This window comes from Carcharhinus amblyrhynchos, chromosome 27, assembly GCF_965287045.1.
Source record: "Carcharhinus amblyrhynchos chromosome 27, sCarAmb.v2.hapA, whole genome shotgun sequence".
Lineage (NCBI taxonomy): Eukaryota > Metazoa > Chordata > Chondrichthyes > Carcharhiniformes > Carcharhinidae > Carcharhinus > Carcharhinus amblyrhynchos.
Window position 1 is genome coordinate 26,200,561 of NC_137350.1, and position 144,179 is coordinate 26,344,739.

The window sequence follows — 144,179 nt, forward strand, 5'->3', positions numbered from 1 at the left end:
GGAGAACTTCCCTCGGAGTTATGTATTCACGGGGCGAACTTGCAAACTTCACAGACAGTGACTCGAGGCTGGAATTGAACCCAGGTCCCTGGCGGCATGGTAGCACAGTGGTTAGCACTGCTGCTTCACAGCTCTAGGGACCTAGGTTTGATTCCCTGCTTTGGGTCACTGTCTGTGTGGAGTTTGCACATTCTTCTTGTGTCTGCATGGGTTTCCTCCCACAGTCCAAAGACATGTGGGTTAGGTTGATTGGCCATGCTTAAAAATTGGCCCTTAGAGTCGTGAGATATGTAGGTTAGAGGGATTACTGGGTAAACGTCTAGGGATATGGGGGTAGGGCCTGGGTGGGATTGTGCTCAGTGCAGACTCGATGGGCCAAATGGCCTCCTTCTGCACTGTAGGGTTTCTATGATTTATCTAAATTTAGGGAACCTGCAAAGCACAGAAAACATTGCAATCTACATTTTTGGGACAGTTATTCACACAGCCCTACAAGGTTAGAGGCCTTACTGGCCTGCATATTTTTAATACAACAATCTCTTAAAGATATTACCTCCCTGTTAGTCGACACATTGCTTTTAAACAGAGACCACCATGTGCTCATGGGTGGCACAGTGGCACACTGCACCACCCTCACAGCGCCAGGAACCTTGGTTCAATTCCGGCCTTGAGTCACTGTCTATGGAGTTTGCATGTTTGCCCTGTGTCCGCACGGGTTTCCTCTGGGTACTCCAGTTTCGTCCCACAGTCCAAAGATGTGCAGGTTAGGTTGATTGGCCATGCTAAATTAATCCTAGTGTCAGAGGGATTAGCAGGGTAAATATGAGGGGTTGTGGGAATGGGGCCTGGGTGGGATTGTGGTCAGTGTAGTTTTGATGGGCTGAATGGCCTCATTTTGCACTGCAGGGATTTTATGATTCTCTTCTTCAAGTAGTGCCATTGGATCTTTTATGTCAATTGCACAGAACAAATATTGCCTTGGCTTAAAAAAAATCTCATCCAAAAGTCAGCACATCCTGCAGTGTCACACCCCCCTCAGTACTGCACTGACGTATTTTCTTGGAATTAGTTCTTAAGTCTCAAGACCTAGGATTGAACCCAGAGCCTTCTGACTCAGAGGTGAACCAAGGCTTAGTATGAAGGTAGAACTGCCAGGATTTCTAACACATGGCCTCGTTCATCCAGTCCTGCCAGGCTTCTGATCTCAGCATAGGGTGGGGAACGGCTGGGGAGAATAGTTGGGGAAAGGTAGTGGACACACATAGCCTCTGCCTCCAACAGATTTCGATCCCACTCCAGCCCATTATGCAGCTGGGAAGGCTGCTGTCTAAGTGCTGGTGAGCCATAGCGAAAACACAAAATAATTCATTTCCAGGGCTGTAACTGAGTTACTTGGTCTCTATGAGGAGGCGATGGCCTAGAGGTACTATCGCTAGACTGTTAACCCAGAAACTCAGCTAATGTTCTGGGGACTGGGGTTCAAATCCCGTCATAGCAGATGGTGAAATTTGAATTCAATAAAAAATATCTGGAATTAAGAATCTACTGATGACTGTGAAACCACTGTCGATTATCAGGAAAAACCCATCTGGTTCATTAATGACCTTTAGAGAAGGAAATCTGCCGTCCTTACCTGGCCTGGCCTACATGTGACTCCAGAGTCACAGTAATGTTAACTGCCCTCCAAGGGCAACTAGGGATGGGCAATAAGTGCTGGCCAGCCAGTGACACCCACGTCCCATGAATGACTGAAAAAAATTAGGACACCAGTTTGGCTGCTACAGTTATCTTTAACACCTTGGGGCCAGGGAAGTTTAAACTGGTGAAAACGCTTGCTATCTAACAATCCCTGCTGGAAAGGATTGGGGTATTGGACATCAGGTGCAGACTGAATTGACTTCTGCAGTGATATATCCCATTGTTAAGTCTCCTGTCGAAACATTCCCTGGGCACACATGTCAAGACCTGGAATGACATGCTGGCCAGCATTCCTGGGACCCTATCCTAGGCAGAGTTATTGGGATAGATTTTCAGCTAATCTCCCTAGGTGTAAAACTGGCAAAGCAGATCGGCTGCCTATGAGAAAAAAAGTAACTTTAATTTGTGTTGTAATTAACGCAAATAAAAATCAGGCAGCCAATATTGGTTTTATGCTCAGAAGTCAGATCAAAATCTACCCCCAATAACTTCAAAAGATGGGGAGTAATGGACATTTTAAAAAAGTGTCAAGTCTATTTTAGTTTGTGACATGTGCCATTTAACCATGGGGCGGCACGGTTGCACAATGGTTAGCACTGCTGCCTCATAGTGCCAGGGACCCGGGTTCAATTCCTGGCTTAGGTGACTCTCTGTGCAGAGTTTGCACATGGTCCCCAGTTTACCCCAGTGCTCCAGTTTCCTCTCACAGTCCAAAGATGTGCAGGCTAGATGAATTGGCCATGCTAAATTGCCCCTGGGCATCAGGGAAATTAGGGTAAATTTCACGAGGTTATGGGGATAGGGCCTGGGTGGGATTGTGCACGGTACAAACTTGATGGGCTGAATAGCCTCCTAGGATTCTATGAAAAGACATGCTGTTTAGGTACATTGGCCATGCTACATTCTGGCTCAGTGTACCCGAACAGGCGCCAGAGTGTGGGACTAGGGGATTTTCACAGTAACTTCACTGCAATGTTAATGTAAGCCTACTTGTGACACTAATAAATAAACTTTTAAATAATTTCTGGTTATCCACCAAACCATCCTAATTGATGTACACAAATGTAATCTTTTAGCATTGACACCTGGAGATATTTTGAACTCTCCATATACACAGAGGAAGCCTGCACTGCACTGGCAAAGCATATAGCACTGGGGGAGGGGGGGGGGGAAAGCGAAATTGCACAAGCCACATTCTGACAAACATCCTCTCCACTGTCCGCAGGAAGCATCACAATGGGTGAGACCATGTTTTTTTTGAGTTATAAGCGACATTAGTGTACATAAAATTGAAATTAAAAACTGTATGGGAGATATGTATGATAACCCTTCAGTTTGGGTAGTTTTAGGACAACTCCACTTTGCTACTGCTTAGTGACTCCTCCTCCCATTTCGTTTTTTTGGAAACTAACTTTCCTAAGTGTGTGGATTTGGGTTTTTTTTTTACTCTTAAAGGGAGACTACCTTATTGGAATGGCAATGAAGAACAATTCACCAATCCTTTCCTTGTTTGAAGGGGAGAAAGGCAGCACAATAATACGCCAGTTGATCAAATAAAAAAAAATGACCCAACAGTGGATTTTGACATTGAATGTATCTCTAAAGTAACGGAGGGAGGAACAAAAGCTTCTAGCTCTGAGCTCGGTTTCAGACAAGTACTCAAACACGCTAATCTACAGATAATCAGCACTTTAGTTAGGCAGCAATGTTTGCAAGCGGAATGGAGCGAAAAAAAAAATTGGGAGGGTTACAGCTTTAAAAAAACAATTGAATCCACTGGCTGCAGATCCGGTGACGTTTCGAGCTGAAGCTTGAAATTCCAGCTCCATATTTTCAGTGTGATTTCCAGCGCTGTATCCTTTGCTAGGAGTAGCTGAGCTTTCTTGTTAAGTGGCTTGAAACCGCTAGAAATTGACCAGCTTTCTTCTTTTGTCGAGCGGCTTTATGCCATAAGCGTTAACTCGTTCCCGTGCCTGGGTATTTTTTTTGCGCTTCTTTCTAAAGTTGCGGGGCCGGGGGGAAAGAAAGGGGAAAAAAAATCAGCAATGTCTGGGGAAGAAGTCAAAGAACCCCAACAACAAGAGCCTCAACCAGAAACCAAAGAGGCAGAGCCAGCGCCAGCGATCTCTTACAAAGCCATTGTGCTCACTGGCTTCGGGGGCTATGATAAACTCAAAGTGGAGGTCAAGAAAGATCTCCCCACTCCTAAATCAGGTGAAATCTTAGTCCGAGTCAAGGCTTGTGGCTTGAATTTTGCTGATTTGATGGCCAGGCAGGGTCTGTATGATAGACTCCCGACTTCTCCCCCATTGATTCCGGGCATGGAGTGCTCTGGGGTTGTGGAAGTGATTGGAGACGACGTGACCGACAGAAAGGTAAGGTGCTGGGGCTACCTGTTGCTGCTTCTAATTTCCTCCCACCCCCAAACAAAAACAAACAATTTCTCCGGCATAGCTCAGATCTGTCTCAAGCCACCGCCCAAATTCTCCCCAAGGGTGTTGGGTTGGGGGATGCACACGATAAGCGCCTCTGAACCCAATAGAAAGGCAACTGCGGGGGTTTGGGGCTGAGTTTTGCCGTTTCGAATTGTAGGTTTCTTTTTTTTTCCCCAGATGAGCGAGGCTGGCGTAACTCCCCGCTTTCTGTAATCTCCCAGACTGTCTGTTCTACTGAACTCTGTCTGATCAGATCCCTGTGTTTTAAAACGTGTGGAGGGGGTTATAAAGGGCATTTATTGTTATCTCCACACTACGCTCTTCTGTGTAGTTTAGAAACCATACTTTTAGCTAGACGTTGTTTTCAATAAATGTTGCCCTTCAAAGAAAATAAGAGCGCCATATGTTTAAATGGATTTGGAAATGCCACTCCCATCACTTCCCCTTTTGTTGAATAGAAATTGGAGGAACCAGTTCTTTGGATTCACAACGTCCAACCTGAAATCTTTAGGAATGGTATTTTTGAAGAAGTAGTGTTGTGTTTATATACTGCAGTAAAAGGTTTCTGTAATACTTGACCATTCTAAACAAATGCTTTGTTTTTTTATTCCCTTTTGACAATTAACACTATTGCCATATTAACTGAGCTTAATTTACCTTTTCTGTTCACTTTATGCCTTTGTTTTAAAGGAATTGAGATGCTTGTACAGTTAATGCAGCACTTAATTGTCTGGTTGCAAGATTGAATGGGGATTAACAGTTGGTCAGTTTTTTTTTCCCCACTTGCTCCCTGCAGTGGGAGGTGCCTTGTGTCTAGCATCTCTAGTCTGGGCACTCCCTGCAGCAGTGCAGATAATAGTAGACATTGAGCACTTGCCATTCTTTGGCTATAAGAATAACAATCTCTATTATGTGGAATGAGCTGCCACAGAAGGTGGTAGAGGTTGGGTACAGTTAACAACATTGAAAAGACATTTGGCCAGGTACATGGATAGGGAAGATTTTAAAGGGATATGGGACCAGTTCAGTTTAGGAAACCTGATCCACCATGGACAAGTTGGGCCAAAGGGCCTGTGTGACTCTATGGCCTTAATTTTTCTGTTCCGCGTCGCAAGTGAGGCACGGACCATGCAAAGATCCGGTAACCTCGGATGGGATTTTCCAGTCTTTGGGTGAGTGTGGCTGGACAATCCTGCTCCATGACTCCAATTTGGTTTATTTGAAGTACCCCCATGTAGAATTTCAACCAGTTTGGACTGTGCTGGTTCCTTCATGGTACAGGGTACCAGTTGAAGGGGTGAGGGTGGGGTGGGGATAAACTTACTCATGAGACTGTCAGCAACAATTCATATTTATATAGTGCCTTTTTTATTAATGTTGTAAAATGTCCCAAGATGCTTCAAGGACATGATCAGACAAAAATGACTTAATTATCAAATGACAGGCAGTTGGGAGGAGTGACCAAGACTTTAGGAAAAGTGGGAGGGGTGAGAAGGGTTTCAGGAGGCATTCCAAACCATGAAGTAGGGTCATCGTTGGTGAGGGTAGGGCTGTGGGCAGACAAAATGGTGGGTGTGGGGCTAGAGTAGATGGGCAGTGTTCTAAAAGATTAGAATTCTCAATTGGGAGGTCAGCACGAGTGAGTTAGTGAGATGTGGTTATGGGGCAGAATCCAGCCAGCAGAATTTCAGACGAGCTGAAGTTTGACTGAGGCATTGGTAGGCAGCTGAACTAGGGAAGGATAGTTGGCTAAGGTCAATCAAGTCTTTGCTTATTGTCCATAGACCATGACTAAAGCAAGGGTAAATGAGTAGCAACAACCTGGCTAACTATTCTCTCCCTTTCCCACCCTGACCCTTAATCTAGGGATGCTGATAGCAATTGTAGTATGTGCCTTACTGCTTGGATTGAGATCATGTAGCACTTGCTGAAGGTTTATATGATTAAGCAGATGCGTATCGTGAGCCGCGAGGTTGTGTCTCAAATCAACCCCCATTTTGCGTCTGTGAAAGAGAAATGTTGAAATGTAGAAATTAAAAGCAGGAGGAGGCCGTTTGGCCCTTCAAGCCTGCTTCACCATTCATTTTAATCGTGGCTGATCATCAAATTCTAAAAGAGCTTTACTTGTTTGGTGCCTTAAAAGAACAACCCCTTTATGACCCCTAGTTTTGGACTCCCCACCACCATCAGGAACATTCTTTCTGAATCCATCCTGTCCAAGCCTGTTAGAATTTTATAAAAATCCAAATCATATTCAAGGAGAATTGCATAGGCATGGCAATTGCAGTGCTAATTTAATTTAATGTTGGCAAGTGTGAGGTGGTCCACTTTGGTAGGAAAAATGGTAGGAAGGACTATTACTTACGAGGCGAAAAACTGCAGCAGGCGACGGTGCAGAGGGACCTCGGGGTCCTTGTGCATGAGTCGCAAAAACCCAGCTTGCAGGTGCAGCAGGTGGTCAGGAAGGCGAATGGGATGCTGGCCTTCATAGCGAAGGGGATTGAATATAAAAGTAGGGAGGTCTTGCTGCAGCTGTATAGGGCATTGGTGAGGCCGCAACTGGAGTACTGTGTGCATTTTTGGGCGCTGCACCTGCGCAAAGATATTTTGGCCTTGGAGGGAGTGCAGAGGAGGTTTACTAGGCTGATACCGGAGTTGAGGGGGTTGAGCTATGAGGAGAGGCTGAATAAACTGGGCTTGTACTCGTTAGAGTTTAGAAGAATGAGAGATCATCTCATTGAGACGTATAAGATGATGAATGGGATGGATAGGATAGAGGTGGAAAGACTCTTCCCGCTCAAAAAAGACAATAGGACTAGGGGGCACAGCCTCAAGATAAAAGGGGGGCGGTTTAGAACGGAGTTGAGGAGGAACTTCTTCACTCAAAGGGTGGTGAATCTCTGGAATTCTCTGCCCGTTGAAGTGGTGGAGGCTGCCTCGCTAAATATTTTTAAGACGCGGGTTGATGGGTTTTTGATAGGAGAGGGGATTAAGGGTTATGGGGAGAGGGCGGGAAAGTGGAACTGAGCAGCGACAGATCAGCCATGATCTTATTGAATGGCGGGGCAGGCTCGAAGGGCTGGATGGCCTACTCCTGCTCCTATTTCTTATGTTCTTATGTTCTAATCTTGAGGGAACTATTGCAGAGAAGTAGTTTATATGGAAGACTGATCGTAACATCCACCTTTTTTGATATCTTTGCTTCAAAGGACAGGCGAGTATCTGGTCTGTCAAGAGTGTTCAACTATTGTATTCAATGCACAAATTCACTTCCATCGTGCACTGCCCCTCTTGCTGCACACATGCTATTGCCTTGATGGGTAAGAAAAATCAAGCAAACCTTGGAATAATTTAGTGAGAAATTCTGGAGTGGCATAGTGGTTAACGCTGCTGCATCAGTGCCAGGGACCCAGATTGAATTCCAGCTTCATGTGCATGTCTATGTAGAGTTTGCACATTCTCCCTGTGTCTGGGTGAGTTTTCCTCTGGGTGTGCTGGTTGTCTCCCACACTACAAAGATGTGGTGGTTAGGTTGATTGGCCTTGCTAAATTGCCCCTTTAGTGTCAGAGATTAGTGGGGTAAATACATGGGGCTATGGGGATAGGACCTGAATGGGATTGTTGTTCAGTGCAGGCTTGATGGGCTGAATGGCCTCTTGCTACTTTGGGTGTTCTGTTACTCCTGAAGATGATCAAATAGGTTCTGGGAGATCAGTGGCTGGAAAATAATTTCCAATAACCTTCTGTACTGCATATAATTTTCACATTCAGAACCTCTTAATCTAGTGTACAAGCAATTGTAGGAAGCTTTTCTTGAAGTATATTTTGGGAATAGCATTTGACTGCTACCAGTTAATGGCAGAGAATTACCATCAGTATCTAGATGCACAGTAATCACTTTTTAATTTGCAGCCCTTGTGATGAACTAGCTGTAAGTTTCAAGCCAAATATCAGTGGTTTGTACAGCACATTAAGTGAAATGCATATCATCTGAGGTGGATAATGGGTATGGTGATACACATACACCATGAATAATGGAAAAAAGTCATTAAAGAATTGAAAATGATAAAACATTTGAAAGAAATTACATTAATTGTCTAAGCCATAAAGTATGTAGGTGTAAGATTGAGATGAGGATGAGTCATTTTAAATTATTTTGCATTTAAGATGGCAGATATGACTAGGTTGTCAGAGCAATGGGAGGCGAACATGTTTATCTTTTATAATAAGTGTGAATGAAATAATTTATTGGTAAAGCTAGGTGTACTTGTGTGATCACAATGCAATGAGCAAGATAAGGTAGAAGATTGTGGCCTAATTTGTGCAACTACAGTATTGCTTGATGAAACTAAATGTGCAATATTGGTCACAGTAAAAAGTCTGACAACACCAGGTTTTAGTCCAACCTATTTATTTGATAATATACTCGCAAGCTTTCGGGTTAGCCCCTTCGTCAGGTGACCTGACCAATATTGGTCACCACAGATGACCAAGACAGCAACCAAGGGTTCACAATCTCAGAGCAATTTAAGAGGTTGGGAAACAATGAGGATATGATCATGAAGTTGTGCAACAGATGTAAGAAAAGTTTGCAGTACAAGACTAAGCTATGAGACAAAGGACCTAAAAATTAAACCCTGTAAAGATTATACAAATATTGATTTCAGCAGTGTCTAATTAAGTAAAACTGCCCTTTAAGTAGGTTCTATTCCAATTAGAACTTTTTGTGAAGGATGTGCACCTTCTATAAGTGGTCAGTAATGATAGATGATGGCTAGATTAGGGAAAGCAAGATCAGGAGTTGTGTACAATATAATGAACTTAAAAAAGTAAGGAAGTATTGACTTTAAAAAAAAAGTTTTCAGATCAAGTGAATCAGTTAGCATTGGAAACCTGTTCCTGTGAACAGATGCTAGTTCTTTTAGATTTGGAAGAAAATCTCCCCAGGCTCGAGTGGTATGGTGTCAGCGTCACTAAACATCTATGAACTTCTTGTGAGAGTGCTTTGGGTGCAGCTGCTTAGGGAGGGGGAGGGGAAGTTAAGGAAGGAAAAAGAAAAGGGCTTTTCTGTTTTTTGCAGTAACACATTTGCTGCTCTGGGATACTCTGAATTGTAGATGGATTTGTTATTGGGGGTGGGGAGAGCCAGTACAGAGTTCAATTTCTTGAGCTTCTGTAGTCTTTTCTAAGATTAGCCACGTGGAAGAAACAATTGCAAATGTCCCACTGTATCTTATTATTATCACTAGACTTTTGGTCTATTAACATACTGTAGCAGTGCCTTTGGGGCTACAATTATAGCAACCTGAACACTAGTCCTAATTCTGATTTTATTTGCTTCCATTGGGTAGTATCGAACCCATGAGACTTTTCATGATTCCATATATATTTGTGTATCTGTAACCATTAACAATGAAGTCCTGGTGGAACAGAATTTAGATATTATAGAATCCCAGCAGTATAGAAGGAGGCCATTTGGCCCAATGAGCCTGTGCTGAAAAGCCTATCCAGGCCCTATTCCTGTAATCCCATGTATTTAGCCTGCACATCCCCTTGATGCTAATGGACAATGGTCAGTCCACCTAACCCAGACAACTTTGGATTGTTGGACTTTGGAAACCAGTGCACCCAGAGGAAACCCACACAGACATGGGGAGAACATGCAACCCCCACAAGTCACCCGAGGCTGGAATTGAACCAGGGTCGCTGGTGCTGAGAGGTAGCAGTGCTAACCACTATGCTACACCATGCAGCCCATCTTCTCTCTCTCTTTCAAAGTACAATTAGAACACATCAGGAGTTTAGTAATTTCGGACTGCTTATAATAGATGCTCCTTTGTCTGATCTCTTATGGAAGCAGTAGGTCCATGCTGGCTTAGGGGCACAACTATTCAGAACTTAAGCCATTATTTTAAAACTAAATTGTCCAGTTGGATGCAGCATGTGATGATCACTTGGCTGCCCAGATGTCTGTGGCAATCAAGGTGCTACATTTAAAACTGACATGAGGAGGATCTACTCAGGGTGGTGAATTTGTGGAACTTGCTGCCCCATAGCACAGTGGGTCACCAAATTGTTTCAAGAAGAAGGATCATTCTGATAATGGGTCAAAGGGATATGAGGAACAGGGAGGGAAGTGGATCTGACACCAGGGAGAGATCAGCCATGATCTGATTGAATGATGGAGCAGGCTTGAGGGGCTGAATTTGCTGACTTCTGCTCATTTTTCCTAAGTAAAAGCGCAGTATCCTGAGGGCCTTCTGTGACCAATGGATACCACAGAGGCTGAGAAGTTACTGTTTTCACTGGTCAGGCTATGTGCCTCCTGTGACAAAACATTTCAAATAAAAAAAAACATATGAAATGTTGCAAAACCTTAAAGGGTGAAAGATAAAGCAAATGTACTGGAATCTCATTTCTTGCACTTGAAGCCAAGTGGAAGTAGTCTAGAAAGATGATCGTTTATGGGGCAGCACAGTGGCTGGCACTGCTGCCTCACAGTGCCAGGGACCCAGCTTCAATTCCAGCCATGTGTGGAGTTTGCACATTCTCCCCATGTCTGCATGGGTTTCCTCTGGGTGCTCAGGTTTCCTCCCATAGTCCAAAGATGTCTGGATTGGCTGTGCTAAATAGCCTGTTAGATATGTAGGTTAGGGGAATTTGTGAGGGTAATATGTGGGGTTACGGGAAAGGGAAGGAGGAGTGGGCCTGGGTAAAATGCTCTGAGTTGGTGCAGACTTGCTGGGCAGAATGGGCTCTTTCTACAGTATAGAGAACCTGATTTATCCTCTTTACCTTTCACCTCCTTGGACTGTTTGTTTCCCTTATCATTTTAGCTGATCATTGGTCACAGGCAATTAGAACTCTGAACTGCTGTTTTACAGTTTAGCAGTTAGACAACCCTGTTTCTATTTAGCACTCTTTCAGTAATTGACTTGAAATGGGTTCTGAACTCCAAGTTGAACAGTTGTTAAATGAAGTGTACAGACTGTTGTTGGGGGGAGAGGGGAGGTGTGAATATCTCCAATGATGATCTAATTGGCTCAACATGTATAATGGGAACCTTTTTGAATTATTGGCAGGGTTAAGTTGTCAGCAGTAATCTGGGGGTCAGAAATGGAATGATTTCTTTTGCCATACAATGCTGTGTTTAATTGTTGCTTGCTGCTTCAGACCTGACTGTGTGGCTGTGCTTCTTTTTAAGGTTGGGGACAATGTGATTGTGATGAACCGAGCAGGGTTGTGGTCAGAGATGGTTGTGGTTCCAGTCAGCCATACCTTCCTGATGCCCGATGGGATGAGTTTTGAAGAGGCCGCAACTATCTCTGTCAATTACGTCACTGCATACATGATGATCTATGACTTTGCCAACCTGCGTCCAAACCAGAGCATCCTCATCCACATGGCAGCTGGTAAGCATCCCTGTCTCATCTCTTTGCTTCACTTCTCCGTACAGGAAATTTGCACTACACTGTAACGTCCAATTTGAAAACTGAATCACTTGTAAGTGGGAACCAATGGACTCCAGAAGGAGTGAGAATTTATCATTAAGCAATTAAAACCTGCCAAGGAAGGTGCAATCTGCTCAAGTGCTAATTTGGTCATTACTCACTTTCATTTGGCATGTGGCCAACAGGAATAAGTTTGTGTAGTTACCAATTCCTAAGCTACTTGTGCCTTGAGATACTGAGTTGAAACTAAGTATTGCACAGGAACTGGCCATTTGGCCCATCGAGTCTGTACTGACAACAATCTCATCCCCGTAACCCCAAATATTTACCTTCCTACTCCCTTTGACACTAAGGGGCAGTTTATCATGGCCAGTCAACCTAACCTGAACATCTTTGTACTGAGGAAACCAGAGCATCTGGAAGAAACCCATGCAGACTTGGAGAATGGAATTTGCACTTAGTCACCTGGGTCCCTGGCGCTGTAAGGCAGCAGTGCTAACCACTGGTCTATTCCCTGCCCATCTGTCATGGTGTCTCTTAACCATTGCTGTTGTGTCTACTTTTACCACTGCCTCTGGCAGTGCATTCCAGGCACTTAACACTGTTTTGTGTATGAAAAAAACCTTGTCTCTCTCATCTCCTTTAAACTTCCCCTTTTACCTGTGACCCCTAGGAATTAACATTTCTACCAGGGAATGGATCATAAGTGTCTTTTTCACTATAATAAATTTGTGTATTGTGGTCTGGCACTTGTTGTTTGACTACGGGTGGCACAGTGATTAGCACGGCTGCCTCACAGTGCCAGGGACCTGGATTTGATTCCCAGCTTGGAGCATTGTCTGTGCATTCTCCCCATGGTTTTCCTTTGGGTGTTCTGGTTTCCTCCCACAGTCTGAAAGGTGTGCTAGTTGGGTGAATTGGCCATGCTGAATTCTCCCTCGGTGTACCTGAGCAGGTGCTGGAGTGTGGTGACTAGGATTTTCACGGTAACTTCATGGCAGTGTTAATATAAGCCTACTTGTGACACGTTTTTTTAAGAAAACTTGAATTTAAAGCAAGTTTTGAGTAATTTCTGCTGCACCTTGTGTAAAACAACAGCTTGAATCAAAACCCGTCAAATGCAATCCTGTTATGGAGGGAATATGGCAGCCATTTTGTGCACTGTAAGGTCCCATAAACTTCAACATGTGGTTTTGTTGCTGCAAATTTTGCAAAAGGCAGAATGTCTTGCTGCATGAATGGCTTCATTGGATTTTGTGCATTAGGAGCCTTTGGTTTAATGGATGACCTGAAAAAATGGCAGTTGAGAGAATGCAGGAAGCCCCATCAGTGAAGCCCCAACTTGGGTTATGTACTGAAGTATAATTTGGAACTTGAGCCAATAATTCCTCATCGTGGGTGGGTGGTGGATGGCATGTATCCATGTTAATATTGAAGTGAAGAATTGCGATCTCTAAATGGCTCTGTGCAGAAACTAATAATGAGAATCTTGATGATGATAGCTTCATTTGATTAAAATCGGTTCATGCCCAGAATCTTGATGTGGATACAAATGTCCAGTGAGTAACTGGCTCCATTCTCAGACTGGAAGATGACTGTGAACATGACTGAAGAACTGTGCACATGCTTGGGCAAAAGTTCAGGTTATAAATATTTAACAGCGCCTGCTTTTGATAACATCTGTCTCACTTCTGACCTCACTCTGCAATTGGATAGTAATATAGGACTTGGCTAAATTTACAAGCAGTACTTGATTGAAGAACTATTATTTTTAAAGATCCCTCAGCTCAGGTGAATGTTGAGTGACAGCTTGCTGCACAGTGTAGTCTTCTGGGCCCCCACCCAGCCAATCACCATTAGACAATGAGGGTGGGGTTCTGAAGACCATGGGGGAAATCCTGTCCATTAACTTTCCCCCCTCAACAGATGTTAACAATTTCTGGTGTTCAGTTTGCCTATTTGATCTTTCTATATGCATTTATGGGACATGGGCATTGCTGGTTGGCCAGCATTTATTGCCCAGCTCTTGTTGCCCTTGAATTGAGTGCCTTGCTAGGCCATCCCAAGAGGGTGGTTGACAGTCAACCATAGTCACATGTAGGCCAGACCAGGCAAAGATGACAGATTTCCTTCCTTAAAGGACATTAGTAAACTAGATGGGTTTTCTGACAATCGACTGGTTTCATGGTCATCAGTAGATCCTTGAGTTCAATTTTTTTATTGAATTCAAATCCCACCAAGGATTTGAACCCCCAGAACATTAGCTGAGTTTCTGGATTAATAATCCAGTGATAAGACCACTTGGTCATCACCTCAGTGGAAACTGAACTTGCATGTTCCTTTCAAATCCTCCATATCCCAAAATGTTTTTCAAACTACTTTTTTGCAGATGTGGTTACTGTTTTCTAATGCAGCACAAAACTAGGTCCCACAAACAGCTACAAAATGATGACCTGGAAACGTTTTCGTAATGCTGGTGTGAGCCAAATCTGCAGGAAATATCCCTGGTGATTCAAATAGTGATGAAATCTTTATAACAGTGGGGAGTTGGAGCACAAGTCTGACCACACCTCTTAACTGCAACAAAAGGATACAGCGGATATAGTGAAACATCACGGGTCTCCAACAGTGCCAAATACAATTTGTCACTGAGCCAGAGAAGGCCAAGTGACCAAAAGCTTGCTCTGTGGTACGTTTTTAAGGAACCTCTTGGCAGAGGTTTTGAGCAAATTTTGGAGCTCAGGACTAAGGCAGCTGAAGGTACAGCTGCCAAAATCGTGGCATATGAGATTCTGCTTTTTAACTGTCTTTTCAAATAGAATGTTTTTCACTCTGTTCTACATGACCGAGTGCAAGTTTGCTTCTAATAAATTTCTAGAAAGCCATGATCTTAATTACTTGTGCAGCTTGGAAATATGAAATATTTCACAATGAAAAGGCCATTGAAGCTAGAGAATAGATTCCTCCTTTATTAGAAGTACCTTCCACTTTATTTTGTTGCAAAGACAAAGGGACTTGCAGCTCCAAAGGGAGTATAGCCAAAGCATTTAATTGATAGGCCCTAAAATGCCTGGTTTCAAGTTCTCTTCTCCATTTTGTTCTGTGCTATGTTAACTTAGCAATAAGATTAGCATTATAAATCCTGTTCCCTGGGACAGGAAAAGAACAATATTGGGATGCAGTTTCTCTGCACTCTTCAATGGACTAGTGGTGTTCTCTATTAGAATGCATACACCATTGAGACAACTGTTACCCACAGAATTGCTATATTTGAATCCCTAGTGCAGAAGAGGTCATTCAGCCCTTGGAGTCTGCACCAATACTCCAACCTATCTTACTCAGGCCCTCTTCCTGTGCTCTATCTCTGTAAACCCACTTGTTTACCAAGACCAATCCATTTAACTTGCACCTTGTTGGATTGTGGGAGGAAACCTGTGCAGCCACAGGGAGAACATGCAAACTTTACAAAGTCACCCATGGCTGGAATTGAACCTGAGTCCCTAGAACTGCAAGGCTAACCATTATGCTGCCCTGGATTAAAGGAAAAGAACAGAATGTGGAGCCAACCTGTCTGTGTGGGTTTCCACCCACAATTTGAAATGTGCACTAGTTAGCTGCATTGACCCAAACAGGTGTCAGTGTGGTGACTAGGGGAATTTCACAGTAACTTCATTGCAGTGTTGATGTAAACCTTACTTGTGGCACTAATAAATGAGCTTTACTTCGAGGTTTCTTTTAAAAAAAACCTTCATGATGGCTGGAAAGAAACCTTTTTTTCATAAGTGTATGATGATACATGGATGTTGCAGCTTCCCAAATACTTTGTATCCTTTTGATGCAACTGGATAACACTGGGATTATTGCTGGTTTAGAGTGTTCAGTCATGAAGTCCTTTGACCTCTCTCTGGAAGGAGTGTTCCATTAAGATGAGATTGCTGTGGGAATTGTTTACCATTTATTAAATATAGTTTAGCTAGCAGTTTCTGTGTGCATCTGTGCAACTTAAGATCAAACTTTGAAACAAATGTCTTAAGGACAGACTTGATGGCTTTAACTTTCCTTTTTAGAAGGTTGGTGGTATTTGTTATAATGGATTTCTGATATGTTGGAATGTTTTTTGAGTTAAGCAGATTCTTGGGTGTGTGCCATTAAGGAAAAACACTGCAGTCTTTCCTGAACAAATGACTGTTCCAGAAGGCAGTTCAAGGCCATGCTAAACAGATAGTTTTCAGTACAATTAGAAAAGCATGGAAAATAATTGCTTGGCAGATCTTTGTATGGGTGGGAGGGGGTTTGAGCAGAGAGTTCAGCTATTTCCTTCATGTATTCAAGTGGTAATATTTTTTATCCGTTAGTGATAGTGTCTGAGGGAAGAAAAAAGTGACTCTTTATATACTGCCTTTTGATAATATCAGTCTAAAATGCCTTTTTTAAAGTTTCTTTATTAGTGACACAAATACATTTAGACTACAATGAAGCTACGGTGATATTCTCCTAGTCACCACTTCCAGCACCTGTTCAGATTGTGGATGAAAACAAACGCAAGAATGGAGAGCAAACTCCACACTGACAGTGACCCAAGCCTAAAATTAACACTGCAATGAAGCTACTCTGAAAATCCCCTAGCCAATAAAGTTAGTGCCAACACTGTTTTTACCATAGTGCTCTGTAGGTGTTCAATTATAGCACTTCCAATCCATATTGAAAATGTATCCCAAACAATTTCACTTCCAACTTCTCCAGAATGGTGGCACAGTGGTTTGCACTGCTGCCTCAGAGCACCAGGAACTCTGGTTCAGTTCCAGCCTCGGGTCACTGTCTGTGTGGAGTTTGTACGTTGTGTCTGTATGGGTTTCCTCTGGGTGTTCGGGTTACCTCCCGCAGTCCAAAGATGTGCGGGTTAGGTGGATTGGTCATGTTAAATTTGCCCCTCAGCGTCAGGGAGGTTTGCAGGATAGGGCCTGGGTGGGATAGTAGTCAGTGCAGACTTGATGGGCCATATGGCAGCCTCCTGCTCTGCAGGGATTGTGATTCTAACTGCCAGTTAAATTAGATAATCTTTGTCAATGAAATGAGAATTACTAACTGCTCAACACTTCATGGTAATTGCAGTATCTGAATGCAGTCTTGTGTATTTGGTCTTTTAGTTACAGTAAATCCTCCCCAGGATAATTTATGAAAACCAATATAATTTTCAAGTCTCTTTATTTCCAAGCTTTATTTCTAAGCCTGTCCTCTGCCAGTTCTCCCCTCTATCTATGACATGACCTAATTTATTATCCATGATGATGATGCTTGTTAGGTCAATCACTTAAAACCTAATAGTAAAATCATTTCAGACAAAATTTTGATTTTATTGGTCAAATTAATGTTTACATGCTAATCAGGCTGAATTTGCTCAAGCTTTCACATGTGGTTTGCTTAATCTACTGCTTAAAATCTAATTATGATTGGTTCCAGCTTCAGTGTACTGTTCTGTTTAATATATATGCCATTCCTATTTACGCAAACTTGTGCTTTTTTTTCAACTTTCTATATTTCTACAAACACCAACTGTTTTTTCTCATTATGGTTAATGTCTTGCCACTATCAAGTGAGACTTGGGCAGATTTGACTAACTTGTTGTCATGGCATTGTGTAAAGTTGTAAATAAGTGTGCTTCTTTTAGCCTGCACTTGGCAAGAATGTGGTTTCAATTTTGACCCTATTTTTCAATAACCTCACTGATTCCAACTGAAGCCCTTGACAAAAGGCATTTTCAGTTTGAAGTAATCGGCCAAACTATACTATGCTGAATAACCTTTCTTAAATCTACAAAAGAAATAGACTTGTTTATTTTTCCCATGTCGCTCCCTGCTTTACCACTACAGACAGGGAGGGGGAAGGGTTGGTGGGAGGTTTCAGTACTGATGTTCCAAAAGATTCCTTTCTGCCTACTAACACTGAAATCCTTCATTAATAAATCTCTGCATTGCTGTAAACATCAAATCATCACAACTGTTGGGACTTTATTCTAATTGTATTGTGAATAGGCTGTGCCAAACTTTTTTAAAGAGTAAATTTTTGTAGGTGGCAGAAAGTTGAGTCAGAATGCACAAAGTAGTAATTCCTTGTCATTGTTGAATTTGCTTGTAACCTTGTGTTGCAACACCGGTCAAGGACTAACGCAAGCTCTGCAGTTATGCAGGGAAAATGATTTGGAGCTCCATTCTGAGAAATGGGAACATTCTGATGCCTAACATGCTTTTGTGCAAAGAGACAGTTTTAATCCACTCAGGTATGCTCATCATTTGTGTCCACCAACACAAGTTAGGTCATTACTGATGTATTTTTTTTTTCTTGTGTGGTTTGTTTGCAGGTGGTGTGGGTACTGCTGCCATACAACTGTGTAAAATAGTTAAAGATGTGACCATCTTTGGCACTGCCTTGGCATCTAAACACGAAATCCTCAAAGAAAATGGTGTGACTCATCCCATTGACTACTCCACCTTGGATTATGCTGAAGAAGTTAGGAAGATTTCTCCCAATGGTAATGGGGTGAAAAGAGAAGCAAAATTAATTAATTTCAATGGCCGGAAGGTTCACTGGTTTGAATATCCTTCATGTCTTGTTTATCTTCACAGATGGGCTATTAAATGAAACATTGGGTGGAATAATGGCTCTAATCTTGCAGGGAATGTGCATGGCGTAGCATTTGAAATTTACAGTTTTGACGATCAGATCTTCTCACTATTTAAGTGCTGGTCTGCATCATTCCACGCTTTATCTCACTCAAGTGTTAACTGTAATTTCGTCAACTCTGGTCACGTAACTGCTGAGATTTCATCATTTGTAACTTCTTTCTCCTTTGTTTTAAGGTATTGACATCGTTTTGGATCCCCTGGGAGGAGGTGACACGACTAAAGGCTTTAATTTGCTTAAGCCAATGGGAAAAATTGTATTATATGGTAAATAACATTATTTGTAGTGGTTGACTGGTGCATTGGAAGAAATGTTCTAATCACTGTAGCAACATCATAAACAATTTTTTTTAATGAAATAGTTGACATTGACAAATGTTGTGCATGTAGCATTTTGTTCTTGTTCTGTAACATGTTGCCCTGAAGGTGGTGGTGACTTTCTCCTTAATCCACTTTAGCTCTTGTGATGACTGGTTTCAGGGAATTAAAGAATTTTGACTTGAGTCACTTACCATTTAAAGACACAAGGACTGATTAGGGACAGCATGGCTTTGAGTGGAAAAATCATATCTCAAATTTGATTGAGTTTTTTAAGGGGTAACCAAGAAGGTAGATGAGGGCAGTGCAGTTGATGTTGTCTATATGGACTTTAGTAAGGCCTTTGACAAGGTACCACAAGGTAGGCTGTTGCATAAGGTTAAATCTCTCGGAATCCAGAGTGAGGTGGCCAAATGGATACAAAATTGGCTTGATGACAGAAGCCAAGATTGGTTGCAGAGTTTTTTCAAACTGGAGCCCTGTGACCAGCAGTGTGCCTCAGGGATCAGTGCTGGGTCCACTGTTATTTATATTAATGATTTGGATGAGAATATAGGAGGCATGGTTAGTAAGTTTGCAGATGACACCAAGATTGGTGGCATAGTGGACAGTGAAGGTTTTTGGATTGCAACAGGATCTTGATCCATTGAGCTAGTGGATTGATGAATATCAGATGGAGTTTAATTTTAGATTAATGCAAGGTGATGCATTTTGGTAGATTGAACCAGGACAGGACTTACTCAGTTAATGGTAGCGCACTGGGGAGAGTTACAGAACAGAGATTGAGGGATACATGTTCATAGCTCCTTAAGTGGAGTGGTGAAGAAGGCATCAGCATGCTTGGTTTCATCAGTAAAAACATTGAAAACGGGAGTTGGGAGTCTTGTTTAAGTTGTACAAGACATTGGTTAGGCCACACTTGGAATACTGTGTACAGTTCTGGTCACCCTATAATTGGGTATTAAATTGGAGTGCAGAAAAGATGTACTAGAATGCCATTGGGACTTGATGATGGTTTGAGTTATAAGAGGCTGGATAGACAGACTCGGGAGCATAGAAGGTGAGGGGTGATCTTGTAGAGGTCTATAAAATAATGAGGGGCACAGATCAGCTAGATGGTCATATCTTTTCCCAAGGAAGAGGAGCCTAAAACTAGAGGGCATAGGTTTAAGGTGAAAGGGGAGAGATACAGAAGTGTCCAGAGAGGCAATTTTTTCTCTCTCAGTGGCATGTCTGGAACAATCTGCCAGAGGTGGTAGAGGGGGGTGCAATTTTGTCTATTTAAAAAGCATTTAGACAGGTATATGGGTAAGGTGTGTATAGCGGGACATAGGCAATTGGAACGAAGAGGTTTTTAAACAAAAAGGGCAGCATGGACAAGTTGGGCTGACGGGCCTGTTTCCATGTTGTAAACCTGAGTCTGAGTGTTATGTCTGTATTGGGATGGTGAGAGATTTTGGAGTTGAAGATTTGTTGTAATTTATTCTGGGATATGACAAGCTAATTGTTTGCCTGTTTACTGGCTCTGAATGTTTTGGAGCCAGTTGTGTCCACTGGATGACAGTGGTTAAGACTACTGCCTCAGTGTGAGGGACCCAGGTTCAATTCCTGGCTTGGGTCACTGTCTCTGCTGAGTCTGCATGTTCCCCTTGTGTCTGTTGGTTTCCTCCGGGTGCTCTGATTTCCTAAAAGACGTGCTGGTTAAGTGCTTTGGCCATGCTAAATTCTTCCTTGGTGTACTTGAGTGTAGCAGCTAGATTTTCACAGCAACTTCATTAGTGTTAATGTAAGCCTACTTGTGACACTAAAACTAATTGGAGTCAAGTGTAGGGCAAACTGAATTGGAATGGCTGATTACCATCCCTGATTGGTTGGATTGTTAATGACAATCCTGTATCTTCATGGTTACAGATTTAGTGAATTAAAATTTCACAGGGTTCAGTGATGAAGATTTAAACTTGTGGCCTCTGTACTAATTCAAGACAATAGTCATTAAGCCATCATATCTGGAGGTTCCTATATTTGAGTCAAGATTTTAGGAATGTAAATTATAAACAAAGCTTTGCAGCAGCACAAGATTCATATAGGTGTATTTAAATCTATTTTGTGTACCAATATTGAGGTTTTTACATTATTCTCAGTAGTCAAGTATTGATTTTCTTAACATTCTTAGCCTATTTTGCAGATTACTAGCAAACTGTAGTCTAATACCATGCTAGCTAGTATAATTAAACCCTGGTAAAAGATTTGAAAAGTTGTTTTATTGATGATGGGCATTGCTGACTTTATTAAAGCAACTTGTGAAATGAGCATGTCCACAAGGAATTAACCCAATTTAGTGAACTTTATAGAAGCTCTTGGACAAATATTGTTTGATTTCCATCTCTTGGCTTTGATTTTTTTGTTTTTTCAATTGAATGGACTATGACTTCTAATGTACAAAACTTCATAACTAGAGCAGGCAATTCAACGCCTTGAGCCTGCTCCATTATTCAATAGAATCATAGCTGACCTTGTCTCAGCCGTTCTTACTGGTTCTCCATAACCCTTTAACCCATTGCTCATTAAAAATCTGTCCCATCTCTGCAGTTGCTCAATATCCTGACACCCACTGCACTCGGATAGTGAATTCCACAAATTCAAGATTCTTTGAGAAGTAATTTGTCCTCATTTCAGTTTTAAATCTGCTACGCCTTATCCTAAACTGTTGGCCCAAAAGAGGAAATGCTGTCACTACATCTATGCTGTCTGTCTCCTTTTAGTATATTTTATTCCTCAACAAATCTCCTTATTCTTCTAAATGTTAAAGTATAGGCCTAAACTATTCAATTCTCTTCACATAACAAACCCTTCATCCCCAATCGACCTCCAGTGCAACCACATTGCTCCTCAAGGGAGCCCATTCTTCAGGTGGACCTGCATAGTTGCAGCAACACCTCCTACTTTTATACTCTCTTCCTTTTGCTATAATACCAAAACTCTATTTGCCTTCCTATTGCCTGCATACCAGTTTTTCTGTGAGAACTCTGAAGTTTCTCTCCAATTGGGTAATTTTACCTTTCTATTTTTCCGCCCTCTTACTTATCCACGTTTGAACTCCATCGGCCAAATTTTGGCCCACTCACCCTACCTATCCACTTGTAAAATTGCTTATTTCTTCATTGCAGCTTAACTACCTCACCTATTTTAGTGTCATCTGCTATACAATGTTTTCCAAACTTGGAACAGTGTATGGATTTGAAGCACAAACCAAATTTTTAATCCTGTCAGAATTTTATAAGTTTGTCTGTGAAAGTATGAAAATCTATTGACTTTAAACAACGATATATCCCTCCTATTTGAGTTGACTATAATGCAGATTGTTACAATCATACTGTCACGCCAGTATCTCCTAATGTGTTATCAGACGAATCCTATCAGTTTGCACCATTTTGTTCAAAGAATTGTGGGAAATGTTTCTAACCATTGAACAGCTGCAGATTGCGTAGTTGGATTTTCCTTTTTTTTAAAAGTCAGTGGGCACTTCCCTAGCTGAATGCTAATGGCTTCAAGGAAATTGAACACTTGGGCCTATCTATAGTATCATCTCAGTGAGCAAAAATCCTAAACAGGTCTGACTAAACCTGACTTTTTCTCAAGTTGCTTCCTAGTGGCATGGTAGCACAGTGGACAGCACTGCTGCTTCACAGCTCCAGGGACCTGGGTTCAATTCCTGGCTCGGGTCAGTGTCTGTGTGGAGTTTGCACATTCTCCTCGTGTCTGTGTGGGTTTCCTTCAGGTGCTCTGGTTTCCTCCCACAGTCCAAAGATGTGTGGGTTAGGTTGATTGGCCATGCTAAAATTGGCCTTTAGTGTCCTGAGATGAGTAGGTTAGAGGGATTAGTGGGTGAATATAAGAATGTAAGAACATAAGAAATAGGAGCAGGAGTAGGCCATCTAGCCCTTCGAGCCTGCCCTGCCATTCAGTAAGATCATGGCTGATCTGAAGTGGCTCAGTTCCACTTTCCTGCTTTCTCCCCATAACCCTTAATTCTCTTGCCTACCAAAAACCTAACTACCCGCGTCTTAAATATATTTAGCGAGGTAGCCTCCACCACTTCAACAGGCAGAGAATTCCAGAGATTCACCACCCTTTGAGTGAAGAAGTTCGTCCTCAACTCTGTTCTAAACTGCCCCCCCCCCCCCCCCCCCCCCCCCCCCCCTTATCTTGAGGCTGTGCCCTCTAGTCCTGCTGTCCTTTCTGAGCAGGAAGAACCTCTCCACCTCTACCCTATCCATCCCTTTCATCTTATACGTCTCAGTAAGATCCCCCCTCATCCTTCTAAACTCTAACGAGTACAAGCCCAGTCTATTCAGCCTCTCTTCATAGCTTAACCACCTCAACTCCGGTATCAGCCTAGTGAATCTCCTCTGCACTTCCTCCAAGGCCAAAATATTCTTGCGCAAGTGCGGCGACCAAAACTGCACACAGTACTCCAGCTGTGGCCTCACCAGTGCCCTGTACAGTTGCAGCAAGACCTCCCTACTTTTATATTCAATCCCCCTCGCTATGAAGGCCAGCATCCCACTTGCCTTCCTGACCACCTGCTGCACCTGTAGGCTGGGTTTTTGCAACTTGTGCACCAAGATCCCCAGGTCCCTCTGCACCGTAGCATGCTGCAGCTTTTCGCCCTGTAAGTAGTAGTCCTTCCTACTATTATTCCTGCCAAAGTGGATAACCTCACACTTGCCAACATTGTATTCCATCTGCCAGGTCCTCGCCCACTTGTTCAGCCTATCTAGATCCCTCTGCAGACTTTCTACACCCTCAGCACAGTTTGCTGTTCCACTTATCTTTGTGTCATCAGCAAATTTCGACACCTTACACTCAGCTCCCTCCTCCAGATCATCTATATAAATGGTAAATAGCTGAGGCCCCAGCACCGATCCCTGGGGCACTCCACTAGTCACCAACCACCAATCTGAATAGCACCCATTGACACCCAGATATGTAGGGTTATGGGGTAGGGCCAGGGTGAGATTGTAGTTGGTGCAGACTTGATGTGCCAAATGGCTGTTTTCTGCACTGTAGGGGTTTCTGTGTAGCCACAGATAAACAGTAATGACTTGTGGTGCAGAGAAAGCAGCAGCCTGACTAGTTTCCTACTCTTGCCTCAGTGCAATATGTCTTGGATTTTTCTTCCTAATGTTTGGGACTGAGACATTTTTCAATCTTAAGATTCAGATGATACCCATTTTGTTTTGTGGGAGCTGTAATCATTTCAGTGTGTTGTTAATTTTACCGTTGTCTTTCTGTGCCTCTTTGCACTGTTTGCTGATTCTGACTGTGGGTATTAATGTAAATACCAAATGAAGATAACCACACAAATTGAACTTTAAACAAAAGTTTGGCTAATTAATCCTCCAGTAGCAGAGCCTGTTACTGGGCCTCTCCTAACTGCCCTGAGTTGAGCTGTAAATCCCTGGGATAGATTGTTTCCTCCTCCTTCTCCCCACCCCACTCCTCAGCAGCATTGTCTCCTTCCATCCTAAATGGGCTTTCCTTCATTGAATCTACCATTATAAATGTCGTATTCCTGTTTGTTTAAGCACTTGGCTACAGGAACTGGCTTTTTACATAGTGGGAGCAGCATTTCCTCGGGCTTCTACGTAGTTGCTGAGTTTTTATCAGCTGCACAGATCGTGCCTTTGCTATTGGCATTTTGAGTCAACGTAACCAGCAAAATCACTTCGTAGTGAAGATTCTTAGGAAAAGAGGGAGAATCTCCATGTCAGCTTGGGCCGATTGCAATGAGTAAATAAACCAACCTAGAATTTATACAGCACCTTTTTGTTTTTTAAATATGTAAAACACTTTAGTGCATTTTAAACAAAATTTGATACCAAGCTATCTTAAGCCAGATGCCCAAAAGCTTTGAGTGTCCTAAATGAGATAGCGAAGCAAGTACCTGAAGAGAGTTTGGGAAGCCCTGACAACTGCTTCCTCAGGCATGGCTGTCAGTGGTTAGATTGGTAACATTTCCAAGGGCAAATGACTGAATTTGGGATAGGAAGGGGTGAGAGCATGGAGGGCACAAAATGGAAATGTCAGTTTGTGTGAAGAAATGAGTGGGACTTTGTGGAAATTGGCACATTGGCCACAGTTTTGAATGACCATTTGTAGAATAAATGAAACAAAGTTGGCCACAAATGTGTTGGAATAATACCAGCCAGAGGTAACAAAGCATGTATGAAGGCTTTGGGAGTAGATGGGCAAGAGCAGGATAATGTTTTGAAGGTGGAAATAACTGATCTTGGTGATTTTGTTTTTTTTGATGTGATGGGAAGCTCATCTGAGAACTCCAAGATGGCAGGCAGTGTGGTTTAACCTCAGACAACTTCAGGGACAGTGATAGAGTTGGTAGTTGGAAAATAATTTGTGATGGGATGTGATATTGAAGTCTTCCATTTTGCTGATGTTCAACTGGAGGAAAATTCTAGAGGCCCAGCAAGTAAAGTATGGTTTGGTGACAATGGAGGTGAAGTTAAAGCTGGCTTTTGTCCATATGTGTAAAAATAGACCACGTAAGTCACCAAGGTTTGGTATCTAGACAAGGAAATGGAGAGCCAATCTTTGGGACACCAGATGTATCAGTAGTAAGGGAAACCATTGCAAGTGATTCATTGGTTACGACTATTAATTGGGCAAGGTTAGTAGATCTTGACAGTAGTGTTGCCCTGTCTTATGGTGATCAGGCCTCTATACTTGCCACAACTTTCCCTCTCTAGCTAGCTTTCCCTTTTAAAGAAGAATTTTGAAATTCAGCAAGTCTACCACAACCTATGCTCTAGTAAGCATCCATGTTACAATCTTGGAAAATTAAGCTTAGCCAGCCTTCCACACTGTGTGGTATTTGTCCAATTTGGTAGCTCAGCCCTGCTATTAGTGTTGTATTTTGTACAGGAGTAAGCTTCAGTGAAGTATTTTAAAAAAAAACAAATAGCATTGCTCTTTCTCTCTCTTCCCCTCACCCCTCAGCAATCTGTGGTAATAGGAAATACCTGGTGGAGATTAATTTGTACAGTGCCTTTGCACTGAAGCATTTTGCTAACAGAATTGGAACTGTATTGGGGAGGCAATGGTCTAGTGGTTTTATCACTACGCTATTAATCTAGAAAATGTGGAGACCTGGGTTTGAATCCCACCATGGCAGGTAGTGGAATTTGAATTCAATAACAAAAATCTGGAATTAAAAGTCTACTGATGACCATTGTCAGGAAAAACCCATTTGGTTCACTGATGCCCTTTAGGGAAGAAACCTGGCCTACATGTGACTCCAAATGTGGTTGACTGTGTCCCTCAGGCAACTAGGGATGGGCAATAAAGGCTGGCCAGCCCATGTCCTATGAGTTTAAAAAAAAAACCAAATAGGAATCCATTTGTTCAGAGCAAAGTCCTGCAGACATTTGGATAAAGGGCCTGTTAATGTTTTAATTTGGACCTGGATACTAGCTTATGCTGAACAGGGCCATGCATTTATTTAACAGTTTTATAACGCCAGTACAGTAGTAATGAAAAACATCATGATGCTTTTTTTTTTGATAGCTGTGATCACACCAGGGCCAAAGTATAAGCTTAAATTGTCATGATTAAACAAAAGTAGTGTACTCTGTGGAAAAACTGCCAAGCTTAATGGATTGCTTACTAGTTTTCTCTGCAGTTTATGTGCAGGATGCTTTTGTTGCTGGGTAATGAGGGGGTGGGGGCTGGGGGGCGGTGGGGCGGGTGGTGAAACGTTAAAGAATTGTATTTAGATCCACATTGTGAGAAGTGACAGGAAAAATGTGCACAGGAGAGTGGAAGCCTGCAGCTTGTGTTTGTACTTGTTACCTAATTCTTGCAGCGCGAAAGCTCTAAATCATTGAAGCTTTAGAGGAGAGGAAAGACATTGCGGCAAGTTATTGTTCCTTTTAAACTTTGTTCGGTGAAACACAAAAACAACTCCTGTAAAGCACTGTTCAGTGGGTATTTCCTGGCTGTATTTCAGTTGTATGTGATGTGACATGGAGCTCTTTTATTATATAACTAATTGAGCTTTTTAAAAAAATCTAGGTTACTTTAATTGTACGTCACAAACAACAATGCATTAGCTTTGAGAGGCTAGGCGATCTATTTTTGAAGGCACTGTGCTAGTGTGTAAAACACAAATGGTGGGAAGGCAGCGGCACAGTGATATTGTCAGTCGGCTAGTAACCAAAAGAGCAAATGCTGAAAAATCTCAGCAGGTCTGGCAGCAGCTGTAGGGTGAGAAAAGCTGACGTTTTGAGTCCAAATGAGCCTTTGTCAAAGCTGAGGTTTTTCCAGCACTTTCTCCTCTGGTTTCAGATTCCAGCATCTGCAATAATTTGCTTTTATCCAGTGGACCTGGGTTTGAATCCCACCAGATAGTGAAATTTGAATTCACTAAATATCTGGAATTAATGCCCATTGTCAAATGTTGTAAAAACTGCACTGGTTCAAATGCCCATTAATCAACTAATTTCCTTCCATTTTAAAGATGGAAATCTAACATTCTTGTCTGGTCTGGTACCATGCTCACTGCATGGTGGTTGACTTTTAACTGCCTTAGCAAGTCACTCTGTTCAGGGGTAATTTGGGTTGGGCAGTGATGCTCACACCCCAGGAATGATTCATTTTTAAAAAGATACAACTGCTGTTTTATTTTTGTCTTGTGTGAATTCATTTTAAATTTAATGAGGCTTTCAGATGTTCTAAACTGGCCAGATTCCTATCTGCTCTCATTCACTATTATGCCTCCTAGTTCAAAATGTCCCATCATAGTGCACGACCAGTGAATAATCTCCTTTGCTGGATCAGTAAGATTTTCTTGCCTTCTGGTGATCTGACACTGACATCTGTTTCACAGCACAGTCAGATTGGAATGTGACTTGCTTTCACTGGCTCCATTCTTGGCCGTTGTTCCCAGCACATTCTTCAGTTGGTGTATCATTATTCTTGCAGCTCAGTATCACTAATTCAATATTCTCTCAAATCTGCTTGAGATCCAGATTGGTTACATTAAAAACCGTGAACGCAAATGGATTTTTGGTAAGACTTCTTGAGCTTGAGATCCATGCATGGTATTTTTGATTGTTCAAGTTGTTAACTTCCATTGGATGATTGTGAGACTGGCCATATTGTGTGGAGAATTTTATTGCTGAAATATTGCATTCTTATTGTCAGGAAACAATTGATTTGAAACCAGGATTCTATTTTGTAAGCTGGACATCTGATTAAATTACGTAGGAAGTCATTTTAACATTGGTCAAAAGCAGTGGTCACTATTATAGACTTGACACTTGAGAAAAGAACAACATGGGGAGGGGGTCCTCGCTTTCGATTTGCCTCCTGGACTGAGGATCTTGGTCCATGCAGAGTGAATGAGCTTGGAGCAATTATTGACTGGTGTGGCGTGAAAATCTTCCTCAGCCTGCATGTGTCTCAGATGTATTGTGGGGCTTGGACTTCTTGTAACCTAAATTGCAGGTGTACCCAACATTTTATCAATCAGAGCAAATATTGCTGTTTCCCTCAAAGTTTATTTATTAGTCACAAGTAAGGCTTACATTAATGCTGCAATGAGTTACTGTGAAATACTGTGAAGTTGCCACACTCTGGCACCTGTTCAGGTCAAGGCACCTAACCAACACGTCTTTCAGACTGTGGGAGGAAACTGGAGCACCTGGAGGAAACCCATGCAAATGCAGAATGTCTGTGGAGTTTGCATGGTGACCCAAGCTGGGAATCGAACCCAGGTCCTTGGTGCTGAGGCAGCAGTGCTAACCACTGCACCACTGGTTGGAATTGTACATTATTTGGATATGCCCTTCTGAAATTTATTGGGATATACACTTTCCACTGATTTTGTTATCTTGCTTTTTCTGGCACCCTGGTTGATGTGTGGGTGGGAATTTCTGGTTGTGCGTGAAGTGACCTTTCACCAAGTCTGCTTTATAGTGTAGAGAAACAAACCACTTGGAGAAAGAAATGGGGTGAGATTTATCTTGTCCAAGTACTGACTTGCTTGCTTAATTCTAAACCTGGCCAAATTGAAGAGAAATTTCATGACCACCACATACTAATCTTTCTTTTTAATCAAGATAAAGCCATCCAAAGCTAAATGCTGTAAATACAAGTGAATGTGTGTTTTTGTTAAAGCAGCCCTTCAATGTTGATGACCCCATGCATTCACTTCACGATTAGCAACTCCTACAAGGTCCTGTGCAACTCATCTTTCTGACACTCGATGACGCACAGATGAGGTCAATGTTTATTCCCTTTTTCCTTGAAAAATAGTCAAAGAAATCGGATTGAACTTGCAGCCCTGACACTGCAGAGCATTCAGTATATTCCCATTACAGGCGAGTGAATCTAGTACTTGTAAAGAGCGGCATTTGTTCTTTGCTCATAAATATGAGGAGAATGGTATGGCAGAGGAGGAACAGAACAAGGTCCCTGACTTGCCCCCCACGCCTGAACATTGCTATTCTTGTACAGAGAACAGAAGAGCTGCTACATTACTGACTGGCTGGCTCTGAGTGGTTTATGTTGTATTGAAAATGTGCATGTTTACAAATCATTTTGTGCATGGCAAAAAAAAAGCAGTAACACTCTGCAAATGACAGTGTTGTTGTTAGCAGCTTGTGATGGGGTCTGGCCATTCCACCCTTCAGAGAGAATGTTGTGCCTAGATATCTTTCACTACCATCCCCCAAAATTCTAGGTGCTGAACAAGTGAGAAAGTGGGAGAGTTTCAGACTTGTTTTTTGTTTGGGCGAGTTTGAAAATGCAATCTTGTGACACATTTTTAGCCAGTGAGATTCTCACTGGGGCATTTGGGAGGGGAGGATGGAGCAGAGCCCATCTCTTCTCCATGCAGAGTGCTTGGAGCACCATTGCACAGGCATGCTGCTCTCTGTGCACTGGGAGATCTCCTGCCAATTGCTCCCTGTGCTAGTCCCCCCAACCCCACAGCTGATCATCCCTGTGGAGCTGATTATGCCAGCACAGCTGGGCAGATCGCTTTTGGTGCGAGACTGGTTCACACCCAATCGACTGGCACAGCGGGCCAGAAAGATCACGCCCCTGGATTTTACTAAATGTGGGAAACGCTGCAGACTGAAAAGAATTGGGTGAGGCCTTCTGGGGGGCTACCTTGTGTTGCATTAATTGTGCGTATTTCCTTTAGTTATTTAATGTCCTAATTGATTTCTTTTCCTAAATAGGTGCAGCGAATCTACTGACTGGACCAAAACGCAATCCATTAGCCATCGCTAAGATGTGGTGGAATAAGTTCAGTATTAATAGCCTGCAGTTGTTGCATTCCAACAAAGCTGTGTGTGGCTATCATCTGGGCCTCCTGGAGGTTGACCAGGTTAAAGATGCTATGACCAAGCTGCTTTCTCTGTACAAAGAAGGGAAAATCAAACCTAGAGTGGATTCTGTGTGGTCATTTGAGCAGGTAAGAAGCTTCATTAACATACTTGGTGCTGCCCATGAAGTTGGTAACATTACCTCATCCACATTCTGCCTTATTAATATTGGCATTTACTATCTTCCTGTGCTCTCTTCATTCTGGCATATATGCATGAGTACTAGGAGACTTTAAACCACAGGATCTTCCTGGGAATTGTATCCTTCATTTTGGTCAAATCTGTCCTTTTTTTATTTCTTCAACTTTCTGCTCCATAAAATCAATTTTTCCTTATTCTTGAAGAAATAAATGGATTAAGAAAGAGTCATGGTAAAATGTTGGCACTGTAGGCATCATGCTAAAATGATTGGAGGTTTTCAAATCTTGAAGAGAAACCAAGGTCAGTATTTTTATTTGAGCATTATTCAGTGACACCAGCTCTTATTTGGGCTTGGCATTACTGTCTATTGTTTCATTAGCCTGCAAAAGGATCCAACTTTTGGGTGGCAGTGGTTAGCACTACTGCCTCTCAGTGCCAGGGACCTGTGCTCGATTCCCAGCTTGGGTCACTATCTGTGTGGAGTTTGCACATTGTCCCCGTGTCTGTGTGGCTTTCCAGCAGGTACTCCAGCTTCCTGCACAAGATGTGCGGGTTAGGTTGATTGGATATATAAAATTGCCCCTTAGTGTCAGGAGACTAGTGGGGTTACAAGGAAAGGACCTGCATGGGATTGTTGGTATAGGCTTGATGGGCCAAATAGCCCCCTACAATGTAGGGATTCTTAATTCAAGAATGGCCACTGTTACCATTCTAATACAGCACTGAAATTCCAAACAGACATATGGCTTGACTTTGATAGCACTACCCAGTTACCCTCCTCTTGTTCCAAAGATCTATACATTTTCAAGTATCTATCCAATTTTAAAATATAGTTATCGGAGCTGCTTTTCACCATTGTTGGGCAGTGTTTCATTTAGCAACTTGATGTATTAAATTTGAAAGGTAGCGTGACTCCATGCTTAAAGATGTGCCCTTGGGTTACTAACCCCCTGCAGCCACTGGTCAGAAATGTTCACATTTTGGGCACCTATTAAATCTCTAATGGGAACAACTCCAGTCTCTGCACACAGCTGAAGTCCCATTCACTCCAAATACCATTTTGGTTGATCTCGTCTGCATCTTGCATAATTCATCCAAAAGTGTTTCACAGCCCATTTTGTACTTTGGCAACATGGTCACCATTGTACAAACAAGGACCTTGCACCCAAGCACAAGCCACTGCCTCAAAGTCCAAGAGAGGAGAATAACTGCACAAACTGAACCCAGTGAGGTTGGAGGCATGAGATGGGTTGGAACAAAAAGGCCAACGGTTGTAGGGTTTATGGACATACCTGCATCCTTCTCTTGCCATTTTGCTCCGAACCTTTGCGTCTTCAGTGTTCTGAAAATTTTAGAATGCCGGAGCCCACGATTTATTTTAAGCAAGTATTGCTAAAATTTTCAGTGCTGCATTGCCAGAAAGGAAGCCTTTTCGTGCAGTACTGACCTTTTTACCCCAACTGGACTAGTGTTCAAATACCAATATAGAATGTGTAATATGCTGACTACACTCAAAGGTAAATCATTGGGTACAAAGTGCTTTGGGAAGTCGAATATGTACATTCAAGTAGTTTTTTCTTTAACATCACAAGATTTTAATCGGGCTGCTGTTCCTTTTTTTTAATAGTTTGTGTGAAAGGAACTGGGTCTATGAACCTTGGCTACAAGTTCACATTTTATTACAAATTCCTGAATTTGAAACTTTTGAAGTTTTATTTAACCAGTAAAGCCAGCAAATATGTTGGCTTGAAGTTCTCCTGGTCTTTTGAGGCCAAATTTATAAATGTTGCCTACTGGAGCTCCTTTAGTAGCTAATGGTGTTTGCAGCATCCTGCCCTGGAAATGTTGTCCCTCTGCTGGTCCCAAACAAGCAGTGGGGCATGACTCTGTTGCTCTTTGTCATAGGGGTAAGGAAGCTTAAAATTAGCCATAGTTACATGACAGTTTTGAGCCAGTGCTGCTGCAGGAGTGAGGGAGACTCTTGTCTAATCCTTTTTTTAATGGTTTCAATGACCACTTGTGGTTGAGCATTTCATCATGTCTTTAACGGTCCTCCCCCCACTCTTTCTTTTTATAATATCCTTTTTTGGTTGCTGATTTCCCCACTAAGATGAAACTTGTTTTAAATTGCCACTTTCCCTCTTGCTTAGTCTCCACCTTTTTCTGTTTTACTGTTCTGGTTTGGCAAAAATGTCATGTAGCTTTCCTTAAGTTTATTTACACGTTCTTTGCCAGTGTAAACTTTTAATTCACTGAATGTGGTGATGGGAAGCCCATAGTTCCAGCACCTGAGCATTAAGTCACTCTGCCTTTTTTTTGCATTTCAAGAGCAAAATGATTTTAAATGTACCCTAGCTTTCAGCTGAGGCACAGATGAACATTAAGATCGCAGATTTTCCTAGCTGGTTTATTCTTTTAATGTTGCTGAAACAATCCTCCTCATTAATCACTTTGCAAGAGTGGCCTGTTAACAGCAGACTGCACTGTGTAAAGTACTGTCCTGGGGTTGTGAAAGGGATTATATTTCCATAATACACATTCTGACAGTACATCAATCCTATCTAGTCAAATGCTTCAAATACTATTGTACTATAGCCTAATGCTTTGAATACTTGCATGGATTTGTTGGCTTGGTAAATAATGGGTTCTCTGTGCAATTGGAGAAATGACCTGGATCATAAAGAACTTTATTGGCTATTTAACCAGGTTATTGTTAAAATAACTGACCTAATAGGAAATTTAATTTGATTCATATTGGCAGCTTGCAGTAGCACAGATTAACCACTTATCCCATTAAATCACTTGTCATGAGCTCTGCCACAATTCGGTAGATGTTTACCTATAAATATTGTGCAACATTTGATTCCCACAGCACTTGCTCTATATCTCATCTGGACCACTTAAAATATTGCCATATGCATAAATAAAATCCAGTGTGAAGCCAAATGGTCTAATTGGGTTCTATGCTTGGGAAAAGCCCTGTAGTGGTCTTTGTGGCTTTTTGCAGGAGTCCATGTATTATGGAAAGAGTTGCCTTGCGATTTCTAACACCTGCCAAAGCAGGTGATTTTGCTTGTGAAACTGAAGTATTCCTTAAATATTAAGCAGCTTCTTAATGCTTAAAGCAAAGTCATTGGACTCCAGTTCATTTGACAGGTTTATGGATATAACCTCTAGAAGCCTGTGAAACTTGTGCAATTGTAGTATGTGAGGGAAGGATTTTTTCATAGTGAATGATGGAAGGAAGATATTCTTGTGCAATTATACTGTTTTTATACCAGCTTACAAATAAGGGAGGGCAACTTGGCTGCTTCAACCTTCTGTTGTTCAATAAGGTCATGGCTGACCCGATAGTATCCTCAAATCCTTTGTAGCCTCCTTGTGTCCTCTAACTTATTTTCCTACTTATCTTTGCCATCAGCTATCTTAGCAACCATACCTTCAATTCCTTTATCCAAGTCATTGAAATAAATTGTAAAAAGTTGGCAGGCCCCAGCATCAATTCCTGTGGCTCAACACTCATTGCAAACTGCCAACCAGAAAAGGCCTAGCCGTACATCCACCAGTTCCCCTTTTAATGCAGCACATGAAGAAACTCCAACGGAATTGGTTAAACATGATTTTCTTCTTACAAGTCCATGTTAACGCTGGAAAATTTCAAGGCACAACTAGGCAAATACTCTTAATAATGGGTGGCATCCCTCACCCAAAAATTATAAATGTTAAGAGTTTTACTCTGCTTTTTTCTTAGTGAGCTGACCCATGCAATTTTCCCATGGGACAGAGCCCAAGCTCACAGGAGCAGTTGGCTGCAGAATGCTAGGAAGTGCCCTGATCTTTTGTATACTGTAGCCCCCCCCACCCCCTCAATGCAGAGTTGCTTCCTTCTGATCTTGTTGGCGAGGATCACAGCTGGTCCAAACCAATGACATCCTGGGCTCACTAAGCACACTTGAATGGGGGCATGAATATTTACATCTGCCTCCCACCCTTCCAGGACACAAAGCGGCCTGGCAAGATTGTAGCTGGGTGTGATTCAGATTTTCTGGTTTCCTGCTCTGTTACACGAGCAATGCAGCAGGGTGGGAAAATCGCACCCAAAATCTTTAATGACGTCTAACATCTTCCCTGTGACAGACATTAGGCCAACTGGCCTCTGGTTTCCTGCTTTCTGTCCCTCTTTGAATAAAGGAATTACATTTGCTATCTTCCAACCTAATGGGACTGTGCCTGAATCTGGGAAATTTTGGAATAATAAAATCAATGCATCAACTATCTTATTAGCCAAGTCCTCCCTAATGTTTAGGGGTTAAGCCCATCTGGGCCCAAGGACTAGTCAGCCTGCAGACCCAAGCATTTGCTCCATGTCACTTTTGAAATTTTCCCAATCCCTCCCTTCCATTTCCTGATTACAGCTATTTCTGGGATGTTGCTTGTGTTCTCTATAGTGAAGACCTTATGGCACTATTGGTTTGGAATAGAGAGGCTAAGACTTGATTTTTGGATGTTCTGGGAGTGGAAAGTACGATGATTTTGAGTGTAGAAACATTATGCCCTCTGGTTTGGGATTTATTCACAGTAAGAAACCTCAACACCAAGTTAAAGTCCAACAGATTTATTTGGTAGCAAATGCTGCTAGCTTTTGGACTGCTGCTTCTTTGTCACAAACAGGGCATCATTTTTTCTGTAAATTGAGTTTGTGTCCTTTTGTATGTCTGAAGACAACTCCCAGTCACCTGACAAAGGAGTACCGCTCTGAAAGCTAGTGGTGTTTGCTACCAAATAAACCTGTTAAACTTTAACCTGGTGTTGTGAGACTTCTTACTGTGTTTACCCCTGTCCAATGCCAGCATCTCTACATTGGGAGTTATTGTCAGAGGTTGACTTGTAGGCTGTGTCACAAAGACTATTGCAGGTTTTGAAGGGAATCCTATTTAAAATGAGAAAAATACATGGTTATGACAGAGGATAGTGCTTAGACACCAAGTTTATTTGTTACAAGTAGGCTTACATTAACACTGCAATGAAGCTGTGGAAATCCCCTGGTCGTCACACTCCGGCACATGTTTGGGTACATTGGCCATGCTAAATTCTCCCTCAATGCACCTAACCAGCACATCTTTCAGACTGTGGGAGAAAACCCACATAGATACAGGGACAACGTGCAGACTCCACATAGTGGCCCAAGCCAGGAATTGAACCCAGATCCCTGGTGCTGAGGCAGCAGTGCCAGTCACTCTGCCAACATACTGTCCATGCCACTGTTAGAAGTAATTGAGCCAAGCTTGCTTCAAGATGCTTCCACATGGATAACCAACATAGTCATTAGCAAACAGATGAGATAGTAGGTGATGCCAATATTAAATGTCAAGTTGAATGTGTAATATATAAATTAGTATCTGTGCCTCTACTAAATCTAGATGTCAAGCACATTAGAATCCTTTTCAAATGGGGTATGTTTGTTTTAGGAATTTAACACCAGGACATTTTTAAAAAGCATTTAGATATTTGCGTGGTTAAGATGGGATATGGGTCAAATGTAGGTAATTAGGATTAGTTTAGGAGTTTAAAAAAAGCATGAACAAGTTGGGCTGAAGGGCCTGTTTCCATGTAGTAAACCTTTATGAATCTTAAACCCTGAAACCTAATGGCAGTACCAGGCTTTTGAAGTTGTCATGATTCTTTGAGGAAGACTGAAGAAATAGTGTGGTCAGTGGGAACGTTGATAAAAATTCAGTTGGATGGAATGTTGTCACTGATGGATCTAACAGTTCAGGTCTGAAGATTACCAGGGTTTGTGGTTTCAATAGCAGGAACTGGAGATGTAAACTTCCTGTCATGAACTTGACTGGGCCAGTTGGACATCAGATTTGATGTCTTAATTAAGAGCCAGGTTGTGGTCTAATTTTTAGAACCAGAAACATTTGTTTTGTTTATTCGATCACAAAAAATGAGGCCAGCAATGCACGTTACAGGATACTAGCTGGCAAGTTTTCCACATTTTCTTGTTGTCATCCAGTCAGATGTGCATCATTTTTCCAACAGTGGATGAAGAAGTTTTTGAATTAACTCGCACATCTCTCTTTAGTGCAGTTGAGCTGAATTTTCAGTTTTGTGTACACAGTGGAGTTCCTGTACAATTGGTCGGTTGGGCAAAGTCCATTGAACTGATTGACAACTGCAAATCTAGAGATTGTTCTGAGAATTTGGCGCCAATTTGAGATGGTGCCTGCCTGACCCCCTTGTAGTCACAGGAAGCAATGTTTAGATTCAATTTCTGGTCCTGTGTATAGAATGCGGTTCAAGAATGGCATTATTACATTAATGTAACAATTAGACTTCCGATAGATTCCTTCAGTTGATGACAGCAAGATATTTTGTTTGTTTTTGCTTGTATGTTGTCCCATGAAGTCCAGAGGCTTGTACGGTTGAATAATAACACACCCAAATATAGGATATACCATGACTAAGTACTATCTTCATGCTGCTTTCTACTCCTTCCATGACTATCTGTCATATTGTGGGCAGTACTACTGTTTCCCCAGGCCCATGTTAACCCTCAACAGCCTCAAATACCCTAATACTGCACTTGTGGCTGAATCTTTATTTTTTTTTGAGTTGGGTAATCCAGGCAGCTAGAGAGGGCTCTTGTAGCTGAGGAGCTCCACCATAGTAAAAGGAAGAAATGGCTCAGTGAGATTGATCTTAAACTTGAGTGAAACCAGACCATAGCAAATCGGCTCATTTTTGGATTTTAATACCCCTCCAATTTTAATCAGTGCATGCTTCCCTGATTTTTTTTTTTTGGTCGGTTGTTCTGCCTTTTGAGAAGCGATGAGATGACTCCCAACACTGGAAGGAATGATGAAAAAGTGCTCAGCAGCCAAAAATGAATGCAACATGCAACTTTCATATAGTACACTGCCCTGTTGAGTTGAGGGGTGGGGAACAGTTCCACCTAGCAGAGCTGACCCTGACTTTTGGCTGTTGCTGTTTTCATATCAGTCAAGTTATTGGTTTAAGGACATTGATGAGCTTTGCTTGGCCTCTGTGTGGGAGTGAGACTGGCAGAGAAATGAGTGCAATTTGTGGCTTGTCCTGTTGGCACAAATGGTTTATGGCCTTGGGGAAAGTTAGTTGCATATGGAAGACCACAGTGTGTAGTGTTTGTGTTAACACTCAGCTGTTTTGCGGAGAGGCGATATTCCAGAAACTTGGTGTTTGTGTGCGAGACAAATGGAAAGGTGCTGTGGTGTCAAATCCAACAGTACTAAAGATTAAATAAGAGCCAAGTAATTGGCAGCTGGGGTGGTGTTGCCTTGTGTTGGAGAGCTGCACACTTGAACATCTGCTTCATTGTCTATCCTGTTTTAGCACAAACACTTAATGTGACATTTGACAGTTTTAGGATGGTACAGTTTGCCATTTCCATATAGAATGCAATCTGTATACAGTCTTAAAGTTTTGACTTTTTGGCTGTTTTGACAGGTCAGGAAATTACAATATTGAAGATAAATGCAGCATACGTGTCCCACTTGTTCTGCATTGTGTGCGTAACCTTGTTCATAAAGCTACATTATCACACACCTCTGTCTTGCTTTGAGTCAACGATGAGTTGAACTTTCCAAGTTTGTGAAAGGCCTCCTCTCTCTCCACCCCACCTTAAACTTGTTTTCAGGAGTGTTAGAACAATTCCATTCTCAGAATTGAGGTTTCACACTGATCCCAAACTCTAGACGCTGTGTATTCTGGTCTCTAGATTGACCTAATTTTTTAACATCTGTATTCCTCTTTGGTGCTTCAAGTGATTTAATTCTGTTTTCCCACTTTGAACTTTTGTCACCCTCTCACTGGATCAATTCAGTTGTTTTTTGTCTCCATTTATGTGCATAACTTTCAAACTTTTTTTAAAAAAAACTTTTTTAACTTCCCAAAATAACAAAGCAAATTCCAGAAAGCACAGTGACTCATTTCACTAACTCTCATTAAACAGTTTTTTTTCTAACTAGTGGCACAATGGTTAGCACAGCTGCCTCTCAGTGCCAGGAACCCGAGTTTGATTTCCAGCTTGGATCACTGTGCACATTCTTCCCCCGTGTCTGCGTGGGTTTCCTCCAGGTGCTCGGGATTCTTTCCCCAGTCTGAAAGATGTGCTGGTTAGGTGCATTGGCCATGGTAAATTTCCCCCTCAGCGTACCTGAACAGGCACTGGAGTGTGGAGACTAGGAGATTTTCACTGTAACTTCATTGCAGTGTTAATGTAAGCCTACTTGTGACACTAATGAATAAACTTAACAGAAGCTTGTCCTACTTACCCAGCTCCCCCTCTATTTTTCCTGAGAACCTACAATACATCCACATTCTGCGATATGTATGGCAGCATACTGATGGTTTGCTGACCAACTTGTACTGATTCCTCAGTCCTTCCCAACAATAACTATCTAAGTTGATAGCTGGCATTATACTGATGTATCCTCTTTGAAGAATAATTGCTGTGAATTCAATAGTCATGAAGTTTGCATATTGGCAGGTACCTGCCCACTTTACATGGCAGAGAAAAAAATCCAACATTTTTTAAAAACCCTTTGTCTGGAAGCTTAGATCAGAGCTTGGATTGTCACCTTGGCTCTCTTCCTGAATTATGTTGAGAGGTTAAACTTGAGTCTTGGAATGTTTTTTAGATTGAATTTTTTTTAGATTGAATTATTTTCTATGTGAAATTATTTTATACTTCTGTCGTCTTAAAAATACTGCCAGTGAGCAAGCCAATTTGGTTTACTGGCAATGATTTGAAATATCTGCTCTCTATAGCCCTGCAGTTCTAAACTAGGTCAAGTTTCAAGTTGGGTGGTTTATGCTGAATAAACATGTCAGGTGACAAGTCAGATTCGAGTGCTGTTTGGCCTTGGCTCTGAGCTAGAGGTGAAACAGAGCATGCGTGGGATTTGATAACAATCTTGGTTGCATTGGCACAACATTTGAAAGGCTAAAAGACATGTCAAAGCAGCCTTTGAATTAATCTGAAATGATTTTAGAAATGTCCCATGATTTGTTTTTGTGCTTTTTCCAGAGTAGCTGGGTAAATTCATTAGTGCCCATGTGTTACTGTATTCACCCCTGTGTCTTTAATGTCATTTGCTTAGTGAGAATGGTGTGGTGAACAGAAGAAAATACAACTTCAACTTCCTTTTTGTCACTGATTTCCAGGCACCCCATTGAGTTGATGGCAAACACTCACTACCTCCTGAACTAAACTCCAGCCAGAAATCCTTTGTCACAAGACTGTCTGTCTATGTCCACATCTAGCATTTACTCAAGTTCTCTCCTCCTTTAGCACCCATATAACCCAAAAGCTTTTACTTGTCCCTAGTAAATCCCTCTCTTGCTCCACATCAATTTGACTAAAGTTTTTTGGGATATCTCTTGCATGTAAAAGCACACCATTTAATGCATCCTCATTACCATCACCAAATCCCTACTGTGCAGGAGACTCTTCAGCCCATTAAGCCTGCACTGAAAGCAATCCCACCCAGGTCCTAACCCCATACCCCCACACATTTACCCTGCTAGTCCCCTTGATGCTAAGGAGCAATTTAGCATGACAAATCAACCTAACCTCATCTTTAGACTGTGAGGAAACTGGAGGAAATTGAAACAGACGTGGGGAGAATACAAACTCCACATGGCCACCTGAGGCTGGAATTGAACAAGGGTCCCTGGCAGCTATGAGGCAACAGTACTAACCACTGTGCTGCCCCTAACACCTTCATAACATTACCTGACTCTTCCAGCTGCTTCACTTTTTTTCCACCACTGAAATCTATATATCCTGTTCCCTCTAAAATTGAACTATTCCAATGCACTCCTTGCTGGTCTCCCATGCCACTCCTTCCCCTCTTCTCCCCCCCTCCCCCCTCTTCCCCCCCCCCCCCCCCCCCCACTTCTCAATCCCTGGGTTTACTGACTTGTGTTTTGTTCCTGATTCAGGAGCAGCTCAAATTTCTTGCCCTTGTTTCCAAATTTCTCCTTGACTTTGTCCCTCCTTCCTTTTCTACAACTTCCTTTTGGCTTTCCACCCTTTCAAATTTCTACACTTCTCCAATTCTAGCCTCTTGACCATCCTTGAGTTTTGTAATTGTTCAGCCATTGACTGTGCCCTCAGCTCACAAGGCCCTGAAGTTCTCCTTTCACTTTCCTCAGGCATACCTTAAAATCTACCTCATTAAACAAACCTTTTGGTCATAGTTTCACGGTCACTACCATTTGTTTAAAAGCTCACCTGGTTCACTCATTCCCTTTTTGGGAAGGGAATCTTATCTTGTCTGGCCTCCAGACCCACAGCAATGTGGTTGATTCTTGCCCAGCCATTTCAGTGGGTAGTTGAGCCATGCAAATTTGAGGGCAATTGGGATGGGCAAAGTGCTGGCCTTGCCAGCAATACCCACATCCCATTAAAGAATAAGGGAGGCATGGTGGAAAACTACCTAATGGAAATTTTTGTGAAGCACCTTTGGACATTTAGAACTTCAGCTATTGCTATCAAAGTGGCACAGTGCTTAGCATTGCTGACTCAGTGCCAGATCCCTGGGTTCAATTCCAGCCTTGGGTCACTGTCTGTGTGGAATTTGCATGTTCTCCCTGTATCTGCATGGGTTTCCTCCCAGTACTCTGGTTTCCACTCGGGAGGGTGTTACTTACTCAAATAACCCTGTTGTGCAACAAATCAATATTTGCCCTTTTAGTGATGGTCTAGAAGGTTTTGTTTCCCAGTTTTAGCAAAACTCCTCATTATCAGAACATACTTGTAAGTTTGCCCCCACACCATCTATCATTTCAATGGCTGGTCATCAATGTGCAGTGCTCGCTGCAGTTCAGTCAGTAGCTATCACTCTCAGGCTTGTAGAGTCATTAGTAACATGGTTGCTAAGTGCTTAATTGGTTCTGGCCATGGGTAACTACCTGTGCAGAGTCTGTATGTTCTCACATGTCTGTGTGGGTTTCCTCCCACAGTCCAAAAGATAGCCTGGTTAGGTGGATTGGCCATGCTAAGTTTTCCCTCAGTGTATCTGAACAGGTACCAGAATATGGCAACTAGGTGATTTTTGCAGGAACTTCATTGCAGTGTTGATATAAGCTTACTTGTGACTTTAAAATTTTAAAGTAATTTGATTCCAAATCAGTACTAGTAAATATTTGATTACCCACCACCCACTACATACAAACACATAATGATGCTAGTAGTTTAGATATTAGTCATGTTGAGCTCAGAAAGGAGAATGTATTGGGGTTTTGAGAAACATTAAGGTAGACAAGTCCCCAGGGCCTGATGGGATAAATCTCAGAATACTGAGGCAAAGGAGAAAATTATTGGGGCCTTGAGAGAAATCCTTGTATCGTTACACCAGTGTTTAAAAAGGGTAGCAGGCAAAAGGCAGGGAATTATAGGCCGGTTAGTTTAATGTCTGTTGTAGGAAAAATGCTTGAATCCATAATCAAGGAGAAAATAGCGAGGCATCTTGAGGAGAATTGTTTGATAGAGCAGATGCAGCATCGTTTCGTTAAGGGGAAGTCGTGTCTGACGAATTTATTGGAATTCTGAGGATGTGTCAAGTGCAGTGGATAGAGGGGAACCAGTGGATGTGGTGTTTCTCGATTTTTCAGAAGGCGTTTGATAAGGTGCTGCACAAGAGGTTGTTACAGAAGGTTAGGGGGCATGGAGTTGGGGGTAGGGTGTTAGCGTGGATAGAGGATTGGCTGTCAAATAGGAGGCAGAGTGGGTGTCAATGGGTGCTGTTCTGATTGGCGGTTGGTGACTAGTGGAGTGCCCCAGGGATCGGTGCTGGGGCCTCAGCTATTTACCATTTATATAGATGATCTGGAGGAGGGAGCTGAGTGTAAGGTGTCAGAATTTGCTGATGACAAAGATTGGTGGAACGGCAAATTGTGCAGAGGCTGTGGAAAGTCTGCAGAGGGATCTAGATAGGCTGAGCGAGTGGGCGAGGACCTGGCAGATGGAATACAATGTTGGCAAGTGAGGTTATCCACTTTGGTAGGAATAATGGTAGGAAGGACTATTACTTACATGGTGAAAAGCTGCAGCATGCTACGGTGCAGAGGGACCTGGGGTCCTTGTGCATGAGTTGCAAAAACCCAGTCTGCAGGTGGTCAGGAAGGCTAATGGGATGCTGGCCTTCATAGCGAGGGGGATTGAATATAAAAGTAGGGAGGTCTTGCTGCAACTGTACAGGGCACTGGTGAGGCCACAGCTGGAGTGCTGTGTGCAGTTTTGGTCGCCGCACTTGCGCAAGGATATTTTGGCCTTGGAGGGAGTGCAGAGGAGGTTCACTAGGCTGATACTGGAGTTGAGGGGGTTGAGCTATGAAGAGAGGCTGAATAGACTGGGTTTGTACTCGTTAGAGTTTAGAAGGATGAGGGGAGATCTCATTGAGATGTACAAGATGATGAAAGGGATGGATAGGGTAGAGGTGGAGAGGTTCTTCCTGCTCAAAGGACAGCAGGACTAGAGGGCACAGCCTCAAGATAAGGGAGGGGGGTGCAGTTTAGAACAGAGTTGAGGAGGAACTTCTTCACTCAAAGGGTGGTGAATCTCTGGAATTTTCTGCCCGTTGAAGTGGTTGAGGCTTCCTTGCTAAATATATTTAAGACGCGGGTAGATAGGTTTTTGGTAGGCAAGGGGATTAAGGGTTATGGGGAGAAGGCGGGAAAGTGGAACTGAGCCACTTCAGATCAGCCATGATCTTATTGAATGGCGGGGCAGGCTCGAAGGGCTAGAGGGCCTACTCCTGCTCCTATTTCTTATGTTCTTATCCTCGCTGGCTACAGGAGAGGTCCCAGAGAATTGGAGAATAGCCAGCGTTGCTCCTTAAGTGTAGCAGGAATAATCTGGGTAATTACAGGTCGATGAGCCTTACATCAGTGGTAGGAAAATCATTGCAGAGGATTCTTCAAAGCAGGATTTATTCCCACTTAAAAATAAGTGGATATATTAATGAGAGGCAACATGGTTTTGTGAAATGGGTGGGTCGTGTCTCATAACTTGATTGAGGTTTTTTGAGGAAGTGACAATGATTGAGTGTAGGGCAGTGGATGTTGTCTGCATGGACTTCAGTAAGGCCTTTGACAAGGTCCCTCATTGCAGACTGGTGCAGAAAGTGAAGTTGCATGGGATCAGGTGAGCTGGCAAGGTGGATACAAAATTGGCTCGGACAAAGAAGACAGGATAGCGGTGGAAGGGTGCCTTTCTGAATGGAGGGCTGTGACAAGTGGTGTTCCTCAGATCAGTGCTGGGATCTTTGCAGTTTGTAATCATTATATAAATGATTTGGAGGAAAATGTAACTGCTTTGATTAGTAAGTTTGCAGATAGCAATGAGGACCATCAGGGATACAGCAGAATATAGATCAGTTGGAGACTTGGGCGGAGAGGTGGCAGTTGGAGTTTAATCCAGACAAATATGAAGTAATGCATTTTGGGAGGTCTAATACAGAAAGGAATCATACAGTAAATGGCAGAACCCTTAAGAGTATTGATAAGCAAAGGGATTTGGGTGTACAGGTTCACAGGTCACAAAGTAGCAATGCAGGTGGAGAAGGTAGCAAAAAGGCATACGGCATGCTTCTGTTCATTGGCCAGGGCATTGAGTTTAAAAATTGGCAAGTCATGTTGTAGCTTTATAGAACCTTAGTTAGGCTGCACTTAGAATAAAGCGTTCAATTCTGATCATCACACTACCAGAAAGATGTGGAAGCTTTGGAGAGGGTACAAAGATTTAACAGGATATTGGCTGGTATGGAGGGCATTCTCTGAGGAGAGGTTAGAGAAACTTGATTTGTTCTCACTGGAATGATGGCGGTTGAGGGACGACCTGAGAAGTCTGCAAGATTGAGGGGCATGGACAGTGGATAGTCAGAAGCTTTTTCCCAGGGTGGAAGAGTCAATTACTAGGGAGCACAAGTTTAAGGTGCGAGGGGCAAGGTTAAAGGCAATGTACGAGGTTGTGGTGGGAGCCTGGAACTTGCTGCCAGGGGGAGGTAGCGGAAGCAGATAAGGTAGTGGCTTTTAAGGGGTGTCTTGACCTATACATCTATAGGATGGGAATAGAGGGATATAGTCCCTGGAAGGGTAGGAGGTTTCAGTTAAGTCGGGCAGCATGGTTGGTACAGGCTTAAGAGGGCTGAAGGGTCTGTTCCTGTGCTATAATTTTCGATGTTCTTTATTTGACTGGTCCAAATGTAGATCAGAACAAAGTGCTCCATCATTTAATTCTACTTGCAATATTGTCAGCAATTGCTGACACTTGATTTCAGCAATATTGTGCAGGGTGCCATCCTGTGGTGATTTCATGATCACAGCTTAAACTATAGTGGGGCACTTCAGCTGGGACCCAGTGCTGTAACAAGTTACTTTGTGGATATAACTTTTTCATGCTTAGTAATATGCTTTTGCTTTATATGGCTGGTGTGGTACAGCCAATGACTCAACCAGCAAGTTGGGTTCTGTTTTGAATTTCCACTTCAAGAAGTCTTGTTCTTGGCATTGTAGGACTACTGGGCTAATTGGCAACCGGAAAGTGCACACTTTGCATCCTCTTTCTTGGTGATTAGGGTGGGGAATATTTAGATGACATTTATTATTGGCAATGTAATTGTTCCACCATTGGTTGTACTCTCAGGGCGCTGAACTTCTCCCACTGTTAATTCTAACTGGAGTGATTACAATACAGTTTGTCTTGATTTTTGGATCAAGGTTTGCATGTTTCAATCACAGCAGAGTAAAATTCCTCAAGTCATTGAAGTCATTAAACTCTCAACAGCTCTAATCAGACCATTGAGGTTGGCCTATTGGAGTATGAACTCCCTGATTAAGGATCCAATTGTTGAGCCAATCAGGGAATCCTCACCTTGTAGTTAACTGTCTCAACTGCCCTAATGGATGACTTGCAGAATTTTATTCTGCTGTGTGAAGCATGCAAACCTTGACCCAAAAATCAAGACAAGCTGTATTGTAATCACTCCAGTTAAAATTAAAACGTAATGGGAGACTTCAGTGCATTGGTTGTGCCTTCAGCTCACAATGGTGGAACAATTACATCACCCCTGGAGCTAGATTGCTAACACTTTGAACTGCTGTTGGAGTTGTAAATAAAGGGATCTTGAAGGAATTTCTGTCTCAGATTTATTACAGGAGTGTTCCCTTCACTTTGAATTCAGCATGAACAAGTGGAGAGGAAAAATGTTTACTGTTCAACTGCACCTTTTAATTTATTTCTCCACCCTTACTCCCCTACCCAATTGGGAAGGTTTCATTCAAATGCTGAGCAATCCTGGTGTCTGGGTTGATTTGAGCAAATAGCTGTGTTTTGTCACTTAACCCTTGGCAGAAGATGGACAAAAATTTTGGCACTTGAGATTTTGAGTTGGCTTTAAACTTTTTTTTCTCTGAAAGTTCCTCCTAAATATTTAAATTGACCCAGTGCCTGCTCAACCTTTGGCTTGCCTGGTTTAATAGCATATTTTGTTAAAAAGGAACCATTTTGAGTTTGACAGTGCAGGTTCTCAAGGTAATACATTTCTTTTACTTTGCAGATTGGGGATGCCATGAAGCAAATGCAGGAGCGTAAAAACATTGGAAAAGTCATTCTGGTCCCTGAAGTAAAGAAGACTGAAGATTAGTCCAGCTGCCTCTGATATAAGGCAGGGAATAACATTGTAAATTAGTTTAAAAAGTTCTAACCTTTTATGACCTGAAGATGGACAGATGACTAACTTGAGCTTAAAGCAGGGAAGCCAATCCTCACTGCTCCTCATAATCTGATTATGTAGAGCTGGATTATGCTTGCAGGATACCACACTATTAATGGGCCTTTTCATACTTTTTTTTAATTTCCCACCCCCAAGAATGTTCAATTCCAAATTTGTTCAACCTCTCCAATTGACATGACTTAGTTCTGTCTTGGCACCCTTCTCTAATGATTCAAAACTACTGTGGTTCAAATACTATAGATCAAAGATCCAGCAAGATAAAACTGAAACAGATTCACAATGTACTATTTAATCAGAGGCACAGGTTTGACCAGTTACTGTAGACAGCATGGGTTGGTGTAATTGTAAAAAGCCTTGGAGTTGGAGGTACTATTGACATACAGCTATGCTGAAATTCCACCATCTGCTGTACATGTAACCTATGCAGCAAATGTCCCCCTTGTGTTTTCCCCTGTCTTTTTGTCTTTATTTGATTCAATTATTAATTACCATCTGCAATTCAAATTCCATCTGTCCATGTGTGAAATCTAAAGGGTTAGTACTAACTGATTCACAGTCCAGAGACTAGATTGAACCCATGGAAATGTTAATTGCATTGGGGGATGGGGTTTGAAGGACTCCCATTTGCTTTATTTCAGTTGATCTTGTGAAACCTGTGTTTACCAGGATTGTAGCTGGGGTTGTGCACTGATCCAGGTTGATTTGGCTCAGCGAATGTTTATAAACCCAATGAGTAGCAAATCGTCACTAGAACAACACCAGCGTTTGTTTTCATGTCAATTGTCGCTATAGAAACAGTAACCACGAGCTACTTCATTAGAGCCTGATCTCACTTGGCATTGACTTAATCATTAATTGTTCTTCAATTAGCTGAAATCTAGTCTGAACTAGAGTTTTAATTCACCAATTCCCAGTTAAGATGACCCTTTCTGCCTAAAATGAGCAAATCCAAAGTTGTTGCACGTTCCCAGCTATGATCTAACCAAAGGTAATGATTTATTTCTGTACTACTTGGTCTAACCTGGACTAACAACCAGCCAATTTTTCTGTTCCCCATGCACTTCTCCCCTTGTCTTTTCCAAATGGGTGTGCTGCTTTGAGCTGTTACTAAAGGTACACCTCAAATACATGCAGATCTAACTGCACTAACCGTGCCTTGATCTTGTTTTAACATGTTTTTTTTTCCCTGTTGACAGCCAGTTTACTTGCTATTTCCTGGCTGATGTAAGTGATAGCCTCTGACTTTAGCAAGGGTAGAAGGTGCACTAGTAAATTAGAGGACATGGTGCAGGGGCTAGGTATGTAAATGTACTTGAACTGGATCCATATTTAGAATAAAAACTCTGATCATATCTTGGACCACTGCCTCCAACTGTTTAGGAGCTGTCCCCATCTAATGATCTAACCCCATCTGTTTGCATTCCATGCTTTGGAAGATCGATCTTGCAACTGGGCGGCTTGTCTATGCTGTACACATCTGGGATCTATGATTTAAATTGTAATGTGACACAAAGCAATTGGTGACCCCTTGACTGGGCAGCTTGAGCCACTAAGACCAATGTGAGTTCCTCCAAAAAAAACTTCCTTTGCTCTGTTTACATTACAGAAGAGCTTGAAGTGTAATTCTATGGGGTTGAATGCTGGACCTCTTGGAGCGTATGTTCTGCCTATATTTCTGCATCAGCTGTGTAGGCTTGGACTAATGGCTACAATGTGGATTTAGTAGTGGCACTAGCACCATTGCCTCCTGTGCTTGAGCAATGATTCCAACTAAGCACTCAGTCCTGCACTGGAGCCAAAATTCTTTTCTTGTTTTGGGTTAGTGCTTAGATAAGCATCTCTACTTCACACATTCCATCCCCCGTATGAGGCTAAATAAATCAAGATTTGTCGTAAGGTTTATTTGCATTATTTTGCACAGGACACTTGACTGCTTATTTAACAACTTGGTGCTTTTAGGCAAGACAAAATGCCAAATTCAGATCCAGGTGTTCAAGTTGCATATTAATTTATAATACTGTTAGTGTCCTTTGTGCCAGAGGTAACAATACATCTGGTAATCTCTGCCTCTTAAATCTTCAAATGCCTGCCAAACCAGAGTACAAATCCAGTGCCTTGTGAATACTCGATTAGTCTTATTCCATTCTGATTAATGCTAGAAAAATCTATAGGGAAGCATGCATAGATTCCAAGATTAGAATGTTTGAAATGCATTTTTTAAAGGTTGGTGAAATATATTTTCAGTATTGAAACTAGTTCAACCTTGTGAAGCTCTACCCAACAAAGCCACTCCACTTTGAGACTCCAATGGACAACCCTTTTGGTAATGAGGAGTCTCTGTTCTTGGTATTTTGCATGTATTTTAAAAAATCAAATATAACCTAGACCCACAACTCTGCAGAGAATGACAGCCAACATGTGGTTTCATGCTTAATGCATGTAGGTTTTGTCAACTTGAGTTGGGTTGAGTAAATTAGCATAAACAAATCTCCTAGATAAATTAGCATATGAGCTCTCCTAGGATAAGTTGCAGTATTTGAATTTTTTCCATGGTTTGAAATATTTGGGTTCATCACAACATTCCCTCCCTCCCTCCCCCAAACGCCATTTAAAACCACTTGTTTAACATTAATTAACTAAAATTGCAAATCTTGGAGGCCAGAAAAGCCTTTTTCTACATGGAAGTGTTTGCTGGATTCCCAGTTAGATTCCTCCATCGTACATCAGAATATGGTCTACAGCATAGTGGTGAACAAGCTTTTGCCCCACAGGGTGACTTTGACACAAGAAATCATCTGAAAGTGTCCTAATCCTGCAATACCCTGGATCAAGCAGAAGAGATCACTAATCTCTGTAGACCTCTCTCTGTCTCATGAAGGATGGGTTGGATTCTGTTGGGGAGAAGGAATGTGATTGAGAATTCATAGATAAAAGGTAAGCAAGAGATGATGGTGTAAGAAATAAATCCTTGTCAAAATGTCCAACTGATGTTTTGGCTACAAAAGCTTCATTAATTGGATAATCTTTTTAACTCTGTACTCTTTATCACATTGCCTTATTGTCCTAATCCCTTTCACGTGCTCTGTTAATGGAGAGGGTACTTTTTTTTTCTTGAAATAGTGGAAAAATTAGTTTGGATACATGCCAAGATTTTAAGGTTTTTTTTTAAAAATGTGATGTGAAAGGGGACATGCCTTGTTTACCAAATAAAATCTTCAACATTACAGAAATAACTGGGGACCAAAGAGTATTTGAGCATTTGGAATCATGATGTACTGCCCAAGTGGACAGATGAGCTTCTTTGTAGAGGTACCAAGGACCTGGCCCAAGTCTCCTCTTTGGTTAAAGAGGGAACATGTTTCTTGACATGTTGACTTGTGATCTACTTGGAACAATTTGGGAACCAACCAAGTTATTTTTGAGCAAAATCTCAGACAAGTGAGTGACTTTTTACTGTTTATTTCATTGGTGTCACTTTTATAATTTTGTATTCATTATTCCGCTTGGTCCCATTTCGCTTTCTCTTTTTTCTTCCCCCTACCACTCCCCTCGATTTTCCTGCATTGGGAATACTTGGTGCAGACTGTCCTTTTGGATTTTGTTGAGGGAATGATTGTAGCTGACATGGCAAACCATTTTTGCCTCCTGTAGCTTTCCTCTGCTCAAAGTAGCTGATCCATTCAGCTAAAGGGCTCCTAAGTTATCTCAACACAGATGGAGGCCCAGGGAGGTTATGCAGCTGGCTTCTGTATTCATAGGCATGCTGCTATTGCAGTGTGGCAACCCCTACTGGAAAGGCATTGAACCAGGAACCCTCCTTCCAGTCAAGTATTTGTCTTCCTCTTTCCTCCACCCCCTCCCAAAGGAAAGTGTGGAAAAGCAAGAAAGATTTGGCACCCACTCATCTGTCCACTGAGGTAGTTTGAAACGTCACATGCCTTATTCAAAGCTGAGCCTGAGCAGCTGCTCAAATGTCTTAACTTTAACTTTAAAATGTGCCAATATGACTTGAGGAAAAACCAGGGGACCAGTTGATTCTGAATGTGATTTGAACCGTTTGTGGTTGAGCTTGACATCAAAGGGACTAATTCTAAATAAAACTTTTGTCCATTGTCAGGATTTAAAAGGGCCAAATTAGCCTTCATGTGGCTTATGTAAACCTGCTATCTTTGATTTACCGTTGCAAGTCCCTTTTTTGATTAGTGGTCCTGTGCACATTCTGACATGAGTGGGTGTTCAGATTCCAATAATATCTAAATTGCAAACACCTTTTAAAGCTTTCTATTTTGGAAGGGATCTGTGGGCTCATTTCCAGCATAAGTTATTCCATTTGGTTGTGATCAGGACATTGTAATTGTTATCTGTGCTGTCCAGCTAGTTGCAACATGGCAGACTTTCCCAGGCTAGTATGGTAGCCATGTAACAGCTTGGAAGAAGCTGGTCCAAAAAGTGCCATAAAGCATTTTTAAGGTAGTCCAATTCTTCATTGCAGTCTGAGCAAATGTATATTTGAAGGATGTGATCTATCATCAATTCTTGAGTCTCTTGGTTGTGTACACATCTTGTTGCTATGCACACAAGCATGCAGGATGCATCTGAAAATGATTGGCAACGGATGGAGATAAATTTGAATAGCAGTTAAATTTTGTTGCTATTCAATTTCCCCGGTGACAGTATTGGGTTTTAGTAAAATTGATATTGTTGCAAAACTACAACTAGTATGAAAGCAGTCCAATCCTGTATGTATACTTTGCCTATTTTACCACCAACACTGGCTTTTGTATGACTGCACCCTACACCATAAATACTGTGCAGATCACCCCCACACCCCACCAAAGTTCAGAACTACAGACTCAACACTTGACTCTGCAGCACCCTGCTGGTCACTTAGCATGGTTCACAAACCTGACCTTGGTGTACACAGTGGTTTAAAGAGCCTTGATTGATTCTGCTTAATCTGTGACTATGTACAGCTATTAGTGGTGCTGTGTGAAACATTTTGGTCAGTATTGCAGCTGTGGCTGGCTGTCTGGATGGGGGAAGTTTTATATGAGAAGACCATTTGGCTCCAAGTAGTTGTCAAAGGTGGTCAATTGTATGAAATGTCTGTGAAGCTTGATTTCCTTGCTAACGGTTTAGCTTTTCAATTGAAAAACATTAGCTTTTTGTCCACTTCCCTGTTCAAATAATTCCCATTTTGTGGGTTCTATTTTGTCATGCATAAGTTGTCATTTTAACATGGCAGCACAGAATGAATGAATTTGGTTCTTTGTTTCAAATAAAAACCTGCTTTACTCACATGAGTCCTTCATTTTGCATGGAGGCACCTTCTGTGGCTGGAGTAGCATGAGGGATGGATGTGGGTTTGCCCTGACTTGCTGCAATTAAGTAGCTTGCTCAACAACTTGGGAGCACAGTTCTCTAAATTTGGAATGGGGCTGGAGCCAGACTGGGTTGAGACATTGCAAATGCTTTTTTTATCAACCATTCACATGTGGCCCTCTATTTTTTAAAGATGACTTGGCATTAGTTTGTCTTAGTTGAAGCACATTGGGTGTTACCTTGTCTGACGATGCTAGATCTGATGATGTGACTACTTCTGTCCTTCAGTGATGCATCTCTGCATGCAAACTGTCTTTGTTTTCCTCCGTTAGTCGCAGATGAGGTTTCTCAACCTAAAATAACTTCAAGGTTCACTTTAGTTTAAATTGGAGATTGAACATTTTCTAACAGTGATGGTGGCTTTAACTGCTGAGTTTATAAGGGCTGTTTTTGAAACCTTAAGGATGGCTGTAAGGGAAATTCAGTGCTTGTGAATGGCTCAGTGTATAGGCAGGTATGTTTTGCTCAGCTTGCATGGGGTAACATGCCTTCCATCTAGAAACTCCACATCCTGTTCTTGGGTTTCTCTGAGGGATTTCCTTTTTTAATCCAGGATAATCAATGCAGTATACAATACTGTACATAAAATGGGGAAAAATATTAAATCTTCATAAGCCAGTGATCAAAATAGACCCTAGCACTTCCCTTGGATTAGAGTTGACTTATGCCAAATATGAAACATTATTTCTTTGACATGCCCTGGTTTGGGATTTTATTTGGCCACATCTAGTCTCAAAAGGGTCTTGCAACTGGAAAGTCACTGAAGGCACAAACTGTCTTTGTTTTTTTTTGAAAAACAGGTCAAAACATTAATGGCGCTTGGTTTATTCAGTGTTTTAATCTCGTACTAAAAGCTGCTTTTTGTCTGTGAAACAGTTAAAACTGTGCAGTTGCTGTTTAGATGGATACTATGAAATGTAATGCTGTTTTATGCCAGGTGTTACCATATGCCTTAAATGTTTAATAAAATGCATACATGAAACCCAAAAGTTTTGACTGGAATTACTGAGCTCAAAAGGATGACATGAACAAAACTGCAAATCTGAAATAAATGCTGTAAATACTCTGGGTCAGTCCACACCTGAGGAGTGAGCTGAATGTTTCAGGTCCGAGACATTTCTGTTCTAATGAAAGGTCAACAATTTAACTTGTTTTTCTCTCCACACAGGTTGCCTGCCCTGTTTCCTCTCTCTTTATTGCAGCCTTGGCTCCTTTTTTATTTCAAAGATTTGGCAATTTAATTTGCTTTTGAGCTTGCACAGAAACATGGAATCAAGAAGCAGAAGTAGGCCAAGTGCTCTGTCACTCACTTTTTGATTGTGGCTGATCATCAAATTCAATATCATGATCTTGCTTTCCCCCCACCCCTCCCAAATCTCTCCTTGAAATTGCACACCACTACTTTCCGTGGTGGTGAATTCCACAGATTCACTACTCTCTGGGTGAAGAAATTTCATAGAATCCTTACACTGCAGAAAGAGGCCATTCAGCCCTCCCAGTCTGCACTGACCACATTCCCACCCAGGCTCTATCCCCATAAGCAAATATTTACCAAGCTAATCCCCCTGACACTTGAGGGCAATTTAGCATAGCCAAGGCCAATCCACCTAACTCTCATATCTTTAGACTGTGGTAGGAAACTGGAGCACTCGGGAAAGCTAGAGAACATGCAAACTCCACAGTGATCTGAGACACAGCAATGGTAGCCATTGTGCCTCCCATAAATTTCTCCTTACCTCAGTCCTAAAAGGTCCTTTTTTTTTCTACTCAATTCTGGACTCTTTCTCCTCTTCCCTTCTCCACCCACACACACACACACATCAGGAACATCCTATATTTGAGTTTTGAGATCCCCTCTCACTTTGGGAAAAGATGCCCTTTAATGTCACTGGGAATCTTAGTTGTACATTCTCCTACATGATAGACTTTTTAAATTAATTTGGGTATTCAACTTGCTGCTCAGTATCTAAACTGTTTAAATATAAAATATATTTCACTATGGTCTTGTGTTTTTAGCAGGTTCTGTTTGTTCATGGCTGTGCTTCAATTTCAACCCCAGAGTGATCAGTTCACTTTCAAACATGTTTTGGAGCACTTGTACTGAGAGCTCTTGGTTGTCATCCTTTTTTAGCTTGGGCTTAGGTTGCATAACCTTGAGTGACAATCTCCTCAAATAGTGCTGAGATCTTTCTGTTGTAAGGGGCAAATGAGGTCTCAGTTGATGGTACCACTGACCACCCCCTCATAAGGGGATTGGAGTATGAACCTGGATTTATTTTTTGATCATGGTGTGCTGGTCACCTGGGACTATGGTGACTGCTGTTAGTCTATTTTTAAAACAAGATCTTCTGAATTGCACTGTTGCTCAGGTGAGGTGTAACTGGGCTTTAATGGGATGCAAAGTTCAGAGTTATGGCTGAGAAGCTCTATGAAAAACCACTTTTGTGACATGTCAGATTTCTCACCTGCACTTTTCTAAATTTAATATTCCAGTTTCTACATTAGTGTACATTTTTTAATTTTGCTTTCACTTTTAAGACCATAAGAAATAGAAACAAATAGGCCATTCAGCCCTTCAAGCCCACTTCTCCACATATTTTTTTTTTACACACACCCATTTTCTGGCCTTATCTCCATAATTTATCTATCTTGGCCTTAAATGTGTAAGGACCTGACCTCTGCAGCTTCCTGGGGTAAAGAATTCCAAGGATTCACCTCTCAGAAGCAATTTGTTTTATTTTTTTTTCCTCCTCTATGTAACATGTTTTGTATTCACTTGTACCTTTTCCATGTAATAGGTTCACAAGTAACTTTTGGGAATTTTTGTAAAAATATTAAGATGACAATAAGACACAAGAGCAGAATTAGGCCACTGGCCCCATTGAGTCTGCTCTGCCATTCAATCATAGCTGATGCTTTTCTCATCCCCATTCTCTTGCCTTTCCTTTCCATCTCTGTTTTAAAGACACTGAATGACCTGGCCTCCACAGCCTTCTGCAGCAGAAGAGTTCCACAAATTCACCACTTTAGAAATACCTTTTTTTGCCTCTGCTTTTAAAGGATCGTCCCTTTTTTAGCCTGAAGTTGTGGCCTCTGATTCTAATATTTTCCTACTAGTGAAAACATCCTCTCCACGCTATCCAGGCATTGTAGCATTCCTGAAAATTTCAATAAGCACCACCCCCCCACAACCGTCATCCTTCTAAACTGTGTACAGACCCAGAATCCTCAACTGTTTCTCACATGACAAGCCAGAACTTTTAATTCCAGAACGTTTTTTTTAAGAAAACACAAAAGCAATTGTTGGATCTTCTATATTACAAAAATTTAATTTCAGGATTCTTTTCTATAAAAAAAAAGACAATCTAGTAATTACGTTTTTAACTAATTTTGATTCTGACATTAGTGAAACCTAAACAATTCTGCTAAAAGCCAGCCTCAGCCATCTGTTTTGTACACTTTTTTCTCTTCAGCACATTTGTCTATCCTGAAATAGTGGATTTAAAAAAAAAGCATGTGGTAAGATATGTACATTAAAATGCTACTTCCACTGATTTTGGTATGACCCTTTGGACTTCACTGAAGGCCGTACTTCTCCAAAGCTGCCAAAACATTCTTCAAATAGTTTGAGTCAGGATAACCATTCCTGCAAAGCAACAAATGTTTGGTATTAAGGAATTTTGTTCAAAATTGGTCTTGCTAAACAAAGCATTAGTTGGGTGGTGACTGTTAAATATTTATTTTGACATAAACTAACTTTACTTCACAAGCATGTTGGAACAAAGTAATAAAGTGCAACAGTTAAATGAATGGCTCAATGTTTTATCCCACTTCTGGTCATACACTACTGAGCACCATGTCACTTAAAGGTCATGTTTTTAAAAAAATTATATATTCCTGCACTCAACAGGGTTCAAAACTTTTCAAACTAAAGTAGATGACACTCAGCAATAGTTTAGTTGACCAATCAACTATATTAGCAGTGGTTGCCTGGAACTCTCTGCCAGGGCGGTAGTACAAGTAGATACAATAGTGAGTTTTGAGGAGAATCTTGGCAAATACATGAATGGGATGGGAATAAAGGGATATGGTCCCTGGAAGGGTAGAAGGTTTTAGTTAAGCAGCATGGTCAGTGTAGGCTTGGAAGGCTGAAGGGCCTGTTCCCATGCTGTAATGTTCTTCAGTTAGATTTTAGTGGTTTACACCATTACACAGTGGCCAATTGTGGATGTAAAGCAGTGTCTTTTCACACCACTGACTTTGTTCTTTCTCATATATAGAGATCTCTCTCTCTTGCATGTTGACCCTACTTTTTATACTCCAATCAGATGTTGTTTTTCCTGAGATTTCCAATTTTTATATTTAATAGAATCCCTACAATGCAGGAGGCTGCCCATCAAGCCTATACCAACAACAATCTATCCCTGTGGGGTAAATACTGGGGCAATTTAGCATATCCAATCAAACTAACCTGCACAGCTTTAGACTGTGGGAGGAAACACATGCAGATACAGGGAGACTGTGTAAACTCCATGCAGACAGCAGCCTAAGGCTGGAATTGAACCTGGGTCCCTGACACAACAGCAATGCTAACACCTGTGTCTTCCCAGGAACACCTATCTTTTAGTCTCTGTTTGGGATTTGTTTTTCCCCTTTGGATTGTACTTTTGAACTTGTTCATGTCTGGATCTGCTCTCTCATCTTTGCCTCAAACTTTTTGCCCAGATCCTTTCTCCAATCTTTTTGTTCCATCTGGACCTCTCCCAGCCTCTTATCCTCTTGGATGTTTTAAAGCTGGGAACTGCCACACAAGATTGGCTTAGCAAATCAGCCTGAAGGCTGGTGCCTCTATCAGCTTAAACTTGCTAACTTTTCCAGTTCTAGGATTGTTAATCTGCATCTTCTGTTTTATATCTTTTTAAATTACTGTGGAATTAGATTTGTTTAACATCTTTAACTTTCCAAAGGGTGAAGACAGAAATATTCACATGTTCTAACCTCTTTCACATGCTGAGCTGGTCCTCGCTCAAAGGTCTCACCAAAAGAACTCCTGTGTCAAACAGCTGGGTGTCATGTTTAAGATAGGACTTCTTTAAAAATGAAAACTTATGGGGAGGTGATGGCCCAGTAGTATAATCACTAGACTATTAATCCAGAAACTCAGCTACTGTTCTGGGTACCTGGGTTTGAATCCCACTAAGACATAGTTGAATTCAATAAAAAAAATCTAGAATCAAGAATCTATTGATGACTCTGAAACCATTGTCAGAAATACCCATTGGGTTTGCTGATGTCCTTTAGGGAAGGAAATCTGCCATCCTTAACTGGTCTGGCCTACATGTGGCTCCAGAGCCACAGCAACATGGTTGACTCAACTGCCCTCCAAGGGCAGCTGGGGATGGGCGATAAATGCTGGCCAGCCAGTGATGCCCATGTCCCATGAATGGACAAACAGAAATGAAGATGCCTGATCCATCTCATTCATGTAATTATATTAGCAACTGAAATATCAGTTTATTGAGGTAAAAAAATATTTGGTGCATTGATGAACATTATTCTATTTAATCAATTTAGTGCAACAAAGGGACAAATGTACGAGCTTTAAAAAGAACAAAAAGACTTACTGAGATCTTCCTCCAGTTGTCTTTGTTTTATGAGGAATGTTGCTCCATCTCACTTGGGCCAATCCTGAGCGACTTGGTACTATGTGGAAGGTCAGGCCTTGGTTAAAGGCTGCTGCTAACAGTGTTAAGACCTTTCTTCCTGTGTGATTGTCAGGCAAGTAGGCTGTAAACACATCTCCTTCAAATGGCTGTCCAGGGTTTGGATCACATTCCTTAAAAGGAGAAAGAAACAAGGATTCAAAGCAGTATATTCTTCTCTGGTTCTGGTAAAGGAGCACAACCCCAAAACTTTCAAACTGATCCCTCCAAAGATATGCAGGTTAGGTGGACTGGCCGTGCTAAATTGCCCTTTAGTATCAGGGGACTAGCTAGGGTAAGTGCATGGGGTTATGGGGAGGATATGGCCTGAGTAGGATTATAGTCAGTGCAGACTCAATGGGGCAACTGGCCTCCTTCTATAATCCTCTCTCTATAGACACTGCCTGACTGCTAGGTATTTCCAGCACCACTGCTTTGGCAGTGAATTTTTCTTCATTGCAATATGGCTATCAACACCTGACTTTCCATTGACCAGAAACACTATTGGATCAGCAATCTGGTTACAAAACAGCAGGTGAGAGGATGGGAACAGTAACATGCCTCCTGCCTGCCCAAAGCCTGTCCACCATCCACAAGGCACAAGTTCAGAGTGTGATGGAATAAGCCCCACTTGCTTGATGCAGCTCCAACAATAAAAAATGAAACAACACAAACTCTACCCAGCTCACCTCAGAACTGTAGAACATTGCAGCACAGAAACAGGGCTTTTTGTCCTCTTGGCTGTGCCAAACCATTTTTCTGCCTGGTCCCATATCCCTGCACCTGGACCATATCCCTCCACACCCCTGTCATCCATGTACCTGTCCAAGTTTTTCTTAAATGTTAAAAGTGAGCCCACGTTCACCACTTCATCTGGCAGCTCATTCCACACTCCCACCACTGTGTGAAGAAGCCCCCCCCACCTCCCCTTAATATCCCCTTTAAACTTTTCCTCCTTCACCCCATAACCCATGTCCTCTAGTTTTTTTTTCTTCCCTAGCCCCTGTGTAAAAAGCCTGCTTGCATTCACTCTATCTATAATTGTATGCACCTCTATCAAATCTCCCCTCATTCTTCTACGCTCCAGGGAATAAAGTCTTAACCTATTCAATCTTTCACACGATCAGCATCCACCCACCACCAAGAACGTTCATTCCCTCCACCACAGGTATGCCAGTGGCAGCAATGTGTACCATCTACAAGATGCACTGCAGCAACTTGTCCAACCTCTTTTGACAACTCCATGACCTCTACCATCTAGACTGGGTAGGGTAGCAGATCATGGAAACACCACCACATGCAAGCCCCCTTCCGAGCTTCCCACTATTATGTTTGGATCTAATTATAAACTATAATTAGACGATGGCCTGGTGGTATTATTGCTAGACTATTAATCCAGAAACCCAACTAATGTTCTGGGGACCCTTGTTTGAATCCCACCACAGCAGATGGTGGAATTTGAATTCAATAAAAAATAAATGGAATTAAGAATCTACTGACGATCATGAAACCATTGTCGATTGTTGGAAAAACCCATCTGGTTCACTAATGTCCTTTAGGGTAGGAAACCTGCCGTCCTTACCTGGTCTGGCCTACACGTCACTCCAGAGTCACAGCAATGTGGTTGACTCTCAACTGCCTTCAGGCAGCTAGGGATGGCCAATAAATGCTGGTCAGCCAGTGATCACAGTAAAAAGTCTGACAACACCAGGTTTTAGTCCAACCTATTTATTTGATAATATACTCACTAGCTTTCGGGGTTACCCCCTTCGTCAGGTGACCCCGAAAGCTAGTGAGTATATTATCAAATAAATAGGTTGGACTAAAACCTGGTGTTGTCAGACTTTTTACTGTGTTTACGCCAGTCCAACGCCGGCATACCCACAGCCAGTGATGGCCATGTCCCACAAATCAATTTAAAAAAATAGGAAGACCATGAGATAGATCAGTATAATTCAAACAAGGAATGGATTATTGAATGTTTTAACAGCTGCACAGTCGGTCCAATACTGACTCCCCCGCAAGCTGCATCCTGGGTGGAACGTGTTCCCTGGGTCACATGACCTGCTATCTTAAAGGGACATAATATCCCAACTACATACATAACACACACTATTCTGATTTGGAACTTTATTGCTGTCCCTCAACTGTTGTGGAGTTAAACAGCACTGTGGATGGACCTACTTCAGATGAACTGCAACAGTTCAAAAAGGCAGCTTACCATCACTACCTCAGGGGCGATTAGGGATGGGTAATAAACACTGGCCTTTGCCAGCAATGCTCACATCAGATGAGAAAACAATAAAGTGTCATCACTTTCATCAGCAGTATTTTCATCCCGTTGCTCCTGAGTATACACAGGTTTTGCCTTGAACTGCCTTGCCTGATTATGGAGGGCATTAGCTAGGAGGAGAGCTGAGAAAACTTGGTTTGTTTTCACTGGAATGACAAAGGTTGAGGGGCGACCTGATAGACGTCCACAAGATTATGAGGGGCTTGGACAGAGAGGTGAGTCAGAAGCTTTTTCCCAGGATGGAAATTACTAGGGGGCATAAGGTTAATGGTGTGAGGGACAAGGTTTAAAAGAGATGTACAAGGCAAATTTTTTACAGAGAGGGTGGTAGGTGCCTGGAACTCTTTGCTGGGGGAAGTCGTGGAAGCAGATACGATAGTGATTCTTAAGGGGCACCTTAACAAATATTGGATGAATAGGATGGGAATGGAAGGATATGGTCCCTGGAAGGGAAGGGGGTTTTAGTTCAGTCTGGCAGAGTGGTCGGTGCAGGAGGACCGAAGGGCCTGTTCCTGCGCTGTAATTTTCTTTGTTTGCACTAGCTAACAAACAGGAACTGCCCATGATGGAAAAGGTACATTTTTGACAAAGCTGATTAAGAAAGCTTATCTTTTGCGAGGTACCTTAAATCCAAGATGGTGTTTGAAACAGGAATATTTGTAACAACCATAAACTGAGTTCTGTGCTGTACAGGAGCAGCTACTGTTCGAATGTGTATTCTAAATGCACAGGAAGCAAGTCCAATCATTGTTAAATGTTGGAGACTGGGATTGAAGCGAACAGTAATTTAATGAAAAACAGGTGGAACATAACATGTGCTGCCGGCATCTATACTGCCCATTTACCAGCTGGCATTCCTCAATAAGCTATCACCAGACAAACTAGAAGCATAAATTTGACTAAAGAGATAGAAGACCAACCTGTCACCCATTACCATTAGCACTTCTTAACTGGGCAGAACTACTTACCCTTTGGATACCATCAGGGATGTGATAGGTTATTTTCAAGGCCATGTCTTTAGAACTGCCGCCTAAATTGATGTTCACGGTTGTCCACTTCATGGTGCCCAGGCACTGGTTTGGGTTTTTGTCGCACGCTGGACAAAATGACTCTGAATTTGGGCGACATTCCTTACACAAACTGTGACCGCAGTCCGACTTTAATAACCAAGCATTTTTCTTACAGCTGCTGCAAGGTCTGTTTAGCTCCTGTGCATCCAGTCCCACGGCTGGACTTCTGGGTTGATTTTGCTGGGAATTTCTCAAGGTTTGCCTGTCTTGTGAAGCTGTCATGCTACCCTCATCCTGCTGCTGCTGTGCGTATTTTCCTTGTGTTTGGTCTCCTGAATTTGTAGCTGACTCCGAGGTGTGTGGACCATCTCTGTTGTGTTGCGGCACCGACGTACTGGTGTAAGAAAACACGGGTAATGACTGTGTGCCGCCGTCCAGTTTACTGCAGTGCAAACCGTCCTCTCTACTGTACCAGTGGCTTTCTTTCCCCAACCTGTTGGCTATAAAATTGAATTTATCAGGCAAAGCCTTCTTTGCCTTGACTCCCTCTCCATCTCCAATCTGCTTGATCATCTTCTGACTTTTATAATCAGCTTGGTCATGAAGGAACCCAGGACCACTGTGTTCCTCAAAAGGTTTTGCTGATTTCTTCTGATCCACAAGTGGATTGAGTTCTTGCCTTGAACTTGACGCTGGGCCATTGTTCTCATTGGAACATGTTTTCTTATTCTTTTGACTCTCCTCCTCTTCCATATCTGACTGAGAATGACAGTTCTTTTTGGGAATTCCTGCCCCTTTCCTGTAACCTGCAGCTTCAGTCAGTTCTCTCTCTGACTGAAATAAAGGCTGCTCTTCTCTTGTTTTTGCCCCTTTTTTCGGACTGGCCTCATCCGCCTGATGCGCTGGAGTGTGGAAGCCATTTGGCTTCTTCCCACCATGAAGACTCTGACCCAGTAATGGAGAACGTTCTGCGGATTTGCTAAAGTCCTTTCCCTCAGTGCTGATGAACGAGTACGGATTAGAAGCTGAGATGGAGTCTACATCTGAGGCGGAAAATGGATCTTTCAAATTGGGCTTAAATGTTTCTATTACTTTCATGCAATGTTCATAAGTGCCAACAATTCTGAAACCTGTTTGTGCTACAATGAATTTTACTTCTGGAAACTTGTTTTTCAGACAGTTGTGCCACCTCTCCACTGCTCTGTGATCCTCAATGCCAAGATCTGCGAATGAAACAAACTGTTGAATCAAATGCTTCATTACCAAGGTGTGGAGTGACAAAATCTCCTGCCTGGCAGCTGTGATATTGGCTTTATTCAACGCTGTTAATTTAATGATTGTTATGTCTCCCTGGGTCTGTTCATTCATCACCACTTCAGTTTTGGTACTAATGTTTCTAATGGTAGCATCATAGATGTCCCTCAGGTAGGACCATATAATGGACTCCACTGGGAACTCTTCAGTGAAATGCACTTGTTCTACTGGACTGACTTTGGGCGGTCCTTGGAAACTGTTGCCAAAATCTCTGGAATGCTTTGACTTTGAGAATTCAGAAAAGCTGTTGGTTCTTCTCAGAGGTGGTTTATGACCTTCTGAACCTAGGGTAGTGGTCATAGGCTGGAGAGTCTGTGTGTGGCCAAGCAGATATTCCTGGTGAAATAGGGTACCGGCTGATGTTTCAAAGTGATATGGTTTGATGGGACCGTGTGCTTTGTTACTTTTGGCATTCTGGAAAATTTTGTCTCCTTTGTTTGTGCCAACAATTGAAGAACCTTCGTGTCCCCTGAACAGAATGTCATCACCCGTTTTGTCAGGGCTCTTGAGTTCCTTGGGCTGACCACTTAATACCAAAAAGTCTTTGTACGTCTTAACATGAGGGTCTTCCCCAGCTTTCTTGGGTACAACAGACCCACCTGCTCCACTAGATAGTGCCTCACCAGCAGATGTAAACATCTCATTGCCAGTCACACTACGCCTGGTCTTTTGTGGCATCTCTGAATTCAATTGATACTCAGTATCCTGCAGGCTAGTCTCATTACGATAACCTGTCATAAAGCTACTAGCTGCTTGCTCAGATTTTAGAATTAAGTCGCCTTCAGCTAGACTGCTTCCTGTCTTCAAAGGACTGACATTTTCCCCTAGACTGCTGAAGGTTGGAGCCAATTTGTGATCTTTCTTGGCATCTGTCTTTGTGACTCCCACTGGCTCAAGGTGATCATTGACATCTCGCAAAGGCTGGGGTATACTGCTGATACTAGCTCGCCGACTCTCAGAGTTTCTGCTTGAACTTTGACGCTTTCCTTTCCGAGATCTGACTGCCAGTTCTTCCTTCAGATCCTGTAGAAATTTCTTAGCCAGAGAGCAATCATCTGAAGTGCCCACGAGGTAAAAGTAGTTTTCGTTTTCATTGAAATTTATTTTGGGGAACTGCACCTGAAGGTTGGTGTAGATGTTCTGCAGGACAGTGACATCGGGAGTTATGTCTTTCTTGTTAATCTGTTCCTTGCGGAGCCTGAATTCAAAATCTTGGTAGAGTTTAGAAAGTTCCTGGTGTGCTTGGGGCAGTGATACTTTGCTGTCTGAACAATCGGAAGCCTCTTGTAAAATTAAGGTGGTGATATCTTCGCTGGTAAAATCCAACACTTTCACAAAATGCTGATGCAGAATATCTTGATACGCGTCTTTATAAAATTTCTGAATATACCTGTAAATGTCAGAATCCATCAATAAAGTGTAATCTTCAAAATTCCTAGTCTGTCTCTCACTGCCTTGTTGCAGATTGGTGTCCTTTCTAACACTATCACGTGCAAAGCCTCGCTCTCTGGTTTTAGTCTGCAATTTCACACACTTCCCCTCGGCACTGGACTCTGCGTTTGATTTCAGAGCAATTTGGCTCGGACTAACTAGAGCACTGTTTTGGGAGCCACCATGATGGTGCTGCTCAGCTCGATAAGAGTCACCATTGGTTTGGTTGGGGTTTAAATTGAGCAAACGATGAATTTGTCCACTCAGTTCCTGTATGGCGGAAAATGTTCCGGCGACATTGCACTGTTCGGTTTTCTGTTCGAAACTAAACTGGATATCCCTATGTGCCTTCTGAAAATGTCTCATTAACGTCATTCCACCTTGGAGTTTTCCATAATCTATTGTCATGGAGACATGGTGGATCACCTGCAAGAAAATTTTTTAATAATTACTGGTTTCGTTCTACAACAAGTAATTGAGTCTGAAAAGGTCCATCTGCACATGCAAACTGTATTGTAACTGTGTCGCTTTAAATATTTCATCAAAACACATCCACTTAAATAATCAAGAGTATATTCTGCTAACCCCACTTAAACAAAATTGGTATTTCAGCGGAGCGTCAAAGAAAAACCATATGGGTGGCACGGTGGCACAGTGGTTAGCACTACTGCCTCACAGGGACCTGGGGTTCAGTTCCAGCTTTGGGTCACTGTCTGTATGGAAGCTGCATTTTCTCACCATCTCTGTGTAGCTTTCCTCCGGGTGCTCCTCCCACAGTCTGAAAGTCGTGCTGGGTAGGTGTATTAACCCCAACCGGCGACTAGGGGAATTTCACAGTAGCTTCATTGCAGTGTTAATGTAAGCCTTACTTGTGGCTAATAAATAAACTTTTAAAAAACTACCATGAGGCAAGCATGTTATGGTTGAAAGGGGAAGGAGGGGGTGGGGATTTGACCTCTATGCTAATTATATGCAAACCATGACTTTTGAAGCTAAAAAAGGGGTCATCTTATATGCCAAGTCAATATTTACCCTGTGATCTACGGTATGTATGTAAAGAGCAGATATGTGAAATGTGATGTGTTGTATAATTGTGAATATTTGGAATAAAATTCAAAGAATGCCTACTAGTCAATTTCCTGTGGCAGATGATCGAAATCAGATGTAGTCTTCAGATGCAGTTAGAGGTCAAGGTGCTGCTGACATAATTCAGTCCCCATATTAGCGCGTCATACTTAATTTGATAGTTGCAGTAGAAATGGCTGTATCCGCATTTCTCTCTCTAGAAGCATCCTCATTGTACGAGGGATGCTCAGGCTACAATATAACTTTGTGGGCTGCAGGGCCTGTATTGTGCTGTAGTTTTTCTACATTTCTATGTTTTCTATGTACCCGAACAGACGCCGGAGTGTGGCGACTAGGGGATTTTCACAGTAACTTCGTTTCAGTGTTTATCTATTGTGACACTAATAAATAAACTTAAAAAAATCTTAAACTCTAGCCAACTGAGCTGACCTACTTCCTTAGCCATATTCACAACTGAAAACGTTTGTGACACATTACTGCATTTCTGCTGGAACGAGGTTGTAAACATAGGCACTAAAAGCAGGAGTTGGCCATTGGACCCTTCAAGCCTGTTCCACCATTCATTTTGATCACTGCTGATTGTCAAATTTAATATCTTAATCCCCCTTTCCCCCCATGTCCCTTGATCCCTTTAGCCCCAAGAGCTATGTCTAATTTCTTCTTGAAATCTCACAACGTTTTGGCCTCAACTACTTTCTTTGGTAGTGAATTCCACACATTCATCATGCTCTGGGATTACATGCTCATAAGTATCCAGTTTGCGGTATAAATGTGGACATAAGACAATATGTCTTTTAAAAAAATACAGAAATTGCAACGATTTATTTGATTGCTTACAGCTAAATATAAAATGGCATCCTTTGCGATCTAATTTAATTCAACAAAAAGTAACAGTATAATAAATTGAGCAAGCAGTCATGATTCAAGATATACACAACTAATGTCACAATTCAAAACTAATTCGCAGTTGTTTGTACAGAAGGTCTCAGCTTTGATTCATAAACTAATGTGTAACAGAAATCAGAAAATATTCTCACAAACATTTTCAAGTATATTTGCTATTTATCATCTAATTGCTATAATAAATGGGTCGCATTTACTAAAATTTTTAGTAAAATTTTTAGATTTCGGCTGAATGTGCTCATTACAAGTGGAATAAGTTTCACAGAACTATCTTGTAACCCAGACGCAAAATCCAAATCTTCAATCTGCTCATCACAAGTGCTCACCACGGGGGAATCAATGGCCTAGTGGTATTATCGCTGGATTATTAATCCAGAAACTCAGTTAATGTTCTGGGGATCCAGGTACAAATCCCACTACAGCAGAATTCAATAAAAATATCTAAAATTAAGAATCTACTGATTACCATGAAACCATTGCCAATTGTCAGAAAAACCCATCTGGTTCAATAATGTCTTTTAGAAAAGAAAATCTGCCGTCCTTACCTGTCCTGGCTTATACGTGACTCCAGAACCACAGCAACATGGTTGACTCTCAACTGCCCTCTTTCTGACTTTGCTCTCAACCGATACCTCTTTCAAGTTTCTCTCCCACCCTTCTCATGTCCTCTCCAACTAGACGTGGGCAATAAATGCTGGCCAGCCATGTCCACGGTTGAATTAAAAAAAATCCCACTAATTATAACAGCTGTTCCTTCTTCGGCCTTGCAAAACATTATAAACATAGGCTCGTCATTCAACTGATTTTCCCAAGAATGAATTTAAAAAATCATCAGGTCACAAGATCATACGTTCTACATTCTTCATAAAATATGTACAGAATATCCTAGATTTTGAGAATATTCAAATAATCCATTGGTTACCTGATCAACTTTGATCTCAGTACAAACTGGTTCCACTTTTAGCTTATGATGTCCCCCGTTAATTTCAAGAACGTGACTTTCAACTCTGAGAACCCTCTGAGCCACTGAGTAAAAAGCAGAAAAGATTTGTTACAGTTAATACCACAAGTCTGTATACATGAATGAAATTGTCAGCTGTTGACCAGACCACTAAATAGGACATCGTAAATAAACATTTGGGTTCCTGTCATCCTGGAACCCATTATTCCTTGAGAAGGGAATATCTCACTCCCCAAACCCCACCAAACCAGCAATACTTTAGAAGCATCTTTAAGAGCAAAGATGACCATGGACATCTTTTCCCCATCATCATCCACCTCCTTAAATCCTACTCTCCATCAGTTCCACCCCTTTCTCCAGCCACTATCCCAGGCTGTTTCCAGTTTCAGCATCCTACTTAATCCCTGAACTGGGTTTTTCATTCCCATGTCCTCTTCATCACAAAGACCATCAATCTCCACCTCCGTGACCCTGAAATCCTAATCCTGTCCTCTGCCACTTCCAGACTCAGTGCTCTTCTGGTCAACTCCAAGTCAGTGCACAACAGGACAGAAAAATGTTGTGCATTGCCACATCTGAGTAACCCAAATGTTGAAAGGATTCAGGTCTTTTCCACTTTGAAACAATATCACAAAAATGATATTTTACTGCAGCTGGAAGAATACAGGGCTTCTAATAATAATCACAGGTATTAATTCAGTCACCAATACCACAAAACTGCCACATTGCATACCACACAGTATGAAGGCATTCACTTATTCAATATAGTCAAATGTTAAATGTACTGTGAACAGTTTTGGTCCCCTTAGCTAAAGAAAAGAATACAGGTATTGGAGGCAGTACAGGTTCACTGGGTTGATCCCGGTTATAGAAAGATTTTCTTATGAGGGGAGGTTAGGCCTATACTCATTGGAGATTAGAAGAATGAGAGGTGACCTTACCCAGACATACAGAATTCTCAGGGGACTTGACAGGGTAGATGCTGAGAGGTTGTCTCCCATTGTGGGAAAGTCTAGGACCAGAGAACATAATCTCAGGGGTAAGGAGTCGCCCACTTCAGACAGAGATAAGGAGGAATTTCTTCTCCCAAAGGGTAGTGAATCTGTGGAATTCTTTATTGCAGAAAACTGTAGAGGCTGGATTGTTAAATTCAAGTCTTAGATAGATTTGTTAACCTGCAAGGAATTCGAGGGTTATGAGAATCAGGTGGCAAAGTAGAGATAAGGATTATCAGGTCACATGATTTTCTTGAATGATGGAGCAGAGGGCTGAATGGCCTACTTCTGCTCATACCTCTTATGATCTTGCAACGTAGAGCACAATGCAGTCTCCCCAGGCTTATTCTAACCTCTGTTAAATATCCATCTGGTGTATTGTTGAGTCTCTATGTAAATTTAACACAATATGTACAGGAGATGAAGGAGTGGAAGGATATGTCAGGTAGAATGAGATGCAGTAAGGTGACAAGAGTCTCGTGTGGAGCATAACCACCAGTAATCATCAGTTGGACCAAATGGCCTGTTTCTGTGCTATAAAATTCTGTGTAATGGTGTTAGGCACAAAGTAGTAAACTTTAAGGTAATTTTAACAGTGCACTACAGGTGGGCAACATAACTAGGTCTGATGAATGCTCATCTTAAAAAAAAAGTGACGACTATTTCAGTAGCAGGATAAAAATCATGGACAGGACCAGACTGTCGATTCAGGCAAAGCTATGCTGATTTGCTATGGGCCATAAGACCATTTAAAAAATTAAATCTCACAACTTTATTTTAATTAATCCTAGATCTAATGACCTTTTAATTCATGCCATTATCACCGGCCTTGCTACTTTCTGATGTTCCAGAGGATATTGTTTCCATCCAACATGGTGGAAATTCCCGCCAGAGATCAACAGACCTTTAAACGGTCCGTCAAATTTTCCATCCCGCCCGTGATACTTCTGCAGTGGGCGGAGTGGAAAATGTACGCCAATAAATGACGTTTACAGATTGCCATCCTGGGCGGAATTTTCTCGTCCCGCCCGCCACAGGAATTGCAGCAGGGGGACACGGACCACGCAAAGGTGCATTGACCTCGGTCTTGGGGCAAGCGCGGATGGAAAATCCTATCCACTGTTTCAACTTTACGAAACCAGTGCCAGTGACGCGGCATCAGTCGCTGTTCCAGCACATTTTTACGGCACTTGGTGAACTTTTGTTTTTCCAAACTCTTCCTTAAAATTTGGTTTCTTTGCCAGTAATAATGGCAGAAAAGTTTGCTGAGCCCAAAAATGGTGAAGAAAAACGAAGGCTTAAAACTTGTCTATGCTTTTTGTGGGGAACGTACAAGCAACAAGAGTTGGAATGTCTTGTTGAAGTTGTACAAGATATTGCTACGGCCACACTCGGAATGCTGTATGCAATTCTGCTCACCCATTATAGAAAGGATATTATTAAACTAGAAAGATTGCAGGAAAGATTTACTAGGATGCTACCGGGACTTGAGTTACAAGGAGAGGCTGGATAGACTGGGACTTTTCTCTCTGGAGCAGAGGAGGCTGAGGGGTGAACTTATAGAGGTCTATAAAATAATGAGGGCACAGATCAGCTAGATAGTCAATATCTTTTCCCAAAGGTAGGGGAGTCTAAAATTAGAGGGCATAGATTTAAGGTGAGACGGGAGAGATACAAAAGTATTCAGAGGGGCAATTTTTTCACAGAGGGTGGAGAGTGTCTGGAACAAGCTGCCAGAGGTAATAGTGGAGGCGGGTACAATTCTGTCTTTTAAAAAGCATTTACATAGTTACATGGGTACGACGGGTATAGAGGGACATGGGCCAAATGTGGGCAACTGGGGTTTAAAAAATGGGTGGCATGGACAAGTTGGGCCGAAGGGCCTGTTTCCATGCTGTAAACCTCTCTGACTCTATGACACTGTACATTACAGTAAATTACTGTACAGTACTATGCAATACATGCATTTCTATTTTTTTGTCAATAAATACACTAATGTTGCTATATTACTGTTCAAAATTGATTGGGTACCAAATTCTGGTTATTTTACTGGAAGTAGTGTATCAGGTCTTGGTTCAGGAACCAATTCCCCCATAACATTGTTCTTCAGGGAAAATCAGTTATGGGTTACAATATCACAACTTACGACATGGTTTTCAGGAAGCAATTGTTTCACAAATCCGAGGACTTCCTGTATCCTGTTCTAGATCTGCCCCCGCTACTCTCAGGCTTTTCCGCAGTATCCTGCTCTGAAGCCAGCTCCCTCATCTCCTAGGGCTTCCCATCCAGGTGGGAAAATGTCTGGACTGCCTTCTAAGACAACGCTGGACCCCATTACTCAGAATCAACATTTGCTTCAGATGGGCAGCACTGTGGCACAGTGATTAGCACTGCTGCCTCACAGTGATCCGGGTTCGATTCCTAGCTTGGGTTACAGTTTCTGCTGAGTCTGCACCTTCTCCGTGTCCGTGTGGGTTTCCTCTGGGTGCTCCAGTTTCCACTCACAGTTGGGAAGATGGGCTGGTTAGCTGCATTGGCCATGCTAAATTCTCCCTCAGTGTACCCGAACAGGTGCCAGAGTATGGCGACCAGGGGATTTTCACAGTAACTTCATCACAGTGTTGATGTAAGCCTACTTGTGACATTAATGAATATGGAGTCCATTCCTTGTAATCTGAAGTTGCTTAATTGAATTTAACTGATCATTCAAATTGAACCTGTACAGTACATAAAAATCCCCCATCGCTTTTCTTTAAAACTGCTTAATTCAACTTACCGGATAATTCAGATTTTATTTATGCAAAAAGTGATAGACTTAACGGGAGTAGTAATTAAAAGCACCAATCTATGCTCACAATTCCGATAACAACATAGACCTCATTGGCCGATAACCATTGTATGGTCATTGTTCCTTTAGCATCAATCTGCAAAGGGTCACATGACCCGGGGAACTAACTGGGGTGCTGGGTGAGGGAATCACCCTGGTTGGTTTCAAGTTCCAGAACCTTCTTGGGAGCTGGCTGCAGCCATGAGGCTGCAAGCCTCCACACAGCCTTTACCTGTAAATAAACACGCTGTTGTTTTTCACCAATCTGGTGAACAAGAATTATTATACTTGGTAAAGGTCTGGGTTTAGATCAGTGGATATACTTGGTAATAATAATCTCGGGGTCTAGATCAGTAGAAAGAAAAGGAACTGTGCGAGTGCTGGAATCCTGCAATAATAAACTGAAAATGCTGGAATTGCAGAGCTCAGTGCAGGAAGATGGATGGAAAAGGAGGGAGCTGGTTGAAGATGGGGATGTGACTCTGGGAGTGAACGCCAGGGAGAGGAGAGAACTAGTTTAGGAATCGTTTAGGTTAGAGGGTCATTAGATTGGTTCCACAGCTTGCAGGTGCAGCAGGTGGTCAGGAAGGCGAATGGGATGCTGGCCTTCATAGCGAGGGGGATTGAATATAAAAGTAGGGAGGTCTTGCTGCAGCTGTATAGGGCATTGGTGAGGCCGCAGCTGGAGTACTGTGTGCAGTTTTGGGCGCCGTACTTACGCAAGGATATTTTGGCCTTGGAAGGAGTGCAGAGGAGGTTTACTAGGCTGATGCCGGAGTTGAGGGGGTTGAGCTATGAGGAGAGGCTGAATAAACTAGGCTTGTACTCGTTAGAGTTTAGAAGAATGAGGGGAGATCTCATTGAGACGTATAAGATGATGAATGGGATGGATAGGATAGAGGTGGAGAGACTCTTCCCGCTCAGAAAGGATAGTAGGACTAGGGGGCACAGCCTCAAGATAAAGGGGGGGCAGTTTAGAACGGAGTTGAGGAGGAACTTCTTCACTCAAAGGGTGGTGAATCTCTGGAATTCTCTGCCCGTTGAAGTGGTGGAGGCTGCCTCGCTAAATATTTTTAAGATGCGGGTTGATGGGTTTTTGATAAGAGGGGATTAAGGGTTATGGGGAGAGGGCGGGAATGTGGAACTGAGACGCAACAGATCAGCCATGATCTTATTGAATGGCGGGGCAGGCTCGAAGGGCTAGATGGCCTACTCCTGCTCCTATTTCTTATGTTCACTGGTCGGCACAACATCGAGGGCCGAAAGGCCTGTACTGCGCTGTAATGTTCTATGTTCTAACTGCTCAAGTAAAAAGTCTGGGCAAGTCTGCGGGTGGTATGACCATGACGAACAACACCAAACACCTTAGTATTGCAGGTGCCAATCGTCTGCTCAAGTTCAGTTCACCACAGTTTTAGAAACATAGAAAATAGAAGCAGGAGGAGGCCATTCGGCCCTTCGAGCCTGCTCCACCATTCATTATGAACATGGCTGATCATTGAACTCAATATCCTGATCCGCCACCTCCCCTCCCCACCCCACCCCATACCCTTGATCCCTTTCAGCTCATCTCCCTTTGCTAGAATTTTCTCCTTTACCTTCTGCATCTTCGAAGATAATGAGAGCAGACGTCGGCGATTCGGGCGGGAACAGTACATCTATTATCTCACCGCCACCATTCTTGGACCGTAAAAAATGAATCATGAGTTTGTCTTCAAGGCTCTGTTTGGAAACGCCCGTGGGCAGAGCAGACACCTTAATGGTTCTATCCATTTTAAACTGCAAAGAAAATATTTTGTTAACATCTAAAAGAAAAGGAATGCTTCGATTTCCTACATCACAAACTGGGCTATGTTTTACAAGTACTTAATTCACTCCAAAGTGCGCTGGGTCGTCCCAGAGACATGAAATACAAAGAACAGCAAAGGAACAGGCCCTACGACCCTCCAACCCTGCGCCAATCACACTGTCCTATCTAGATTAGCTGTTTGTATCCCTCTATTCCCTGTCTGCTCATGTACCTATCCAGATAAGATGCTATATTGATGCACGCTACTTTCTTCAAGTCTTCTACTCAACACAGATTATGAGCAGAAGCAGGTTCTTGAAGTCAGTTTGGCATTTATTTAACAATGATTAAGCTCTGGCTGCTGTTAGTTGCTGGGTAAGGTTTCAAGGCTGACTATTGGTCAATTTACTATGAGGAAGGATAGGCACTATGTTTCAAGTACCGCCATTCATGATAATACTGTGGCTTAGACAATGATAAAAAAATTAGAGGACTCATGCTGAACGTCACTCATTCCACCATGGGGCTCATTTGACATCTAATGACATTGGTCGGTTAGCTCAGTTGGCAGGACGACTGGTTTATAATGTGAAGCGATGCCAACAGTTCACTCCCACTCCTGACATTGATTTTGGGGATTGCACGGTAGCACAGTGGTTAGCACTGCTATCTCACAGCAACAGGGGCCCAGGTTTGATTCCCGGCTTGGGTCACTGTCTGTGTGGAGTTTGCACATTCTCCCCATATCTACGTGGGTTTCCTCTGGATGCTCCGGTTTCCTCCCACAGTCCAAAGATGCGCAGGTTAGGTGGGTTCGCTATGCTAAACTGACCCTTAGTGTCAGGAGGACTAGATAAGGTAAATGCATGGGATTATGGGGATAGGGCCTGAGTGGGATTGTGGTCAGTGCAGACATGATGGGCCAAATGGCCTCCTTCACTACTGTAGGGATTCTATGATAACAGCGTGGCTCAATTCCCATACACACTGAGGTTATTCATGAAGGCCCCATCTTCTCAACCTTGCCCATAATCTACGGTCTGGTGACCCTCAGGTTAAAATCATCACAAGTCAGCTTTTCCCCTCAAAGCAGAGAGCAACCAGTGGTCATCTAGGCCTATGGCGACTTTCATATGACAACTCTCAAGTCTCCGATATTCACAATGTAGATGAATTTATCAGGATATTAAGCAGGGATGAAGGGCTTCGGCTGTGAGGGAGAGGTTGGAAAAGTTCCCTCGGAAAAGAGAAGATAACAGGTGACCTAATACATTTTCAAGATGTCAAAAGATTTTGATGGGAGTAGATAAGAGAAAAAATATGCCGTCTGGTGACTGGGTCAATAACCATATGTTGAAAAATCAGTGAAAAGGATCTAGATGAGGACAATATTTTTTCCACTCAAGAATCGCCAAGATCTGGAAGGCTCTGGCTGAAAAGATGGTAGAAGCAGATTCCAGAAATAATTTGAAAATGTTGGACTGTTCCTGAGGATGAGGAATGTACTGGGCTACAGGGACAGAAATAGGGGATACGGGAATAATCACAGCTGCTCCTTCAAAGGGGCACGACAGGTCAAATGGGCAGAGTAATAAGTCTCACAACACCAGTCCAACAGGTTATTTTGGAGCGCTGTCCCTTCATCAGGGTGGCTGGATTCCAGATAAGCCTGTTAGACTTTAACCTGGTATTGTGAGATTTCTTACTGAGCCCACCCCAGTCCAACACTGGCATCTCCACATCAGGTGAAATGGTGTCCTGTGCTGTGAGTTTTGTATGATTCTAAGTGCAACAGTTACCACAACGATCCAAACTTCAATGGTTTATCTTCCAACTTTACATTGGCATTTTGAGATGTGGTTCAACTTATTGTATTTGACAGGACTAGTTCCAATAGGACTTATGTGTAGATTAAAAACAAGAACAGAAGATGGTGACATACTTAGCAAACCTGCCAGGAGGGTAAATACTGATGTCGATGAAGGCTCTCTACTGTAAACACTGATCTCTTTTCAATATGTTCCTTTTTGGTTAGATTTACATTTTTCTTTTGATATAATTGTTTATTTATCCCTTGCTTCAGATTAATTACATACAACTAAATAGCTCAAGAAGCATAGAATAGAATCCTTACAGTGCAGGAGGAGGCCATTTGGCCCTTCGAGCCTGCACCAACTCATACCCAGGTTTACCTGTAATCCCATGTATTTATCCCACTGTCCCCCTAACATCTTTGGAAACTAAGGGGCAATTGCCCTGGCTAATCCACCTAACCCGCACAATCCTTGGAGTGTGGGAGAAAACCGGAGTGCCCGGAGGAAACCCATGCAGACAGGGAGAACATGCAAACTCCACACAGTCAATCATCCAAGGCTGGAATTGAACCAGGATCAGTGAGGCAGCAGTGCTAACCACTGTATCATCATGCCGCTTGATAAGGAATTGCTAATCCTGTTACAAATGAAAATCTAGTAGCTGTTTACCAAGTTGCTTTTTCGCATTGTCAGGATTTGGTCATCGCTGCCATTTATTACCCATCACTCATTGCCCTGATTGTGAAGCTATCTTGACCACTCCAGAGGGAATTGGTGTGAACCTGGAGTCTCACTGAGGCCAGACAGGATGAGGGTGATAGATTTCCTTCCCTGAACACAAGCAATGAAAGCAGAAGGACATTATCGAAGCAGTTGGGTTTTTTTTTCCCCCCACTATGCCAACATTTTCTCTGCCTACATTTTAAAAACTAATTCAAATAACCATGATGGGATCTGAAAGCGCTCTGGCTGATTAATGCAGGTTCTGGATTGGGCTGTGTAATATGTGTACTCAACTATGGTACACACATGACAAAGAAAGAACAGGAACAGGCCCTTCGGCCCTCCAAACAGGCACCAACAGATGATGCCTTTCTATACTAAAGACTTTTTGCCTCTACACAGTCTGTATCCCTCTATTCCCTGCCCATTCATATATCTATTAATATGCCTCTTAAACAGTGCTACTGTATCTGCTGCTACCACCTCCTCTGGCAACACATTCTTGGCACTTACCACCCTTTGTGTAAAAAAAACTTGCCCCACATTATCTCCTTTAAACTTCCCCCCTTTTACCGTAAACCTACGTTCCCTAGTAATTGAGACTCCCACCCTGGGAAAAGGACTATCCATTCTACCCGCGCCTCTCGTAATTTGGTAAACTTCTATCGGGTCGCCCTGAAGGGGAAGTGGGTGCGGGGTTGGGGAGGGGTCTCGTAAACCAATCAAAAAAACTAAACGTCGCCTTTTGCTCCCCCCTGAGCTTGCAAAAGAGCCAACAACCCAGTGTTAAATACTGAGATTACACATTAATTACCAATATTAGATTACACAATTAGAATAAAATCATATGACACCTTGAAAGATTTTAAAAAATACTCCTTTCGGGGCAGAATCACCTGTTGGGTTAAACAAGGCTGGAAGATGTATGGGCTTGTAGAAGTGGGATGGCTCCTTCAGCGCTGGCGAGGCCTCCTTCACAGCAGACAGATCCGTCTTTCAGTGTAAAGATTACAATCAATTTCAGCCATTGCCCGTGTGTCAGACTGAAACTAACATCCGTCCCCTGCACCCTGGCTATCCCCACCTCCCCTTTCAATTTATTTGTATCAGTCCCTCGGTTTCCCCCGCTCTTCACTAAGAAAAGTTTCTGGGGTGTTCAAAGGGTCAAAACTTCAGCCAAAGTTCCGGAGACATCCGATTCCTACCTCTTACTGCTCTGCATCTACCCACCTCCCTCCTTTCGGATCGAAACCCAAAATAAAGCGGGGGGGGGGGGGGAGGGGGTCAGAAAACGTAAACGCAGCCAAAATGCAGCAATCGAAAGTGAAAGTCTTCAATGAGATGCGAGGTTGAGAACCGCCCACTCTCAGCTCTCAGCCTGATCCGGATGGAACAACCAGTTTAACTCTCCCACCCCACCCCAATCCAGTCCCTTAAAGACAAGACTCTGTGGCACCAAGTCCCCTGCGCAGACACACACAACTTCAATTCTCTATTAAATGTTTGATTTTACAGCTCTTTAAAACTTCAGAAGTAAGAATGTTCCTCATTTGTAAGCCCCACAGGCATTGAGAGTAAAGCTTACCAACCCTTCATTAAGTCTCCAGAAAGTTAGGCTTTAATGTTTATTTATTAGCGTCACAAATAGGCTCACATTAACACTGCAATGAGGTTACTGTGGAAATCCACTAGTCACCACACTCCGGCGCCTGTTTGGATACACTGAAGGAGAATTTAGCATGGCCAATGTACCTAACCAGCACATCTTTCAGATTGTAGGAGAAAACCGGAGTGGCTGGAGGAAACCCACGCAAGCATGGGGAGAATGCGCAGACAGTGACCCAAACCGGGAATCGAGTCTGGGTCCCTGGGGCTGTGAGGCAGCAGTGCTAACCACAGTCCAGCTGTGATGCCTTCCATTACCGAATAGCTAGACTCATACTAAAGATTGGTACTCAGTGGAGGTACTGGGAAGCTCTCAGGGATGGTGGAACGAAAAAAATGACCCTGTACCAACACACCCAGGAAAAGATGATAATGACATGGGAGGGGAAAATAACAGGGGCAGTATAGTTTTTTTTTGTTTTGAATACTTATGTCTATCAGTCATAATTGGCACCAGGGTGGGGGAAGATTATTTGACTGGGAGAGGTGATTGGAGGTTGGGGGGGGGGCACATGAACCCTCCCAGGAATATATCCAACCAGAATTACTAATCCTAATTGGAGAGTGGGAAGAGTGAGGAAAACTTCACCTGGGTCCAGGAGATGAGGTAGAAGATGGAGGCAACTTGGCTTAACCCTGCGGCAGGGTATCTGATGGGTCAGAGGGACACTGACTGGCATTAGGATAAACAACTTGATGACAGAGGGTGTAGCAGGCAGATGTATGCAACATGACACAAGGGTCAGGTCAGGGCTAAGAATTTAGCTAACACCAGGGGGCAGTGAAGAACAGTAGGGAGTCAGTATGGCGCCCAGTTAGGGAACAGTTGACATATTCCAGTCTATTATGATAGGTCCATCCATTGCCAACCATTACAGTACTTTATTCAGATGTGTTTCTCCTACTACCCATCCACTTGCTCCTAGGGATTCTCCCCATAATATTTCTGGTTCCTCTGCCATTTATATCTGAGGGAGTTACCATTGACCAGAACTGGACTAGCCATATAAACACTGTGGCTACAAGAACAGATCAGAATCTGGGAATTCTGCAGCCAGTAATCACCCCCTGACTTCCAAAGTCTGTCCACCATCTATGACGCACAATTCAGATGCAATCCCATTGCCTGGATGACTGCAACGGTGACATAGTAGCACTGCTGCCTCCCAGCGCCAGGGACCCAGGTTTAATTCCAGCCTCAGCACATGTGTGGAGCTTGCACATTCTCCCTCTATCTGCATGGGTTTCTTCTAGGTGCTGCGGTTTCCTCCCACAGTCCAAAGGTTTGCAGGTTAGGTGGACTGGCCGTGCTAAATTGGCCTTTGGTGTCCCAAGATGTATAGGTTAGGGGGATTAGTGGGGTAAATATGTGGGGGCGATTCTCCCAAAAAAATTCTAAGTGTCAAATTCATGAGAAAACTGGAGTAAATCACATTGGTTTTTATCAGTGGGTGTTTAGAAAATGAATCTCCCACACTCTGTGCATTGCAAAGTGCACTAGCGTGAATCATGCTAAAAATCAGTGCAGGGCTGGCCAGCAATTGGGAGACCAGCAGCATAGTGCTGCGCAGGCCACTGCGCATGCGCCCATCTGTCAGCGCCCGAGATCAGCGCATGCACAATGGCCCCCATCTGCCAGCCCCCCAATTGCTGGCCAGCCCCACAACCTCTGCAATACCTGTCTCTGCTCCCCATGGTTCAATCACTGGTCTCTCAGACATGTCTGGGCCCAGCATCCAACTCCCTCCCCCGGCAGCCCGGTCTCCTGCCTGCCGCCCAACACCCCGCCATGACAATCCCAAAACCCTCCCTCCACAGTACTGACACTGCCCCCCAACCAAAGCCCCAACCGCCCCCCAGCAGGCTCCACCCCAATGTCCAGCCCCAATCGCTGGCCTTTCCTCCCCCACTGATCACAACTGCAGAGTGGCAGCGGGACCTCCCACCCCCACTGATCACCCCTCCCCTCATCAGACCCTGCCCCATTGGGCACTGCCCCTTGGCACTGTCCCATGGACATTGGCACTTTGCCCCTTGGGCAGTACCAGGAACCCAAGTTGGCATTGCCAAGGCGCCAATGCCCAAGAGGCACCTCCCCTCCCCCATTGCCCAAACCTCTGGGAGGCCCTGATTGTCTCCCCTTCACTCCAGTGGGTTCGGGCCACTAGCTACAAACTAGTGGGGAGCTATTGTAATCCGGACTGGAGATAAATAGTCCTGGTTGGGGGGAGAGGCTAGCGTACCCAGAGACTTCAATCCCAGGCCTTTTAATGCCATTTACATAATATTTAAATGAAGGGGGCTGCATATATAGGCCGGAAATTAGGGCCTAAGGTTCAACAGTATGGAAATAACACTTTTTGTATGGGGAAACATAGATGTTTCCTAAGTGCTAAGTTACACCAACCTCGTGACATTCCCCATTTGGCATGTATACAGTCCCCTACATCCCCTTACCTTGTTAAATCCTTTGACTTTTACCAAATATTCTGTATAATCTTTCAGAACTCATTGAAAGTCACGTCACCATCTAAGTGCCTTTAGTAATGTATTTCCCTGCCAAAGCCAAGTGTTTTATTTGTTTTCTGGCTTTTCGGTTTGTTTTGCCTGCCATTGTTCTTCTGAAGTTTGTTTAGAGAGGAAAGCCTAACCTCACATTCAGCTCATGCTGTGGGTAATCGGGAAATAGTCAAAGTGGACACTGCAAGAAAGCAATGAAAATCATTCCCATTCATGGCAATGATCCCACCGGAAAGATTTAGCATTTATTGTTTGTTTCTGTGAGAAATATTACAATTGTATTCCCTTTTTAATTCACAATTACCATTTTAAGTATCTGGGGCTTTGTTCGCCAATCTGTCAGGTTCTAGAAGGGATTTAGAGATAGTAGGGAAAATTGTAGTAGAGATAGATAATCAACCACGATCTGTTTGAATGGTGGAGCAGGCTCAGTGGGCCAAATGGCCTACTCCTGCTTCTATTTCCTATGTTCACAGTGGACAAATAAAGGGCTGTGTTAATATCATGGTAACCCAAATTAGCAAATGTCCCAGTCCAACCAAGTCATATTTTATTTCCGCAGAGCACAAATAGATTTGCTTTGAGCACTGAAATGACAGGGAACAGGCAATGCGTTAGCAGACATCACAGCCCTGATTTTAACTTAGGATCAGGAATCAGGCAGACACAAATTGGGGCAGACAGCAAACTACCCCGATCTTGGCAGCATGAAAACCATAAGATTTTAATTCTCTCAATTCCTTCAGCCTCCCCCCAAGCATCTGGCTCAGATCCAGTTGGAAGCAACAGTTGACCAGCGAGCGGGGGGGGTAGAATATACAGTGACAGGAGGCCATCATTGAATGTTCATCCAGCAGTAAGGATACTTCAGCTGCAATCAATAAAAGAACTAATTTCACAAAGTAAATCAAAGAAAAAAAGTTTTCTAAAGAAACTTCATTACACCAACACTCAGGCCACACAAGCTTCCCCATCTGCTTTCTATTTATCCCGGGTCAGCTGGTCAGCTGACCATCACATCATTTAGTCATTGGTTACATTGCCTACGGGTCTGCTGACCCTCACAGTATGTTACCATTGGTTACATTATAACAGATTCCAGTGTTATTGTTGCTTACATTATAACACTGGACGCTGAAGGAACAGCCCCTGGCAGTCAGCCAAGAGCTTGTGAAACGGTTTGGAAGATGTTTGCTGTAAATGGGGATAGTGTGGTAACTAGAGCTAGAAAAGTTGAAACCAGCCTTGTTTGGCCCAGAGAGGTACTCTTCCTCCTTTTTGGTGCTGTACAGAAAGTTTTTTAAAATGGTCAAACTTGTTTTTGGGGTGTGTACAGGCCCTTGCTCCTCTCTGCAGCATGTTGGTCTGTTCGGGTAAACAGTTGCTTCCCAGTGCAGGAGTCTGACTAAAATTCCAGTCAGTGCCCAGATGGCATCTTCAGAATTCAATCTACAGATTGTGATGGTACTTTGCCTTCAATAAATGTATCCATATCATGTTTCTTGTGAGGGGTATGATTAAAATTCAGCTCTGTTTTACATGGTGCCTATTTGTCTGGGCACCAGGAAGCTCACATGCTGAGAATGCAGATTAATGATTGATTTTAGCTAAGGATGTGTTTGCTTTAATCTGAGTTAATGCATTTTTGTTTAATTGGTTTTTCTCCTGGAATTTTCAGAGTTCGGTTTTGATTAGGGTGATTGACAGAGGGAGGAGCTGAGCTTACAGAGAAAAGCAGGCAGTTACTGCCCGGTACTGGAAGATGCAAAAGGTGTCTCTCTTTCTCTCTCCGTGAGATTTTAACTCTTTCAACTCCCTAATCCTCCTCCAAGTCTCTGGCTCAGATCCAGTTGGAAGCAGCAGCTGACCAGTGGGCGGGGGTAGAATGTTCAGTGATGGGAGGCCATCACTGGATGTTCATCTGGCAGTAAAGATACGTCAATTGCGAGCAGTAAGAGAACTAATTTCACAAAGTAAATCAAAGAAAAAGGTTTAACAAAGAAACTTCATTACACTAACACTCAGGCCACACCCTGGGCCACACAAGCTTCCCACAATCCCCATCTGCTTTCTATTTATCCTGGGTCAGCAGGTCCCAAACAGCAGCCTCTCACTGGAGGCTGCTGTTTGCAAACTGCTATGAGCAATAGGTTTCTCTCTGTAGAGGTATTCTGGAGGCTAGAGGACCGGCAGCCCAAGTACAAGCACTTAGGCCCGTGTGCTGCTAACTGATTTTGAAGAGGAAGTTGAAGCCTATAGAAGGAATATTGCTTGAATTGGAACTAGAGAAAGGTTAGCAGTTAAGAATTGTATCTCATCATTTTTAAGTATTTTGATTAGTAAAAGTTAAGCTGATTTATTCATTACGGTTAAACTGTATTTATTAAATAAAGTTTGTTTTGATAAAATCTTCCTAGTGCATCAATAGAATCATACCTTATCCTCACACTAATGCCAAAATAGAAAAACTTTTGGGATCTCGTTAAGCTTCATAACATGCCTTGGGGGTTTCTGATCCGTATCTTAACAAATTTTATAGAAGGACCTCACTAATTCCCGGAATCGGCATGCTTAGAATATGTGTGATTGGCTGTAGATACATGGGAATGTCATCACCAGGAACAGGAAACCCCCCCCCCCCCCAACCTCCTGACAACCCCTCAACCCCACCCCCCCCCAACCCCGCCAATGTGACTTGGAAATATCTCACCGTTCGTTCACTGTCACTGTGTCAGAATCCTGGAAATCCCTCCCTAACAGCACTGTAGGTGCACCTATGCCACATGGACTGCAGTGGTTCAAAAAGCTCTCCACCACCTTCTGAAGGGCAACTAGGGTTGGACAGTAATTGCTGGCTTAGCCAACAATGCCCGCATCCCTTGAGTGAATGAAAGCACCTTGAATTTTGAAGTTTACATGTTCAATTTCATTGGTTCCTGGATAAATTTCAAGGATAATGGAGAGAACGTGTCGGAGGCACCTGTATCATGTTCTTCATTCTTTGGAGACCATTGTAATAGGGTCTGGCAAGTGATTAGCAGTGCTGCCTCATAGCGCCAGGGACCTGAGTTCAATTCTGCCTTCAGGTGGCTATCTGCGTGGAGTTTGCACATTCTGCGTAGGTTTCCTCCAAGTGCTCTAGCTTCCTCCCACAGTCTAAAGCTGTGCAGGTTAGATGGATTGGCCGTGTTAAATGGTCCCTTAGTGTCAGGGGGAGTAGCAGGGTAAATAAGTGGGGTTATGGGGATAGGGCCTGGGTAGGATTGTGGTCGAAGCAGATTTAGTCCAGGCCAAATGTCCTCCTTTTGCATTGTAGGGATTCTATGATCTGTCCAAGGAAACCTCACCTATAATTATTATATGAATGCTGATCTGGGTATAGTATTTGTGAATTAATGGAGGATCATGTCACATGCCACATTTGAATTGACAAGAAGCTCTTGAAACTACAACAATTGTCTTGTTACTGCTCATTTGTTAATTTTTTATGAAACCTGCTTCATGGTTTACAGTCTAAGCCGTAATTTGATAGAACATTCATTCTATTACTTTCTGAAATTCCAGAGGTCATGAATGGTGGGGGGAAAACTGTGACACATGAGTCAACTAAATACAGTAAGAAGAATCTCTCTAGGTATTGTGCACATGAAATCACGCTGTAATTGAGAGCAAATGAGACCTTGCTGATGGCAGTAATCTTTTGCACCAAGTGCAAGAGAAATAACACATTGAAACCCAAAGACCAAACTTGGAGGCTGTCAAATCTTTGCAGCCATTCAAAGGCTGTGTTGACTGAAGCATGTGTGAGTGAAAGCGTGCATTTTAATTATTATTCAATATTGCCTCAGAAAAGTAAATCAAATGTCACTTATAATCTTCGTCGCTGTTTTTAAAGAGATAGCTTCAAACTAATTTTCTTCTCTCTTTGACAATGGAGGAAATGCAAAGGAAAAAACAGCAAAAAAAAATTCACTGATTTTATTAGAACAGGTAAATTTAAAAGATTTTACATGACAGTATTATGGTGTGACAGTATTATGGAGCAGCACAGTGGTACATTGGATAGCACTGCTGCCTCACAACACCAGGGTCCCAGCTTCAATTTTGGCCTTGGGTCATGTCTGTTGGAGTTTGCACATTCTCCCCGTGTCTGCATGGGTTTCCTCACACAGTCCAAAGATGTGCAGGTTAGGTTGATTGGCCACGCAATCATCAGAAGGATTAGCTGGGTAAAATGCGTGTGGTTGCGGGAATAGAGCCTGGGTGGGATTGTGGTTAGTGCAGACATAACGGGCCGAATGGCCGCCTTCTATACTGTAGGGATTCTATGAATATTTCTAATGTAATTGTAAAGAGTCATTTAAATTTAAGATCATCTAGATCATGGAATAACATTCATAAAGAACTAAAAGATAAACATACCTTTTATAGGGGATTTAACCAGTGATTAAACATGCCGTAAGTGGCAGCTAAGAAATTTTCCCACTACTAACCAGGTAGTCCTCAAGTGAGGTCTGTAAAATCTCCATATGACAGAGAAACTTGTTGCTGATAATGAATTTAATGCTCCTCATGAGCTGAACCATTTATCAAAGTCTTCCTGAAACACGAAGGGTGGGATTTTCTGACTGCGCTTGCCCCAAAGTCGGAAAATCCTATCCGAGGTCAATGGACCTTTGCACACGGTTTATGCCGATTCCCATTACAGGCGGGACAGGAATGTTCTGATGGTTAGTTGTAGCTTAATCAAATGCTGACATAATGGTTTGGTGACTGCACGCTAGCAGAAATATTTGATTTGATTTGACATGATTTATTATTGTCACATGTATTAACATTCAGTGCAAAGTATTGTTTGTTGTGCGCTATACAAAGCATATCGTTCACAGATGTTTTTTGTACAAAGGACTAAAGAAACAAAGTCATGCTGTGAGTTTTTCAGCTATACCCAGGATACTCTGGAGGGTGGCATGGTGGCACTGTGGTTAGTCTCACAGCGCCAGGGACCTGGGTTCAATTCCCAGCTCGGGTCACTGTCTATGTGGAGTCTGCATGTTCTCCCCGTGTCTGCTTGGGTTCCCCCCAGGTGCTCCGGTTTCCTCCCACAGTCCAAAGATGAGCAGGTTAGGTGGATTGGCCCTGCTAAATTCCCCCTTAGTGTCAGGGGACTAGCTAGGGTAAATGCATGGGGCTATGGGGATAGGGCCTGGGTGGGATTATGGTCGGTGCAGCCTTGATGGGCCAAATGGCCTCCTTTTGCACTGTAGCATGCTATGGATAATCTGATAATTTAGCAGTTGGACTGAGCAAAATAGAGTCAAATGCAGGCTTTGATTATTTAGCCAATGGTAGGCCTAAGCCTTGGAAGGGTGCCATTTGCATTGTTCCAGAATGAAGACACATGTCTAGTGTCCTATTTGTGTTTGTTTTGGTGTATCTTTCTCTAGGGATATAAACAGGATACCTATTCAATATGTAACAGTATTACCATTCATAGACAACTGAAAACTGTGATGATTTATTATTTTAGATAACTCATGAGGAGGCAAATATTTTAGTAAGCATGTTGGCTAATTGTTTACAAGAAGAATGATCGAAGTCAAATAGTATTTATTTTCGTACATCCTTCACACAAACACAACATTTCAGCTTCAACACTGGATTAGTTATCGCTTCAGCTATATCAGATCCAATGCTGAAGGGACAGAAGCAGCCCCACACCCCCGGCTTCAGCAACTGCCCAGCAAAGCTTAGACATTGAACTTGGTCAAGAGGAGTTTGGACTCCTTCCTCTTTCCAAAACCTGGGCACCTTTGAGGCAGCTTCTGCAGAAAAAGATGTAAATTGTGAAAGCTACACCTCTGTCATCATTTAAGAAACAGCAGGAAAAGGCTGCAAGAACTCAGGTGGTCAGAGACCATCTCTGGAGAGAGGAACTTTTCAACTCTGTGACCTTTCATCATTGGATCGGATATAGCTGAAGAGATGACTTCAAAACGTAAGATTATTATATAAAAAAAAACCACAGGCGTCAGGCCGAGGCTCAGGTAAGATTTGTAATAGACACTTAGATTATCAAATTTAGTCCATGTTCACCAGAAATAAGTGTAATCTGATTCTTTAGTTAAACCATGACCTTACCTTTTATTTCAATATATTCTACACGTATAAAGCAGTCTAATTTAAGGGGTATTTCAGCTACCAATGGAAGGGTGATGTTTTGACATTCACAATGAAGCAATGCATTCCAATTTCCAATATTTGCTTATCTATTCGGTTGGTTGAGGGCAGGAGTTAGCACCCCTGTTTCACATCCCATTAGTTCCTGGGCTCAGCCATGTTACAGAGAGAATGAGAGTATCTTGCAGAACATGTCTGACTTTTTTGGATGTTGGGGCTCTGGTTTTCAGCCATCTGAGGGATGCGTCAGCGGGGAACACATCTGCCTGCCCCATAGACAACTTACACTCCAATGAAGATTGATTGGCTACTGGCAGGTCACTGAGGAGGAAGCCCCGCCTTAGAGAACTGCTGGCCAAACTGATTAGCCAGCAGCTGTCCAGTCCCTGCAGCTACAGCACTGCAGTGGATATAAGATGACGTTCAAGAAGACGTTGGAGACTGAGGGCCAGATTCTTCGACCTCGCCCCCAGCTGGGATTCTCCAGTCCCGCTGCAGTGAATGAGAAATTGGCGAAGCACCAATTTTTGCTGGCATAGCAACAGCAGGGTGTTAACAGCCAGAGAATTCCACCCTAAGTCCAGAAACTGGACACCCAGGTAACTTCAAGTGGTCCCATGGTGGACAGGGCTGGGTGGGCCAGGGGTTGTGGCTCGAGGGGATGGGGCGATTAGGGTCTCTGGAGAGAGGTGGGTGTGAGAGGGAGATCTGGTGGCCAACACACTTTAAGGAACGGTGAGGCACCTGACTTCAGAAGGGGGCTTCTGGTTGTATCGCCTTTAATTTTAAAATCACATACAACCATCAACATTTTACTTCAAGCTAATTGGAAAATTTAGATATGTTTCTGCACAAGTTAACATTGTCTGCAATATCAAATAGGAAGGGCAATGAGTCATATGTAGCACAGCGGTGAATCTTTACATTTCATTCTCATCATCCACCTCAAAACATGCTATTCCACTTTTCCCCTCAGGAATGTACGTGAAAGCGTCCACCTCACCACCTCCATTACTGGGCTTCTGGAAATGTATTTCCAAAAAGTCCTGAAAGGTTTCTTCATCCATTATATCTGGAATTCCAGTAAACAGGACACTCTTTTTGGAAATAATGTCACATAGCTGCGGGTAAAGCAATAGAATGTTACAATCAAAATAAACTATTGCAAATGCTGAAAGTCAAAAAGGAAATATTCAGCAAGTCAGACAACAACTGTGAAAAAAGAACAGGCAATATCATAATGAACAGCACTCTTTACAAAGGAATAAAAAAGTTTAAAGCTTATTTATTAGGACCACAAGTAGGGTTACATTAACACTGCACTGTTACTGTGAAAATCCCCTAGTTACCACACTCCGAAGCCAGTTCGGGCTCATTGAGGAAGAATTTAGCATGGCCAATGCACCTAACCACTAGATCATTCAGACTGTGGGAGGAAACTGGAGCAGCTGGAGGAAACCCACACAGACATGGGGAGAATGTACAGACTCCGCACAGACAGTGACCCAAACTGGGAATCAAACCTGAGTCCTTGGCACTGTGAGGCAGCAGTGCTAACCACTATGCCACCGTGCCACCACTAATAGAGCAAGGAGTGGGTAAAGGAAGAAAACCAGACACAGGAAAAGAAACAGGATAAAGTCAAAAAACTGTAGACACTGGAATCTGAAACAAAAATGGAAATTGCTGGAGAAACTCAGCAAGTCTAACAGTATCTGTGGAGAGAGAAAGCTTGAAATTGAAACGTTGGCTTATTGTCTCTCCAGAAAACAGGATCATGTGTCAAATGCTTGGACGGACAATAGAAGTTAGTTCATTGGTGTAATTATTGGTATGTGATAAAGGGAACAATGAGAGAAAAATCTGAAAAAGAGACAGACAACAACAACACAGTAAGATTGAAAAGCTAAAGGTGAAAAGTGGGAAGTGATGTTTGAGGAACCAGCAATGTGGAGAAGGTCCCAGTGGCCCACGACACTGGAGAAAGAACATTAAAAAAATGCTAAGATCAACCTAGAATTATGTTGTAAATATTACTGCCCTGACACCTAAATAAAGGATTGTTAATGTTACTACCCCATTTCTGGATCAGTGTGCTGGAACTGTTACTCCCTATTCCCGAATCAGTGTGCTGGATCTGTTACTCCCTATTCCTGGATCAGAGTGCTGGATCTGTTACTCCCTATTCCTGGATCAGAGTGCTGGAACTGTTACTCCCTATTCCTGGATCAGAGTGCTGGATCTGTTACTCCCTATTCCTGGATCAGAGTGTTGGATCTGTTACTCCCTATTCCTGGATCAGAGTGCTGGATCTGTTACTCCCTATTCCTGGATCAGAATGCTGGGTCTGCTACTCCCTATTCCTGGATCAATGTGCTGGAACTATTACTCTCTATTCCTGGGTCAGTGTGCTGGATCTGTTACTCCATGATCCCCTGTGCCCTAATTGTTTATTTTATCAAATTTTGCTTCAAGTTTTCCCAGTGTGACTGTACCTTTAAGAGTTGTGTGTTGGATCATGTTTCTCTGCCCTGAAATTTTGTCGGCACCATGTTGTCTGTGACAGGTGTCTTTTATTGTTGCGGAATCAGGATAATTGAAGCATTGTTGATTTTCATTTGTACTAATGCAGTGTTCTGTGGTTTTAAAGTTGCCTGGGATTGCTGAGCAGAGTTTACTTGACAGTTTTTGTCATGTGACCGAGGACAGGTTTTTTTTTCCCACACAGCATTCTAGTTTTAGGTTTTTTTCAGTTGCTGCCAGAAGCTGGTGGAAGAAAGCAGTGTCTCTTTGTCTCTGTCTCTCTCTCTCCAGAGACTTTCTGGAAATTTTAAGACTGGGGAGCCTCGGAGATTTGATCCAATATTCAAAGGAGCAACTCACATAGGTGTTAAAAGTTGCAAAATCCATATCATACTTGCTTTAGTGCTAACTTAGTCTGAAGAAGGAAATTTGTCTGTGGGGTTGTTTTATGTTAGAACAAAGGAGATAGCCAGCTGTTAAGGATAATACTCTGTTACGTTTAAGTCTTGTCATTGGTAAAAGTTAAGCTAATTCTTCTCGTTACATTTAACTGTGTTCTTAAATAAACTTTGATAAAGCTTCTTAGTGAGACACTTGGATTATACCTGGAGTGAAAAACCTTATGCTCACCAATACCAAAAATAAATGTAAAACTTAGTGTCTAGGCTAACTTCATAAAACACCTTGGAATCTCTGGCCTGGGTCTTAATACCAGCGATTAGTGTCACTCTGATTCTCCCGCAGTCTCACCATCAATTCTAAAAGCAGCCAGAGGCTGCCACATAACCCAGTACAATCTCTATCCAGAAGTGATATGTAATGTAGGTATATCCTATTTTTCTGTCTCTACATATTGTAGTTTACTTAATATTGATTGCTTTAAAATAAGGAAAATATAAATGACAGATCACAATTTTATCCATACCGTTGTTTTGACAATTTCACCAATAATAAAGGGTGAAACTCTCACTGGGACACTTTTCTTTATTCCCCGAAACTCCACCTGGTGAAATTCTTTCCTTGTCAAATTCTCCGCAACTGAAAGAAAGTGGAAATAAATGAAGCTCAGTTTTGTATCCTGCGATATCTTGCAAGTGTTTTCAGTCCTGAGCAATTCCTGTTCGTTATTGTTGCGATCACTTTGTAGAAGTTCCTAAGATCATTTGCACGCTCCTTTCTACTTCTGGTCCTCTCCTGAAACACTCAACGGTCAGCGCAGTGGGAGAAGGTGACTCATTCTTGGGTTTGTTCACATTGCTCAGGTCCTACAAGCTTTGTGACAATCAAATAAGGGGTTGGGGGAGATCGCATCAAACCCAACTGCATAATGTTCTCTTCATTCAGGACATCAATCGCTGATTGATTTTCCATTGGAACGAAGGAACAAGAGTAGAACATTCAGCCCCTCCAAGCTGTTCCACTCTTCAATTAGATCAGTGGGTCAAACCAAGATCAAAAACTCAACAATTTCAGGCAAGGAGCATAAATATCTTCCTTTTTTATTAAAATCCATAGAATCCTACAGTGCAACAGGAGGCCATTCGGCCCATCGTGGCTGCACCGACCACAATCCCACCCAGGCCCTATCTCCATAACCCCATGCATTTACCCTGGCTAGTCCCCCTGACACTAAGAGGGAGTTTAGCATGGTCAATCCACCTAACCCGCACATCTTTGGACTGTGGGAGCACCTGGACAAAACCCAAGCAGACACAGGGAGAACGTGCAAACTCCACACAGTCACCCAAGGCTGGAATCAAACCCGGGGTTCCTGGCGCTGTGAGGTAGCAGTGCTAACCACTGTGCCATTATGTTCTGTTCTGTTTGAGTTATGGGTATAAATGACCTTTGAATTCAGGCAATTTGTGGGATGGGACGAAATGAGTGTGTAAGGGGATGGCTGGATTCATATTAAGCCCCCCCGCCACTCCTCTACCCACCCCCCCCCCCCCCCACCCACCACCACCACCACCACCACCACCACCACCCAACCTCATCTGGTTGAGGCAGTGATTGGCTGAGCTTCACAGAGCTGGAAAGATGCAGGATTGATCACAATTCCTCACAATTGATTTTTGTTTTGTTAATAAGCCCGCTATCGCTTTTTAAAATCATAGATGCTGCAAGCTGTTACAATACTGTGAGAAATTATCACTCGAGGGACTCTTCTTCACGCGTGAGTCCTGACCATGACTTCCCCGCAAGCCCATTGTTTGACATTCAATCACGAGATCGTTAAAGCGAAAGTCTACCCTCTCTTCAAACCAACTGATACCAGGGGTGACTCCCAGGACAGTCCATAAGGTCAACACAACTTGGTTCTTCAGGGGGTGGTGAGGGAGGGGGTGTTACTTCAACTGGTGATGGCCAGTAAGAATGTGAGGGGTTTGAGGGAGCTGCCCATTTCACCCTGCCCGCCCTCCCCCACACCCCCCCCCCCCCCCCCCCCCCCCACCCCCATCCTCTTTTTACATGGTTAACTTTAAAGGTATTCCACATCAGTGACTCTCAATGGTTTTGGCATTTCTGGTTTACACAAGACAAGAATCCGGTCATGCTCAGGAGTGGGAACCCTGGTTAACTTTCTCCTACCTAGCCCTGAAGCAGCACTGAGGCCACTTGTAAGCCACCACCCTAAGCTGCGATCAGGGAACCTGAGCACAGACCCAAGATCAAGTACGAGACCTTTCTGGTCCACACATTTCACCATTCTCTATTTTAACCTGCTGTTAGGAAAGCTCCGGATAATCAACTTGTATTTTCTATTCATTTATGGGGCACGAACGTCGCTGGGTAGGTCAGCATTTATTTCCCCTTCTAATTGCCCTTGAGGAGCTGGCGGTGAACTGTCTTCTTGAACCTTTGCAGTCCCTGTAGTGTAGGTACACCTACAGTGCTGGTAGGGAGGGGGTTCCATGATTTTGACCTAATGACAATAAAAGAACAGCAATATATTGGGAGGGGAACACGGGTAGTGGTGTTCCCATGTACCTGCTGCCCTGGTCTTCCTACATGATATTGGTTGATAATTGTGCTTTCCAAGGAGCCTTGGTGAGTTTCTGCACTCCATCTTGTAGATGGTACACACAGATGGTATGCTGAGCCCAAGCATGAACAACGCCCTGTGAGGTTATACATCAGCATAATCAAATATGTGGATGCAGAGATTTATAACATGTAATCTGATCCAATATAAAACCTCAGTAATACCTCAGTTAGATTATTGTGAGCAGTACAGGCTCCAAGCTATTAAAAACAGTTTCGTTAAGGGGAAGTCGTGTCTGACGAATTTATTGGAGTTCTATGAGGATGTGTCTAGGGCGGTGGATAGAGGAGAGCCGGTGGATGTGGTGTTTCTTGATTTTCAGAAGGCATTTGACAAGGTGCCTCACAAGAGGTTATTGCAGAAGGTCAGGGGGCATGGAGTTGGGGGTAGGGTGTTAGCATGGATAGAGGATTGGCTGTCAAATAGGAGGCAGAGAGTGGGGGTCAATGGGTGCTATTCGGATTGGCGGTTGGTGACTAGTGGAGTGCCCCAGGGGTTGGTGCTGGGGCCTCAGCTATTTACCATTTATATAGATGATCTGGAGGAGGGAACCGAGTGTACGGTGTCGAAATTTGCTGATGACACCAAGATTGGTGGAACGGCAAATTGTGCAGAGGGTGTGGAGAGTCTGCAGAAGGATCTAGATAGGCTGGGCGAATGGGCCAGGAAATGGCAAATGGAATTTAATGTTAGCAAATGTGAGGTTGTCCACTTTGGTATGAATAATGGTAGGAAGGACTATTACTTACATGGCGAAAAACTGCAGCATGCGATGGTACAGAGGGACCTCGGGGTCCTTGTGCATGAGTCGCAAAAACCCAGCCTACAGGTACAGCAGGTGGTCAGGAAGGCAAATGGGATGCTGGCCTTCATAGAGAGGGGGATTGAATATAAAAGTAGGGAGGTCTTGCTGCAGCTGTATAGGGCACTGGTGAGGCCGCAGCTGGAGTACTGTGTGCAGTTTTGGTCGCCGCACTTACGCAAGGATATTTTGGCCTTGGAGGGAGTGCAGAAGAGGTTTACTAGGCTGATACTGGAGTTGAGGGGGTTGAACTATGAGGAGAGGCTGAATAAACTAGGCTTGTACTCGTTAGAGTTTAGAAGAATGAGGGGAGATCTCATTGAGACATATAAGATGATGAATGGGATGGATAGGATAGAGGTGGAGAGGCTCTTCCCGCTCAGAAAGGACAGTAGGACTAGAGGGCACAGCCTCAAGATAAAGGGGGGGCGGTTTAGAACGGAGTTGAGGAGGAACTTCTTCACTCAAAGGGTGGTGAATCTCTGGAATTCTCTGCCCGTTGAAGTGGTGGAGGCTGCCTCGCTAAATATTTTTAAGAAGCGGGTTGATAGGTTTTTGATAGGCAAGGGGATTAAGGGTTATGGGGAGAGGGCGGGAATGTGGAACTGAGCCACGCCAGATCAGCCATGATCTTATTGAATGGCGGGGCAGGCTCGAAGGGCTGGATGGCCTACTCCTGCTCCTATTTCTAATGTTCTTATGTTCTAAAAAGCATTTGAGGCTTTAGAATGAGAGCAAAAACCCAACGAATTGCAAAAACCCAGTCTGCAGGTGCAGCAGGTGATCAAGAAGGCGAATGGAATGTTGGCCTTTATCGTGAGGGGGATAGAATATAAAAGCAGGGAGGTCTTGCTGCAACTGTATAGGGTACTGGTGAGGCCGCAACTGGAGTACTGTGTGCAGTTTTGGTCACCGCATTTGCAAAAGGATATATTGGCCTTGGAGGGAGTGCAGAGAAGGTTCACCAGATTGATACTGGAGATGAGGGGGTTAGCCCATGAAGAGAGATTGAATAGACTGGGTCTCTACTCGTTAGAGTTTAGAAGGCTTATCTTGTAAGTCTCTATAAGATAGAGACTTACAAGATAATGAAGGGGCTAGATAGGGTAGAGGCAGAGAGATTCTTCCCGCTTAGAAAGGATAGCAGAACTAGAGGGCACAGCCTCAAAATAGGGGGGGGGGGAATGCAGTTTAGATCGGAGTTGAGGAGGAACGTCTTCACTCAAAGGGTGGTGAATCTCTGGAATTCTCTGCCCATTGAAGTGGTGGAGGCTGCCTCGCTAAATATATTTCAGTCACGGGTAGATAGGTTTCTGATAGACAAGGGAATTAAGGGTTATGGGGAGAAAGCGGGAAAGTGGAACAGATCCACTTCAGATCAGCCATGATCTTGTTGAATGGCGGGGCAGGCTCGAAGGGCTAGATGGCCTACTCCTGCTCCTATTTCTTATGTTCTTAAAAGAGATTCATTAGAAAGCTGTTTGCTAGGGTGAATCACACAAAAGGAGGAAAACTGGGGCTTTTCCCATTATAGCTGCACAGATTACATCATTACATTAATGAAGGGATGCGACGGGAGTACAAATGAGCAGACAGTAATAGTCTGAAGTATGGCGAGGCGATGGCCTAGTAGTATTATCGCTAGATTATTAATTCAGAAACTCAGTTAATGCTCATGGACTTGGGTTCAAATCCCACCACTGCAGATGGTGGAATTTGAATGTAATAAAAGAATCTGGAATTACAAATCTACTGTTGACCATGAAACCATTGTTGACTGCCGGAAAAGCCCATCTGGTTCATTCATGGCCCTTTATTGAAGGAAATCTGCTATCCTTGCCTGGTCTGGCCTGTATCTGACTCCAGAGCCACAGCAATATGGTTGACTCTTAAATACCCTCTGAAATGCAAGCCACTCAGTTCATCACCACGTTCTCAAGGGTGACTAGGGATGGACAATAAATACTGGCCAGCCAGCGATGCCCTGGTCCCCTGAATGAATTTTAGAAAAGTAGTTCTAGAACAAGTGGCCACAGAGACAAGCTTAAATGCAAGAGACCAATGAGGCTCTCATTGGTTAGTTATTGGGGCAGAAATGATGTCAAATTGAAGAACAGATTGGAAAAGTGGATGAAGTAGAAAAGGAATAAAGAGACATGGAAATAGGGTAGATAAATGTGATTATTTGCTCTGGAGGGTAAGTACCGACACAGACTTGTTTGGTTAAATGGTCTTTTTTCATGTTGTAACTTCTTTGTGCATATGGACCAAAGTAAAGGCTACTGCAGGGTATAATTTGCATACTTTCAGAGATTTCTTTGCAATTGTTATCTTACTTCCTTCACTCGCAAACTTGATGACAACATTGCCGGAATCTTCCAGCAGCTCAACGTCATCCACTTCTCCTCCAGAATTCCGTTGTTTGCTGAAGTGCAGTTCCAATTTGTCAAGCAGCTGGTTGTCCGGCATATTCTTTGGGATTTCTGAAACCAGGATTCGGTTTTTACACACTCGTGTCAGTATCTGCAGGGAAAGGACATTTGTAGCCGTCAGTCCTCTTACCTGATGGAGATTGAGTGTGGGGTTTAACGCAGGTCAGAACGCACAACTGACCATGTGAATCTCACAAGGCAAAACTAATAATACAGTATCGGACTGCGTTCCATTGTGAAGCCGCTACACTATGTGATGTGATAGCAACGTCATTCACACTTTTGGCAGCAAAAGGTGAAATGGTCAGACTAGCAGTTAGGCAACTCAAGAGACATTGGTGGTGGGCGGGGGGGGAACAGAAGTGCCGACCAAGAACAGCTGACGGTCAACTGCATACTTCACAGAATTGTTACAATGCAGAAAGAGGCTATTCGGTCCATGAAAGCTGTGCCAGCTCTCCAAATGAGCAATGCATCTCATCCTTCTCCCCATGATCCTATACAATCTTTCTTTTCAGATATTCTCCCCAGTTCCTTCTTGAATGCCTCAGTTGAACCTGCCTCCAATACACTCTCGTTGCCTGAATAGATTTATCCTCACATCTTAAATTGCTTCTTTTGTCAATTACCTTAATTTTGTGCCCTCACGTTCTAAATCCTTCCACCAACTGGGAGCACTTTTTCCCTTTCCACTCTGCCCAGACCCCTCATGATGTTGAACCTCAATCTGCGAAAGCTGTTCTCTTATCTGCGGTCGATGGCACCAAGAAGTAACTTGTTGGGAGGAGGAGAAGACTGGACAGGCCTCTTTGAAAGGACTCTGGTAGGGACAGGATGGTTGTTGGGACAAGTAACCATAACTGAAAGTGCTCTGGGTACGGTTGGTCACATGTGGATCTCAGTGAGGGCAGTCCCATCAGTCTGAACAGGACAAAGACATTGGATGAGGGTACTATGCTTAATTGTGTCAAAGGTTGAAGGGCAATGATGCATTATGGTCACAGTCACAGACAATGACCTTAGTGGCTTTGTTTATGGCTATAGTAAGCAAACTATGACATAGGTCACTGATGCCAATTTTTTAGCTAGAAAGCAGAGACATTTGCAGGGACCGAGATTATTCTGCACCTGGTTTTCTGAAGTAAAAGGCTCCATTGCAATGAGTCCATCACTGTGCCACCTTGTGGCCATTCAGTGAAAATTGTACACATCCCTGCATGTCACAGGCTGAAAGAACAACACTCAACGTCACAGATTTAACTACAAAAACAACATAATTTAACTGCCATGCTACATGGCCTGAACATACGCTATCTGATCTTCCACCTGGCACCCTCAGATCAGGTGTATGACAGAGTATTTTATCCAAATGCTGTATAGTATCTAATACTCAAGTCCACACATACAGCCAGCTATCAACATGACGTACCTCTCTCATTAGGTTAAAAACATATCCATGATTTTTCCACTTGATGTAAACCTCTCATTTTGCTGACATTTTCTGGTTCCTGTGCCTCTGCATCTTGTCATTGGTTGGATTGTTTCTACCCCTGCTCCTGAGTTTATACCCCCTGATCATTGGCTCTGTCACACCCATCAAACACTTGTTTGCATTTACCACAAGTCCTGCTGACTGCAATCAGCCAATACTAATCTCAGCTTCTTGTTTTATTCCTCTCTACTGGCTTACTGAATCATGGTGTAATTTGAGATATTGGCCATTCCCAGAATCCCTTGGTTATGGACTGGCTGTTGGTAAATCTCTGCTTTGATAATAGAACCCCTATGGTGCAGAAGGAGGCCTTTCAGCCCATCGAGCCTGCACTGACAACAATCCCACCCAAGCCCTATCCCCGTAACACCACAAATTTACCTCGATAATCCCCCTGACAGTCAGGGGCAATTTATCATGGCCAATCAACCTAAGACACATATCTTTGGGCTGTGGGAGGAAAGCCGGAGCACCCGCAGGAAACCCATGCAGACATGGGTAGAACGTGCAAACTCCGCACAGACAGTCACCCAAGGCCGGAATTGAACCTGGGTTCCTGGCGCTGCGAGACAGCAGTGCTAACCATTGTGTCACTGATGCCAAACAGCAACTCTTGTATTGGTAAAGTCCACAATGTGTGATGAAAGTTGGCACCTTCCTTGAATCAGGATAAATTTCCAGTTGGTGATATCCCCACTTTAAGTCTAATTTAGAAAAGACTTGCTTGAAAGACTTTGTTCATGGTGGGAATTGGGTGATCTTCCCTCATTAATACTTCATTCACCAGTCAATACAGAGTCTGATGTGACTATTTGGTTGAACCACTACCACAACAGGGTTCACCTATGGTGTTGGTCCTTCAACTGCTCTATGATCTTAGAATCTCTACAGTGCCATTTGGCCCATTAAGTCTGCACTGACATCAATCCCACCCAGGCCCTATCTCTTTCACCCCATGTATTTACGCTGCTAGGACCCCCTGATACTAAAGGACAATTGAGTATAATCAATCAACCTAACCCACACATCTTTGGAGTGTGGGAGTTAACCAGAGCACCCGGAGGAAACCCATGCAAACACAGGGAGAATGTGTAAACTCCGCACAAAGACCAAAATTGATCCTGGGTCCCTGGCGTCGTGAGGCAGCAGTGCTAACCACCGCAAATTTTGTTCATGGGATGTTGGCATTGCTGGCTGGACCAATATTTACTGCCTATCCACGACAGCATTTAAGAGTCAACTGCATTGCTGTGGGCCTGGAGTCACGTGTAGACCAGACCAGGGCAGGACAGCAAATTTCCTTCCCCAAAGGACATTAGTGAACCAGATGTGTTTTAACGATAATCGACAATGTCATCGACATGGTCATCATGAGACCTTTAATCTCAGATTTTTATTGAATTCAAATTTCACGAACTACCATGGTGGGATTTGAACCTAGGTCCCCAGAACATCACCCTGGGTCTCTGGATTACTAGTTCAGTGATAATACCATGACACATGTATTGGTCAATCGCTTTCTTCATCTTTACTCCAATTCGCTGTGTCTGACACGAAAGATAGAGGTGGCACAATGGTTAGCACTGCTGCCTCACAGTGCTAGGGATCCGGGTTCGATTCCAGCCTCAGGTCACTGTCCATGCGGAGTTTGCACATTCTCCACCTGCCTATGTGGGTTTCCGCCAGGTGCTATGGTTTCTTCTCACACTCCAAAGAGGTGCAGGTTAGGTGGATTGGCTATGCTACTTGGCCCTTAATGTCAGAGGGACTAGCACAGTAAATACATGGGGATAGTCCCTGGGTAGGATTGCTGTCAGTGCAGGCTGAATGGCCTCCTCCTGCACTGTAAGGATTGTATGATTCTATATTCTGCGTACAGGCTAAGCTACAGGCCTCACCATTTTGTCAATGGTTAATCTCACTTGGCGGTTTTGTAACTTCCCTGAAGCACTGGTCCAAACTCCTCCCAGAGCATCATGCAGGACTGTACAGGGTTCATTTTCAATCTGATATGTAGCACCTCCCAAGGCATAGACAGTTTCTCTGCTTTGAAGAAATTCATCATCAACCTCAATCACTACAAATACTGCCTCAACCTTCTGATCCCAGCTCTCACATCTGTAATCCAACAGTTTGGGGTAAGGTTTTAGATGTGAACTGAGGGAGCTTTTTGACACATTTTCCAGATGTGCTCTCTTTGTTTTCAGTTCCTGCCACAGTGCTCTGCCAATGACAGTCACTGCCTGAATCTATTCATTGCAACACCATCAACTTTCCTGTGGTTACTCCTATTGATAGTAGTCATGATGTGGGTATGCCGGTGTTGGACTGGCGTAAACACAGTAAAAAGTCTGACAACACCAGGTTTTAGTCCAACCAGTTTATTTGATAATAGACTCACAAGCTTTCGGGTTAGTCCCTTCGTCAGGTGACATTCTGACGAAGGGACTAACCCGAAAGCTTGTGAGTCTATTATCAAATAAACCAGTTGGATTAAAACCTGGTGTTGTCAGACTTTTTACGGTGGTTACTCCTATTGACATAGAACATGAGTCCATGATTGCTCTTTGTGTCCTCATCCTTTGCATCTTCTTCAACCTGTCTCACAGTTGTGCTCACCTCTCTATCCTTTATGTGTGGTTTCTCAGACTTTCCTCTTTGTTCAGCTTTCTTCTGCATTTCTTGGCTAAAGGACTTTTGCTCCTATATTGTCTGCATATCTCTCCTTGGCAGGGCAGCAGGCATCTTTTCTATAGTGCCACATCGAAAAACTCTCTTTCAAACTTTTACTGTTGAGATTTACCCATATCTGGGTTCTGTTGTACCACTCTGTTAACCTCAACTTTAGCTGTGCCAATGGCAGAGGTGGCACCAAGTTTCACACTGTGAGATTGCCCATCCGCTGCTTCCAGTTCTGATTTTCCAAGTGCTATCCAACATTAAATCACGATGGCACACTGGTTAGCACTGCTGCCTCACAGCGCCAGAGACCTGGATTCAATTCCAGCCTCGGCTGATTGCATGCTGGTTGCACATTCTCCCTGTGTCTGTGTGGATTTCCTCCCACAGTCCAAAAATGTACAGGTTAGATAAATTGGTCATGCTAAATAGCCCCCTTGTGTCCCAAGATGCGAAGGTTAGCAAGATTAGTGGGCTAAATGAGTGAGGTTACAGGGATAGGGCGGGGGATGAGTCTGGTAAGATGCTCTGTCATTGCAGCCTTGATGGTCTCCTTCTGCACTGTAGGGATTCTTTGAACACTTCCTCGTTCCAGCAGCTTATGTCTCAACTTATCCAACTTGCAATGTTGGACCATCTGATTAATTATCTGGTTTCTTGATCCATCGTGATATAATTGCATCCATCCAATCTCAGTGTCAAAAAGGTCACAAATTGGGTTACTGTTTCCCCCCCCCATTCCATCTCACCTGATCGCAAGCTTGCTTTTGGAATGTGGCATTTGACATCACCACATAATCATTCTTCAAAGCTTTCACCCCATGTTCATAATCTACCTCTCCTATCGTGTCAGGCAATATCTAAAAAAGTCTTCTGAAGACGAGTCATAAATGTTAACTCTGTTTCTCTTTCCAAAGATGTCGCCAGACCTGCTGGGTTTTACCAGCACTTTCTGCTTTGATTTCAGATCTCCAGCATCCACAGTATTTTACTTTATTTCAGTCTTGAAAGTCTCCCTCACCAAAACACTGGCAGTGAACAACAGTAAAGCCTGAGGCTGTGCTTTCTGTGCCTCCATCGCCCCGTCCAAAAGTAGACGCTGTCCATCAGTATATGTTTCAAACTCATTGAATAGTGGAGCAAACTTGATGGGCTGAATGGCCCACTTCTGCTCCTATGACTTATGGCTTATATCAGCTCCAAAAAATTCCATGCCAAATTGGCGGCATGGCAGCACAGTTGTTAGCACTGCTGCCTCACGGTGCTAGAGACGTGGGTTTAATTCCCAGCTTGGGTCACTGGCTGTGCAGAGTCTGTATATTCTGCAGTGGGATTCTTCCGGGTGCTCCAGTTTCCTCCCACAGTCTGAAAGATGTGTTCTTTGGATGCATTGGCCATGCTAAATTCTCCCTCAGTGTACCCGAACAGGCGCCGGAGCGTGGCGACTCAGGGATTTAGTTCAGGCAACCCCCATATGTAACGCAGAGTGTATCTTACAGTATCTTGTCCAAATACAGTATTATGTCTAATGCTCAAGTCCACACATACACACAATCTGTTATCATCATGACATTCCCAGTCAAGACTAAGACTTACTTCAATATTTTCTAACATCGATAGCTTCAAGGGGTGAGCCTGTATCTTAATTCGACAATCTCCTAAATGAATCTCGTGCTCTTTCATGTCCAGTACCTTCCTGGCAACTGCAAAAGCAAAATGAAATATTTCTTAAGGAATAAGTGTTAACCAGTTTTATGTTTCCAACAATATTTACTGGTCATTTCACATAATGCAAAGAGAAACATGGATATTTCGTACAGTCTTAACCACTTTGTCAATATTGTGTTAACTTTCGTAGAATCATAGAATCCCCATAGTGCAGAAGGAGGCCATTTGGCCCATCAAGTCTGCACCGACAATGATCCCACCCAGGCCCTATCCCCGCAACCCCACATATTTACCCTAGCTAGTCCCCCTGACATTAACAGACAATTTAGCTGAGCCAATCCACCAACCGGACATCTTTGGACAGTAGGAGGAATCCAAGGAAAACCATGCAGACACAGGGAGAATGTATAAATTCCAGACTCCACTCCCCCAAGTCGGGAATCGAACTTGGGTCCTTGGAGCTGTAAGGCAGCAGCACTAATCACTGTGCACCGTGCTGTGGCAACTTTGGATGGATTCACACTATAGCCATTAATCCGAGGCACAAATTCCAGATACATTGCACATGATCTGTAAAGACGTGATACAATAATATCCCTTGCATTTCTTAGTGGCACCTACTATCGTCATGTAAAAAAGTGAGTCACTTGATGAAGGAGCAGCGCTCCAAAAGCTCATGATACCAAGTAAACCTGTTGGACTTTAACCTGGTGTTGCAAGACTTCTTGCTGTGCCCACCCCAGTCCAATGCTGGCATCTCCACATCAAGAGATTGACTAGGTTAAGATTGTTTTCACTGGAGTTCAGATAATGAGAAGGGTATCTCATTAGAGACTTATAAAATTCTAACAGGGCTAGACAGAGTAGGTGCAGGGAGGATGTTCCCAATGGTGGGGGAGTCCGGAACCAGGGGTCACAGTCTGAGGATTGAGGGTAGACCATTTAGGATGGAGGTGAGGAGACATTTCTTCACCCAAAGAGTGGTGAGCCTGTGGAATTCATTACTACAGGAAGTAGTTGATGCCAAAACATTGAATGTATTCAAGAGGCAGCTGGATATAGCACTTGGGGCGAATGGGATCAAAGGTTCTGGGGAAAAAGCAGGATCGGGCTTCTGAGTTGGATAATCAGCCATGATCGTAATGAATAGCGGAGCAGCCTTGAAGGGCCAAAAGGCCTCCTCCTATCTTCTATGTTTCTATACAATTGACACACACTATGACAGATTCCACTTTTCTTACTGGATTACTTCCTACCTGCTTCATCCTCGAATGTGATCAATGCAGAGCCCCCTCTGATTGGGTACCGAATGAATGGCTTTAGGTCAAATATTACTCCTGGTTTGCCATTTTCCTCTGTATTGCCATTAAAAATCCATCGCTTCTGAGGCATGGAGGAAGAAATCTGCAGGGATTTCAAGAAAGCTGGAAAATGAATGTGTGTGACATGGGAAGCAAATAAGGAGTATTTGTGTAAATGTGTATAACCAGCAGGATGGAGCCTTTAGGATATTCCACACTTGGGTTGGACCATACAGTATAACCGAGTCTGAACATTACACAATCCTAGCTTATAATCACTTCTGGCGTTTTTCTTTCCTCACATATCTTTGAACACCTAATGGAACAGCACTGTTATCTTACCTTGAGCTGCTTCTCCAGTTCTAATCTTTCTTCTTCAAACCTTGCTAACTCCTCACGTATATTATCTTGCTCCTTCAGCAGAGTGTCATTCTCAGCCATTGCTTCATTTATTCGTTCCTGAGCAAGGATACACACAATCGATAAAAAATACTGCAATCATTGAGACTGTTTGCAACACAAAGCAGATTCTAGTAATAGAAATATTGGGATGTAAGGAACAGGAAGAGGCCATTCAGCCATTCTTGGTTCTGCCATTCAATAAGGTCTAGCTGATCAGCAACTTGGCTTCAAACATCTGCCTTGTCCCATATTCTTTGCTGCCCTTAGGTAATAAAAATCTATTATTTTTAAATCAACAGTTGGTCTGAAAATTACCATTTGCAGCAGAGTTCCAAACTTTACCATCCTTTGTTGAAAGAAATATTTCCTAATTTTACTCCTGAAAGACTTTGCATTAATTTTTGTGGCTATTCCCCTCATCCTACACTCCCAAATTAATGGAAATAATTTTTCACAAACTGTCCAATCTGTTCCCCTTAATATCGTGAAAACCTCAATCACATCAGCTAGGGAATACAACTGTGCTTTAGGTACTCTCTCTTTGTAATATAACCCGTGGAGGACAAGTCAAGATTCTCTCTCTCTCTCTCTCGCTGTTCTCTCTCTCTCCTCTTACTCCCTCTAGTTCTTGCTCTCTCCTCTTTTTCTCTCATTATTTCTCTTTCTCTCACTCTTTCTAGAGTTCTCACTTTCTCTAGCTCTTATTCTCTCCAGCTCTCTCTCTCTCTGCTCTCTCTCTCACTTTCTAGTTCTCACTTTCTCAGCTCTTATTCTTTTCAGCTCTTTCTCTCTCCTCTCTCTCTCTTTATATCTGTTTCCCGCTCTCTTTCTCTCACTCTCTCTCCAGCTTTCACTCTCTTTCTCTCCTCTCTCTTTATTCCTCTCTCTCTCACTCTCTAACAAGCTCTCACTCCTCTTTATTTCTCTCTCTCTCATTCTCTATCTAGCTCTCACTCTCTCTAGCCCTTGCTCTCTCCAAATGCCATGCCCTAAGAGGGCACTAGTGACTGTGGACTTCACATGTGTTGGTCCATGGTCATTTTTGGCCTCCTACAGATTCTGGATGGCCAGTCTCCTTTTCAACATATAAGTACCAATCATACACGAGGATTCGTGAAACTATAATGTGTGTTCTTTATTTGTACATAAGATTATATACTGATAAATTTACCCAGAATAGTATATCTGATCTTTATCCTGCTGCTTGCAAACTGTCTGCAAGTTATGGGACTAATATATCACATTGTGTTGAGGTATAGAGTAATTGGCTAGTTTTAAGGTGCACCCTCTTAAAAATATATGGGTATCTTTGCACATCAACCAGGACCCTCTCCTGCTCGTCCTCCCTGTCTCTGTAACCTCCTCCAGTCCCTCCCAGATACCTGCTCTTCTCATTCTTTAGCCTTTAGCCCATTCTTGCTTTTAATCTCTACTGCTGGCTGTGAATTCAACTGTCAAGACTTCTAAGCATTGGGATTCCCTCCCTAAACATCTCCCTCCTCCTTTAAGACACACCTTAAAACCCTGAGCAGGATATTTTTGCCTCTGCCGTGGTGTGTTTAGCGATGGAGGCAGGTCACCATTGGGCAGGGGGTGGGACCTTCCAATACCGTCACGGACAATGGGTTTTCCCAATGTTCCCGCCCTCCACTAGCACGGGTCTGTGGTAGGGCCTCACCATTGGTGGGACTGGAAAATCCTGCTGGCTGGAGTGGCTGGAAAATTTCAGCCTATGTCTTTGAGCAGTCCTTTACTCACCTGTTCTCACATCCCCCTCTGTGGATCAGCATCACCTGCTATTTGATTACACTCCAGTGGAAAGTCTAGAAGAACTTTTTTTCCAAATTATAGATGCTTTATAAATGCAAACCGTGGCTATTTTCCTAAGTATCCTTACGAAGGAATACCCAGTTCAATATATTTAAAATAAAAACAGATCTTCTTGTTGTTTCACCAATTCCTTCCTAAATCATTACTGCTCTGAATGCTTGTGGCAACTGTCTACATGTGGTTAGGTCACAGGTGAATTGCACAATTTGACAACAGTATTGCTTCAACAGTTTAAACATTAAATTGACTATGCTTTCCAGTAGTTAGTTGGGGCGGCACTGTGGCACAGTGTTAGCACTGCCGCCTCACAGTGCTAGGGTCGGATTCCCGGCTTGGGTCACTGTCTGTGTGGAGTTTGTATGTTCTCCCCATGTCTGCATGGGTTTCCTTCCACAGTCCAAAGATGGGTGGGTTAGGTTGATTGGCCATGCTAAATTGACCTGAGTATCAGGGGGATTAACAGGTTTATGGAAATAGGGCCTGGGTGGGATTGTGGTCAGTGCAGACTTGATGGGCTGAATGCTCTCTTTCTGCACTGTAGGATTCTATGAGCTCTATTCAGTGCAGAATATGTAAGCAGCCACAACTAAAAATAAATACAAACTGCAAAGTTGCCAACCTGTAGGTTTAAATCCTGCCTGTCCTTTTCCAATTTGTCATCCTCCATACTCTTTTGGAGTCGTTCAACCCGGACCATTATTTCCATTCTCTTCTGTTCTTGCTCACCTTTAACTTTCTCCAACTCCATTATGTCATTTTGCAGAGCATCATGGGAGACCTGGCAAGACAAAAGCTGATCCATTACTGACTAACTCCACCATCAACCTGTCCCCACAATGGGAATGGAAAATTACAAATGTCAATCCATATCTTAAGAATGATTTGGATATTGATGAACCTGAGCTGCATTTTCAGATTAAACATCCTTCTTTCCATTGGAATTCAGAATCTAAGTTTTTAACTCTTAATAAGAAAAGAAGTAGATTTCAAGTTCCATCCTTTCTAACTTCTCCCTCCCACAAATCCCATCAAAACCCTTGTGGAATAAGAGTTTGTACATCTTTTTATTAAGGTATGGCGGCACAGTGATCAGCACTGCTGCCTCACAGCACCATGGACCCGGGTTCCATTCTGGCCTCAGATAACTATCTGTGTGGAGTCCGCCCATTCTTCCTGTGTCTGCATGCGTTTTCTCTGGGCGCTCCGATTTCCACCCACAGTCCAAAGTTGTGCAGGTTAGGTGGACTGACCACACTAAATGGACCCTTAGTGTCATTGGGACTAGCAGGTTAAATATGTGGAGTTACAGGGATAGGGCCTGACTAGAATTGTGGTTGGTGCAGTCTTGATGGGCCAAATGGCCTCCTTCTACACCGTAGGGATTCTATGATAAGGACACAATATAAGAACATTAGAAATAGGAGCAGGAGTATGTCATATGGATCACCAATTCATTCATTAAGATCATGGCTGATCTCTTATCTCAATTTCGGTTTCTCACCCTGTTCTAGATTTCTTGACCTTCTTGGCGTCCAATGATTTATCAATTTCAGTCTTGAATATGTTGAATGAATAAACAACCATGAGCCTCCGGCCTAGACAATTCCAAAGATTCATAATTCTCCAAGTGAAGAAATTTCTCCTCACCTCAGTCCTAAATGGCTAACCCCATATCCCGAAACCATGAACCTGAGTTCTAGTTTTTCTAGTTTGCTAAAACAACCTCTCACCATCTACCTATCAATCCTTTGAATTTTTTTTTATTTCAATAAGATTGTTTTAAAAATCATTCATGGAATTTGAACCTCACTGGCTTGTCCATTGCCCATCCTTAACTGCCTTTGAGAAGGTGGTGGTGGGCTGCCTTCTTGAGCTGCTGCAGTCAGTGTGGTGTAGGTACAACCATAGTGCTGCTAGGGAGGGAGTTCCATGACTTTGATCCAGTGAAGTAACGGTGTTATATTTCCAAATCAGGATGGAGGGGAACTTCCAGTGATATTCCCATGCACTTTCTGCCCTTGTCCTGATAGATAGCAGTGGCTATGGGTTTGATGAGATCATTCTTCTAAACTCCAGAGAACATAAGTTGATTCTGGTCAATCACTCCTGCTAGGATATCCCTCTCATCCTAGGAATCAATCCAGTGAACCTTCCTTGCACCACCTCTGAAGCAACTATATCCTTTCTTAGGTTACCAAGTATATCCTTTCACTGGGAAGGCGACGGCCCACTGGCATTATCGCTAGACTATTAATCCAGAAACTCAGCTAATGTTCTGAGGAAACAGGTTCAAATCCCACCATGGCAGATGGTGGAGTTTGAATTCAATAAAAAATATCTAGGATCATGAAACCACTGTTGATTTTCAGAAAAATCCATTTGGTTCACTAATGTCCTTTAGGGAAGGGAATTTGCCATCCTTACCTGGTCTGGCCTACATGTGACTCCGGAGCCACAGGAATGTGGTTGACTCTCAATTAGGGATAGGCAATAAATGTTGACCAGCCAGTGACATTTATGTCCCATTAATGAATTTAAAAAAATGCAAAGAGAACAAAACTGTATCTAGTATTCCATATTTGGCCTCAACAAAACCTTTGATAATTGCAGCAAGACTTTCTTACTTTATTCCTTATTTTAACCCTTTTACAATAAAGCATGTCATGCCATTTGCCTCCCTAATTGCCTCCTGCATCTGCATGTTAAATTCCAGTGAATGTTAACAATATTTTACTAAATACATTGACTAAAGGGTGTTTGTTATTTTACTGGAGATACTGAGAAGGATCTTCTCAAAGCCATTCACGATGTTGCAACACACAGAGCTCAGTGGCATGCCAACTCAGAGAAACTGTAATCCTATTCTTTACAATATCATTTTAATTCTGACCTTGTGACGTTTGATTTCTTGTTGGATTGCTTCCAGCTTTAAGGCATCATCCATGTTCACGATTTGACTGAGGAAATCCTGCAAAATGAAGCAGACGCACGCTCTTACAGAGTTGCCACTTTGGCTGAGGTAATATAGTTCTCACTTCTACTTCAGAGGTTTATAAGTTCAAGACTGACACCAGACAAAGCCTGTGCATTAGACTGATATCCCCATGCAGCGCTCAGTGCAACATGGTCAGATGAGTTGGCTTTTTCTTACCTGCTCAGGTGGACGTAATGTAAAAAATCCCAACCCAAGGCACAGAAATTAAACACAACAATCTGACAATTGGAGTTTGGATTTTTCTTTGCACTATGAGAACAAAAAGCTTCCTGAAAACTTTCTTCCTGTTAATTTTTTAATATCGTTTTCAATAAATGATCCTAATGTTTAATTAGGGTGGCACAGTGGTTGACACTGCTGTTTCACAGTGCTAGGAAACCACATTCAATTCCGGCCTCGGTTGACTGTTCGTGTGGAGTTTGCACATTCTTCCCATGTCTGCGAGCATTTCCTCCGGGTGCTCCAGTTTCCTCTCACTTTCAAATAATGTGGATTGGCCATGCTAAATTGTCCCTTAGTGTCATGGGGATTTGAACATAGAGCATAGAACACTACAACACAAACAGGCCCTTTGGCCCACAGGTTGCGCTGATCATATCCCTACCTACCAGGCCTATCTGTAACCCTCAATCCCATTAAATCCCATGTACTCATCCAGAAGTCTCTTAAAAGACCCCAGTGAGTTTGCCTCCACCACCACCGACAGGAGCCGATTCCACTCACTCACCACTCTCTGAGTGAAAAACTTTCCCCTGACATCTCCTCTGTACCTACTCCCCAGCACTTTAAACCTGTGTCCTCTTGTAGCGACCATTTCAGCCCTGGGAAACAGGCTCTGAGAATCCACCCTATCTATACCTCTCAACATCTTATGAACCTTTCTCTATCAGGTCACCTCTCATCCTTTGTCTCTCCAGGGAGAAAAGACCTAGCTCCCTCAACCTACCCTCATAAGGTATGCCTCCCAATCCCGGCAACATCCTTTTAAATCTCCTCTGCACCCTTTCAATAGCTTCCAGATCCTTCTTGTAGTGAGGTGATAGAGGAATGCTGAAATGTGAGGAGTAAATAGAGGAGGGATGGAGAGGTGGGGAAATGAAGGGGGAATAAAAAGGGGGCAGGAAGGGGTGGTAGAGCAGTGCTGAATAATGGAGGAGCAAGTAGAGAGATGGAGAAATAAAGCGGGGTGGGGGGGGGGAGGTAGGTGATGGAAGTGGGAATAATAAAGGAGCGAGAGGAATGAAGGTTGTGAGGGCGGAATGATGATAGGGGTTAACCCAGGGACAGATGCCAAGATCAAATAAACTCGCCCGCGTTTGCACGTGTAAGAAACACCAAAGGGAATTCACCAGTTTAACAATGACACACTGTACAAAGGAAAACAAGATTAAAGATCTCCTGCACGTTAAAGACGCCTAGCCAAGTTTGTTTCTAACTATTTTTGTTGCAGTTTATGAAATATTGTATTAAAATAATAACGATCACTTTCACTTTCGTTTCTTTAGTAGCAACATCGAAACTATTATCATTTCCAATGTTTCTCCTTCCCCTTGCCCCCCATAAACTTTTCCAGTTTACTAAAGAATGCGAACCTTCCCCGCCCCCCCAGTATAAAACCAAGATTTCGCTGTCTTTTCCAGCAACTGGGATGTGAAATCGGAAAATTGTTAAGCTTCCCTGTTTTTCTCGCGTATAGTTTGCCTCCTTTCTAAAGAAGAAATACTAAAGGATCAGCGTTTCACACACACCCGTCCCCCCATTTTCACCCCCTCCCCATCACTATTAAAGAGTCCAAGGACCCCCCTCAGAACTTACCATCAAACTCAACCCTCGGCGCAGGGAAGCAGCAGAAAATCTGCCAATTTCGCCCTACCACCTACCTTCAGGGAAAGTGAAACTCACTAGGGTTGCAGCAATCCTGTAGCAAATATCCGTCAGCCCAAAGCGGAAGGACAGAGCCTTGCTGGAGATTTAAATACTGGTTCAAATCCTGCTGTCCCCTCAATGCTTTGCTGATGTTACCCCCATCTCTGAAATCAGTGATAAATCATCCCTCAGACCCCCTCCAATGTCACCTCCTGTGCTCAAAATGACAAAGGCTGTAAATCGGTGATGGGCGACCCAGGCTAGTGAGTGGGCTGCGTGGGTGGCCCTCCTTCATCTCAGTTGCCCACAAGATTGAAATTGGGCTCACTCACCAATCATGACCCCATGAATAAGATTTAATACATGTAAGACACACTGAATATTTCATAACAAGTTATAGAAGGTGCTTAAATGTTTACACATTAACAGAGCTATCAACTTCAGTTGGTAAAAGCAAAAGGAGTATTTACACTTTGCATGTAGAGGGAGCAGACAGGTATTACAGTCAGTGTTGTATGCAATCAGCACACACCTCACCTGCCCAAAAGGTAAAGAGTCCCAGATGACCATAGGCTGCTCTCCCCTTTGAAATAAGTGGCGGTGATTTAGCCTGCGGATCACTACACCTCAGGGAAGGTTGAGAAGCCGGGCCTTCACGAATAACCTCAGCCGGTACAGGAATTGAAGCCGCACTGTTGGCATCGCTCTGCATCACCAACCACTCAACCAGTAGGAAAAGAACTGCCCGGGCGGAAATCAGCAGAATGTGGCAACCCTGCATGTAGGCAATGATCATCATAATGTCTCACTGGCCATTCTCAGAACCCAGATAAGCCCCCAGGTTGCAGGTTGCCCAGAACTAACGCCAAAAATGTTAATAACAAGAAGTTGTAGGTTCAGAACCAAGGCATTGATTCAAAAAAAACAGAGGTGACATGGGAGGTAGAGAGGAGTAGCCCATTTAGTAATTTCGCCCCATGATCCTGTCCCGCCATTCAGTGAGATTACTGATGATCTCTTCATAAGATATAAGAGCAGAATTAGGCCATTCGGCCCATCGGGTCTGCTCCACCATTCAATCATGGCTGATATGCTCCTCACCTCCATTTTCCTGCCTTCTCCCCATAACCTTCCAACCCATTACTAATTAAAAATCTGTCTAACTCCTCCTTAAATTTACTCACTGTCCCAGCATCCACCGCACTTTGGGGTATTCCACAGATGTACAACCCTTTGGGAGAAGTAGTTTTTCCTCAATTCTGTTCTAAATTTGCTACCCCTTATCTTGAGACCTCTCATTTTAAATTGACCCACAAGAGGAAGCATCTGCTCCACATCTACTTTATCCATACCTTTTATCATCTTGAATCCCTCAATTTGATCTCTCCTCATTCTTCTAAATTCCAGGGAGTATTGACTTAAATTGTTCAATCTCTCTTCATACGACAAACCCCTCACTTTTGGAATCAACCTACTGAGCCTCCTCTGAACTGCCTCCAATGCCACTACATCTTTCCTCAAATACGGGGACCAAAACTTTGCACAATACTCCAGGTGCAGCCTGATCAATGCCTTGTATGATTGCAACAATACTTCCTTATCTTTATATTCTACTCTGTAGCTGTGAATGCCAACATTCCATTTGATTTCTTTATTATCCACTGAACTTGCATGCTAGTTTTCTGTGACTCAACTTTAACTTCCCCATTCCCTTTAATACCTTTGGTTAGCAGAAATCAATCTCAGTTTTAAAACTGACCTTGTGTCAACTGCTGTTTGCAGGGATAAAACATTTTGTGCAACAAGAGGCTAGGAATTTGAATAGACATCCTGACATGATATAATTTAAATAATAGACTTTAATAAGAACATTGGATGAAAATTTCAGCAGGAAGGGGACGTGATGGCCCAGTGGTATTATCATTAGATTATTTATCCAGAAACTCAGCTAATGTTCTGGGGACACAGGTTTGAATCCTGTCACTGAACTGGAGCAGCCATATACTGTGGTTACAACAGCAGGCAAAAAGCTGAGGAAGCTGTAGCGACTAACTTACCTCCCAGCTTCCCAAAGCCTGTCCACCATCTACAAGGCATAACTCAGGAGTGTGAATAATCACCATTTCCCTAAATGAGTGCAGTGGTGGATAGAGGGTGTACCATTAACAAGATGCACTGCAGCAACTCACCAAGGCTCCTTAGGCAACACCTTCCAAACCTGTGACCTCTACCACCAAGAAGAACAAAGGCAGCAGATGCCAAGGATGCAAGTTCCCATGTAAGTCACACAAGATCAGGAGTTGGAACTAAATTATTGTCCTTTCATTATCACTGGGTCAAAATCTTGGCATTCCCTTCCTAACAGCACTATGGATGTACCTACACTAGTTGGACTGCCATCACCTTCTCAAGGGCAATTAATTCTGATCCAACCAGCAATATGAAAACATTACAGCCATCTTGTTAACAAATAAATTAAGTTGGGTGCAATAGTCCAGTTGAAGCTAAACTGGGATTTTATACTGATTTACCATAACATGTTTGTATTTGTACTTTATGTCCCTGTTTATAATGCTGAGACTCCAATGCACTTTATTTAACCAACCTGCCCAACTACCTTCAATGATTTGTGTACAAAAAAAATCACTTTGTTCTCTTCAGGACTCTACCCTTATTTTATTTTGCCCCACCCCATGAATTTGATTTTTGAAATTGTAGATGTTAGGTTTATGCTGAAAATTTTCAAACTCTACTCTGACCTAAAATAACAGCGGGCAGGATTGGGCAATCAGGACTGCCGGGGGGGGTGGGAGAAGATTGACACAGGCCAGGGAGGTCGGCGAGGCTGGCCTGGTCACGTCTGGGGGGGCCAGCAATCGGGAGGTGGAGAGGGGTCGCTGGTACAGCCAGCAATGTGGGAGTGCAGGGTTGGCCAGTGATTGAGCTGCCAAGCAATTGGGAGGCCAGCAGTGCGGGGCTACTGCGCATGCGCCAATCTCCACTCTGACAGATCGGCACATGCACAATGACCTGCTCAGGGCTCTGCGGCCAGCCTCTCCAGCAGAGAACAGACTTTGCCACTGATTTTTTTGTGAGATTCACACTAGTGCATTCTGCTGTGCAAACTGTGGGAGATTAATTTGGAAAATCCCGCTGAAAAAAACCAACGGAATTTATTCCAGCTTTTAAACAAATTTGACACTTAGAATTTTTTTTTGGAGAATCCACCCATGAGAGTATTTCTGACTAAATGCCCCTGTCTGGTGTCCTGAGGATAGGTACTAGTTTAAGGGGGTGTGGAGCAGGCCCATTCAAATGATATACAATACCACGTTTCTTTGCATCTGCCCCTCTAGAGGCAAGCTGGTGAGTCCTAAGAGGGATTGATGCATCTTGCTGCCTCCTGATATCAGCAGAGCAAAGAGGAATGGTGAGGGATGGTTTAGGGAGCACAGGTTTAAGATGCGAGGGGCAACGTTTAAAGGAGATGTATGAGGCAGATTATTTACACAGAGGGTGCTGGGTTTCTGGAACTCGTTGCTGGAGGAGGTAGTGGAAGCGGATACAGTAGTGATTTTTTAGGGGCATCTTGACAAGTGTATGAATAGGATGGGAATAGAAGGATATGGTCCCTGGAAGGGTAGGGAGTTTTAATTAAGTCAGGCAGCATGGTCAGTGCAGCCTTGGAGGGCCGAAGGGCCTGTTCCTATGCTGTAATTTTCTTTGTTCTTTGAGGAGATTGTACCTGTCGAGTTCCAACATAACAAATACACCTGAATTCTGGAGTGTCCATGAAACAACCTGGACAAAAGTGAGGCCAAAAATATTGTCCTAACAGCAATTGATCATAGACTAATTTGTACAAGGAAAGCAGCAATTGCTATCAAATTTTTGATATCCGACTTTGTCTTCAGACTGGGCCACGAACAGTCACAGCCAGAAGTACTGCCTCACAACATTTTTTTGGGCAGAATTGGGCTTGAAGAACTTCAGCCACCACGCTACTATCGCAAATAGTGGGGAAGTTCTCACACACCTCTGGTCAATATTTTGATTGGGTTTGATTTATTATTGTCATGTATTAGTACAGTGAAAAATATTGTTTCTTGCGCACTGGCTACCTCGCTAAATATTTTTAAGACGCGGGTTGATGGGTTTTTGATAAGAGAGGGGATTAAGGGTCATGGGGAGAGGGCGGGAATGTGGAACTGAGCCACGACAGATCAGCCATGATCTTGTTGAATGGTGGGGCAGGCTCGAAGGGCTAGTTGGCCTACTCCTGCTCCTATTTCTTATGTTCTTATACAGACAAAATATACCTTACAATGAGAAAGAAAGGCGTGCAGAATGTAGTATTACAGTTAGAGCTAGGGTGTAGAGAAAGATCAATTTAATAGGAAGTAGGTCCATTCAAAAGTCTGATGGCAGCAGGGAAGAAGCTGTTCTTGAGTATTTGTTCCAAGCAATATCACCAAGTAGATTTTCTGGTCATTAGTACATTGCTGTTTGGAGACCTCACTGTGCAAACTGGCTGTGCATTTCCAATACATCATTGATTACACTTGCAAAAATATTTCATTGGTTATATTGCATCATGAAACTCCGAAAGCTGCTATGAAGTTGCCAAGTGATCTATATAGAAACAAACCTTTCTTTTTCTTTAGCCCATCTTCCAGCCTCATCCTTTCTATAAAAACAAATGTACCCATGACAATAATTCATTTTTCAGATACACTTACTGATGGTTTTGCTGTTGAAACATGGCCATGTTCTTGCCCAGCTTGTGCTTTGGATTATTGAATTCTTGGTTTCCAGTGTTATTTCAAAAAGTGAGAGTCAACCAGTTTTTATTTGAAGGTATTGATCATTAGTCATTTCTTCCCCACTCTTCATTACAGCAATTTTCTTCTTGCAAAGTGTATTGATTCTCTTATGGGATACAATTCAACCAGCATGGTGGCACAATGGTTAACAGTGCTGCCTCACAGCGCCAAGGACCCGGGCTCAACTCCAGCCTCGGGTTACAGTCTGTGTGGAGTTTGCGTGTTCTCCCCATGTCTTGTGGGTTTCCTCCGGGTGCTCTGGTTTCCTCCCATAGTCCAAAGATGGGCAGGTTAGGTTGATTGACCATGCTAAATTGGCCCTAGTATCAGAGGGATTAGCAGGGTAAGTATGTGGGTTTATGGGATACGGCCTGGGTGAGATTGTGGTTGGTGCAGACTTGATGGATCGAATGGCCTCCTTCTGCACTGTAGGGATTGTATGGGTTCTATGGTATCATCGGATGTTACGGTGGCATAATGGTTAGCACTTCTGTCTCAGCACCAGGACCCCAGTTAAATTCTGACCAGTGTGGAGTCTGCACGTTCTCCCCGTGTCTGCGTGTGTTTCCTCCGGGTGTTCCGGTTTCCTCCCACAGTCCAAAGATATGCACAGATTGGCCATGCTAAATTGTCCCTTAGTGTCCAAAGATGTTTGGTCAGATGGGTTATGAGGAGAGGGCCTGTGTAAAATAATTTGTGCAGACTTGATGGGTCAATGCCTCCTTCTGCACCGCAAACATTCTATTCTATGATGCTATTCTAAGCATTACGTACCCTTTTGTCTAACAGCCAAGTAATCATTTTCTTTGTGAAAATCCAGAGGATGTTATGATCATTCAAATGAAGGAGACTTACTTCAGACAGGCCTGATCATCACCAACCAGTGTGAACATTTACATTTAGTCTGGCTCACAATCACACATGCTGCTTCCCAAACAGAATCATAGGTCATAGCTACAAAATTGGTGGTTAGTTCTAAAACAATAACTTTTTTTCTACCATTTCACTTCCAATTATTGTTCTCCAAGCAGGAAAAAGACTTTTTAAAATTCCTAGATTTGGCCCCATTGTGCTAATTTACAGTTGTTGGGCTTTCTAGTTTATCTTTATCATCATAGAATCCTCACAGTGCAAAAGAAGGCCATTCAGCCCATCATGTCTGTACTGACCACAATCCCACTCAGGCGCTATTCCCATAACCCTACACACATTTATCCTATTAATCCCCCTGACACTAGGGTCAATTTAACATGACCAATCAACTTAACCCGCAAATCTTCGGACTGTGGGAGGAAACCAGAGCATCCAGAGGAAACCAACGCAGACACGGGGAGAATGTGCAAACTCCACACAGACAATGACTTGAGGCCGTAATTGAACCTGGGTCTCTGGCACTGTGAGGTAGCAGTGTTAACCACTGTGCCACCATGCCACTCTTTTTAAGCCCAAACATAAAAGCAAAATCACGCTAAAATGTGGCTGTTTTGATATTTAAATACAAGACAAATACAAATTTGAATTTAAACTGATCAATATGGAAAACTGAATATGCTTTTACAAACGTGCATGCTTATACCGTATAAAATACTGGTGGACAACCTGTAGCCCACGCATTACATCAAAGTTCTGAATGTGGCCCGCGAGAAATGTGTTGACTATTGCCCACGCTGCAGCTCAATCAGCACGCCCCATGAGTTGTGGGTACGCAAATGCAGTTATCAAAATTATCTAATCTCGGAAGGCTGTCTTGGTATGACACCAGTGCATATGGGAGTTTGCACATTTTGATGTTACTTTTGGCAGTAATTTATTTGCCCCTAATGGATCACTTTATGTTGAAGTGAGAAAGGAGAATCAAGAGCAAAATCAATAATTAAGAAGTAATGTTGGTTCCAAAAAATACAATATTAAGAGACATTGTGACGTGCGCCATTCTTCATATGGTAAATATTTCTGGCAGCCACAGGAGCAGGTAACTAGATGAGTATTAACTGAGAGTGACACAGTGCCTTTAACTAGCTTTGCTATTGCTTGGTTACTTGTAAAATATGGAAAGCCATTCACAAATGGCGAATTACAGAAACAATTCTATCTGGAATTAAGAATCTACTGATGACCATGAAACAATTGTCAATTGACAGAAAACCCATCTGCTTCACTTATGTCCCTTAGGGAAGGAAATCTGCCAGCCTTACCTGGCCTGGCCTACACATGTCTCCAGAGCCACAGCAATGTGGTTGATTCTTAACTGCCTCCAAGGGCCACCAAGGATGGGTAATAAATGCTGACCAGTCAGCAACTCCCATGTCCCATGAATGTATAAAAAGTACATCATCAAATCTTGAGATGTTTTATTTGCTGGGTGTGAAAACCCAAGAGGAAATAAACAAACGTGCCAAGTGTCTGCAGCAGCAGGCACCCTGTGATATTGCTTTTGATCTGACAAGAGCAGCTTTTCAAAATTGTACTTTCAAGTAAGGATACTAGATTAATACACAAAATAAGTTCACATGCGATTTGGGGTCATTTATTAGCTTAAATAGAGGATTGGCTAACCAACAGAAGTCATGACATGGAGATGCCAGCGTTGGACTGGGGTAAACACAGTAAGAAATCTCACAATACCAGGTTAAAGTCCCAACAAAATTATTTGGTAGCAAAAGCCACTAGCTTTCGGAGCAGTGCTCCTTCATCAGGTAAGTGTACTTATCTGACGAAGGAGCAGTGCTCCGAAAGCCAGTGGCTTTTGTTATCAAAAACTTGCTGAATTTTAACCTGATGTTGAGAGACTTCTGTTTTTAACCAACAGAAAGCAGTGAGTTGGGATAAATGGGTCTTTCTTAGGTTGGCAAGATATAATTAGTGGTGCCACAGGTTTAGTCCTCGGGCCCAACTATTTACAAAGTATATTAATGACTTGGATGCAGGGAAAGTAGGTACCATAGCCAAATTTTCAGATGACATTATACTAGGTGGGATAATAAGTCATTAATTAATTAAGAAACTTACAAACGGATATGGGTAGGTTAAGTGAGACAAAATTTGGCAGAAGGAGTTTAAGATGGATAAACGGTTAGCACAGTGGTTAACCTCACAAAGCAGGAGACCCGGGTTCAATTCCAACCTTGCGTGACTGTATGAAATTTATATATTCTCCCCGTCTGCATAGGTTTCCTCTGGGTGCTCTGATTTCCTCCGTCACAAAGGTTAAATGGACTGGCCAGGCTAAATTGCCCCATAGTATCCAAAGATCTGTAGTTTAGGGGGATTATCCGAGTAAATGTGTGGGGGTGCAGTAATAGGTAATGGGGTGGTCTTGGGTAAGTTATTCTTTCATAGCAGTACAGGCTCAATGAGCTGAATGGCCTCTTCTGCACTGTAGGGACTCTATGAAGTATGAGGTTATCTATTTTGGAAGGATAAATACAAAGGCAAATTATCTAAATGGAGGGAAGCTTCTCCATTTAAGAAGAGAAATTCTTACACTTAAATGAGAGAAGAGGAATTTGGGTGTTCTTGTGCATGACTCAGAAAATTAGTATACAGATACAACAGGTAATCAGGAACGTAAATAGAATCTTGGCATTTATTGCTAGAAGAATAAACATAAAAAGTGGTGTTGACGCTACTGTACAAAGCTCATAGAAAATTGTGTAGTTTTGGTCTCCTTACAGGAGGAGAGATCCAGTTGCAGTTCAGAGGTTCTCCAGAATGATTCTAGATGAGGGGTTTGACTTACAGAGAGATTGGGCAATTGTGCCTTACCCTGGAGTTTCGAAGAATGAATGATCTAATTCTGCAAAAATAAGGATTGATAAAGTAGACATGGAGAGGATGTTTCCTCTTATAAAGTAATCTAGAAGAGGTCATAGTTTTAGGACAAGTGGAGCAGATTTATGAGAATAAATTATTTCTGTCAAAGGGTCACGACTCTGGAATTCACTACCCCAGAACAGGGCAGGATGGTGGCACAATGATTAGCACTGCGACCGCACAGCTCCAGGGACTTGGGCTCGATTCCCAGCTTGGGTCGCTGTGTGTGTGGAGTTTGCATTTTCCCCATATCTGAGTAGGTTTCCTCCCACCGTCCAAAGGTGTGTGGGTTAGATTGATTGGCTGTGCTAAATTGCCCCTTAGTGTGTAGGTTCAAGGGATCAGTGGGGCAAATATGTGGGATTACAGAGTTAAGACCTGGGTGAGATTGTTGTCGGTGCAGACTCGATGGGCCAAATCACCTTCTGCACTGTAGGGATTCTACAGTGAATGCTGGGGCAGCATGAAGAAATGGACATATTTTTAATTAGCAAGGGTTTTAAAGATTACAGTAAACGGTCATGTAGTGAAGTGGAGATCAATCATGATTATCTGCATGTTGTGTGTCTGCGAGTGCTTCCTCTGGGTGTGCTGATTTCCTCCCACAGTGCGAAAGACATGTTGGTTAGGTGCATTGGCTATGCTAAATTCTCCCTCAGTGTATCCAAACAGGCATCGGAGGGTGGCAACTAGGGAGATTGTCACAGTAACTCAATTGCAGTGTTAATGTAAGCTTACTCATGACACGAATAAATAAACTTCAACTAATCGTATTAAATGGGGGAGCAGGCTCAAGGGGCTGAATTGCCAACTCCTTGTTCTTGTGATGAATACAAAAACATTGCTAAGCTTTGCACAGAGGTGTGTTGACAATGATCTGAACAGGACAGAACTTTTAGATCTCTTGATAATAAACGGAACAAGCACAATGTTTATTGATTGATTATTTAAAGAGTACAAGTGACCTTTGGAAAAAATGTGCCAGCTACAATAGGTACCGTTCCATGTTTGGTATCTGCTGTATGGATTTTTAGCTTTAAACATTTAGTGTACTGACATATTTGGCATACATTGCATAATATACCAAGAAGCACTCTGTACCTAACTTGACAAGCACATCAGACAAAGCTATAATGGACAGTGGTACAGATTGTTAACTTGATACATGCTCACCCCCTGCTTCAGCATCAGTTTGTGGAACTTGTGGGCCAAACTGACACAGAGTGTGGACAATTGTCATGCACACTGAAATGCACAAGCTAAGCAGTGGTAAAATATTGGACTGCTCCCTGGTACTTCTACCAGAGTCCAGCTCAGAAATCTAATTTACCCAGAGTTGCAAGATGAAAACTGGATTTTGTATGTGACTTTTCTTGCCAACACCAATGACCATCTGAATGTGTTGAAAGAGTCATCGTTGGAGAAAAAAAATCACCTCTTACCCATGCTAGGTGAAACTCATATGTATAGTAAATATCCACTCAGTTATTTTCATGTGATTACCTAGTATTGCTGGAAAAAAAACATTGATCAAGTCAAAGAATATAATCCATCCACTCACATACAAGCGGTGTCTACACTGAGACCATTTTGGCAACCGCTTATTTCTGAGTGATCAGAAACCCTTCCTCTCATTGCTCTCAAATCCATCTGAATTTGAGCAAATGTGGCACAGCGTATCAAAAGCATCGGGGTTGATAAAAGGGAGTTTGAGGAGGAATTAATTCATGTCCATGCCCTGGATGAAGACAAAATTAACCAGCTCAAGAGGACAGGTACACAAGAACTTTGAGCAGCCCTAGTCCAATTCTCTGGCACTACATTGCAAAGCTGATGCCAATTTTTGGATCAACATCCATGTAAGAGCAGAACTTTTGTTGCTCTGGGACATATCAAATGCAAGAAATGCAACAAGCGGTAACTTCAGTGCTGAACTGTAAAGCATCTGCAACCCTCAAAAGAAAGCTTATGGAGGTCAGATCCAACCAGAAGTTACACTGCAAATATTGTGAAGAGTTAATCATTTCTGCAATTGGTTATGAAATATTCAGTATATTTAATCTTATTCATGGGATCACGGTTAGTGCACATGCCTGATTTCAATCTTAGGCCCACAGATGAAGAAAAGCCAGTCATGCAGCCCATTCACTGATTTAGTGGGCAATACTTCAAAGCAGAATTCAAGGAAAATAAATTTATTCACATACCACACCAATACGCAAAACATTTAAATTGAATATTTATTTATACCGAAATAAAATTTAGAATCGGAGCTTCTGGAAAAACCATTTATTCTTTCCCGTCTTGTACCTGCAGAAAAAAATCATAATTTATGAATCTCAAACATTAGAAACAACAATTTTATTTTGACAAAAATTTCAGGTATAATCCTTATTAATACTCAATGCTAAGCATAAGCCATAATGGCACTTAGGTCTGAACCCTTGGTAAAATTTATCGTAGTTTGTTCTCAACAATCATCCATTGAGAAGAAATCACAGCAAGGCAGGCCAAACTGAAATTTGGGAAGATAATATTAAATATTTATTTCACAGACTGGGTCAGAGGTAAATATTACACCTATTACTGTTTGCATTATGTGACAGCTGGTTTTGGATATCATTTAGTTGTCACCTCGAACTTGGTTAAAACTAAAATGTCAAAAGTCGACACTTGAGAATTGCTCTATTTCACTATGTTACGAGCATGATTATCTAAACTTAGGGAGCCTGCAAAGCACAGAAAACACTGCAGTCTGCATTTTTGGGACAGGTCATTCACACAGCTGAGGTTAGAGGCCTTTCTGGGGGCCTGCATATTTTTAATACAACAATCTCTCAAAGATGTTGCCTCTCTGTTGGTTGACAACCTTGCTTTTAAACAGAGACCTTTCCTCTGTCTATATAGAAATCAACAAATATATTCACTTAATTGTAATCTTGCTGGGTGGGTATGACATTGGCAGTTAGCCTTAAAAGGTTATTTTGATCATTAACCTGCTGCCGGCTGCCAAGTAAAATGGGAGCAAACAAAATGGACAATGCCCAAGCACAAAGCTCCATTTGTTTTATTAAGACAGGTAAAAATATTTTTGAAAATATTCCACCTTATTTGACAAGACTTAAATTTTGTCTTGAATCCATTCTGATTTCATACCTTTCCTCAAACTTTACTTTGGCTTCCCGCCTGGCTTTACGTTTCAAAGCAGGATCCCTAAAAACATCCTTGTTCACCACGGTCTTATCCAGGGGAATGTCAACTGAGTACCTGGTAATAAAGAAAAACAATTAAGATTCAACAAAAGGAAAAATTACTCTTTACCCATTATGAAGGGTTGCCAATGGCTCATTGAAATTGGACGTTTAATAATGTCCAGGTTTTCACAACTCCCACAAACAAAACTAGAACTCTACTTTGATCTGATCCAAAAAAGCAGGAAGCTGGATCAGTGATGGGGATGGTAAAAATTGTCCCAACGCACCTGGTGAACCGTATCATATGTGAACAGGACTCTAATTTTTCATGCTTCACAAAGTCAAATAGTTCACCAACATTTGCTGCCTAAAGAAAGGAACTGGAAGGGAACCAACATCAATAGAATTACACTTCAAGACTCAATAATACCTCAAGGAGAAAGGCTCAACAGGAAAACCATTGGTCTTGTGTACTGAGTTCCATCAATGTCAGTAGTCAATGGTTAAGGCAGGTTATGGAATGTTAGCCTTTATTAAGAAAGGAAGTAACACAAAAGTGAGGGTTCTATACTTCAGTTATATGGGGCATTGGTGAGGTCACACCTTGAACAGTATATGCAGTTTTCATCTCCTTATTTAAAGGAAGCAAATGCATGGGTTCAGAGATGACTTACTAGATAGTTAGAATGTGTGCTGCCCCATGACAAAAGGTTGAACAGATTGGGTTTCTTTCCACTGGAGTTTAGAAGAGTGATGTGTGACTTGATTGAGTGTACAAGACCATGAAAGGTTTCAACAAGTTGGATGTGGAAAGGATATTTCCTCTTGTAGATGAGTGCAGAACTAGGGGACATAGAACATAACAGCGCAGAACAGGCCCTTCAGCCCATGATGTTGCGCCGACCAGTTAAAAAGCAATGACCCTCTAGCCTAAAACAAACCCTTTCCATCCATAAACCTATCTACGGATCTCTTAAACGCCCCCAAACTAGGCGCATTTACAACTGCAGCAGGCAGGACATTCCAATCCCTCACCACCCTCTGGGTAAAGAACCTACCCCTGACATCCGTCCTATAACTACCACCCCTTAATTTAAAGCTATGCCCCCTCGTGCTAGCTTTCTCCATCCGAGGAAAAAGGCTATCACTGTCCACCCTATCTAAACCTCTAATCATCTTATATGTTTCAATAAGGTCCCCTCTTAGCCGCCTTCTTTCTAACGAAAACAACCTCAAATCCCTCAGTCTCTCCTCACAGGACCTCCACGGGATTAAAATTTGAGGTCACCCTTTTTTAGGCAGAGATTAGGAGAATTTTATTTGCTCAGGAAGTTGCGCAACTTTGGAACTCTGCAGCAGTAGAGGTGGGATCATTGAATATCTTCTAAGTGGAAATGGATATTCTTGCAAGGCAAAGGAATCAAATGTTAATCGGGGTAGATAGGAATGTGGAATTTGAAACACAAACAAATCAGCCATGATCTTCTCGAATGGTGGAGCAGGCCTGAGGAGCTGAATGGCCTACTTCATATTTCATGTTTGTATGAATCATGACAACAGGTCAATCAGGTTAAACAATAAATGTTACCTTATCAGCACTGTCCATAACACATGATTTATACCAAAGAAAAAACGTGGTGTGGTTGTTGATAGGTTAAAGTGAAATCTGATCTTGTCTTAAAATCTACCATCGCATACATATCCAGTGGGAGTTTCTCCACCATAAGCGCATGAACATCCACTGTCTTTCCCATTCTAGCCCAGGTTCTGCCAGGCATAAATTCTCTCTCAGCTAATCACGAGTAAATTCATCCCAGCTGAAATCTGGGACTTTACCTCCATATTTGTGGTATTCAGTGCTTTAACCCTGGGAAGATACCAAAGAGTCTGGTGCATTGTGTGCACTACATCTGACAAAGAGCTCTCAAACAGCAGAAAGTAGCTGCTGTTTCTCCACCTGCTTACTGGGTAGGAACCCTTGCTCGATGTGTGAGAACATTGGGATTCTTCAGTTCTCTGCCTAAAGACAGTCAGACCTTCGAGCCAGAACCTCACCTTGGTTAGGCAAAGGTGGCAGTTCCAAATCCACCCCAGCCGGAAGAGGGAATGAACCCCATGCAGTTGGCACCAATCTGATCCACATCTTCTATCAGTCAGCTGAGCCAACACACCCCCTCCCACAAACAAGTGGCTCTATGTAAGTCGTAGTCAGAAGCCATAAAAGGTGGTGGCAGATGCTCCAATTATGTCAGGGTTAAGACTTGAATGATAGTCTGTCAAGTCACTGAAAACATACCAGAAGGTGAACACCTAGCAAATGAGCATTCTAACTCCTGGAAAGGGAAAATGATAACTTTTGAAAAAAAATAGTTGATTTTGCTGATTCGATCTTTGACTTTATTCCTTGGAACCATGTTCTGAACGTAATGTGACTCTAACGATTTTTATTCCACCCCAAGTATCTTCAAGTACCATTATGGCCAAAATATTAATGCAGGAAGTGTTCCCTTTCCCAACACCATTTCTCATCTTGTCCACCAAATTCAAGGAGGGAAGTTAAATAAAAAGTACCTTTATTTCACATGTTAGGTCTCAACTTTCAAACAAAGGGTGCATTTTACACAGGAAAAGAAAAATATGCAACTGCTAAGTCCATAAGATATTTGCAGTTAAACCTAACCAGAACATCTTTCATTTTGAAGATTATGTTTACATAGAGACAAATGTTCATTATTTTCATTGCATGTTTAGAAGCGCCTGAAGCGAGAAGCAGCCTACAACTGCAGCTATCCAAGTAAAATTTGTCAGTGACATTTAGGTAATTTAGTGCTCCAAATATCTGAATCAATCCGCATTCCCACTTCTAGTCATGCAGTGAACAACCTTCCTAACACTCCACACCATCAGACAGCCAAGATTCAATTTCAAATTGGCATTTCAATTGTCTATTCAAGTTGATGGATTCCTTCTATGTGAATTCTGTACTTTCTATCTAATGTACAACAGCAGTCAACCTATTCATTCTCTCTCACTTTTGTATAAGGGGAGATGAGTGATTTGCATTCAGGCTCCCAACACCACACTTTATTCTAAATGAAGGCTAGGGGTACATGTAACATTTCGGTGAACTGTTTTTTCCACTGCAGCAAAAATCCTAGCTGGACAGTTACAAAATTTAAGAATGCCCAATACAATACTTCCGCAATCAAAAAACACCATCCATAAATTTCATACAAAGCATGCCAGGGTTTTGGATAGCGGACCGTATGGGTCAAGGGTAAAGAAGATAAACTGAGGGTAACCAACTTAATATCATATCCCTTTCTTCACCTGGTCCAGACATGCAGCAGATGATGGATGGGATGGAGCGGCACCACCACCCACTTTTAAAGAATTATCTCCCCATGTGCCAAGCTAATTTTTTCACAGGAAACATTAACAAAAGCACCAAAGCTCCCAGGGTAGCACAATAGAATAGCAAATAAAATCAAGCAGTCAAGTCAACCTTGTACACTGAATTTTACAATATATGCATTGGATCTGAAAGGTTCTGCACCAGCAATTCAACATTACTGTTATTCTGTTTAAAACCGCCTGTTAAGTTGGTGATTTTAACCACAGGTCAAGTTCTGGAAAACTCAGTATATCAAATTTTGGGGGATTTCATAACAGAAGTGCATCCCCCAATCTTGGAATCTGGCCTTCTATCTAGGCATGATCATCTAGCCCCAAAAACATTTGGGACATACCACAGCATTATTAAATAAACTCTTATGATTTGCACATTTGTTTCGATACTTACCTGGTTGGCATCAGGTGGTTGTAGTTGTATACTTTCACAAAGGATTTGATCTTGGACCTCTTGGCTATTTTCTTCTTTCCCATTTTGGCAGTCACTTTGCGAGGGTAACGATCTATACCAGCGACAAGGGCGTGACTGTATTGTCGGTCAGAGGTCCCATCATCAATGTTCTACAACATTAAGCACAAGATTTTGTTTATTATCACATTATGGAAACAGCTGGTACCAGCAATCCAAATCCTCATGTAGCCAAAGATCACATGTTCAGTGCTCAAAGTCTCCCCCACATCCCATTTCCCCTACCTCATGCCAAATCTTGCAACATTATAAACAAGTACAGCAGATATAGGGATGCTGGACCAAATACCAGCTACAACATGCAGGGAATCTTGACATAGGAACAGGGAGCAGACAATACAACTCATTGAGCCTGCTCCATCATTCAATAGATCACGGATGATCATCCAAACCAATGCCACTTTCCCACCCTATTAGTCCTTAGAAACGTACTGATTCCACTCTTGAACGTGACTGAGCTTCGACAGCCCTCTGGGATAGAGAATTTTAAGATTCACTACCCCAATGAGGAACTTCCTCAGTCATAGAATCCTGTAGTGCAGGTCATTTGGTTCATTGAGCCTCCACCAACAATAATCCCACCCTAACCCCCCCCTACTATGAGGGGCAATTTAGCATGGCCAATCCACCTAACCCGCACATCTTTGGACTGGGGGAGGAAACACACACAGATATAGGAACAATGTGCAAACTCCACACAGGCAGCGATCCAAACCGGAAATTGAATCTGGGTCCCTGGCATTGAGACAGCAGTGCTAACCACTGTGCCATCCTTTAAGGGTCTATTCATTATCCTAGTTATTTCCCTTGGTTATAGATTCATCAGTCGGGGGAACATGCAACTTACATTCCCTCTGGGGCATCCTGTAAGTTTTAATCAGGACACCCCTTTATTCTTCAAACTCTCAGGAATACAAACCCAATCTCTTCATAAAATACTCACCCAATCCCAGGGATTAATCTGGTAAATCTCTGATGCAATCCCTCCATGGCAAGTATATCAGTCCTTAGAGAAAGTGCCAAAATTGTACACAATGCTCTCGGTGAGGTCTCACCAAGGCTGTATACAACTACTGCATAACATCTTCTCTTCTCAAATCCCTTTGCAGTGAAGGCCAATATACCATTTGCCTTTCCAATTGCTCGATGCACCTGCATGTTAACTTTTAGCAACTCAATTCCCTCCACAAACGTTGTTGCACTTTGGACATTAAGACAGATGTTTCTCCAGTTGACTATAAAGCCATGTAATTTAGCTCTTACAAAAAAATCTGTTAAAAATATGCCCAATACTCCATGAAGCAGCAGGTAACCTGCTGCAAAAAAAAACTACAGGGCAGACTTAAGTCTTTGTGACCAATTCACAACATGGTTGAGTGCATTTATCTCTTAACTATAATCACAATGAGGGTACCTTCACAATGACACCTTTGCGCCCAGCATAGCGTCCGGCCAGCACCAGGACCACCTTCCCAGGTTTCATAAACTTGCCCATTTCTGTAAAGGCAAGGCAGACCCGTGTCACACAAAATAGGTATCAAATCAAAACAAGTACACTGCCAAGAGATAGGAGGTCTCTTAGGGAGACCAACACCTAGCCCACAATTCAGTAATCATCTTATTGCATTTGTACATGAATCTTGCTGTTTCTCAATTTGCTTTTTCAACACAACTTTAAAAATAAGTCATTGGCTGTGAAGCACTCTGAAAAGTGATCGGGGGGAGTGGCGAAAGACATAAATTAACTTCTGCCCTTCCACAACAAGTACCACTGGTTTGAATGCAATGCTGGACGCGGTGATGTGGATTCTGCCATAGCCACAGCTTCCCCAGTTAGTGGAGCCTCATTCAGAAGCCAGTCTTTCCACATTTAACACTGTCTGACCCAAGACAGTTCCCCCGCATGGGCGGAGGGGGACACATACGGCTGGAAAGCCGTCATCTCCGGCAGCTGAGTGCAGTGAAAACTGAGGTCTTGCTGTCCAGGTATGGGGAACGGGAGGCCGCACTGAGGCCTCGGTCAGAAGCAGGGATGGAGCCGCACTCAAAGGCCAGCGGAATGGGGGGGGGGAAAGCACTCATAAACCTCATCATCGGCGGCTTAAGCCGGGAACCCAGCTCACAAATAGGGCGCCGGTCGCTCTCGAGGGAGCCCCAGGTTTCACGCAGGGCTGGAACGGGGAAGGTGCGCTGCGCCCCGGCCACGGATGGAGACGGATTTAAATTGTTCCATTCACCGGCTCAGCTGCTGCTGTTCAATGGCCGCCACTCGCCCAAAAGGAAGCGGCCCCGCTCGCGCTGAACTTTGACTCCACGCTCCTAGCGCTGACGTCACAACACTTCCGCCTTGCTCCTGTAGAACCTGCAGAGAATCCAGGAGCCTTGTAGTGTAGCAACTTCACACTCTGGGATGTACATATAGTAGCAAGTTCACTGCAGATTAAACATCAGTGCAAAAGTATAATATTGTGGATGGTAGAATGCATAGAAATAAATTTATTTCATGTGTTTTATTAATGTCACAAGTAGGCTTACATTTACACTGCAATGAAGTTACTGTGAAAATCCCCTAGTTGCCACAATCTGGCATCTGTTTGGGTACATGGAGGGAAAATTTAGCATGGCCAATGCACCTAACCAAGCATGTCTTTCAGACCTGTGACTCCACTTTCAAGGAGCTATGGAACATGTACCTCTAGGTCTTTTTGTTCTGTACCTCTCCCCAACACCCTACCATTAACTGAGTAAGTCCTGCTCTGGTTCTATCTACCAAAATGCATCACCTGGCATTTGTCTAAATTAAACTCCATCTGCCATTCGTCAGTCCACTGGCCCAATTGATCAAGATCCCGTTGCAATTGGAGATAATTTTCTTTACTGTCCTCTATGCCACCAATCATCAAACTTACTAAGCATGCCCTCTATATTCTCATCCAAATCATTAATATAAATGACAAATAACAGTGGGCCCAGCACTGAGGTACACTGCCGGTCACAGGCCTCCAGTTTGAAAAACAACCTCTGCAACCACCCTTTGGCTTCTGTCAAGAAGCCAATTTTGTATCCATTGAGATATCTCACCCTGGATCCCATATGATTATGCACCAAGCTACCATGCGGTACCTTGTCAAAGGCCTTGCTAAAGTCCATGTAGACAACATTAACTGCACTACCCTCATCCACCTTCTTGGTTACCCCTTCAAAAAACTCAATCAAAATTTGTGAGACATGATTTTCCACTCAAAAAGCCATGCTGACTGTCCCTAATCAGTCCTTGCATCTCTAAATGCCTGTAGATCCTGTCTCTCAAAATACTTTCCAACAACTTATCCACCACGGATGTGAGACTCACTGGCCTGTAGTTCCCAGGCTTTTCTCTGCAGCCCTTTTTAAACAAAGGCACAACATTTGCCATTCTCCAACCTTCAGGCACCTTGCCTGTGACTATCGATGATTCAAATATCTCGGCTAGGGGACCTGCAATTTCCTCCCGAGCCTCCCACAATGTCCTGGGACATGCTTCATCGGGTCCCAGGGATTTAACTACCTTGGATGTGCTTTAAAACTTCCAGCATCTCCTTCTCTGTAATATGTACACTCCTCAAGACATCACTATTTATTTCCCCAAGCTCCAAGTAGGTGTACCGCTCTTTTTCAAACTTTGCCCAGTTGTGCACAATGTTTTCATTGAACAGAGTCCCGGTGCCATACTGCCAACTCCTGGCACCATGTAAAAGTGCTGGACTGGCAACAAAGGACTTACAACAACAACAGTTTATTAAGTACTCTGAGCAGCTCTTACATGAATCCACTCCAGTTATGCTTTGGGTGAACTACCATGCTCCTGACATGGTGGCACGGTGGCACAGAGTTTAGCATTGTTGCCTCACAGCATCAGGGATCCAGGTTCAATTCCAGCCTTGGGTGACTGTCTGTGTGAAGTTTGCACATTCTACCTGTATCTGTGTGGATATCCTCTGTGTGCTCCGGTTACCTCCCACAGTCAAAAGATGTGTAGGTTAGGTGGATTAGCAATGTCCACGCTCCTAACACATGACCCCTTAAGTAGCCACGTCATCTTGTGACCACTCTGTCTACAGACCCCATCATCGTATCCTCTATTTTGTCTCTAGGAGGACTTCCGTCCTCATGGAAAATGGTTTCCATTTGGTCCTTTTTTTATTCTTTGTGAAACCCAAGATGAGATAGAGGTGTGGTGGATTCCACAATCCTTCCTCCTTTGTTTGTCCTTTAAAGAATGATGACCGCATTCTTTATCTGGTGTATTTGGTAGGGGAGTAGTGAGTATTTACAAGGAGTTTAACTTAGCAAATGGTGAGAGTCTAATTTTCCAACCTATTTTCCTGGTTTGTAGAACAAGCGACTAAATGTTTCATTGTGTTGCTATTTATACATGTTGAGATTGCAACAAAAACTGGTACGTCAAATCTTTGGAATTAAAAGCAAATTACTGCAGATGCTGGAATCTGAAACCAAAAAAGAAAATGTTGAAAAATCCCAGCAGGTCTGGCAGCATCTATAAGGAAAGAAAAGAGCTGATGTTTCAAGTCCAGATGACCCTTTGTCAAAGCTTTGACAAAGGATCATTTGGGTTCAGAATGTCAAATCCTTGGAATTGCCTTGCTGTGGTATGGACAATTTGTGCAGTTAATTACTTAGAAATGAAATTATGCAGGCCAGCGACTTTTCACTTTTCTCTATGGACAGCTACTGGCAAGAAAAGCCTACATTTATACAGTGCTTTAGTGCAAAATACACAAAGATACTTAGAGTCATTGACGTTTACGACAGGTTCTTTGGCCCAACTTGTCCATCCCATTCAATTTTTAAACCATTGAGTTAGTCCCAATTGCCCACATTTGGCCCATATCCCTCTATGCCAAACTTATCCATGTAACTGTCTAAACAATTTTTAAAAGACAAAATTGTACCCATCTCCACTACTATCTCTGGCAGCCCATTCCATACACTTACCGCCCTCTGTGTGAAAAAATTGCCCTCTGGTCCCTTTTGTATCTCTCCTCTCTCACCTTAAACCCATGCCCTCTAGTTTTAGACTCCCCTACCTTTGACTATCTACCTTGTACCTCATTATTTTATAGGCCTCTGTACAAAGAACAAAGAACAAAATCAGCCCGGGAAACAGGCCCTTCGGTCCAACGAGCCCGCGCCGCCATCTCAACACCACCAGTCCACCTCTCTACCCACGATCCCTGTCTAATGTTTTATGGCCATCCAGATTGAGGGAAACTGATTTAGGGACAATTTATTCCTGCCAATCAGCCTAACAGCACATCTTTGGGGTGTGGGAGGAAACTGGAGCACCCGGAGAAAACCCACGCAAGCACGGGGAGAATGCACAAACTCCCACAGACACTGGCCCAAATCCATGTGTCTGCACAGCAATCAGCGATACTCACTGAGCTGTCGTCTTGCCCAGTATCTTGTCCCGTTTAGGCACACACTAATGACATGAAACACTAGGCCAATCTCAAACAACCAAGAGCAGCCCCAGTACGACCCATCGTGTGTATGCCCCTCGTTGGACACGAGGTGGACCGACTCAAAACCTGTGAATGAAAAGAGAAAAAACATTATTATCATACTATACCCATTTACATTACCAGGGACACCCCAATGCTAATGACCCTTATTTAAAAGGATCTCCCATATCCACCCATCTCCAACTCAGTCATGTGCCTGTCTAAGTTACTCTTAAAGAACTCAATCGTGTTTGCCTCCACCACCTTACTTGGCAGAGCATTCCATACCCCCACTACCCTCTGTGTGAAAAACCTCCCTCTAATATCTGTGTTGTACCTCTCCCCCCTCATCCCGAAGCCTCTTATGCTCCAGGGGAAAAAGCTCCAGTCTTTTCAGCCTCTCCTTATAACTCAAACCATCAAGTCCCAGTAGCATCCGAGTAGATCTTTCCTGTACTCTTTCTAGTTTAATAATATCCTTTCGATAATAGGGTGACCAGAATTGTACATCGTTTTCTGGGTGTGACCTTACCAATGTCTTGTACAACTTCAATAGAATGTCCCAACTTCTGTATTCAATGTTCTGACAAATGAAATCAAGCATACTGAATGCATTCTTCACCACCCTGACTACCTGTGACTCCATTTTCAAGGATCTGTGAATCTGTATCCCTAGATCTCTTTGTTCAATAACTCTCCCCAATGTCCTACCATTAACTGACTCAATCCTGCCCTGGTTTAATCTACCAAAATGCATCACCTCGCATTCATCTAATTGAAACTCCATTTGCCATTCATCAGCCCACTAGCCCAATTGATCAAGATCCCGGTGCAATGCTAGATAGCCTTCTTCACTGTCCACTATGCCACCACTCTTGGTGTCATCTGCAAACTTATTAACCATGCCTCCTATATTCTCATCCAAATCATTAATATAAATGAAAGTAACAGCGAACTCAGCATCGATCCCTGAGACACACCGTTGGTCACAGGGCCTCCAGTTTGAAAAAGAACTCTCTACAACCACCCTCTCTCTTCCATCGTCAAGCCAATTTTGTATCAAATTGGCTACCTCACCCCTGGATCCCATGAGATTTAACCTTCTGCAACAATCTACTTGTCAAAGGCCTTGCTAAAGTCCATGTAGACAACATCAATTGCACTGCCCTCAGCTACCTTCTTGGTTACCCCTTCAAAAAACTCAATCAAAACACAATTAAAATTTTGCACCTAGCAGAAAAGGAGACAACAAGCTTTTATATAGCACCTTGAATTCAGCAAAACAGCCCAAGGCATTTCATCAGAGGTTCCATCAGAATTTGAGCCACAGAAGGAGATATGAGAAGAGATGACCAAAAGTTCCAGCAAAAAGATAGAATTTAAAGATTATTTTAAAAGTCTGACAGAGAGTTAAAGAGATGGAGAACTAAAACGAGTCTAAACAGTTGAAAGCACCCTCACCAATGCTATATCAATTAAAATATGGACTGTGCAAGAGGCCAGAATTGGAGTGCAATGAACTTGGGGGATTGTAGGAGCTTAGAGAGATAGGAGGAGGATAAGGCCATGGGGGAATTTGAAGACAGGGATGAGAATTTCAAAATTGAGATGTTGCTGGAGTGAAATCTAGTGGATATCCCTCAAGCAAAAGGTTGATGGGTGAATGCCAAGTTAGGGACACCAGAGATTTTGGGTGAGCACAAGGTTACATTGGATCAAAGGTCGGAGCCTGGACACGAGAGTCTAGGAACACTTGAGTCCAGAGCTAACAAAGGCATGAAACACTAAAATAACAAAATTGCATTACACAGAACAAAGAAAATTACAGCACAGAACCAGGCTGTTCAGTCCTCCAAGCCTGCAGCAACCATGCTGCCTGACTGAATTAAAAGCCCATACCCATCCAGGGACCATATCTCTCTATTCCCAACCTATTCATGTATTTGTCAAAAACTCATTATCGTATCTGCTTCCACTACCTCCTCCGGCAGCAAGTTCCAGGCACCCATCACCCTCTGTGTAAAAAAACTTGCTTCGTAGACCTCCTTTAAACCTTGCGCCTCGCACCTTAAATCTATGCCCCCTAGTAATTGATTCTTCCACCCTGGGAAAAAGCTTCTGACTATCCACTGCCCCTGCTCCTCATAATCTTGTAGACAAGATTACCCAAGGTTAAAACAAACACTCAACAAGTAAGCTGAGGGAAGGACAGAGATTAACTCTTATTCCACTAAAGGAGAAGACAGTTTTATTAGTGAATCATATATGAAGATCATATTACTGAAGATGCCATAGAGTCATAGCATCAGAGTTTTACAGCACAGAAAGAGGCCTATCAGCTCATCGTATCTAAGCCAGCCATGGAAGCACCTATCTATTCTTGTCCCATTTTCTAACACTTGGTCCATAGCCTTATATGCAATAACATTTCAATTAATTGTGAGGGTTCCCACCTCTACCATGATTTCAGCTGGTGTAACAATATTGTGCCTTTAAGAATGAAAACCAACAGGGTGGGTTCAATTCCCGTACTGGCTGAAGTTATTCATGAAGGCTTCACCTTCTCATCCTTACCCCTTGCCTAAGGTGTGCTGATCCTCAGGTTAAAACATCACCAGTCACAGCCTATCTGGAACTATAGTGACCTTGTGTTTACCTTATTACTGAGCAACATGAATAAGGTACCATAATTTGAGTAACAGTATCATTCAGAAACACACTGAAGCAGAGAAAGATTTTATGAGTTGGTAATTTACACTTGTGCGAACCAAGGGTCTTGGTATACAGTTTTGAATGCTTATGATGAAAGCAAATGCAATGTCCATTCTAAACATAAGAAAGCCCACAAACCTCAATCAGATGAATAGACAGTTTATCTGTTCATGGCAATATTGGTTGAGTGAAAAAGCTTTGTCATGACAATTGGAGATCTCCCTCTATTGGAATATTAACTGAAACAATGAGATCAAACTCATGGAATAAGTACAACAGCTGACCCTGAAGTGAAGGAGCCACAATCAAGCCAAACACCTACATAGTAATTCCTTGGAGAGATGGCATAGAACAAATCACACTTCAACATTCACAGCATCCATTGATGACTGGGTCATTTTGGTGGATCTTTGAAATAAGCAGCTCAAAACCCATCTAAACTGGCAGGCACTTCATTAGTCAACACAAATCAGAGTTTTATGACATGAACGGTATGTTTTGTCAATAAAGCGCGCAAGAAATAATACTTTTCACTGTATCCGAATATATGTGACAATAACAGATCAATAGGACTCCAGAGCAATTTTCCGATATCCACCCGGACTATAAAAATAGATAAAGGGTTGATTTGATTTGTTGTCACATGTATTGGTGTACAGTGAAAAGTATTGATTTTTGAGTGCGGTACAGGCAAAACATACCTTTCTTATATAGGGCAGAAGAAAAAGATAGGGTGCAGAAAATAGTGTTGCAGTTACAGGTAAGTGAAGTGAAAGATCAACTTAATATATGATAGGACCATTCAAAAATCTGATGACAGCAGGGAAGAAACCGTTCATGAATCGGTTGGTACGTATTTTCAGGCTTTTGTATTTTTTTTCCAGATGGCAGAAGATGGAAGGGAGAGTGTCTAGGCTGCATAGGGTCCTTCATTATACTGGCTGTTTTCCTGAGGCATCAGGAAGTGTAGACAGTCAATGGTTGGAAGACTTGTTTGTGTCTTTGGCCAGCAATGTATGTGCTCCACCTACCTGATATCTATCAAGAGAGAAAATGAGCTTCAGTGACTCATTTTTTTGGGGGTGGACAGGAGGGTTAGTGCCGTTTTACATGAGCTGCCTCATAGTCATACCACCAATGATCAGTAGATGTCAGTATCCTTCTGTTTATGTTGACATTTTTTAAAGGGGTGACTACATAGGAATGCTGTTACAAAACAGGACTTGCTGCTATAGGAATAATCTTGAAAAAAATTCACATTATAAGCAAACCTGTGCTTGAATCAATGCTGCCAAGAGAACATCTTAACCATAACCTCTGTTTGTTGTGCAAAACCTAACTCAGCCTAATGGACCTCAGTAAGAGTGTTATGGGTGAAGTTACACATGACACAGCTGATAGCTAGTAGTAAAAGGCCCAGCTTGTGAGCAATGCAAAATGTAGTTTAAAAAGTCTTTGTTTCTCAAAAGAAAATAAAACTGCAATTTCCAAACTTGAAGCAGAATGTATAGAATCTTTATGAAAGAATCAATTTGGCCCATCGAGTCTGCACCGATTCTCCCAAACAACATCTCATTTGGGTCTTCCCCCCCCCACACTATCCCTGTAATCCAGCGCATTTACCATGGCCAATCCACCTAACGTACACATCTTTGAATTCTAAGGGGCAATTTAACATCTCCAATCCACCTAACATACACATCTTTTGATTGTGGGAGGAAACTGGAGCACCTGGAGGATACCCATGCAGACATGAGGAGAACATACAAACCCTCCACAGGCAGTCATCCAAAACCGGAATTGAACTCAGGTCCCAGGTGCTGTGAGACAGTAGTGCTAAGCACTGTGCCACCATATCCTTCAAACTAACCTTCAGATTCTGAGATAAAGCAACTGATTGTTATGCCTCAAACTGACATCCCAAGTAAATGTTAAATTCTGAATCTACTGTCTGTGCAGTGGGAATTTCTTCCATGTTGTAAATTTACAAGGTATGCCCTTTGAAGCTTTCAAACAAAACAGAGTGATTACAAGTCCATTACCCTAATTATAAAAACATTTTCTTCCCTATCATTACCACGAGAATTAGTTGATGCCAAAACACTGAACGTATTCAAGAGACAGCTGGATATAGCACTTGGGGTGAACAAGATCAAAGGTTATGAGGAGAAAGCAGCATTAGGCTGTTGAGCTGGACAATTAGCTATGATTGTGATGAATGGCTGAGCAGGCTCAAAGGCCCTAATGGCTTCCTCCTACTCCTATCTTCTATGTTTCTATGGAATAATTTGATCAAAAAAGCTCCCTATCAGCAAGTGCATATATAATAGCACATTTTAACGAATGGGAAATTTTTGAGTATTTGACCCACAATCTTCCAAACCAAAGGTAGTATTGATCAAGTTAAATAGTCACATTCACTACAGAATATACTTTGGAAATAGAAAAAAATTAGATCAATAGTGGGCAACTTGCAGCTTGGGGCCACATGGTCCATTTGGGTTCTGAGTGCTGCCTACGAGACATTATGTTGACTGTTGCCCATACACAGGGTTACCACATTGCACTGATCGCCATCAGCATAATTTTTTCCTACTGGTATGACTAAAGCAATACACACAAAGCAAGGGCAACTGTGAGAGCCATGCACACCCTCTGTGCCCAAAGTGTAAACATTACTTATGTTTTTACTATTTGAAGTTGATGACAGTTCTATTCTATATTATAAGAACATAAGAAATAGGAGCAGGAGTAGGCCATCTAGCCCTTCGAGCCTGCCCCGCCATTCAATAAGATCATGGCTGATCTGTTGTGGCTCAGCTCCACTTTCCCGCCCTCTCCCCATAACCCTTAATCCCCTTGCATATCAAAAACCTATCAACCCGCGTCTTAAATATATTTAGCGAGGCAGCCTCCACCACTTCAACGGGCAGTGAATTCCAGAGGTTCACCACCCTTTGAGTGAAGAAGTTCCTCCTCAACTCCGTTCTAAACCGCCCCCCCCTTTATCTTGAGGCTGTGCCCTCTAGTCCGACTGTCCTTTCTGAATGGGAAGAGCCTCTCCACCTCTATCCTATCCATCCCATTCATCATCTTATATGTCTCAATGAGATCTCCCCTCATTCTTCTAAACTCTAATGAGCGCAAGCCCAGTTTATTCAGCCTCTCCTCATAGTTCAACCCCCTCAACTCCGGTATCAGCCTAGTAAACCTCCTCTGCACTCCCTCCAAGGCCAAAATATCCTTGCGTGAGAGCAGCGACCAAAACTGCACACAGTACTCCAGCTGCGGCCTCACCAGTGCCCTGTACAGTTGCAGCAAGACCTCCCTACTTTTATATTCAATCCCCCTCGCTATGAAGGCCAGCATCCCATTAGCCTTCCTGACCACCTGCTGCACCTGCAGGCTGGGTTTTTGCGACTCATGCACAAGGACCCCGAGGTCCCTCTGCACCGTCGCATGCTGCAGTTTTTCACCATGTAAGTAATAGTCCTAAATATATATATATATATATATATATCATATATATATATATTCTATCTATATATTCTGTTTATAAATGATTAGGCATTAGTTATAACTCATTATGAAATATTGGGTATGTGTATTAAATGTATTTAATCTTATTCATGGGATCAGTCTTGAATGCTATTGAGATGAAGGAGGGCCACTCATGTTGTCACTCACTAGCCTAACTTGCCCATCACTGGATTGGATAGTTAAAAAAAATTGTAACCATCATAAATTTTGACTGGAGAGAAGCAGGAAAGAATAGGTCAGCTAACCTAACTTCAGTAGTTGACAAAATGCAAGAATCTATTACCATATTCAACTTGAAAAATTAACTGATTTTTCTGTCCACAGATGCAGCCAGACCAACTGATTTTTTCCAGCACTTCCTGTTTTAATTTCAAACCTCCAGCATCTACAGTACTTATTCTTTAATATTGAAAATCTCCCTCACCAAGCCATCCACATTTAACAACATAAGATCTGTCACTACGATCAAGTCAACATAAATTTATGAAAGAGAAAGTGTTGGATAAATCTACTGTAATTTTTTTTAAGAGCATGTAACTAAAGATAGATATGGGGAACCAGTGGATAAAACATTTGGGTTTCCAAAATTCATTGCTGAGATGCCACACAAGATAGGCTCATGGGATGGTGCCAATATATTAGTATGAACCTATCCTCAATCCATGCTAAGAGTCATTATACACCAACATTCCTGGTGTTGCAAAAGTTGAGTCTTGGCTGTGTTGCCATGGAATGTTCCACTCAGTTGAAAATTGCTGTACCATTGTATCTTGTAGAAATGTTTGTGCAAAAAAATTCTATTGACCATAGGTCCCTAAGGCAGTAGTTGCACATAATGTAAACTTGGGGCCCTGCGGGAACCTAAGATGATGGATTATTAGATGGCTCTCTGAGCAGACTGTCAGCCATTTTCAGAATAGTTCATTAAAGTTAATTTATTCGTCACAGGTAGCTTACATTAACACTGCAATGAAGTTATTGTGAAAATCTCCTAGTTGTCTCACTCCGGCGCTTATTCGGGTACACTGAGGGAGAATTTAGTATAGCCAATGCACCTAACCAACACGTAGTTTGGACTGTGGGAGGAAACCAACGCAGACCTGGGGAGAACATGCAAACTCCACACAGGCAGTGAACTAAGCCGGGAATCGAACCTGGGATCATGAGACGGCAGTGCTAACCATGTGCCATTTATTGCCATTATTTTCAAACAAGCAACAAGTACATAGAACATAGAACACTACAGCACAAACAGGCCCTTCGACCCACGAGTTGCGCCGATCACATCAACACCTACCAATCTATAGACCTATCTATAACCCCCAATCCCATAAAACCCCATATACTCATCCAGAAGTCTTTTAAAAGACCCCAGCGAGTTCGCCTCCACCACCACTGACAGCAGCCGATTCCATTCACTCACCACCCTCTGAGTGAAAAACTTAGTAGTAGCATGACTGGTAATGAGGAGGGCCCTCCTCGTATACCCAGTCTCTCTGCCTCTGCACACTGACTCTAACTGCAATGGGGAAAAAAAGAGACCATCGCACACCTACCGTTGCAAAGATTTGGAAAAAGAAGCAATGTTTTTTGTGGATGTAACGCAGAACTCTACACTCTACAGGCCTAGGATGCATCCCAGAAAAACACCAACTGCTGAAGGACCATCAACTCAGTGGCCTCTTTGCATTTTCTGGTCTTCCAGTGCAAAGAGATGTTGATAACTGAGTATTGCAGTTTGGCATATCCCAAGGGCCATGAATACATAGTGAGGGATATACTAAAGCCCAAGGCAGCTCTGCAAAAAGTTCAATGAGGAAAAGCCACTATGGCCCTCTCATCATAGTATGGCAAGGGGCAGAAACCAGTGTAAAATTCTTGGGACTGTATGCAGCAGAGTTTGCTTGACATGGAATGCAGATGACATTAAATATAATCTACATGAGCACCTCATGCATTGATAGAAACAATCGGTATTGCACTTTATATGATGCTAAATTTGAACAGTTTATTCATAAAATTTCTAAAGGTACTGGTGAGAAATGTTCCCTTGCTTCAAGGGATCTGGGAATCCTTGTCCCTGTATATTAACAAATTAACATGCAGGCAAAACAAGCAGTTAGGATAGCAAATGATATATTAGCTTGTGTTACAAAAGCATTGCAACAACAAAGAAGCCCTACTACAATTACTTAGATCATTGGTGAGGTCACACCTGAAATAGTATGTGCAGTTTTGGTCTCCTTACTGAAGGACATAGCCAGAGATCATGTCAGCCAGAGAGGACACCATCAACTGCATTAGATTGTTTAACAAACGCTCATCCCAGGAACCAAAGAGGGATTGAATATTCAAAGCCTATAGTCCATGTTGTTTAGAACGAGAGGCGATCTAACTAAAATTCTTGAGGGGTTTGACAAGGTGAATTGAGATAAGGGGTGGAGTTTTCCAGCTGCACAAACCCTTAGAATGGAAATTCACACCCCAGATCAATGGACCTTTAGACGATATGTCAAATTTTCTGTCCCACTACTACAAGTCCCACACTGTGATGGGATGGAAATTTCTGGCAATATTTCTCCTGGTTGGGGTATCTATGACAGTGTCAGTCTCAGAAGAAAGAGTTAGCCATTTAGGAGTGAGATGAGGAGACATTTCTCTACTCCAGAGTACTGGATGCTCAATTGCTGACAAACCCTGATAAGCTTTTAAAGCACCAAGGCTTATGGGGATAGTGCAGGAAAACAGAGTTGATACAGAAGATTAAACATGATCTTATTGAATGGCAGATCCGGTTAAAATGTTTACTGCTCCCATCTCTGATGTTTTTAGAATAACTGCACATTTTGGATGTTTTCTTAGTATTTTATTGATTCTGCGTGTACATATTTTGGTACTTGACAGAATTTCAAATACAGCAATAATTCATGCCACAAAATTATTTGACTGCATGATGTTACAATAGACCCCAAATCATACATTTATCTTAAATATCAACCATATACATAACATTTTTAAATTATGCAGCTTTCACCATTATTCCAAAATTCATAAATGAGAATTTGACAATGGGTTTCAATATAAAGATTGTAGGACAAAGGAATTCAGTTTATCCATGAATATATACAACATAATGGCCACTTACTGTTTAAATCTCCTGCTGTTGTAGTGTGATTGACTTATGTTTAATCAATAAATTCTTTTTCTAGAAGAGCACAACTTTTAAATCAGGATATTGATATTTTAGCATACACATCTGTAATACGATTATGTACTGCCATCCTCCATTACATAGTTTTGTCATTAGTGTTTAGAAAAGCATTCACAGAATTTCTGTTTTCATTTCTGAGAAAAATCATTAAGGCTAATTTCTGGATGAAAATATTACCATAGGCCTTTTCCAAATTTGTCTGTTCTGTGCATAGTATAATTTAAATATTGAAGATTATGTTGCATATTTTGCTATAATTGGCACTTACCTTTTGGTGATAAGAAAAACCCTATAGATATCACAATACTACTCTGACCTGCAGCTCAAGGCTTTTAAAATACCATGAAACTCAATTTCAGGGTGAAAACTCAATAAAAACCAGGAACTTGTATTAGGAAAAATCTGATATTATGATTTTTATCAAATGATGCAGATTCCACGTAATTCCAATTTTCCAAATGTCATGGTTGATATAACATTGCATAATCAACTTAAGTTAGCTTCCCTTCCCTCACTTAAAATATAAGAGATATTTCTAATTATTAAAGGGTAAACAGGATCTTTCTATGCCCTTTTGGGCTATGGACAGTAACAGGTTTTGGGGCAATGGTCACAATGAAAGCATAGCAATGTACACTTTGCTAACACGGTGACCTGCAGTGTGATGCGTGACAAATAGTGTGTTTGAGCAGACAGATGAATGCTGAAGCTTTAATGCTGATTTATCAGATATTTCTTTAGCCAAGGAACATTGGGGTTAACTGTCAGTTAAGAGAACTTCAGAAGTCATTGGTTTCCATTGTGAGGTCAGGGCCCACAAGTGTCAGCCCTGTCATTAATCAGAGGCCAGCAATCTTTCAGGCTTGATGGCAGCTCCATGAGATTCAAGTCATCTTGTCAACTATCATTTTATGCCCCAGAGCACTGTTCAACCATGAATTATTTCTGAAGTGTATTAACTGTAGGGGGCAAATTCAATACCAAATTTTGAATGGATCAAATTCTCTCAAATCATATTTTGGGTTGGGAGGTCTTAAGTGGAGTACACAGTGATTAGTAATAAGAACTTACAATCTATAAACAATGATTTGGATGAAGGGATCAAATGTATAATTGCTGATAAGCAGGAAATTAAGTTATGAAGAAGACATAAGCAGTCTGCAAAGGGATATAGATAAACGAGTCAGCAAAAATTTGGCAGAAAGCATATATGGGAAAATGTGAACATGTCCACTTTGGCAGGAAGAATAGAAAAGCAGCATATTATCGAACTGGAGAGAGGTTGCACAACTGAGGTACAGAGGGATCTGGGTACCCTAGTACTTGAATCACAAAAAGGTACAGCAAGTAATTAGGATGTCAGATGGAATGTTGTCATTTATTGCAAAAGAAAGGAATGCAATAGTTGGGAATGTTTTGTTAGTTGTCTAGAATGTTGGTAAGACCAAATCTAGAGCACTCTGCACAGTGTTGGTCCATTTTCTTTGTTCAAGGAATGATAGCATTACTAGCTGGATGAGTATTTATTGCCCATTCCCAAATGGTGGTGTTGAGCTGCTTTCTTAAACTGCTGTAGTGCACTTTTGGAGGACACAATTACATTAGTTTAAAGAAGGTTCTTTCAATTATTCCTCAGATGAGGGGGGCTATCTTATGAGGAAAGGATAGACAGGTTTGGCCTTTTTCTATTGAAATTTAGATGAATGAGTGTTGATCTTATTGAAACATACAATATCCTGAGGGGACTTGACAACAGATGCAGAGAGGATATTTCCCCTTGTAGGAGAGACTATAAAGAGGGGACATTTCAAAAATGAGGGCTCTCTCATTTCAGACATGGGGAGAAATTGTTCTCTTGGATTGAAACTCTGGAAATCTTTCCTCCAAGGCAGCAGTGGAGGCAAGGATCATTGAATATTTTTATGGCAAAGGTAGATAAAGGAGGCAAAGGATAAGGGATAGGCTGGAAAGTAGAGATGGAGGCCGTAACCAGATCAGCCATGATCTATAAAAAGGCTGAGGGGTTGAATGACCAACTCTTCCCCTAAATTTGTAAATATTAAATGAGATACATAGTCATTTAATCTGTTTTTGATGATATTGGCTGGGGACAAACGTTCGTTCAAACATTAGATTTTTAACAAGGCTAAACAGATAGTTAGCTGAAGGCCCAAAATCACATTTTAACCAAAAATACAGCATCCCCTTATTATGTCACTGAAGTGAAAATTTAGATTATATATCATGTCCTAGCAATGAGAAAAGTATCAACTTAAATCAGAAAATCATAGATGTTCAAACAATAGGAGGTCACCAGAAGACCTCAACAGTAATGAGCTTGAGAAAGTGTAAACTAAATCCCAAAACCAGATTGAGCTGAAATGCAGCAGAACAAGACTATAGCTCTTCCAGTGCCTGGTGGATGGGAAGGTAGGGCTTGACACCAGATTAAGGCTGCATTCACACTTTACTTGTGTTGGTGCAAAGGGAAACAATTGTCCAAAGATGTGCAGGTTAGGTGCATTGGCCATGCTAAATTGCCCTGTAGGGTCCCGGAATGGGTAGGTTAGAGGTATTAGCAGGGTAAATTTGTGGGGTTACAGGGATAGGGCCTAGGTGGGATTGTTGTTGGTGCAGACACGATGGGCTGAATGGCCTCCTTCTGCATTGTAGGGATTCTATAATTTCCAGATGATAACACATTGGTAAGCATGGTTAACAAGATAAGGATGCACCAAATTACAAGGATGTCAACAAACTTGTATAATGTCCAAAAAATGGCAAATTAATTTAAGTTTGAATTGGTGCATTTTGGTACATGAAATAGGGAGACTACATTTCAGCTCAATCTGGGTCTTGGGGTTTAGTTTACACTTTCTCAAAGTCATACCTGTTGAGGTCTTCCAGTGATCTCCTACTGCTTGAACATTTGTGGTTTTCTGAATTAAATGCTTGGAAAATAAGAATCTAAATGAACCCAAGGCACAAAGAGATCTGAGTGTACAGATGCACAAATCAGTAAAAGTAGTAATGAAAACAAAGCATCTAGATTCATTTCTAGATGAAAAGAGTTCAAATGCAGAGAAGCTATGTTGAACTGTACAGAACCTTGATTTGAATACACTAATAGTCTGGTCTCAAAATTAGAAAATAGGAATCCTAGAGAATACATTGAAAGGATTTAGAAGGATAGAATTGATGGGATACAATTATTAAGGAAGAATGACCATTTTGGGCATTTTACTGCAGAAAAGGGAAACCATCAAGTGATTTGAAATTATGGTGGATTCACTGGGGTAGGAGTAGAAAGAATTTCTAAAGAAGTTTGTCAGAGAGTCCAAAACTAAGGTACATTTATATACTGATGAATTTGGAGATTTGAACTTTTGGTTTAACATGAAAAACCAGGATAATTGTCTACTCTTATTGTCTCAGTTTCCTATGCTTTGAAAAAAATTGAATTTTCCAATAATGTTGAACTAAGCAATATAAATTGCACAAGAGGCTGTTTGTGCTGGGGGAGAAAACCTCAGACTTTGCTATTATCAATACTTCTTTTAACAAAAACTTAAAAGTGTGACAGCCAGATTCCATTTCTGACTTGGTCAGTTTTTTCTAAAAGACAAAAAAATTCTGAGAGTGGTTGTTGTTTCAATGATTATCAAAATTGTTTTCATTTGCTTAGATTTTAAACAAATGAAAATCAAATTAATACACATGACCCAAGTTACCAAATATACAAGATTAAAAAAAAAACAGAATTCCTTCTTTCCACTATTAATGCAACAAGAAAATAACTTGGAATTGTGCACAGAAATGGACATACTTCTTTGGATTCTTCAAATTTCTTTCAAAACAAGAGATAGAGCTTACAAAGGAATTTCCACATCAAATTACATAAAACATTCATTTCTCAGTTCTAATTTGGGGTGTACCCTAAATGTTTCCAAGGAATGAAACATTTGATTGCTAAATATACTGTCAGCACAGGACATTGCACATTAATCACAGAATCCCTACAGTGCAGAAGGAGGCCATTTGGCCCATTGAGCCTGTACCAACAACAACAACAACCTCACCCAGGACCTATCCCTGTAACCTTGTGTATTTACCCTGCTAATCCCGCTGACACTAAGGCAACTTAACATGGCCAATCCACCTAACCTGCACATCTTTGGACAGTGAGAGAAAACCAGAACACCCAGAGGAAACCCACGCAGACATAGGGGGAACATACAAACTCCACACAGTCACCTGAGGCCGGAATTGAACCCAGGTCCCTGGCGCTGTGAGGCAGAAGTGCTAACTGCTGTGCCACACCTCCTAAACCTTCCTCTTAACTTCTAGTATGGATTCTTTGAGGCATAGAGCTTATGCATGAACTGCACATGTCCAAATTCAATTGACACTATTTTCAATGACCTCACAAATGTAGTGATTAACTGATTACACTTCATGATTAAGACACGTATGGATGCATATTAATGTGAAAAATGGGATTTTGGAAAGAAAAAGTATCAATATTTTTCTTCCAATATGCATGGTTTAATTCTGCATACCAGAAAGCAATATTGGCCACAGGCTGTATTCAACATTAGACAGAATGATTTCTCAGAGTATACATACAGCTAGGAAAGGGGTAAGGAAAAGCAGTCAAAAGAAAATGGAATTTCTAACACGTATATCAGAACATCCCAATCGCACTAAACATTACACCATAACTGAATATATTATATATGTATAAACCGTAAATAAATCTATTTAATATTTGTAACCAAAACATTTTAGATAATTGCCTAATAGCATCCATTAAGTTATAGTTGAATCTTGCTGATCCTCCAGAAATATCAGCATTTGAAAGAAAATAACATTCCTCTGACCAAAACATAGAACACACATAGTAGTTTGTACAGGTCATACCCATTGCTCAGCAAATACTTTTGTATTTATTATGCGTGACAGAAACACATATATTGTTAAACACAATTGGGACACAAGCTACACAACTCGGATGATATTCCAATGCATAATGCCACGGAGTGGTAGATTTGTGCAGCAATTCACCACATCACGTTATTCAAGCCAAACGATAAAGCTTGAGACTTAAAGCCATGAACCACCTGCCCTGAACTGCGCTCTCATTCTTTCAGAACAATTTTGCACAGGCCCAAAAGATGGTACCTGTCCATCTTCATTGTACACCCACCAGTTTTGACCAATGCAAAATAAGGCAATAATTAATAGGTAAAACAGAATTCAAAAGTTAAAGAGTAAAATACTTGCTTTCTAACTTACTAATAACATGCTCTAGAACCATAAGGTTCTCTAACATAGGGGGCCTCATTAAAACTAATGAGAGTTTGTATCGATAATTATGGAGTTAAATTGTAGATCAGCCAGGGATCCATTGAATGACAGGACAGGCTCAAGGAGCTAATTGGCTTACTTCAGTCCCTACAAAAAGCTCTTTTTAGCCAGGCTCCAAAACTGGTGATCTGGCTCACTATAGCAGAAATTACTCTGGCTAGCTGATGATTAGAAATTATGACACGCTCAAGTATTCATAGAAAAACGAGGAGAACAAAAAAAAACCCCAACATCTCCCTAGTGTTCCTTTTATAGAAAGCAGATTTAAACCATCTACCTGTAACAAATACAGTAGTAGCAATATACAGTAGTGTGCACTTCTCATGAATGTCACATTTACTTCCTGTAACATGATTCATATAATATATTGCTGATAACACTATTGTTAGAAGACAGTACATCCTATGTTTCAATGTGAGCTATGCTACCTGTCATACTTTATAAATATTAAAATCCAGTCTTAAAACTTTTATAGTCACTTATAATCTTGATTTAAAATACAATTGTAACTAACCTTTTTTGGGGGGAGGGGATGTGGAAATGATCCAGTCATCAGTTAGACATACCTCAAATTTTCAGTTAAAGTTG

At 42.4% G+C, this 144,179-nt stretch overlaps 5 protein-coding genes across 6 annotated transcripts in view; 1 reads left to right on the forward strand and 4 right to left on the reverse strand.

The window, feature by feature from the left end:
- Positions 1-3,522: 3,522 nt before the first annotated feature.
- Positions 3,523-47,268, forward strand: vat1 (vesicle amine transport 1). Its single transcript, XM_080213413.1, has 6 exons — positions 3,523-4,073; positions 11,338-11,545; positions 17,943-18,113; positions 18,442-18,531; positions 29,847-30,082; positions 45,740-47,268. Exons 1-6 carry the CDS (start codon positions 3,744-3,746, stop codon positions 45,824-45,826), a joined length of 1,122 nt encoding a protein of 373 aa, XP_080069539.1. The 5' UTR covers positions 3,523-3,743; the 3' UTR covers positions 45,827-47,268.
- A 7,356-nt stretch (positions 47,269-54,624) lies between these two features.
- On the reverse strand, positions 54,625-75,385 carry LOC145359223 (uncharacterized). The gene is made up of 6 exons (XM_080213706.1): positions 75,043-75,385; positions 71,419-71,599; positions 65,960-66,063; positions 60,262-63,474; positions 56,923-57,134; positions 54,625-54,944 (listed from the first exon to the last, which is right to left on the reverse strand). The coding sequence occupies exons 2-6, from the start codon at positions 71,591-71,593 to the stop codon at positions 54,875-54,877; spliced, it is 3,774 nt and encodes a 1,257-aa protein (XP_080069832.1). The 5' UTR covers positions 71,594-71,599; positions 75,043-75,385; the 3' UTR covers positions 54,625-54,874.
- Positions 75,386-83,827: 8,442 nt separating this feature from the next.
- Positions 83,828-107,583, reverse strand: ifi35 (interferon-induced protein 35). Its single transcript, XM_080213723.1, has 9 exons — positions 107,497-107,583; positions 105,577-105,654; positions 103,306-103,464; positions 100,797-100,913; positions 100,410-100,557; positions 99,082-99,188; positions 93,219-93,405; positions 87,960-88,072; positions 83,828-85,632 (listed from the first exon to the last, which is right to left on the reverse strand). The coding sequence occupies exons 1-9, from the start codon at positions 107,497-107,499 to the stop codon at positions 85,432-85,434; spliced, it is 1,113 nt and encodes a 370-aa protein (XP_080069849.1). The 5' UTR covers positions 107,500-107,583; the 3' UTR covers positions 83,828-85,431.
- A 10,826-nt stretch (positions 107,584-118,409) lies between these two features.
- On the reverse strand, positions 118,410-125,588 carry rpl27 (ribosomal protein L27). Of its 2 annotated transcripts, none has more exons than XM_080213452.1 (5): positions 125,495-125,588; positions 124,672-124,754; positions 123,180-123,349; positions 119,340-119,450; positions 118,410-118,493 (listed from the first exon to the last, which is right to left on the reverse strand). In XM_080213452.1, the coding sequence occupies exons 2-5, from the start codon at positions 124,750-124,752 to the stop codon at positions 118,445-118,447; spliced, it is 411 nt and encodes a 136-aa protein (XP_080069578.1). In that variant the 5' UTR covers positions 124,753-124,754; positions 125,495-125,588; the 3' UTR covers positions 118,410-118,444. The 2 variants fall into 2 exon arrangements, with proteins under 2 accessions (XP_080069578.1, XP_080069579.1); XM_080213453.1 differs by lacking the exon at positions 125,495-125,588 and adding an exon at positions 125,381-125,403.
- A 12,278-nt stretch (positions 125,589-137,866) lies between these two features.
- Positions 137,867-144,179, reverse strand: part of rundc1 (RUN domain containing 1) — an 18,312-nt gene continuing 11,999 nt past the window's right edge. The window contains exon 5 of the mRNA XM_080213410.1: positions 137,867-144,179. This exon is cut by the window's right edge and continues 972 nt beyond it. The gene's annotated coding sequence lies outside the window, so the exon portion shown is untranslated.

Bases quoted from the DNA above. Each gene is read 5' to 3' on its own strand.
- vat1 (XM_080213413.1), top strand. From the start codon at position 3,744: ATGTCTGGGGAAGAAGTCAAAGAACCCCAACAACAAGAGCCTCAACCA. The intron at 11,546-17,942 runs GTAAGCATCCCT...GTTTGTTTGCAG, and splicing joins CCTCATCCACATGGCAGCTG to GTGGTGTGGGTACTGCTGCC. The intron at 18,532-29,846 runs GTAAATAACATT...TTTCCTAAATAG, and splicing joins GGGAAAAATTGTATTATATG to GTGCAGCGAATCTACTGACT.
- LOC145359223 (XM_080213706.1), bottom strand. From the start codon at position 71,593: ATGGATAGAACCATTAAGGTGTCTGCTCTGCCCACGGGCGTTTCCAAA. The intron at 66,064-71,418 runs GTAAAGGAGAAA...CTTTTTACTCAG, and splicing joins TATCTTCGAAGATGCAGAAG to TGGCTCAGAGGGTTCTCAGA. The intron at 54,945-56,922 runs GTAAGTCTTTTT...GTTGCTTTGCAG, and splicing joins ACAACTGGAGGAAGATCTCA to GAATGGTTATCCTGACTCAA.
- ifi35 (XM_080213723.1), bottom strand. The intron at 100,914-103,305 runs GTTGGCAACTTT...ATCCTTGCTCAG, and splicing joins GGCAGGATTTAAACCTACAG to GAACGAATAAATGAAGCAAT. The intron at 88,073-93,218 runs GTAAGATAACAA...ACTTTCTTTCAG, and splicing joins CAAGTTTGCGAGTGAAGGAA to TTGCGGAGAATTTGACAAGG.
- rpl27 (XM_080213452.1), bottom strand. From the start codon at position 124,752: ATGGGCAAGTTTATGAAACCTGGGAAGGTGGTCCTGGTGCTGGCCGGA. The intron at 119,451-123,179 runs GTAAGTATCGAA...CTTTATTACCAG, and splicing joins AACCACCTGATGCCAACCAG to GTACTCAGTTGACATTCCCC. The intron at 118,494-119,339 runs GTATGAAATCAG...TTTTTTCTGCAG, and splicing joins AAAGTAAAGTTTGAGGAAAG to GTACAAGACGGGAAAGAATA.